Here is a 144,179-nt window from a genome sequence, read left to right as displayed (position 1 = left end):
GTTCGCCACAAGGATTTCTATAAGGTCATCACTGGATTAAGAATTCCACCTGGTGAACACAGCCATATTATAACAGAAGTTGGAAAGGACCTCTTGGAGGCCATCTGGTCCAACAGCTTGCTTTAAAAAATGGCCAGCTAAGGTCAGGTTGCTCAATGCTTTATTCGGCTGATTTTTTAATTCATAGAATCATAGAATGGTTTGTGTTGGAAGGGACCTTAAAGATCATCTAGTTCCAACCCCCTGCCATGGCCAGGTACACCTCATACTGGATCCCCTCAGGAATCCTATTTTATCCCACTCAGGTCCTCCCCCCTTCAGGACCCATGGATGTAACTCACCAGGTCCCATGGACTTATGCACCTTCAGGTCTTGAACCTGATCTTCTCCTACAGTGGGTGGTTCATCATTCTTCCAGTCCCTGTCTTTGCCTTCTGAGTCCCAGCCTATGTGGCTGGACCTGATGTCAATGAAGACTGAAGCAAGAAAGTCATTGAGTACCTCAGCCTCTTCTGTATCCCAGGTGACCAGGTCTCCCTCTTCCTTCTGGAGAGGGCTCACAATTTCCCTAGCCTTCCTTTTTATCACTGATGTATGTATTGAAGCCTTTCTTGTTGTCCTTGATGTTCCTGGCTAAATTTAACTCCAGCAGGGCTTTGTCTTTCCTACCCTGATACCAGGCTGCTCAGACAATGTCTCTGTTTCCCTGTCATGCTCTCTGTCCTTGCTTCTTCTCTCTATAGGACTTCTTTTCCTGTTTGTTTGTCCAGAAGCACTTTGTTCGTCCATGCAGCCCTCCTGGCATTTTTACCCAATTTCTTATTTGTTGGGATGCATCACTCCTGAGTCTGAATATTGACCAGATTTTTGTGCACCTCTTCCCTCCAGGGCTTTGTCCCACAGTACACTACCAAGCAGATCCCTGAAGAGGGAAAAATCCAGGGCAAGTCCATTTGCAAATTAATCATTTGCAATTTGCTATTCACCTAACAGCAAGCAAAGGTATTTGGTACCTTCCAGGCTCAGTTTTTACCCTGACAGATCAGGCATTGTGTGTGCATTTGTTATGACAAGTGACCCTCAGATTTCTGGCAGCCTGAGTTGCCAGTTTTCCAGTGTTGTAGTTTTCTAAATTTTAGGACTATCAGGCTGTCAACACCATCGGCTGTTGACCTAACAGAATTGTCAGCAGATGTCCCCACTGAATCCCTCCCAGTAGTTGTAACTTTCTATCACATTTTTCTTTGGCTTCAGGATGCTTAACTGAACTGCAGCAAACTTCCCCAAAGAACAAGGGTAACAATGACAGCAACAACAGCAGCAGAAGGAAAAAAAGACTCATGCAATCAGTCAGGGAGGAAATTAGGACACTGATGTTGGGAATAGGGGGTAGGGAGGGATGTTACAACTGACAGGAAAGTAGATGGAGTTTGAAAAGATTTTTTTAGGTGTGTATAAGGAGGACAGCAAGAATATCCCACCTGAGACTATGTGCTCACCTTCTGAGATGGTTTCGCCATCAGCACAAAACAGACAATGCTTTTTGAAAACTAAGACAACACATACACAAGAAACCCATAGTTACCAGTCAGGAAGGATCATGATAAAAGAAAAAGAGACAAATATTTCTTAGCCTATTTGAAAGAATTAAGAAGAGCTATGTGAATTTTCTGCAATTTAGATGTAAGCCAACACAACAAAGGTACTTTTTTAGTACCTGTACTGGCTAAAACTGATGTAGACTGAATAAAATTGATGTACAATTGCACAATGCATATGCAAATAATTGGATCAAGAATTGATAAGCCAAATTTTAGTTTCTGTTTGTGGCACATTTGTATCCTACTTCTAACCCAGGTGAAAGTATGGGAATGAACATGTGATTTGGGGGTTCTTTTAGCTTTTTATTTCCATATTTTAGTAGCTTGGACCCTACCTGAGCAATGAAAGAAAAATGTTTTCTGATGCTGTTGTTTCATACTGAGATTTGACTTCCCTCTAACAGTATGTTATTGCTATATATAAAGCTGGCAAGCCATATGGTCATCTGGAAGCAAGAGTCCAGAATTATTTTTCTTTATTCTACTAGTGACTTGGATTTGGACATTGGATAAGTAACTGTATCCTTCTGAGCATGTTCTTGAGTTTTCTGATTTGCTGTGTGAGGTAATCTGCAACCTGTTCCCAAGGCCAGTTTGCTTGTAGACACAAAATCTTTCAGGTTTCACCTGGCTTGCAAATTTTAAATGCATCATTAAAGCATCTGTAATATTTACCATTCTAGGAATGCTGCTGCCTCATTTTGACAGCCATAAAAGAGTTTACTATGAAGGAAGGGAAAGACTTCTCGGCATTCATGTCTGGGAGAGAAAACCTTCCTCAAAAAAAGATTTGTAATTCCTAATAGCAGGAGAGGTGAGTGGCCACTACACTTGCCTTAGAAATTTTGCTCTCAAATCCTCTAGACATATCTGAAAAACATCCTTGATCTTTCTATGAGATCTTCCCTGCGATAAAGTGGAAACTGCCACAGAAAGAATGTAAAGATCTTGAAAGCAAGTACACAAAAGCAAAATGTAATTATTATTGTACAGCATTTAAAAATTTCTTTAAATTCTTGGCTCTATAATAAGAAAATGTGGTGGGAGGGAGGAGCAGCACATGACAGTACATAAAAGATCTGCACTTTACATCAGTGCTTCTCCATTGAGCTTGGCTGATCTATTTACAGAAGCATGAGAGAAGATCCTGGCCCAGAGATTCCATCAACAACAAAACCAACCCTTTTACTAGGCAGAAAATTGTTAGTCTGTTTCTCACTAGCTCTCCCTTTTTTTTTTTCTTAATAAAACTTCAGAAAATAAAATCACAATAAATACAGATAACACAGTAAAAAGTACTCCCCCATTCCAGACAATAACATTTGCAAAGCCATTTTGGACTCCCACTTCTCTTTACAATAATACACTGCATGGCTGGTTTGTGTCAAATCTGTAGTACAAACTATCAAAAAAGCCCATAAATCCAAATTACATATTAAAATCTGATTCCAGTCCAGAGTAAAACAGAGTAAAGGAAAAATCCTCTTTTTTTCTTTCTCTTAAAGTATCTTAAAGTCTTTATTGACATGCATTATTTTTTTCTCCAGTGATTTTACTGACAACCAATTTTGAAAGGTTCTCTTTTTTACCAGGTTTCAAAATTTCATGGCAGTTGGCTAGCTATTATTGACATAGGATTTGATGTGACCAACACTACTTAAAAGTAAAATTTATTTTAGAAGCAATAGCTCTCTTCAGTTCAGACAAATATACAGACCTGCTAAATTATACCTACCTTGTATATGAGCAGAATATGATGCAAGATCAGCCACTGAAATCTTGTCTTGTTTTTCCCTGGGTAAAGTTCCCCAAAGGAGCAATTATCCTTTTCTCTCATTTATATGTATTTATTTATACATTTTCTTAGTGCTACCATGCAAATACAGGAATGCCAGCATGGCTGAAAACAATGTCACTGAGGCTTCATGGGAAGTTTTGGGGAGTTGCTTACTGGCAGGGGCTCAGGGGAATCGAAGCAGGAGCATCTGGAAGTGCCTTTCAGCTTCTGGTATGCAAGGCCTGACACTCTTGTGGGAAACAAGAACTGGAAACTCTTAGTAGGAAGGAGCCATATATTCCATCTGAGAGGCAGAATCACCCCAAGCAGGCCCTGTTTCCATTGCTATGCTTAATTTCAGGAAGGAAAATACATTCTGGCACTCTCTGATGGAAAGGTTGCCCATTCCCCACATAGCAGCCATGTTGTATAAATGCGAAACTGCTGTTTAACAGAGACAATGCCATCTGCCAAAAGTCAAAATGAAAGTCTGTGGCTGAACTGAGAACCAGAAAAAGGGCCTTCAAGACATGGAGTCTTTGTATTTATTTCCTTCAAGAACCACAGGCAAGGCATGAAATCTCCAAGAACAGACAAAACACTGGGCTGCTCTACACAATCTTTTGCTATACCATGTCTCCTCCTTTAAAACTTCTGTGGCAGAGAGGATTTCTGTGAAGAAGGGAGACTTCCAAAGAAGGAAAAAAGGTATCCTTGGATACAGAACTTTTGGACAGTGCTGCACCACAGGATCAGTCCCCAAGTACTGGACACATTTTTGATCAATCTCCCAGCTACAAAGCTCTACTCTATCAGCTTCCAGAGTAGTTTCAGCTTTAAAAGAACACAAAGATGATAAGATTTGAAGGGCACAACATTTATTTGCAGGAGTCTCAGCAGGAGTTTCTGCAGAAAGAGAGGAAAGGCCATAGAAAATTTTCACAAATATGCAACATAGTAAAACTGTATTCTATATCTCTTGTCTGATACAGTGCTGCAAATTTCTCATGCTACGTAGCAGACTGTACAGTCAGACCATGGGATGAAGTGTTTTCTTTGGAGTAGCACTTAGGATCATTTTATCAGGCTTCTTTGCACTTTGACATTGCAGTTGTATACAGCCCATGATGCCAGCAAACAGCAGATAAACATCCTTAAATCAGATTTAAAATATATATATCTAAAACAAATAATTCTGGTTCTTCCTTTATGTTAACTCTTAGTGATAGAAAGACCTAATTCACTCCACTAGATCTACAGAATCACAGAACCACTTAGTGGTTGAGGTTAGGAGAGCCCTCTGGAGGTCACCTGGTTCAACCCCCTGCAGGGACACCTACATCAGGTTGCCCAGGACCATGTCCAGGAGGCTTTTGAAGGTCTCCAAGGAGGAAGATTCCACAGTCTCTTTGGGCAATCTGTGCCATTGCTTCATCATCCACCCACTAAAGAAGTGCTTCCTGATGGATCCTCTTGTGTTTCGCTTTGTGTTCATTGCCTCTTGTTGTGCCACTGGGCACCAATGAAAAGAGCCTTGCTCCATCCTCTGCATTTTCCTTTCAGATGTTTATATACAGCAGTAAGATCCCCCCTGAACCTTCTCTTCCCTAGGCTGAACAGTGCCAGCTCTCTCAGCCTTGCCTCATAGGAAATATGCTCCAGTCCTTTCACCATCTTGGTAGCCCTCCATTGGACTCTATCCACTATGTCTATGTTCCTCTTACACTGGGGAGCCCAGAACTGGACACTACTCCAGGTGTGGCCTCACCACTGCTGGACAGAGAGGATGTGATGGTTTTTCAATGGGACATAAAAATTGTCGTGAATGTTGAACTCCTTGAAGGTGTGAAAATCCAGCCAGCCTCAGGGCATTTAGTTGGTGCAGAGTCAAACAAGAAAACAATACCTGTCTTTCACACTTGGCTAGTCCTATCTCTTTAAAGCCCTGTTCACTGCCCACTCTTTGCATGGTCAGCTATTTCCTGTGCCAGTAATCTCTTTAATATCCCTCCTTTTATTGCCATGCAAGCGTAATCCCCAGTGAGCTAAAAAAACTCATTTCTATGACTTTATGAGATACCCATTAGGAGGAGGTCAGGAGAAGGGGTTCTGGTGTTTATTAGTAGTAACTATAGATATTATTTTACTGCTGCTTTACCTCCTTTTGCAGCTCTTGCCTTAAGTTTTTCACGGCTGCTTTGGGAGGTCATCAGTTGTATGAATTATAACCTGACTTTGAGCAGGAGGTTTAAGTACATAATGTGAATCACTTGATTGATGGCCCATTTGATCAACTGTGCAGTCAGGGTCTTTGCTGTGCTGAAAATCTGATTGTACAGCCAATACCGCAACATCAGAGGTTGGCAGGAGGATCCTGGGTCAGTAGCCGTACTGCAATAAAATCTGCATCCCTATGTAGCTGACATTTTGCCCCTCTCTTCACCTCGGTTGCCTTTCATTGTTCCTGTAAGAGATCCAGGTCTGGGGTCTTTCACCTGTCTTCCATTTGTTGCTCAGGCCAGTCTGTTACCCTGTCAGTTACAAGGATTCCTGTGGTCTTTTGTATCCACTGATTTAACCAAGAACAAGGACTCTGTTGCACTGCTCCATTTTCACAAGAACAGATCTGAATGTAGACGAAAACCCAGAGCTTGAACATAAGAGACAGTGGATATACCATCAAATAGAGTCAGTGAAAAGTCTACTTTGTTTAGTTGTTTGTTTTTACTGCTTTTGTTTGTTTGCTTGTTTTAATTAAAGACTATATCTAAAACATCTTTTTTTTTTTTTTTTTTTTTTTCAAAAAGCAAAACTTCCTGTTCATAAAAAGTGACACATGAGTCATTGGGACAATTCTCCAGTTAAGGAAACCATATTGCCTCATGGAAAATGAAGGCCAGATCAGGACATCAGCATGAGGCAGAGAGGAAACCTCAGGACTCCTCTTTCATACCATGAAAGCTTAAATTGACACCATTTAATGGCAAATATCTCAGAGCTGAAATAATTTGAATCACTTTGACAAAATACAACACATTTGGATGCAGAGTGAGTGGACTTGAAAGCAATGTTCTGTTTCTACTCTGCATTTTTCACTGAAAAGGTCTATTCTGTGGCATCCCAGGTCTCCAATCCTACTAGCAGCCTGTGAGAAAACATCATGAACTTCTCTAGAAGATGCAGTTATGGAGTACTTAAGCCAACTGAAAAAGAGGGTAGATTCACGGGCACTGAGAGCCTGCTTATATCACTGAAAAGAGGTTCTTTGTCATCTCTGAAAGGTCATATATGATAGGTAAGGTTCCCGATACCTGGAAGAAGGCCAATATCATCTCACCTTCAAAGAAAGTCAAGAAGAAGTGTTTGGGGGACCTTAGGGCTGGTCATCCTAACTACAGTCTTGGAAGGTCATGGAGTAAGTCATCCTGGAAGCCACATCCAGGCACATGAAGAACAAGAAAGTGACTGGAAATAGCCATCATGAGTTTACCACAGGCAATTCCTGCCTGACAAAGATATTTGACTTTAGGGAGATGGATGTTTGTAACTGGTGCCTACACCCAGGTGCTGGCAGGGGACTGCAGAGACCAGGGTTTCCCTGTGATAGACACAGATGGCTTCTTTAAACCTCTTTCGATGTATTTACCAGATCTATTCAATTATTCAATGCATTTTGGACTGTCTCCCTTATTTTATTTTATTTTATTTTATTTTATTTTATTTTATTTTATTTTATTTTATTTTATTTTATTTTATTTTATTTTATTTTATTTTATTTTATTTTATTTTATTTTATTTTATTTTATTTTATTTATTTATTTTTTATTGTTTTGTTTTGTTTTGTTTATCTTTACAGCACTGAAGATACTCCTTCTGGATTTATTCTTGACATATACCCAAACCACTAGGGCCATCATTCTATAATAGCATTAAGTCTTACCCTACTGTTATCCATATTACCTTTTTTTATTTTTTTTCTCTGCAGTCTTGAAACTCTCTGCCTTCAGCCAATTCCGTTTTATAGTCAATATCTTTCATTGCTGGGTTTTTCTCTTCTCCAGCATTTCTATCCATGTACCAATATAACAAAATATGTGGCCCATATATGCTGATTTCATTGTTATTCTTGCAGATGCAGAGACGCACTATTCAGAAAAGGGGAAAAGATTCAGGGGTGGATGAAGGTCAAAGAACTGTGGGGTCTTGGTTACAACAACAGCCTGGAAGGAAGAACCTGCAGGAGAGAATGCATCCATATATTACACGGTAAAATATGTAAGAAAAAGAAAAAATTACAGCCAGGGCTATATCCTTCTCATTTTCCACTTCCTGCCAGTGATTTCTCCACCCCGTTGAGTACAAAGGTATTCTCCATTTGCATACTCCCTGTCTGGTGAAATTAGTCTTTAACTGCATAGTACCTCAGCTTCAACAGGGGAGTGGATTTTGTCATTGCTGTATTCCATTCTCTGCCCTTCCATTAGGGAAAGGACAGACCATACTTGGAGACACAGACTGGATACTTGAATCCCATTCTATGATCGGCTTCATTGGCAAATTTTCCAATCAGTAGGGGGTTTTTAGGTTTTATATTATATAAAACATATAATAGTATTTTATAAAAATACAGTGATTTTTATACAATTAGAATATTGGTTATATAGTCTGCTATGAATGACGAACATGTTATGAATGACAAACATGAAATTCATAGTATTTTATATGCAGACACTATAGAAAATGCTTTTTATAGTTATCTCTAAATGTGTTTATGAAGTTAGATATTACATAAAACCGCCAACAACAGCTTCGTGAGGAACCCAGTTCTGTCACTGTATGTTAGGTAAGATCTGAAACACTACATTGAACTCCTCAGGAGTCACCAGCCTCTCTCTGCCTTGTTCCTGTTTTCTGATTACATTTAGACAAGAGGTAGTGGCTCGGAGGAAACAAGGCCTTGAACAGTGCCTGAAAAAGTGTCATGAGAATGCCATTTTGGAGCTAGACACATCAATCTCACTTAGACCTTGTGCTAGTTGTCTGCCTCCATGCCTGGATCAAGCCCTAGGCCAGGAAGCTGACTGATAGTTTTATTCCTAATTCCTTCTCTGATGCATTGTTCCCAGGATTGGTCCCATGATTTCCTTCAAGGCTGAACTTTTCCATCCTCTCAATATTACCTAACTGACGGGTGTGTTTTGAGTCGAGTCTTGGTAAGCAGCTGCCTCTGTATCTTGATAATGTCACCGGATGAAGTATCTATTTCCAGAAATAAAGTGCTACTGGTTTGCACCAAACCTCAGTGTAATCACTAGAGTCTATCCCACTTGCTAATGCAGAACAGTGAGGGCTGAGTAACAGGAAAATACTCCTAATATAATAGGTTATTGCCCTGTGGGGCAATTTTTCAGTAGCAGTTGGAAAGACTGTGATCCACATTCATTTCTCAAAGATGACAGCAAGGGAGGGGACAAGAGACTGCAGTTTCTGGAATGAGGAGCAGGGAAAGGGTGCAAAGAGCAGGATAAGCAATTGTCAGAAGCTCTTCAGAAAAATATAAACAATCTGGTAAGGGGGAGGAGGTGTGGGAGCTGAGCAGAAGCAAATTAAAAGGATAATTAGAAGAGAAAAAAATATTGAGTAGCTGAGTACATTTTAGCTGGTGAAGCCAGGGATTTCAGATGTATTCACAGCAGACAGATGGTAAAAAAAAAGGGGGGAAAAAAAAAAAAAAAAAAAAAACTACCAACAGCATACCCTATAATCATTTCCTTAACATGAATATTAAGGGGGTTTAGTTAGGGATGGGAAATATAGAGTTGGCAGCCTTAATATGCAATTAATTTGTCTTGTATCTTGCAATAGTGGAAGAGGGATCAGAGCAACCAGAAGCAAAAGCCCCAACTCTGGTTTAATGTGGGACATGAGCTGGAACAGGCCCACCAACCTCCTGGATTGATATTTTAGCTGAAGTTTTCACATTTCCTTGTGTAAAATGTTGGGATTTTTTTCTCAGGCACAAATGTCTCTGGGCACCAGGAAGTTTAAGAACATATGGATTAAACAGATAAGCCATTTTGGTGTATAAATTATCAATACATCCTAAAGAAGAATGAACTAAACAAATGACAAAGAACTGTAACACCCAACTCCCCAATCTCCAACAACATCAAAATAGCAACAGCTGCAATAAGCATAAAAGGAAAGAATAGAAACCACATCAGCAGCAAAATGAAGAAACTGCATGTCTTCCAGAGCAATGGAGCAAAGTGCAGAGATTCCCATAGTAAATGACCGCTCAGCGCACCTTCATGGCATTGAGCAGAGACTAATGCAGTGAATTTCTTTGGCTTAGTACCAAAAATGCTGTCATCTTGATCAGGGTATAAAATTGGCTTATACAAACCAGCCTGGATATCTCTATGCAGTGTGCTCCAGAGCCTCAGGTCTACATCTCAGTCCTCCAGGGCCAGTTGGGGTATCCATGTAACAGACATTTTGGCAGATATGCTTAAATTTGTCTTGTTTCTTTTTTTTTTTTTTTTCAGTGGTTAAAAGGTGGTACTTTACATGTTACCAGATTTCTTCAGGGATGTACTTGTTTCACCTGTCTAATCTAGAGCTAAGTTCAACTATAGTCAGGATGAAAAGAATCATCCCACAGACTTGGAAAAACCCTAAATATATGAAATGTTTCATTTAAAAAAAAAAAAAAAATCTCATTCTGACTGAAATTACTAGCAGAATTCCCCTTGATTCAGTTAAGCAAAGAATCATAGTATTTATAGCCCCCAAACCTGCTAATACATGAAGACATTTGACCTCAGGAGGGCAGTAGCCAGAGGCAAGCTATTCACACACTTGATTTTTCATAGAATCATGACTTTGGACATACCAGCTGTGATTGAACTGATTTTAAATAGATAATTATTTTTATTGAAGACCAAAACTTTTGCATATTTTTGCTGATTTCAACAACCTTTTAAATTTGCACTGCTTTGGTAATTGGGGAGGTTTACAACAGAGAAATTAATTTAAAAAAAATGAATAAAGGTTTGAGCTTTTTGATGTTTGCTTTCAAAATGAAATGGAAAGTAAATGGGAATGAAATAAAAGAAGTAGTAGTAGTAGAAGAAGAAGAACAACAACAACAACAACAAAAAAAACTTTGTGATTTCTTTAATGCAGTCTGTCCTATGAAAATGATATTTGGATTCTGAAGTTTTGCAACCTGTACATTATTGGTTCATGTCTGAGAGTCTCATTGTGTTTTGTTTTGTTTGCTGCTGCTGAGGTGTTGTGCCTTTCACAAAAGGAATAAAAAGGTTTTCATAAGTGTGTAAGTCACAAGTGTGAGATCAAGAGGGAGAGTTAGCTATCTTATTCATGGATTGCCCATGTTTTGCCTTACTCCATGATGTGCTGCTCAAGAGCTATGAGTCTCCAGGTACAGTCCTAAGACAGTTGGTAGGACCACCTGCTCCAAGGTAGAGCTGCATCCCTCCTGGCCCTCTCTGGTAGGACATGTAGAGACCTAATCATCCCTCCCTCTATAGTCTTTGCAGACAAAGTCCTTGGTGTGCCATAATTTTCCTCATGGCCAGCGGTACCAGTCAAACTGAACTGCTTAATGCATCTACGGGAAGTAGCTTAATGCATCACCAGCTATGGGAAGTTTGCTGCAACAGCTCTGACACAGATCATGTTTCCTCCAAGCCTCTTTCTCTCTCAGCTGATGAATGTTTCAAGTACCTTTTTTGCACTGCCCAAAGTAAGAAATAAAACATCCTGGAGGACCTGGTGCAAGAAGAAATGCCAGAATACGGTGGGTAACACTGTAGTCACTGGAGGGACAGGCTTACTATCAGAGGAATCTCTGAAGACAAAAAGGGAGTCCATTTCCCTTGGCACCAGGCCTGACTTTGCAACAGCCATTTCCATATTTCACTTGTTTCAGCTTGAAGACTGTGATTCCTTGATAGATCAGATCTTGCATCACTTCATCTCCCACTTAACTAATTTGATGAGGGAAATGGAACTGCTACGGTGGCAATTTAAGTGTATTAAAGTAAAAAGCTAATGCAAAATTTTGATTCACCAAATTTAAAGTCCATTCCCATTACATTTAATAAGTTCAGCCTCTCTTAGTTCATCTGTACTTATCTTTAAGTCTGCATGGCTGGATGGCATTAGAAATAAGAAGATTATTCATAGTAGGGTGCTCTGCCTATAAACTTTTTTTTAGCTCTCAGTAGAGATAGTCTTTGCTCAACTGTATATCAATTCATAATCACACAACTGGTCAGCTTGCCTGTTCTTAAAAAAATCAAATCTCATACCATCAGCCACAGACCTTTCAAAAACACCAAGAGGAGTATAATTAATTCAAATGGAGTAATCATTAAAGAGGGTAGTCTGACACATGCTTTTTTACTTCCCTCCAGGAATACATGAATTATGAAATCCAAATCACAGATCTTGTTCATGCATGTGTGTAGGAAGAGGAAGGTGAAGGGAACTTGCTACCAGAATTCTCACCCTTTTGCTGTAAATCCACGCACAAATAATTTCGGTCTGAAGGCCTGAATCAAGATGTACTGCACTGGATCAAGGAAAAGCAGGCAAGGAAGTGAGCCCAAGGAAAAATATCTATAACAACTGACAATTAAAAATTGTCAATTATCTTTATAACAACTGTTTATAACAACATGTTTGGGAGGGAGCATGATAAAAGCTTGCTTCTGGGATGGCAACAGGTGCTTAAATTCTGAAGGATTTAAGGAGTGATTGGGAGGGAAAAGAGAGAAAAAAACCTTCCATGTATCCTTGCAGTATCCTTCCCTGTCTGAGGAGTCAAGGAGAGGGAGCAAAGCCCTCAGAGCTGCCATGGGAGCAGGTGGGGAAAGGTGCTGCTGTTATTTGCAGTAGGCATGTCTTAGCAGCAACCCTGAGCAGATGGGAGACTAGGTACCACTGCACACAGGCAGTGGCAGCAGCCTCTGGCTGCCCTGGACAGGGAGAGGAATGGGTTAGGGTGAGCTTTTTTCCAAGTAAAAAGAAAGGAATAAGGAGATTGTTTTTGTTTATAGTAAGTTGAAGCCCAAAGAGATTGAAAAAAAAATCATTAAACAAGTTTGATAAATACTAACAGTTATAATTACTTTTACACTAGTAATAACTAATTATAGGGGTGTTACACATATACATCCATACATACAAACATTCCTTTTCTATGGATGAGTAACCTGTATTTCTAGGGATGCTGAGAAATCTTGAAAATGTAACAAATGTATATGTGGCCAAGAGTGCATTATGGGAAGTGAGGGGAAAATGGAATATACCAGGTCTTAATCCGCATCTGAAGTAAAATATAAGGTAATAGATGATCCACAGTTAAGCAGGTTATCTGAAAATGGGCAGTTCACAGGTGCAGAAGATGTCAGAGAAAGTACACATTGACAGAAGGATGTATTATTAAATTAAATAAAACAGAAATCTTCTGGGGGACAACTAATTAATCTTGTACAGGAAGACTACGGAGAATCATCAAAGCTGCACATAGCTAACAGTAGAGGTGGAGCTGCCTGCAGACAGTGTCCATAAGATTGCAATAAATACCACCTAGTTGCACCACCTACCCCTTTTCTTCAAAATTAGGTACATCAAACTTAGAGCTCTGATATCTTGTATTATGTTAATGCGTATGTAAGCATTGTCCTATTAATACTAAAGGAAAATAAATTATACATCTTCTGTTTGATCTGGCTCCATGCTCTTGAGCCTTGGTTGTAATCTGCATGCAGAAGTGAGGGGGAACAAAAAACGTGAGGGCCATAAAACTTCATGGTCAATAAAGCACTGTAACTGTCTCTTGAGGGAAAGCAAAAAGCCTTCTTTTGAGACTGTGCATAATATGATGGTTTTCTTGCATCTTCTTAGGGTCAGATATTTGTGTGAAACATGCCTGTAGCCAAATTAGGATTATATCAATCAGATTTGAGCCCTCAATGCCTTTTTTTATTCTTTTATCAGTATCACCATTAATGAAAATCTGACTGATTAATTGATTTACCTTAGCTGATTACCTTAATTAATCGGGACCTAGGTGAACATCCTAAATACTTAGAAATAACTTTGTAGCCAGCAAAAGCAGATAAACACATGATTATGTATTCTGGTGAGTCAAGCTCACCCATATGGGATCTCATCTTCTGTGTCTCCATTTCCCTTCTGCTAATCTAACCTCTTAGCAACATTTTAGCAATTCCTGTGGGTGAAACAAGCAGTGAATAGAAATTGGAAAACTACAGATGACTCTGAACTTACTTCCATTAAAGCCGATGGATGCTTTATTCCATTAACTTCAAGGACATCAGTCTGGGTGATAATGTTATTTAATACTATATCATTGACAATGTCTTGATAAAATGAAAACTCCTTTTTCTTGCCTCTATGAGGAGAAGACCAAAAAAAAAGTATAACCAGCATAAGTTTGAAGTTTTCTTTATTATCAGAATTTGCTGATTTGACAGAATTGTGCAATTTCAAAGAGATGGTTAGTTTTACAAGTTTCTCACATCCACCTTACCACTTTGCCTATCTCAAACATTCCATCCCACTTGCTGGTCCACCAGGGTACCAAAGTTTCTGATAGTTCAGAGTTTCTTGACAACTCTGCTGACAAGAAGGATGGAGTCAGGGAGTAGCTTCAGAGCCTCAAGAGCCAAAACTCCCAGTCTGCTCACTTGCAGACTGCCATGCAGTCAGGGTCTCCAGGGTTTCCAGTCCTTTTTATCAGCTCCAGAGTCAGCAATACATCCCCTTTCAGAGGTAGCTTTCAATTGCTATTTCTCCTATTTCTCCTATGGAAAACAGTAAAAAAAAAAATAAATAAATAAATAAAATAAAATAAAATTAAAAAATAAAAATAAAAAATAAAAATAAAAATCAGATCTTCTTTAAAGGACTTCTCTGCCCATATTTCTTAATCCAAGGCCTGGCCTGAACCAGCTTTGGTACTTGGGCAAAGTGATATTGTTTCGTTCAGGGTGTAGCCAGAGAAATGTAATTGTATGATCTCAGATGTGGTCATTTCTCAGTTTCCAGTTACTGCCCTTCAAGTCTATTTCTATGCAATATGAAGCAGACTGGACGAAATCATTATTATTTTTTTTTCTATATTTATTTATTCTGCACTGTAACAGTCATGGAGGGTTCACAAAACGAATTACACATCTCAGCTAAGGGGACAGCAACTGTTAGCCAAAAAGCAGTAACATCTTACTCTGATCAAATATGAGCCCATGTACACATCTGGGAACACCTATAAATGAATTGTTCTGAATGTACATATACCTACATCAACTTCTTTACTGTAAAGTAAAACAACAGTAATTGCATTTCATTAGAGACTATTCCTAGCTGCCTCAATGTGAAATAAGTTTGGTTTAAGCTGTTGTGGGAGTGTCCAAGTAGGAATTTGCAGGGTTTTTTTTTTGTTTGTTTGTTTTTAATTATTGCTTGATATCATTTATTCACTTAAACAAGGCCTACAAATTGCAAGCAAGTAGATAGGGGTAACAAAATCAATACCCGTAGTAGTGGTAGTAGTAGTTTAGTACAGAGAATTTGCAGCTGCAATCTTTAAACAAACACTAGAATCCCTCACACCATACTGTCTCCTGAACTGTTATCAGGCAACAGTTCTCTAAATGCATTATGGGCAGGGGCTGAGGGTAGATGGCAATGCCTATATACAACATCCTTGTCTCACAACTGCTGCCAGCATGCTCATTTTTCCTTTTCTTCAGTTGGGTAATTTCATATAGCTTCTCCCACCCCTCTTCATGCCCACAAAGCAAAAAACACTACTGGCATTTCCAAGGCAAAAACATAGTTTTCTTTTCTTTATCATTTTATCCTCCGTCAGGGGTGATTCTTTTAACTAGTAGGAGAGCCAACTTCACGTTTCATAGAATATGCCCTTTTTAATGCAAAGCATTAGCTAGAATGACATTTCAGCACTGATCCTGAGAAAAGGACATTGCAAAGTGTCTTTATGGTGAGATTAATCCAGTGTAGCATGAATAAAAAAATTTCCAGTGCATTTCCATTCTGATTACATATCTACTTGGAAATCTAGATGACTTGTTTAAATCATCAATCTACTGGGTTCAATGCCATGGAAATTGCAAAAAGAATTCTGTTTTGCAGGACCCTCTGTACTGCATCATGTTGAATGAATTTGAATGTTTCAATGTACAGAGCTGAGAAATTTTATTGTGACACTCTGTATGGATTGTGCTACTCTTTGCAGGTTATGTCACTTGAATCCACTATAATTATTTTGAAAAACATTTATTTTTCTTTACTTCCATATCAAACCAATTCTAATTTTATTTTTCTTGTTTCTTTTTCATGTTTTTCTTTTATTTATTTATTTATTTATTTATTTATTTTAAGGGTGTATATGGCCCTTTTTTAAAGAACCCATATCTTGTATTTTATACCATAACAACCTCATTGTGCAAGTACTATTATTACAACTATTTTCTACTGATAAAAGTACTAACATAGCAAACTTAACTACTTCATTAATTTTGTGAAAAGTCATCCTTTTCTAGAACTTTGACAGTTCCAGCTAATCCGTAAAGATAAAGAGGTAAATTTCACTGCCAATATTGCAGGCGCCAAATAGCAAGTGATGTTTGTTCTGCAGTTAGCACATTTGTCACCAAGCATACAGATGGTGATGTGTGGGACAGGCAAAGTCTTGGTGCAGGTCTTTCTCTGACTAACCCTTTGGTTTACAGATTTTTAGAAAAAGAAGAAGAAGAAGAAGAAGAAGAAGAAGAAGAAGAAGAAGAAGAAGAAGAAGAAGAAGAAGAAGAAGAAGAAGAAGAAGAAGAAGAAGAAGAAAAAGGAAAAAGAAAAAGAAAAAGAAAAAGAAAAAGAAAAAGAAAAAGAAAAAGAAAAAGAAAAAGAAAAAGAAAAAGAAAAAGAAAAAGAAAAAGAAAAAGAAAAAGAAAAATGAAAGAGGTCATTCTTGGACAGCTCAATACCTTTTTCATTTGTTTACAATTCTGGCATTACATATTTATTTCATTCCCTTATGTTTTTGACAATGTACAATCTCATTATGTGAAGCTCGCAGCATTTCACTTACCCCTAAGGGTACTTAAAAATAGCTGATTATTTTGTGTATTTTCTTGTACTTTCTATTAATGAATCTTTTTTGCCATTTTTAATTTTAAAAGTTTATAGTGCTAAATATTTCGGATTTTCTGGCAAAAGCCACTTGGACCTTCTGCAGAAGCATCTCCTGCAGGAGCAAGGTGCAGCTTTCATGCCAGACTGCCTTAAAATTTCCCAGAGACAGCTATCCTTCTGCCTGTTTACCTTTCTGAAATAAGTGTAATTCCACCTTCATGGCATTGAAATGGATTAACAGAAGACTCCTAAGTCATTGTGTAACAGCATCACAGAATCATATACTGGCTTGAGTTAGAAGGAACTTTAAAGGTCATCTAATTCCAATTCCCTTACAAGGGCCCCATCCAACCTGGTCTTGAACACCTGCAGGGATGGGGCATCCACAAAAGGTTAACCTGTTCCAGTGTCTCACCACCCTCTGAGTGAAGAATTTCCTCCTAACATCTGATCTAAATCTCCGCTCTTTTACTTTAAAACCATTCTTTTTGTCCTATTATTATCTGCCCAAGCAAAAAGTCACTCTCCATCTTTTTTATAAGCCCGCCTTTAAGCATGGAAAGGCTGCAATGTGGTCTCCCCTGATCCATGTTTTTCCTCTTTTCTGGGGCTGAACATATCCTCAGCTCCTTCAGCCTTTCTTGCTCCAGCCCTCTGATCAACTTCATGGCCTTCCTCTCGACCTACTCTAACAGGTCCACGTCTTTCTTGTGCTGCAGGCCCCAGACCTGGGCACAGCACTCCAAGATGGGCCTCACAAGGGCAGAGAAGAGGGAGACAATCACCTCCCTCCACCTGATGGCTACTTCTCTGTTGATGTAGCCCAGGACATAGTAGTCCTTACGGGCTGCAAGTGCACACTGCTGGCTCATGTTGAGCTTTTGTACACCAGAACCCCCAAGTTCTTCTCTGCAGGGCTCTCAGTGAGTTCTTCTCCCAGTCTGTACTCATAACTGGGATTGCCCTGACCCAAGTGTGGTACTTTGCATTTGAACTTGTTGAACCTAATTCGGTTCATATGGGCCCACTTCTCCATCCTGTCCAGGTCCCTTTGAATGACATCTCTTCCTTCTTTGGTATCAACCTCACCACTCAGCTTGGTGTCATCTGTAAACTTGCTGCGGGTGCACTCAATCCCACTGTCTATGTCCTTGATAAAGACATAAAACAGCACCAGTCCCTGGACAGACCCCTGAGGGATAACACTCATCAGTGGACCCCATCTGGTGATAGAGCTGTGGATATCTCTCCATTAAGCTTGTGGTATGACCTGGAAGGATATTGCACATAAACAAGGGCTTCTCAGAAATTGCTTGTACCACCGTAGATGGAGGATCCATTCTCAGCTCTGTTCTGGACCATTTACATGCATAAGAAGAGTCAACCCTTTGCATTCTCCACCCACATATTAGCACACACTATCTTTCTCTTCAGTCAAAGCTTTATACCTGTGTTCAAGCCTGCCACAATCTAGAAAAGGAGCTAGATATACATTCTCATATATCTACAGTGACCACTTCCATCCTGTTACTTTTCCTATCTGCACTTGCAACACCCATTCAGTACTCCCTTCCTCAGCCTTCCCTACCAGTTATTTCCCAGCCATGCTCTCTGATAATGATGGCCAAGCAGGTATTTAGAGGGAAGTGAATGTGTTCTCACCCCTCAGCTCAGGTATATCTCTTTGAAAAAGCCACCAGGAGCACCTGCCTTGTTACATTTGCATTAGCTTCTGCACTATCTGTAGCATACATACCACATGCAATAAACTCTGGAGTAAGCTATTCCAGGCTCCTGGGCTGCTTGTCTGTCTGCATCTTTGCTAGCAGTAAGGTCACTCTTAAAAAATAAAGAAATAAAACTTCTTCTAAGTAGAAGGAAATGACCTTTATTTGTTGCATGTCTGAGTAGTAAACTGCATAAAAATAACATGAAGACTGTGACATGAGGTAACCAAAGATGGTAAATTTAGGCTGACATCGTGTCCTCAACTTGAACTGTTCAACAAGAAAGTATACAGTAAAAACAAAGATTTGGCCTTAACTCGGATTCTCTTGGGATTCTCATTCTGCTATGTGCTTGATGTATTTTCAGGTATTTCCAGAGCTGCCTGTTATATGAGACAGAATTACTGGGAAAGCAGGAATGCTGAAAGCCTCTCACTGGGGATCAGAGCCCCTTAATACTAGATGCTAAAAAGCTAAATCACAACAATGTAGTCCCTGTCCAGACATCTTGGAAGTTAGATGCCAGAAAGGCTGTGATAGATGAGCCATTCAAACAGGTGAGGGGTGGGAAAAGGAGAGCAGGCACTGGCTGAGTGGATCTGATATCAAAAAGAACAAAGGTTATGAATTCTGATTTGGAGGTATTTCCCGCATTTGGGGAAATCCCATATTATCTGGAAAGCATCTGCAAGCTTGACAAAGAGCAAGACAAGTAAGAAACAGGCATGTGGGGCTATCTTAGTCATCTGGAACAGACCTTTGGGTGACTCTGGGTTTGTGTAATCTATCCAGTTCTAAGTTAAGCATTCTGAAATTAAAACTATGCAACGAAACACCTTGAAATAGTGCAAACTCGTGCTAAATTAGACTGAGGACACTTGAGGAAAACCTCACACTCTGAGAAGTCAGACTGCTTTCCAACCACATAGGCAATGTAGGTGCTTTGGTGCATATTTGAAACCAAATTCTCCTAAATATTCCCAGATGTAAATATTCACTTAATTTGTCTTTATGTTTAATAGGTACAATAGTCTATGAAATGGAAGGGGAAGGGGAAGGAGAAGGGGAAGAGTGAGGCTAAGTTATGATTTCTAAACGTGAGTTCATTAACATAAATTTAAGGAAGACAGAGGCACTGAACTGGGATCAATTGGATGCCACAGTTTTTATTTATACTCTATATGTAAATCGAGTCAAGACATGAATCAAAATATGTTAATGGCTACAGGGTCCTCCAGTTTATCTGGTGCTCCAATAAGGCTCAGGACCCTCCAGGAACAGTTTCCCTAACCCTAATGGTTGTAAACCTAACTGCTGTCATGTTGCTAGTTTCTGGATCATTTAGTTGCTTGAACTAATGTTCCTATATCTGGCTCCAGGAAACAAATGGAAGACTCATGGATGATTTCTCACAACGCAAATACTGTTTTAAACTTATCACCAGAAAACCAGTCGTTCATCATCTGTCATCTATCCCATCTACCCTGGTAGAAGGAGAAAGTGTAGAATTGCCCCAGGCAGGCTAAGGCAGCTACTTTCCTGTCTCTGGGATGAACCAAGGCCCACATCTTCCAAAGTTTTAAATCTGCTCTTTAGTCAAGATTTACAATTCAAATGTTGCAAATGATAGAAGAATTAGGAACAGAAACTCAAGAGCTGAGTGCCAGGAGGTGGAATATGCACCAGGGATGGTCTTTCTCATCTGGCAGAAAATGGTACAGCAGAAAATGAAAGCTGAAAAAAGAAGCCAAATTTTAATGTGAGAGGTGGTGAAACATCAGCATATTTCACCAAGTGAAAATTTTCAAAGTAGGATTATTTTAAAGAAGTTATACAGTTATACTGTACATCTGAAGTTTTGCACCTCAAGGTACAAGATCATGAAAGTGGTTCTTTTTGACCTTGAAGTATAATAATAAATCATCAATCCCAGGTAAAAAATATGAATAAAGTTTGAAGCATTCTTCTAGTTGTCATTCTGCAGTACCTACTTTTCTCAGATATCATTTCTTCATTGTTATCATTATTAGCCCTTGGGAACCCTCACCACTGTGATAAATCGGTATCCTGTTATGCTACATACTGCACAGAAAGAGAATAAAAAGATGTCCTCTACCCCAAAATCGCTCACACTACAACTAAGACCAAACATCTGAGTAGAGGTGGGGAACACATGAAAACATAGGCAGAATTTCTGGCTGCACAACCTGGTTAAGCCCTATGTAGCTTTCATGGATCAAATTTAAGGGTATTTGGGTGAGTTAAGGTTACGTATCCATTTGTTATGGAAACACACGACAGTAAGGGTGAGGGCAATAAGTAGAAGCTGGTATCATGGGTGGAGCAGAGACAAGATTTGATATTGTGATGCTGAATGAAAGAGGCTAGGTGGGTAGTTCATCTAATTTCAGTTAGCTCAATTAAAACAAATAAGTGGTTTCATTTGTTTCAATGTTTGTTTGTTTTTGTTGTAAAAGAAAAGGGAAATACTGAGGAAAAGTGCAAAAAGCTTGCTTGAGAGGGGTGATACGGTCAAAGTGGCAACCTGGGAGAGCAATCCTGACAGCAGAGACTTACACAGATACGAAGAAGACAAGCTCCTGTATGATGGGGTCACAGAGAAGTGATGAATCAGAACAAGAGCTGACCAAAACATGGGCAGAAAAGTAGGAATGGCTGTGAAAGCACTTTGTTTAGGAATGTCCATCAGAGAGCATAGGCAAGACGACAATATAAATTTGAAGATAGCTAAGGACCTGCAAGCACAGCAGAACAGTGGGGTTATCTGTAGCAAACCATTCCAGAAAGTGATTGTAGACAGTGCCTTTAACAGGATCAGGAAAGGGACACGGGGCAGACGTTGAACAGTCAGTTAGGTTTTTATCAGGTTTGTTTGCTTGGTATTTTTTTTTTTTCTTTGAAAATATGTGAGGTAAAGGAGCACATGAGTCAAGGGTGAAAAGCTTGAGAGATGGGAGAGTCAGTGAGGTAAGAAGAGAGTTAGTAGAAGGGAATTGGATGAGATTCTTCAGCCTCAGTAATTGGGGAAAAAATGGGAAAGATGAAGGGAGCAGGAGCTGCAAGAATGTACACACACTTAACCACTTGACAACTGCCCAGTCTCCAGCTATTGCTTTAGATAGGTGTAGAGCTCTAGCCAATGCTGTCATGGATGTTGCATGTATGTGTGAGATACCAGAGGGCATCAAAACAAGCACTAGCTGTCTTTGTGAAGTCAACTCAACAGATCCTTTGATCATTGGTCAGTTCAGCAATGCGCTATATCTCTCTGCCTTGACTTTGGTCTAGATTTGGTTGCCTACACAGAAGTACCTACTATGGCCTTATTCCCCAAGGTTTCCTACCCGGCCTGTAGTGGCTAACTGAGGAGACCAATCTGCAGTAAGGCTTGAATCATCTCAGCCAGCCTCATTCATGTCAGGACAAGCCTAGTACATCTGAAAAGGCCTATGCATTTGAGATGTTAAGCAATGGAACAGAGTCCTTGTCTCCAGTGATGAGAATGAGAAATCTAGCACAACTATAAGTAAACACCTACATTTAAACTACTATATTTTGTCATTCTTTGTGAAACATGTAAAGGAAGGCCCAGAAAATTGTCCTCTTTAAGGAAAGGTGAACCCTGACCTCAGCTATAATTTAAGCATTGGAGTCTCTGCATGGGAAGGGATTGTAACAAATTTTCCACCCATAGAAATAGTGTTTAATGAGAACAATTATCTTGACATGAAACTCCACAGCAGTGGACACCCCACCATGCATGTTTTGCTGCTCACATCAGTACTTAATAAAACAATAGAATCATATTACTTAAAATATCATTGGTGCCTTTTTTGATGTCTATTTGAATTCTTACTAAAGCAAAAAAGAGAGAAAACAGAAGGAAAAAAAAAAAACAACCCCCCCCCTGCAATCTATGTTTTTGATTGTAATTCTTATTGAGTAATGACTAGTGATTGTGAGTTGTTGTGAGTTTTTTTTATGCTTCACATAACTTAATTATGTGCTCTCTTCCTCTTCCTGCTGGCTGAGAAGCCAAACATCTCTAGTGAGAATACACAAAACATCTCACAACTTCCTCCCAGCAAAAGTAAAAAAAAAAAAAAAAAAAAAAAAAAGCACAAAACAAAAAAAAAAAGTTTGGGTTTTTTTTTGGGGGGTTGACTGAATTTCTTTCTGTTCTTATTTGAACCATGGCAGAAATTTTACTATACTAAGTAAATATCTTATTAAAGTCATTTTGTTAACTTTGTGCATTTTAACAATGATGTAACAACTACCACCAGCTTAAACTTTTATGTAAAAAGAAAAAAAAAGAAAAAAAGAAAAAAAAGCTTTAGATAAATTTCCTTTAGCAAACTAACAAATAAGGGCTTCATTTTTTTTTAAATACTTTTATGTATTATTGCATTTTAACAAATAAGTTTTACCAGTAAATTTGCCATCCATTTAGGCCCAGATCCAATTTCAAGATAAGATGGGAAATACTATGCCGCTGTGTAAAAAGTATCAAAACTAAGCGGTAGTTCAGCATGACAAGACAACATATCACTGCCCAGCTGGGATGCCAAGAGGAAAATCAAAGCAAACACTGGTGTTTGTAGGTTTCTGCACAACATGACAAATGTATGTTGTGATCTCCAGAGAAAGGAAGATGAGCTCAGGAAGTGTGTAATGAATGGCACTCTGTCTTTGAGAGTCAGCAGCACCGGGAGCAACTGCAGTTCCAGTAAAGCTCTGCTTCCTTCCTACAATGCTTTTATATTGAGCTGTTGTTAATCATTACCAAGAACTCCTGTTCCTATGTCTTCCATGGGAAAGACTAAATGCAGACCTACAGCATGTTCGTGGCTGATGGGGCCTTGGAGCCCCTTTCTGAGAGCCAGCAAGGAACAGTAGAGCTTGCAGGTGGGGATACATCTTTCCTCACCTGCTGAGGAGATGCTGTGTCTTCTGCACATCATGCTGATAAATGGTCCCCCATTTACAGTAGAAGGAGGCAAGAGACATTTGGCAGCTGGCTAGTCTCATCCTAAAATGACTCCTAAGGGAACTGCTGAGACTCTTGGGCACACCCGTGGGAGAAGGAAGAAGGAAAGGGATGTGTGGAGAAGACACGGGTAGGTACACAGATATGTGAGAGATATGAAAACCAAGAAGCAGCTCAGGAGAGAAGGACTGAATCAGTGCACAGCCCTGTAAAAAATGTCTCTTATTCATTCTGAGGAAAATTTATGTAGTGTTACTCAGATGATCATGAAAAGGGAGGGGTACCTAAAGAGACCAGCACTGAGCCCAACCCTGTAAAGAGGCAGGGGAAGGGGGAAGTAGGTTGTACCAGCAGATAGCCCCATTCTGTGCAGTAGCAGGGCATTAGCTCCTGTGATTGAGTGGAGGCCTAAGCACAGATATAAATAAATAAATGAAAATCCTTTGTGCAAACACAAGAGTTTAGAGTGTTTAATTCCGGCCTGACTGTTACTTTCTTCTCTGCACAAGAGCTGTGCAGAGTGAGGACCGCTGTGAGATATAAAGAAGCATTGACTCTATTAGGTTTTAGCTATTCACCATATTAATCATAATCCAGCTCACCTTTCAAAAAGTAAATAACATCTTTAAGATTATCAGACTCAGTTTCAAGCAACATTTTTCTTATTAAACAAGCACACAGGACTGGGAAAAATCAATAGGAGACTTAGACTAGCCTCTGCATAGAGGGTGTTTGTTATCACCCGTAAGTCACTGTAAAAGATGACAAAGCTGCCACATCATGGAGAAAAGTAATTTTACAGGGCTCAGGTGGGTTCAAGTTTCTGTCTTCTCCACTCCTGTAATTCAGTGCATCGTGTGTCTCCACCAGCTAAATGAATCTGCGAGCCTGCCAGAGACAGATGGTCACCACAGTGACGGAGATCAGTGTGCTAATTTCCACTTTACAGTCCATGTTTCCTTCTGTTTTCTCTTTAGCAATAAAGAAAGGACTTCTAACTCTTTGTGAGCACTGCAAGTTGGTGTGCTCGAGCTGGTGTAACAGCCCACAGTTGCAGGTGGCTGGCTGACCACATCCATGTGAGGAAAGAAGCAGATTCTCATTTCAGCTGGTAGGAGGAGACTTGAGTGATCACCACATTCACCACCTGGTTGATACAGTCCACCTCCTTTGCTGTCCTGATCTCCTCAAATAACTGCAAATAGCAATGTAAATTCAGTGAAATTGATATTGTTGAGACTAAGGTTATCATGTACAAAAATGTTTTTGTCTCCAGATGGTCTGATTTTTCTCTGTAGTTTAAGCTTTATGAAGCTTTGAAAGTGTTTTGAAAGTGTTTTGAAAGCTCTATGAAGCTTTCAAAATTAATTACTTATGCTAAGGTTGGGGGGTGATTTTGAGGGAGTGTTTTTGGTGCTTTTCTTTATATGTTTATGAAAGGAGTTTTTTGTTTGTTTGTTTTTATCAAAAAGTAAGGTCATCTTGAATTTTCTTACTAGACCTAGAAGTTATTCAACTGCTTTGCAATAGGGCTTTAGAGCTTGCAGATGTAATGGGAAGACCAACTGTTCGGAACAAGAAAAGATAAGTAGCCATTCTAGCAAACTGTTTGCAATGCAAAGGAAAGGTGATAAAAGAAACAACAGAAGCAGAGAAAGATTAAACCATTGGCCTATGGTTTTACAAACAACCTATCTGTGTCAAAGAAAATCCCTCAGTTTGCTTTCCATTTAGTAAACTGCTTGTAGTGGGAGTTACAGTGAAAACAAATATATATATGTTAGATGTTATGGACACTGAAAAAAATTTTGGAAGCATTAACGAGAAACTATGTGGGCTTGTAGTAATACCAGTTATGATACCAGTCTCAGACATACAAGAAAGCCAATGCTTTTTCTTCTCCCCTCTGGACTAAATGGACAGAATAAAACTCTGTTCTACTAGTGACTTTCAAACAGATGCCAAGCTTCACAGTTCATTTTTGTTACCTATATTAATGACCTATTATTTTTTGTGTTTGTCTTACTACCTGTGTTAATTCTGTCTTGAGATATAGCTACTAAAGCTCAATAGGGCCCCTAATATGCACATCTCTACATTAAAAGTAATGTCATGCACAGAACGCAGAAAAGCTGACTTTACTTTATTAGCTGTGTTCACTAGACAATTCCATAACCTTCACCTGTCCTCTGCATATATTTTGATAACTAGCATTGAGTGACTCTCTCTTAAAGTGAATACTGGAACCTTTATCATGAAATTAATCAATATTACTTGCTACCCTTGATATTACATTCCGAGGATACTTAATTGTACATCTCTGGAGCACAGGGGTATTTTAAAAACATGTCAATACTATTAGCTGGCTGAAATGAAAAAACAAAATTGTATTCAATTTTTAATGATATAAGAGTTGGTCCTCATTTGATGTAACAGAACTTCAGATCCACACATTCTATGAAAATTGAAATATTTTCAGAATCTTCCAAAATTTGAATTGAAATTATATGAATTATTGCAAATTTCCTGTCAGTGCACTAAAACAAGGATAGTGTGCAATCAGAATAAGATTATTTAAGGCAACTTCTGCATTCACTGCTATCTGTACAAAAGCATGGTTGATGCAGTACTATCTGCATACTCCCAGCAGGCTTTCACTATGAATAATAACTATCAAAGGGTGAATATGTAGTCACCTAGAAAAGCCATGTGGAACTGTAAACATGGGAAGACAACTGCCTCACTAGGTCTTCCAAGAGAAGGAAAGGTCTCTTCATGAAAACATCTGCCCTCTGACTAGACAGAAAATTCCACAGGATACAATCTACTTGAATACGCATAGAATCATACTAGATAGAGCCATATATGAGCACTTCACAGTAACATAATTTCTTTCTCTTTCTCCTCCACCCGTTTTTATTAAAGAAGAGAATGAGTCACCTCTTTGTAGTCCAGATTGAATTTGCCTACGATGTGCAGACACAGACAATGGGTACTCCTTTGAGATGTCATGATAACTTATTAAAAGTTGCCATGGAAGTTAGGCTAATCTAGTGACTCTAAGTCTTTGGTGGACCATCTCTTGGAACTCCACAGTGGGTGCAAAGATAGTGTCCAGTTCTGCAGTTTGATACTCAGCCATGGTAAGCAATAAATCCTCCCTTCCTTTCCCCTCTTCTGTTCTTTTATTCATCATAAATTTCTAATTGCTTCAAGAAGCCATTTCTCTAGGCATAGGAGCCCCTTCACTACACAGCCCTGATTCATCTGTGAAATTTATATATACATGTATATATATATATACACACACACAAAATATGTGCATATATTTGCATAATCAATATCTGGAAGGTAATATATATTTATGAACAGCACCGATCCACCAATTCAGGTGGCACAGAAATTTTTTGTTCCAGTGATTTTCATGCTATGTGTTATCTATGTTTAAAAAACACATGTAAGCTTCTTTAAGAACTAGCAGTAAACTAGCAGTAAACAGGATTCTTTCTGGTGAAAGAGGGAAAGGGAGACTTTGCTTTTGGGTTACAATATGGTTAGGCAGTTATGCTAGAAATGTATACATGCCTGGGATCATTCTTTGGCACACAGTGGCCTGTATTTGTACTATTAAACTCTCCTAGCCTGAAAAACAGGGTGGGTACATCCAAACTGCTAACTGGGAATGGTCCCCGGTCTGTGCTGATTCCCGAGCTGTGTCCAGGATGTGTCTGGGAGAGTGCCAGCTGGCTGCAGCTGAAACTATAACAGGAACCATTTAACAGGACTGGCGATCAAGTTCCCATCCCTGGGAACATTCCCTGGCACCATTCAATTAGCTAGGATAGATGTAGTCCAAAAGTCTAAACTAATTACCATGAAAAGAGACAGTAATTCAGTGATGGTGTTTCATTGCCATATGTTGGCATCTTTGTGGTCTGGAGAGAAAATAAAACCATCCTAAGGAAAACTTCACTAAAGGAAAGCTCTGAAAGGCAATTGCAATAGGGAAACAATTTCAGACATCACTTATGACAATGTCAGAGGCATGAAAATGAGCAAGGGAAGGAAAATGAGCCCATAAGAATAGGGTATGACAAAACTGTGCTACCCTTCCTTCCCTCCTTGCTATTTCAATAGAAAGGAAATACGTTAAAGAATGGAAAAAGAAAAACATTCAGTTACAAAGATGTGATGCTTCCTTTAATAACACTCTTTGAATGATGTATTGGATTTGATGGATTACTGGACTAGAGAGTTAACCATATCCTATTCCATAGCAAGAGTTCAGATCAGCTTCCAGTTAAAGCAAATTTCAAGATCTGGTATCTTGAGACTGTGTCCAGGACACAGTTGTGAGGAATGTTTACAAGAAAAAAGAATGTTATTAAGAAATCTCACCAAGAAAGGCAAGTGCGCCACAGACATGCTGGGACCTTGTAAAAGCCAAACATTTTGAGTAAAATGGCAACTGTAAATAATAAATCCCACTTCAGGTTGAACTACTTTCTTTATACAGACACATAAATATAACCGTATGTGTTTTAGAACTAATATCAACTAGTCCTATCCCCAGCATGGATTTCCCAGATAAATAAAGTAATCTGTCTTTTTGTCACAATTATTTGGCATAGCACATGCACTGGAACATGGAAGGAGGAAGAAACTGTTCCATGACACTATTGACTATTGCTAGCCTAAGGCCATCAAATGACTGAATCATGAGAAACCACTGCATCAGCTAGGAGGTAAACAACTTGTGCAAAGGCCATTTCTTGCACCCATTATCAAGTACTAGATGTCCTTTGAAAACAGACTGAACTCCAAAGGTAGACCACAAATTCTTTCCATGTTTAAAGGAACAGCTTTTGGGATATGACATATGTCTGATCCTTCTCTTATTACATGGAAAATATTTATCTACTGACCTCCTCAAACATAGCTCAGCAGTGAAAAGAGGACTAGTTATAACCACTTTCTCACTGGATGGAAAATGTACATGTAGGACACGATGGACACAAAAGTAACTTGATTGCACCTCAACCAGTTCTCCTTTACCTGAACAAATAAAAAATGTGCTTAAAATGACTGCATCTCAGATGTGCCTCACTGCCCACTTGTATCTTGTTATAAGGAGAAGTTGTCAGAACATGATCTATATACCCTGTTAGCTTTAACCAACTTCCATTCACTAAATTGCGGGAGATAGATAAAGGTCAATTGGTGGCTGAGAAAATTGAGTTTAATCACAAGCCACCTAAGTGAGGAAAGACATTACCATCTGGCATTATATAGTACATTAAACTGACTCTTCTCTGGCCTGTAAAGGTCATTATGCATTGTATGGCAAAGGCTGTACTGTGGGAATGCTAATTGATTTTTAATATTGGCTGCTGGTTTTCCTGTAGAGGGTGTCAAGTGCCTCTTGGGAGTACTTAGAGGGGTGCATTAGGAAGAATGCTGTCAGCAAGTCAAGGGAGGTGATCCTCCCCCTTGTGCTCAGCCCTGGTGAGACCACACATGGAGAGCTGTGTCCAGTTCTGGGCTCCCCAGTACAAGAGGGATGTAGAACTACTGGATTGAGTCCAGAGGAAGGTTACGAAGATGATTAGCGGACTGCAACATCTCTTTTATAAGGAAAGGATGAGAGAGCTGGTGTTGTTTAGTCTAGAGAAGAGAAGATTAAGAAGGGATTTTATCAATGTATACAAGTATCTTGTGGGAAGGTGTCAAGAGGATGGGGACAGACTCTTTTTAGTAGTGCCCAGTGACCTGATAAGAGGCAATGGGCACAAACTGAAACACAAACTATTGTTTCTGGAGAAAGAGACCTCTGCCTAGATGGTAATACCTTCCCTTCTGTAAAGAAGCCAGTTGATAAACTCATTTAGCATTTACATACATATAACCTGCTTCTGATTGTCATCTTCAATGGCACAAAATGATTTGGGATCACACATGGTTACTGAATGCATGCAAAGCCAAAATGTTCCCAGTGCCATTTAGTAACAGTCAGCTACATTTCAAGGAAATCCTGTAAGAAAAAGTACATGACCAGAAGAATGTGTTTGCCAGGGCTCTGGTATGGAAGACTGCCTGACTTATAAAGATGGACTGCAGTGACAGAAGAAATTCCTGGCATGGCATTGGCAAATTTCTGTGTTGGTAACGCCCTCAGCCCTAAAATGAATTCTGGAAGGCTAATCATCATCTCTATTAGATCATTAGCATGTAGGAATAGACAGTCTGTAAAAGAAGGACAGAAATTAATGAGGAAGGCATTTTTATCAAAACAAAAAACAACAACAGAACAACTTCTATATATCAGAAGTGTATATTTCTAGAAAGAAAAAAAAAAAAAAAAGAGAGAGAAAGAAAAAAAAATGGTTCAGCTTTCAAACTAGGACTTCTTTAAATGACACTTCCAGTAGTTTAGACAACGTTACCATTTATGTTCAACTTGTCACAGCTTTGCACAAATGCTCAAATGAGGAAATGAAAAAGCACTACCAGAGTTTAAAATGAAGAGAGGAAAACAAAAGACAGCTTATTCCCAGTGCAATCCAAGCTCCTTTTTGTCAGATTTAAAGAATTTTATCCAATTTCCCCATTAATCAGACGATAAAGGGGACCCACATTCTGACATGAAGCATAAGATAATGTCAACATTATTTGCAAACTGCTACATTACAGTGACAGCCTAATGTTTATTACTGTCAAATTACTGTCATTTTAGTAAAAAGACCAAAAGAACTGGCTTTGCTAAGCACAGCTCTCAGTCCCACTAGAATAGTGAAGCTGCTCCCTCTTCCCCTGTGCTGTTCTCTGTGATGGAGCACAGTATATCCATTCCTATGTACAGACAGCTCTGTGAACATGCAAGCTAATGAACGATTCAGGGACTTTTAAATATCATGAAACCTTTTTATCTGAATCACCCTTTGTTTTTTGATATTTTTCTTGTCCCTTGAAATATTTACATGTATTATCACTACAGTTTATTTTCCTATTAGCTATTCTCCCTGTAGCATTTTGGCTTGTTAGGGACAGACTCTGCTAGCCTTACACCATTTTAATAAACTTTTTTTTTTTCTCTTTTTTTTTTTTTTTTTTTTTCTGTGTCAGTTCTGGCACTTGTAGAATGGCATGCTATGCAATTTCAGAAAGTATATATCAGTGTACAACCTTCTAGATTTGCATCTACTACTCAAACAATGTCACATTCTCATCACCTGCAATTTTCTAGTACAAAATGAAAACATTTGGTAACAGATCTGGGCTAATTCATTCTGTAGACTTGCATGCAAACACCTTAACTTTTTTGACCTTGTTAAGGAGAGCACAGCAAAAGCTATAAGCTGGAGATGGTAAAATCCAACCTTGAAATCAGTGATGGTTTCCTAGAAGTAGTATTGCTAAGAGCTGATACAATGCCTACACAAGAAAAGGAAGGGCTTCTGTGGCCTTTTAAGAAAGGTTTGAGATCCCTCTATCCAGCTTTGAAAAGAATTATTAGATTTGTATTTTTTGTCAGAGAAAGGGCAGCTGAGTTTCCTCTGTTCAATGGCTATGGGTGCTGCTAGGAGGAATGGAATTTCTTGTGCTGCCTTCAATGTATTTATGACACACTAGTTTAGCTAATGGTTAGTTATTTCTTGCAGTTGAACTTTGCATGTCAGATTATCACCTACAGAGGTCAGAAGAATTTTTTTTTCTTTCAACTGTGTACTTAAAAAAAAAAAAAAGAAGAAGAAAAAAAAAGCATCAGAAGTACATCTTGTACTGTGCTCCACTGGTTTGTGTCCACAGAACCACTCTGCTTGGTGTAACCCTTGCCTTCAGTGTTTGCTTTTACAAATAATAATGAGCAAACTGCAATTAGCAGTAGTTCAAATGAGAGTTAGAATGATCAGTTAAAATTTTCAGAACAAAGAAAATAAACTCAGGACATGCCTCTCTACACATAGGTGAATACACTGTAAAAATACACATTAAGTGGCAAGCCCTGTAGACAGAGACTTTAATATGGCAGGTAGGAAGCAGAAAGCATGCAAGTGAGCTGAGGGTTAATAGCAATTTGCTTTGTCTGTCACTGGGAGATGTTAAGTATTCCTAGCTATAATACTATCACCCTCCAGTGTAGCTGAGTGTCCAAACCAGGCACCATCTATCTCATAGAATTTTAGTAGCTTATTACCAGGTGAAGCTCAAGTTTGTGGAATTAACCACTGCAAAACAGAAACAAAAGAAACCATTAGAAACCTTCACACAAGAAACTCATGCCTTCTTCCACAATGTTCAATTGCTTGTTCAATTCTGAATCAGAGGACCTAATATAAAATGTAATGACTTTTAACTGACCCATTTTAAATTTGTCTTTGTTTCATTTGCATTCATTATTTGTTGTCCACCATTTAGAGGGGTATTTCACCTTATCCAAGACAGTGATGACTATCCCTTGCCCTGTCTGTGAGACATAACCCTTCTCACATCAGGTATCTGTTCCACACTGTGGAGATGCTTCTGATCCCTGCTTGCAGCAGATCTCATACTAAATAAGTAAGGCTGCCAAGATAAAGTGAGCTATGGAGATGACAGAGCAGGAAAGAGAATCTCATATGCACAGAGATTCTGTGTGTAAAGAGCTCTTCTTAGATGAATTGCATATACATAGGGATTGTTTGCTTACTACCTAATTCTACCAAAACACTTAGGTCATACCTTCTTGTATAAACTGTGGAAGTCAGCTTAAAAATTACAGTAGGAATAAGCACAAACTCATACTAAATATAACTCATTACAAGAACAGGCAAAGGGAACACATCTGGTAAAATATTAAGGTGTTGTTTTTTTATCAATATCAAATACAAATGACCTCCAGAACACTGAAATTTAATTGCAAACATTCAATCTGATTAGTAAATCTAAAAAGTCTGCCTCTTCCAGAAAAGATCACTGCATTATTTTTTGGGGGTGTGAGGAGATGAAAAGAACTAGTCCTCTGGCAGGGACATAATAATTTAAGGCCATATCCGTACCAATATCTAAAACATGACTCCTAAATCTACAGATGTCTGAAAAAGATTTTAAAGTCAAATAAGGCAGAAGAGTAGGAGCTCTTTACTCCCAGGGAATTTCACATGCTTGAAGAACAGCAGTTGCTTTGTCTTCAGCTGAAATGCAGCTCTCTCTGGGGTAGAGAGAAGCAGCTGTGCAACACCACATAGAGATGCCACAGAGGAACTTGACAGGAAAGGAAAAATTGCATGTGAAAGTACAGCAGCATCAGGAAGCTTGGTAGAAAACTCTGCAGTCATTACCCATTCAGATTATTGGGACAGAGATGGGAATTAAACTTCCTGTACCACAGGGTCTTTAAATACCCCTGTGTGGCAAAGTTTGAAGTTTGATATCTTATTTAAAGGCTGCCCACCACCTATAGGGCCCTTTGCTCTGATAACTGCTGCTACTTATGCTGTACAGGTGTCATACATGCACATAGATTTTCACCGAGAAGCAACATTTGGTTATAGACTGATTTTGCTGGTGCCTATCAATTGAGTGCCTACAATGAGCTGTTTCCAAAAAGGTTAAAAAAAAAAAAAAAAAAAAAAAGCAGCAATCCAAATATGATTAAATATGATTCAAAAGCTGTACAACCCACTGAGTCAACAGGGACCTGAACTGAGATAATAAATACCTGACTCTGGATGGACATTAGAGAGCTTAGCAATATGGTTTACGTACTTCTCCAAGGGGGAAAGTACATGGTGAAAACTGAATGCAGTTACTGGAAATGTAAAAGACAAACAAATAGCCCTGCCAGAGGCTTGGGAGATGATCGGTTTGCCCATAAAGGAATTTTGTTAAATCTGCTTAGAGCATTAGTAAATGTAAAAAGCATCCAAAGAAGAATACCCAGGCAGTTCATCTGAGGTTCACAAATAATTGCTATCAACAGGAGGCAAGTGAGCTGTTATGACCTTCCATAGGTTTTGAGTCATCAGAGAGATGCTGATTTTGCACAGACACCCTCTGTATGATCTGCCTTGACAGTAAGAGTATACCAACCCCTCACTAAGTCAAGGATTTAGAACCAGGTAAGGAGATGCTTGTGAGTCCCACTGGAGATCTGGTCTATAGCAAGGCCAAATCCAGCACCTGCAAAAATAAGGGAGTCAGATTTGCTCCTCTTTTCTGGTGCATATGGAGTCAAGGCCTGGCATCCACACCAGCCATCTCTAGTCTTGCTTTGTAAGTAATACTTACATTACCTTAATCAGACATCAGTACATGAGATGGAAGCATGGACTGATCCAAACAAAACTCATCCAGAGGTCAATAGCTCATTTCATCCCCCGATACTACTGCAGCATAGTGTTGTACACTACCATAGTAGTACCATAATGGCACAGTACTGATCCCGGAGTACAGCATGCTGGTAAGTAAAGATGAACACATGATCAAAAGTAATTTCAGAGCAGTAGAGCAGAGGACTGAGAAATAGATGTCCCCTTAGGCAGGGCACTTGTAGGACCAACAGGTGATGTTTACACAGAAGGCCATGGGACACTGTTCATGGCTGTTCTGTTTCCATGTTGGAAACAGCCAGACTGTGTCTACTGTAGATTACAAAGTGATGAAAATGTAATTTTAACAGAAGATTGAGTCTACTGCAAATATGCTTAAGGTGATAGATTGTGTGTCCATGCCCAGGTCCTGGCAGGGATTGCCCCATGTCAGACCCAGACAGTTCCAGCCGGCTCCAACAGCCCTGTGCCAGGGCCCAGCTGAGCCCAGCACCAAACTGGTGGCACCTCGGGGAAAACAGATTTCTGAAAGGGCAGAGCAGGCACAGGCCGAGGAGGAGGCCCAGGGTGAGGGAGAAGCAGCAGAAGGCCCCAGCAGGAGGAGGGCAGGAGGGGCTCCAGGCCCACAGGCAGCAGGGACTCCCTGGCAGCCCTGCAGAGCCCCTGCTGGAGCAGATCTCCACCCTGCATCCCGGGGAGGGCCCATGCCGCAGCAGGGGGACATTTCCTGAGGGAGCTGCGGCCATGGGGAGCCCCCACGGGAGCAGGGTGTTCCTGAAGAGCTGCAGCCCAGGGCAGGGCCCCTGCTGGGGCAGGGCCATGGGTGAGGAGGAATGGGAGGCAGAGAGGGGCTGGGGGGGCTGAGCACAGCCCCCATCCCATCCCATCCCATCCCATCCCATCCCATCCCATCCCATCCCATCCCATCCCATCCCATCCCATCCCATCCCATCCCATCCCATCCCCTGTGCTGCTGGGGGGGGCAGGGGGTGGGAGTGAAAAGGGGGTGTTGGGCCTGGGGAATCACAGAATCACAGAATTTCTAGGTTGGAAGAGACCTCAAGATCATCGAGTCCAACCTCTGACTTAACGCTAGCAGTCCCCACTAAACCATATCCCTAAGCTCTACATCTAAACGTCTGAAGTGGCAGGAATGTGTTTTTAAATGTTTTTCTTTGTTCTTATTATGTGGATCTTTTTTTTAATTGCCAATAAATTAAATTAATTTTTCCCAAAGTTTTTCCACAAGCTTTTCCATCCCATTTTCTCCCTCTGTCCTATTGAGGAGAACAGCTGGGCATGAGTTTTGTTATTAGTGAAGGCTAACCCACCACATGGGACCAGGAAATCACCAATTCATTTGTCTATGGATACTCCGATAAATCCAGCTGGTAAGACCCTCAGAATTTGATTCATGCCTTTCAATGGGACAAATAAGAAAAAAAGTACCACATCTTGTTTCAAAAGTTACCGTGCTCAAGAGATTTTTTTAATGGAAAAATACAGCAGCCCTGATTTGCAAATAGGACTCTTGTGGCAAAATCCTGAACTCTGCTTCAAGACTGGAGACTTGTACTTTTGGGCAAGTAACTGTCTAAATCCAGGCTGTAAATCTTTTCAGATTTGCCCTGTCCTAATCAACCTATAACACGTTATGGCCAGGTACTTAAAATTCTGACCATTGTTCATTTGAAAGATACAGATGGATCATGATGCCTGTCCTAAAATATAGCTGAGGCTTTTTAAATTTTAAAGCCCATTACACAGGGCTAATAGGAACAATACATTCACAGATACATGAAATAAGGCAGTGTTGTGTTCTGCTCACTGGATATGAAATGCTGCAGGTGCTAGAAAGAAAGTAAATAATAAATTGCAGTTGGCTAGGTTTATATATATATATATATATAATGTACTAAGAAACTCTTTGAAAAAATAAATGCTTGTGTATAATTGAGAATGTTGCCTGCTCTTGAGATGTATCTGTAGTAGAACAAAAGATCTGTAGGGATGATTAATAAGTAGCACTGTTTCTCAAGCACTAGCTGATTAACAGCATTCCCACTTACACAATACTCCACTTGAATTAGCAGAACAGGGTATCGTCAGTGAATGACACTAATGGGACTGGTGGTGGAGTAGCATAAGGAAGTCAACCCTTTCCTGCTAACATAATCTGATTATCAGGAACTTATTTATAATCAGCTCACTTACAGTCTGCATTTGCACAAGAGAGAAGACAGACGAGGGAGCACAGACTTCATGTTTAGTGTGTTTATTCATTATTAAATTAATTATATTATTAAACTAACAACTTCAATTATTTCAACAGCAGTCATACGGGTCAGTAAGGAGGTGTCAGCTAAGCTCAGGCAACCAAACTAGGCTTCTAGCATAGGAGGAGTTCTCCCATATTCCTTTTGCTAGCCAAATCATACCAGGCAGTCCTGTCTTTCCCTTTCTTCCACAGCTCCCTCTCACATCTGTCTATAGAGGTAACAAAACCAACCACAGTTCAAACTTGAGATCATATTATGTGGGTCCAAAACACCTGAAGCACATAAGCCTGGTTATAAAGTGGAGGGATTTACATTCCCTGACACTGTAAATACCTTTGAAAACCTCAGATTCTTATAGCATCCTTCAAGAATCAATCTGAACTGTACTAATCAAAGCTGTAATAATGGTCCCATGCCTGTTGGCTGAGGGAGAAGAAAAGATGTGACTGTTACAATGACTGGCCTCAGGAGAAAAAGTAACAACAAGAAAGCATGTAGTATATTTTTAGCCTTTTTACATATTTTTACAGAAATCAAAGGAAGAAGGACCTCTCTAGTTTTAGATTCCTCCCAACTACCTTGAGTTGGGTAGACCTTGAGTAATTGGTTAGTCTAGTGCAGTAGGTAATGAAGATTATAGGAATATCTGAGGGAAGATCCTGTCTCCCCTGCCCCCCTCTCTCCTTCTCCCTCCCCCCCCCCTTTTTTTTTTTCCCCTTGCTATGTACAAAATTGAAAATATAAAGCAGAAAAGTTATTTTCTTGATGCCTGGAAAAAGGCAAACTACATGTCTGTCATGAAGAATGAGTATCTGGAGAGCTACAGGCTGTCTGGCCTGTAGTTCTTAGTCTCTGGGAAGGTTATGGAGTAAATCCATGCAGAAGTACATGTTCACAGAAGCATGCCAAGGACAAGAAGGTGACTGGGAAGAGTAGTGTGAATGTACCAAGGGCAAATCACACTTGACCAGCCTGGTTGCCTTATGTGGTGAGATGGCATGGTAGTCTTGGGAAGTGCAGCCAATGTCATGCACTTTGAAAAGAGAGGTTGGATGGGACCTCTGGAAATCATCTTGCTCAGCCTCCCTGTTCAAGCAAAGTCACCTCAAGCAAGTTGAACAAGTTGTCTAGGACTATGTTAATAGAGAGAACTACAGTTTGTGCAAACATTAGGGCATTCTGAGTCAGTATCATATTTTGTTGTTTCTACCTTATTTTTTTTCCCATTTTTCTCTTTTGGTCAAAATAATTTTTTCATCTTTTGAATGGCCTAGGAACACCAGACATATCCTGAGAAAAGAGTATACTTTAAATATATACATATATATTTGGAAAAAAAAGATTTTTAAATAAGTTTATTTTGAAATGAAGTAGTAACTGTTCCAAACTTCCAAACCATTTTTTTTTTTTTTTTCTGATAAAAGTTGAGTTCTGAGGAATATCAAAATTCAATAAATTCAATAAAATGAAAAAGTCTTATTGGCATATACAGGATTAATCACTGGAAAATTGTGTTGATAGAAAATTTCAAGTTTGTTTTGGCTCCTCTTCTGTATAGTACAAAATGATCTACATGCATCACCTCTTTCTTAACACATCAGAATTTGAAAGTCTGCAAATTCCTCAGATGTTAAGAACCATGGAAGCATACAGTCTTAGATTTCCATTAGTGGAAGCGCTGCATGTTTTCTGCTTCCTAGTTAAAAGATTTCCTATACATATTCCAATGGAGAACTAATCTTATTTATACAGCTCTGGATATCTGGATAAGTACAATGAAGGTTTTTATTTTCTTTCTATGCAGCATCTAATAGTTATTACTGTGGGCTAGACACTAATATTTTAGGCACTAGGCTGAAAGAGGAAATATTTTACTTTCTTAGTGCTAAGTTTTATGCATAGAAATTCAACTACATTTTCTAGTCTCTAGACTTTAACCAATCCCATTTAAAACTTCCCTTTAAGCAGCAACTAACGTTTATACACAACCATAAATTTCCTCTTGTATGAGTCAACTTGGCCGATATTCTAGCTAATCCTTAGATTTATGGTGCTCAGAGATGTAGTCATGTTTAACAGAAGGCTCTAGAAACAAACACTGGGTATTAAAATGTCCTGATACATACATATGCCAAGAAGGCAATGTCACAGGAACATTCAGAGTGGAAACCATCAAAAGACAGCCCTTTTCTGCTTACAATAGGGAGAGCATAAACCTTGGATGGAAGGACAGAATAAAGGAAGGATGGGAGGCAACAACAGAGTTATATATACATCTCTCACATATTCCTACTTGGAAAAGACCCTTCTATACTGTGTACCAAACCACATCTTCCACCCACATTACTATGAGAGCTGTCTTTTGTGATTTTCTCCAAGTTTCTGTTTATTTCCAGACTGCATTGATTGCCATAGTTTTCAAGGTATCAACAAAGCTGGATTTGGAACAGAAATGTAAGTGAGAATCACCATGCTTCACTTCATACATCTAAAGTTTAAACATCGAAATGTGTTTAACCACCCACAAGAGCCAAGGGGAAAGAGACAGGTGCTTTCAGAGGATGAGACACCTGATCCCAATGTACTTCTGTCTCAAATAAGATGAGTTAACATTTCAAGTTGTTTCTCTTGGTTGACTATAAGGGGAGCCTGAGCAACCAGTCTAGTGTTTGTCATCTGAGTTTTAGATACATAAATCAGAACTGAAAACCTGCCCCATTTCTTTTCTTTAACAAACTTTACAGACTTTTGTTAAATTAATAACTACATGCTTTTTTCCCCTTCAATTTTAAAAAGCATAATTCATAGCGTATGATATTTCTAATTGTGTCTTGCATGAGGAACAGCAGATTTGTTGGTATGTTAATAACGGTAAATACTGGTTTACTGTGGCTTTTACTATTTGCAAAAGCAGTAAGAGACGTGGAAATATTATATTTTAAATATATTGAAATAGAGAATTCATTTTTGTTAATAAAATGTATTTTTATCATTTAAAACCTCAGATTATTCCATCAGCTTGTAAATCAAAAAGAAAGGGAAAAAAAAATTTGTGAAGGTTTTAATTTTTATACCGTCATCACACATCCACAACTTAGTTCAGACACAGTTATTAGATCATTCAATCTAGGGTCCTATGTAGGAAAAAGCACAGAATCCTGTTCTCCTTTATGTAGTTTGCTGCTGTGGTTAATCACTCTCATTTGAGCCTAATTTCTCATTTAAAACTGCAGGGCTTACACCCAGCATTAGTTCTTACTTTTTTCACTACTAGATTAGAGTCATTTAGTACTTGTTATTTTATCCTTGTGCAAGCAATTATAAACCATAATCAAGCTTTTTAAGTCTTTCACAGTAAGATATCTTCTATCCTTTGAATTATTCTTCTGAAGAGCACTTACCAAATACATTAAATTATGTACACATGCATATAAATATTATTCAGGAGTACACAAAGTGACCTTTCAAAGGGATACTGATTGTGGCATTTATAAAAATTATCTGCTTATACCTTTGAAGGCTACCACCAAAAAGTACTGAAGTTATTATTACTATGCGAGGGATTCCAATGCCAGACCAGCTAGGAAAAAAAATAGGGTAAGTTATCATACACCATACTTGGGCCTTACGTTTTACTCTTACAGGATATCCCCCTCTGACCTAGGACACACCAACTTCCACACATCAAATATGTCTAAATCAAGAGTGAACTCCAGGGAATCATTGTTGGAATACTGTGTGCCAAAAAAAACTACAGCATTTTAAAGATTAGCAACTATTGATTACATGGCTTCCCAAACTGGCTCAGAGAAGCTGTGCTCTACAACACGGGGGCTTTGTTCTTCCATTCAAGAGTTGGAAATACAAAATGGCTTTCAGTATTTAGATTGATTTTTTTAACAACCTATTTTTCCCCATCTAGAGTTTCCTGTTGTTTAATATACTATTAATTTCTACTTTCATTTCTTCAGATCTGTAATGGTGTGGTGGTTTTACTCAGGTGGGCAGCCGAGCTCCACCACAACCGCTGGTGGAGTAACTCAAAGAGGAAGGGGGAGAAAATACAACACAGAGAACTCGAGGTTTGAGATAAGAAAGGTTTAATTAAAGGGAAAGGGAATGGGGAGGAAAAAACAGAGACAAAAGAAGCAATCAGTCCGCCACGTCCTGGGAAGCAGGGCCTCAAACGCGTAGTGGTTGTTCAGGAGGAACAGCCCCCTCCCCACGAGAGCCCCCCCCTTTTATTGCTGAGTGTGACATCAGGTGTTACGGAATATCCCTTTGGTTGGTTTAGGTCAGCTGCCCCGGCAATGTCCCTTCCCCATCACTTGCCCACCCCCAGCCTGCTGGCTCTTGGGGGCTTGGAAGGAGTCCTGATGCTGTGCCAGCACTACGCAGCAATAGACACAACACTGGAGTGATATCAGTGCTGTTCCAGCTACGAGTGCAGAGTACAGCACTGTGCGGGCTGCTGCAGGGAAAAGGTGACTCCAGCTCAGACAGACCCAACACAAATAAATATAATAAAAAAGTAAGTGCAACTCACAGTCGCCACCATAAAGCATATCAAGAAACTTCACCACAATTCCTTACACATTTATCCTACAACTCATTCAAGAGGACTAGAAGATAATCTCTGCTTTCTTAACTTCTACTGAAGCATATCAGTCTTAGAGAGTTTCTATTGCTAATAGAACAATAACATAGTCTGCAAGTGTATCAAGAAAAAAGTGTACTTTTCTTATTAATATGCTGTACATCTGAGAAAATAATCACTAGAATATTTTGAATGTCCAATGAAAGTTTCTGTTCAAAGAAACTGAGGTTACTTACTCTCACTTCTCACTCTTAAAGAAACTGAAGTTTCAAAACAAAAGTTTTTTTGAGTAAACAAAATGGAAACTATAAATTAAATAAAATAAGGTTAATTTTCACATTTGTATATTTCTGATCATGAAAGTCAGATGACTTCCAAAATGCATATAAGTGGTATTTAACATAGTTAATACTTGGTCCTCTCATTTGCTTTTGAGTCTGTGATCAACTGTCCTGAAATTTTTAGGCCATCAACTGGCCTAATGAGTTTTTAGAACAGAAAATATTCATATTGCAATACGAACATTGCAAAATCGTCTAGTGTAAGCCCAAAGTCCGTGAATGTATGTTTAGCAGAGTAACTCTATAGCAGTCTGTTACTATCACAGGCAAGGTAATCCATATCTATGGAGTTATGAGCTGGCAGTTGCATTATCATGTGAACAAATTTCAAAACAAATGAATTTTCCTTCTTTTTAATACAATGATGACTTCTGTGGAGGTGAAGTCTGCATATTTTCTCTCACTAAGAAATAAACAGGAAACAGCATTAAAAAAAATAATTAAAAAAAAAAAGAAAATACCACCACCAAAGAAAGAAAAACAAAGCAAAACAGTCCCCCCCCCCCCCCCCAAAAAAAAAAAAAAAAAAGACTTTATCAAATGGGAAAAAAAAAAGTCAGTATTCCATCTTTGTGAGATGCTTGCAGGGTCAGGATCTTTCACAAGCAGATCAACAGTATTAGCACAAGTTGCCACTTACTCTTTTGCCTCAGAAATCAATGAACTGCTGAGTTTGTAGGCTGCTGCCTGAGTCAGCATTTGGAGCAGTTCACTGGGTTTTGAACAGGAGGGAAAAATCATTCTAGGATCAGTAAAAACCCTTCCTTTTGACTCCACAGAAGGGCCATCATTTCACATTGGGTGCAATACTTCTCTCTTGATTTTAAATTTTAGTATAATATAAAGATAATACCATTTAAGCTATGTTACGCCAAATGATTCTACGCATAAAGAACTGTGGATAAGTGTTTAGTTTTGCAAAAGCAGAAAGTAAACTCTATGGACTGATTCACATTTGATTTCTCTCAGGGTGGTAAGAGTGAAACCTTGTTCAGTCAGGAATTCTAGCACAGCAGCTTTCTATCTTGAAATAGCATGAGCTATTTTGATTTGTGGATGTAAAGATTCCTGAGAAAATTTGTCCCATATCCTAATTAAATCTAAATTATTTTAATTTCATAAATCCCAAGTACATCTTTGACTGAAAGCTGGAAATTTCCGTTAAGCTTCTTCCCTAATTTGATATTTTTAGTAATGTTACCATTTCAGACTTAATACTTTCCAATAAGGAGGCTAAAAAAGAACTATGCAGCACAGCAGCTTTATTTCTGCCCTTGGCTAAAGTTTTTAAGCATTTTAAAAATCCAAGTTAGCAGAGATGTTCTCTCAGCTTGCAGTTGTAGAGAGAGCCTGCCTGAAGACAAGGGTCAATGCACTGCAAACACATTCCAGTATCTGAGAGTGCACAAACATTTATCATCTTAGCAATATGTGCTTTAACACTAACTACCTTCAATAATTTCCATTACCAAAGGGGTTTTTCTCCCCATTAAACAATTGCAGCTGTCTTGGAAAAAAAAATGCTGAGCTAGTGAAAATAATTCTCAGCCCCTTCAACCAATTAATCTTTTTCATAAACTTGAAGCCAAAGATACTCTGATTCTTGGTTGTGAATTTACTTGGCTGTGACAGCCCTGAGGTTGTTGGATATTGGTAACCTGGAAATTCTATCATTCAATGACAGATGCAATCCCCTTTATCTGCATATTATTTTTAGCTTTATAACTTTCTATTTTCATCTTTAAATTTTCCATTATTTTACCCAGAAAGATGAGAAGTTCCAACTTGAAAAATATGCTCTGCAACATTCTTTAGAAAGACGGATGACCACAGTTCTAATTCACAGTCTTAGACTATTATTTCATAAACATTTGTACCTAAGTAATGGTGGGAGACCCCCACTTTTAGATGTCCAAGTACTCTATTGGAAAGACTGTGAAGCAGACTGAAGCTGAAGGCTCATGTCCTTGCTCCAAACCTTTAAAAAAGGTGATGGTATGAACGGTTATCATAGAACCCCAGGAAGGATGCAGCCTTCCCTTCCAACACACATACATGGTCTCTTGAAGTGAGTGACAAAAAATTTCCCCCTTTCAACAAGACCCAAGTTTCACTTAAATGAGATCACAAGAAATACACAACCCCACTTACTAATAAAACCCAGCAGAAATGAAGACCATTCAGAGTACAAACACAAGTTTTTAGTGAAATCAAGCGAACTATGTGCAAGACAAATAGGCAAATAGCCTGCAGTTAGTCCACTTTGGCTTGACTATCAGTTTCTATGTTAGTCTACTTAGCATTTAGGAAATATATCAACATTATTGGAAATTCTAGGTAGCTTTTACAGTGCCACATATTAAAATAAGTTATGCTAGCAAAACATTTCAATATCAACACTAGGAAGCTTTGTTGTTGACTCCAGAGTGAAAGCTCAATACCTTACTCATTATATAGTTCATAGCAGTCCTCAAATTAGATTGTGTTGGTAATCCCACTGTCCAGTCTAAATTGCAGTAAGTGAAATTGCATTCTGCTTATCTAAATTCCAGCCCTCCCTGCCCAGGATCTACAGACAATTTTTACACTTGGCTAGCATTTAAAATGTTAGGTGCTGTTCCACACCAGAGGTTCCTGCCTGTCAATATGAAGGGAATCCATTATTATATGTCTCTTGTGCTTACTCAAACATTTTTGGATTTTGCTCTTACTTATTAAATGTTATTTATTTACTACGTACTTATAGCTTGCTGTGGAAAACATTGCAGAAATGTAGTTGTAATACAGTGAGAGATGATGGCAGGGAAAATATTCTCAATTGTGAGAGAAACTGATAAAAGCACCTTAAATGTTCAAAGGTTAAAAGTAAATATTTTTTACACTATCATAGGGTGTTTTTTTTGTTTGGTTGTTGTTGTGTTTTTTTTTTTTTGTTTGTTTGTTTTTTTTCCAGTTTATTAAACATGGTATGTTACTCATGATACTTGCATCAATGTAAAGTTTAATATGAAATCTTAATTTTTCCCATATTCCCATAAATTTCCAATCCATCCTTCAGTAGTCAGTATACAGTATTAGAAAACAATATATGCTGAAGAGGAGGCATTTGGTGTGAAGAAGCTATTAAGTGGTATTGCTTGTTTTCAAAATAAAAATAAATGTGATAGGCCCAGAATGTTTTTCTGAGGATGAATGAGTTTCGGTAAATACAAAAAGAAAAATACATCTGATGAAAACGTAACCAAGGAATGAGACGCACACTCCACAAGAAATATTTAGGAAAAAAAAAAAAAAAAAACGAAAGAAATTAAATTATCAGAATTTTATTTGTTACAAATTATCACAGTCACGATTAATATAAATATAAAACAGAGAAAGCATTGAGGAAACATAGCTGTAAGATACAAGATTAATCAAGGTGTAAAAGCCTCATCCAATACTACTACTAGAAAACTGTGATTTTGTATCAGAGAAAACATTTCTATGCAAACACCAAGTGAAAGAGAATAAGCAGCATAATATAATTGACAGGAATTGAAACACCTTCATGTTATACAACAAGTTTCTGAAGGAAATGGAAGCTGGAATATAATTTCTACTCATGAGTCTTGTTTTAAGTAGACCTGTTTATGATTAGTTAATATGAAAAGCTTCAGAATAAAACACCAATCTTCATTTTAATTTATCCATGATGTTCATATATCAGACAAGCTATTTTGAAAGGCATATTTAAACTTTAAGTCATGAGAATTCACACATGCTTATACTTGCTGTGTAAGGCTAAGAGAAGTCACTAAAGGAACATGAAGTTGCATTATTGCTTTGTAACAGGAACTTAAATTGAAATTCTTTATTGACCTCCAAATAAAACATTGTTTAGTCACTAAACAATTAATGGTTTATATATACAATTATTTTAAAAAGTATATAACATTATACACTTTAAGGCTTTAATACAAGAAATACAGAACAGGATTTTCATACTCCGAAGCCTGTCTCATTGTTGCCTAGGCACACGGACAAGTACAATGCTCTAAGCAGTCCGTAATTAACATGGCAGAAGTTCCTGAAAAAGAGAAAAACAGTATTTATTTGTACACATCCCAAGACTAGCTACTACTAATTCTCTGGAGACTGTCAGATTACAAGCAGTTGAATCAGGCAATAATGTATAAAACAAACGTATGCAGATTTATGGAAACCATTGCAGAAACTGCTTTCATTGGAATTCAATGCAAGTGTGATAAAAGCTTCAATAAAGGTAAATTAATGATGTGATTATAATCATATTACTTGACCAGTAACACAGCAATTGACTAGTGTAAGAATACTATTCTTAGTAGAACGGATAAATGTTGCTAGATTTAAGTTTGTCACGATAAAAGGCTGCCTTCTCTCTTTCTCTCTCCCTCTCCCCTGGTGCTCTCTACCTTCCTCCTTCTCTGATTTAGGGACCTTTTTAGATTTATTTTTCCCTCAGTTCAAAACCCAACAAATTTAATTTCATAGATTACTCCAAAGAAAGAAAAAACAAAAATGCAATAGCTGAACACAATGCTAGTGCATGTTATCTCAGAACTATCAAATTTTACACTGCAAATTTGTAGTTTCCATGAATATCTAGAATCAGCTGTTTTAAGTGATATAAACATTTATTTTCTTGGAAGAAATAAAATGTGAGCATTGAAAGAAGGAAGACTTACTGGATTTAAAATTCATACCACTATTATGTTCAGTACCTACGCAGACTTTTTTTCTGACATTTACCAAATATAGATCTGGCATCTCATTAAAAGAGCAAATAAACTAGGACTCAAATTATTAACTTTTCTGGCAAGGTGGGTCATAGCTACTCAGTAGGAACACTGTAAGGCCAGGGATTACTCTGTCTTCTGTCAGATGCAGATCTGGCACGCGCTCAAAGCCTACACTAGGATGGGTGTGCGCTTAGTCATGTGAGGAATTTTTTTTTAATTAAATCATGACCTGCAACATCCAGTCACATGAGAAACAATGGGAGTTGCAAACATCCTCTGCATGATTTGACAGGGACTTCTGATCCGCCCCCTCAAGAGAAATTGCACATATCTCTGCTGATCCATCCATCCTCCACATAGAAGGCACCAAGGAAAGATGGCATCAAAGCTATGAGTTAGATAAGCACTCCAAAAGGTTGAATTCACTTCTGATTCACTCACGCATCTACTAGCTATCCCTGCTACTAGATATTTTAGTTTTATGCCAACCTGTTTCATTGTATATCGCAAATATACAACTTAATATTTGCAGATGAAAACTTAATGATTTATGCAACTCATAATAAAAGAAGTTGTCAATAGAAAGAAAGATTTAACCAGGGTCACTATGTACGTATATATGTATTTTAAAAAGATACATTTTCTAGGATTTGCTCTAGCAGCTAGCCTTACTCTTGGTTATTTAATCTTTGCCCTTTGAGCCCCAGACGGCAGGAATCCTCTCTAAGCTCTCGTAACCTTTTTAAAAGTATTTTGCTGTAAACATTTACAGTAGTGTCAAAATTGTTCTAAGGCCATTTTGTATGTACAAAAAAATCCTTTGGCCTGTGACAGCAGACTCCTACATTTACTGTTCTGTAGGGAAGCAGTACAATGTATGCAATGTTTTGAAGTATAAAGATCTAAAGTCCACTACAGACTTTGAGATCATGAGGTTAGCAGGAAGAATTTCCATTCCAAGTACAAAAACAAATAACAAATCTGTACAAAGTACAGTAAAATTACTTCATAGAATTTTAAGATCATTTAGGCTGGAAAAGATCTCTAAGATCATTAAGTCCAACTGTTAACCTAGCACTGCCAAGTCTATCACTAAACTTTATGTACTGAATTCATCAGAAACAGTAAAGCTAGGTCTATAGTTAATGTTTCTCAATGGACTTGTCCTCCATTTGTGCCAAAATCAAATTTGCTTTTCATGCAGAAATGCTTGACTCAAAAAATCACTCTACAAAATGCTTTATTCAGCTTCGTAAAACCATTTCAGATCTGTTTTCAGACTAGATAAGAGTTTTAAGCTATTTGAACACTACGAGCATAAAAGTACATTCATTTTCTTTCACCTTCCTCTATGTGATGAAATAATTAATTGGCTGAAATGCTGTCAGAATTAGGTATACCTTTGATTTCCAGTCTCAGATACAGTTACAGAATAAGCAAACAGCCAGAGGACAGTGTCTGCACACCAGCACAGTTTAATGTCCTGTTTAATGACAATTTAAAATTATGGCCTTTCCCAGAGGAACTGAAAATAGGCAGTGATTTTGATTGCGCTCTAGTTCAATGCCTGTAACCATTAAGTAATTAAAGCCTTGTGTATAAAAAATTAAGGACCTGATCAAAAGCTCCATTATTTATCTAATAATTTCACAGATGAGTAAAGATACCTACCAAAGCATCAGAAGATTAAGGTTTTTGTTCTCTTGGCTGTCCAAAGAGTTAGGTTTCCTGACAAGAGAAAACAAAATACTTTTACTAAATTTGAAAGACTTTCAAACAAAAACTAAAGAAAACAATGTAAATCAAACTATAATTAATAGAAACTTAATGATCAACAAAAAACTTTGGATAACATTTGTAATGTTTAAGTTACTAGAATTTATGGAAAAATAATATATTACAAACTATCGGTTATGAGGTTTTACAGTTGTTTAATAGGGAATAGTTTGTCCAAATTTAACTAGCTAAACTAAGGATTTTAGATTACTAACACAAATTAAACGTTTTAAAATGAGAATTTAGGTGTTCTTAAAGCCTTTCCTACATTCTGAAATGAAACTTTCTAAGTTGTAGTCTCCCTGTTTTTATTGGTTATACTACGATAAATTAGTGAGATTAAAATCTTATTTGATTTATTTACCTTTGCAAATGAAGACCGTTTTAAGGGTTACACATCCTCTGCCTCTGACGAAAGCGACCTCAATTAGTCAAGTCAGAAAGTCTTTAAAAGCTTTGTGTTTATTGCTTCCAGCACGGAGCGAGGTGGTCATTAACGTACCAAAATTCTCATAAAAATTCCAAAGTTGCACTAGTGAAAAAATGCTCAACAAGATGAAAACTAGTCACATCTTTTTCAGAAAATTCATTAGCTATTTTAAACCATTTTTTACAAAAATATTTTGATTTAATGTGGCACTCAAGCAGATCCATACCATTTGGATACTTTAAACAGCATTTATATCTACTGTGAGTATATAAACGTACATTTAGGTTTATACCATTTTTAAGAAATTGTGCAATGTTTAATATGAGCCTTTTATGCTGATCATTGTTAAACGGATTTCTCCCTGTTTACTACTATTTATGGAGTTTTATTATAAGATAAAGCATAAAATTAATCTCACACACACTGATTTTCTTTCAAAAGTTTATTTAGTATCAAGCAAGGGTAAAACTTTGCTTAACACTACAGAACATTTCAAGACTTGAGTTACAAAATACCACATTATTTGCATTTGTAATTTGCTTCCCTTTTTACGCATGTTTGCAAAGAGAAAAACTAGCAAATGGCTGAAAATAAAGACTAAAAACTAAACTGTTGAAAACCTTTAAAATAAAAGGTTACGCTTATGTTAAAAGAATGGACTAACATATTTAGTAAACCTAGTTTAACACTAGTTAATCAAAGGTTATTTTTTTGATCACCTATTTTTCAAATACAGTTTGGAAATAACAAATTCCTTGTTTTACATATCTTTCTGTCCAGGTTGTTCTTTCAACAAAATATTTTAAGTTCAGTCCATCCATTCAGATTTTTAAGCGCTTTGATTTAATAAAAAGGGATTGTTCATAGAAAAAATTACTTTGAACAGTATACAGGACTGGTGGAGATTGGATATTTCACAACATCAGACAGTACAATCAGTATCTCGCATATGGCTGGTCTCTGTAGACTCCTTTTGTCGTCCTTGCAGAAGGTGCCTTGTGTCTTGAGTTGGTCCATTCTTCTTGCCCTACAAGAAGGGAAAATAAAATCTAGTTAGACCCCTTTCAATATTCTCAGATGCTGTGCTTTTTAAAAAATTATTATTATTTGTGATTTAAATGGCAACACTATTAACTCAAACCAAAGTGTCCAAACTGAAGTTTAACACTTGAACCACAAAATGAGGGAGCAACGCACCTACATGAGATACCCCATGATGCTCTTTCAGCTTGTAACACCATGGAGTGTGACAGATTTACAGGGACACTATTTAGGGCTCTGTCATTCAGCTGAGTCTACTTACTCAATATATATAGAAATGCCAGCTATACTAACAGACTAAGAAATAATTATGTTAGAATGAAATGAATGAAGCATCTGAGCTATAAATAAGCAACCCTCAGAAAGAAATTTCTTTGAATCAGCACCATTTTAGATTTAATTCAAATATGCAATCTAATAGTGAAAAGCCTCAAGTTTCACTACAAACACCTGTGGCTTCTAACAATATAAAGGCAATATTGATCTTCACTTAAATACACACTTTCTTTAACATGCAAGAAATTGGAAGGTAGATTATAAAAACATTAAAAAGTAGGGGACACTGCTTGTTTGAATTTTGAAAGTAAAAGAAGTTTGTGAAACAACATGTGCTATGTTTAATGCTTCGAAACCCTACTGTATTTTAATGGTAATAAATATAAATAAAAGGTAGCAACATATTGTCTGAATAAATGAGAATCAGACCTACTGTGCAGGGCATTCACAACGTGAGGGAAGATTCAGGACCAAATGCATGTATAACTAAACAGGACTTAGGTGTGCTTTAATCATGTGAACACAAATAAGAGTACCATAGAAACCAAGAGGGTAAAAAAAATAAATCCCAAAAGCAACCTGAAAAGAGTGAATGTGCTTCTAAATCTGTTTTTGGAGAATTGCTCTGCCCTAAGCATGCAGGTGTACAAGTGAACACAATGCAATTCAGAAACAAATTGTGGAATCCAAATGAATAAATATGGTAATCTAAAATGGAGGCATCATTATTTACTGTTCTAGTCAACAGAAAAAAAGTATCGGAGTCAACAATCAAGCAACCCCCTGCATTTCTTTGAATGGTAAGGTAACCTCCTCAGATGGTAGACATCTGAAATTAGGTGGCAGGGATCCCATAAACTCATTGGTCTGGTTTCATCGTCTCTTCATAATAGTCTCATCCGAGATACTTTATTTAAATAAATAAATAAGAAATAAAAAAAAAAAAAAAAAAGATGAGGGAAGCATAGATTACGTATCACACTGAGGTGGACAGAACAATTGCCTAGTAGGCAAGAGGCACAAGTTCAAATTTTGCTCTAAGGCTAGAAATAAACTTTATCTTAGGCATGTTCTCCAGCTATTTGGTAACATAATAACATAAATGAGAAGCAACGTCATGGGCTTCTTCATTACAATGAGAACAAGGTTCATATTAAGGAAGAGAACCCTATCCAGACAGTAAATGCAGCTGGCTAAGGGACAAGAATTAAATAATATCCTAGCTTTAAAGTACTGCTGCAAATAATAGTTTAAATATAAAAATCAATCTTGGTTTAGTAGCAAGAACAGCTTGAGGGGAGTACTTGCTCCTTTTCAAGCACCTGGCTAAATTAGTAGGGTAAAACACACACCGAATCACAGAATTTCTAGGTTGGAAGAGACCTCAAGATCGAGTCCAACCTCTGACCTAACACTAACAGTACCCACTAAACCATATCCCTAAGCTCTACATCTAAATGTCTTTTAAAGACCTCCAGGGATGATGACTCCACCACTTCCCTAGGCAGCCTGTTCCAATGTCTAACAACCCTTTCGGTAAAGAAGTTCTTCCTAAGATCCAAACTAAAACTCCCCTGGTGCAACTTAAGCCCATTCCCCCTCGTCCTGTCACCACAGTTACTTTTCATCAGTTCTCCTTTTGGTGCCATTGGAGCCCAGAATTCTAAAAAATATTCTTCCTATATCCTCTGGACTTGACACCTGAGCTTCTCAGAGAACAAGAAATTCAGATTCTTGAAATTCAGATATGAACAATAAATTCAGATTCAGAGAACAAGAAATTCAGTTCCTGGGACACCGTTTCATCCTGGCCAGCATTAGGCAGCCATCTGCTCAGTGAGCTGTCTTATGAATTTTATTTTGAGGCAACTGATGTTCTTTGTGTAACGTAAGGATGATTATTAGTACTTGATTCCACATTTAAGGGTGTACTTGAGGGTGATCTAGTTAAGAAAGTATGTAACTTGTAGTCACTAAGGCTTTATTGGCTCTAACCCCAAATCATTCAAGGTATTTATTGTCTTCCTCTCAACATGAATAAATATATCACTTAATATTCTGAGTGGCAGTGCTTAGAAAACCAATTCTAAATGGGAAAAACAATAAATATTTTTTTCAGCCTTAAATACTGCAATCTGCATTTCCCCCCTCAGTCAACTCCATCTATATTGAGCAGTTTAGCACATTTTCCCCCTATCAATTTTGCATTCATGAAATACTCTTAGAAATATCATGCTTATATTGGCAAAGCATTTGTTTTAATACTGAAATAAACATTTCACTTATATATCTATCAAGACCAACTGAAAGTGCTGGGGGATAGAGGAATTTCAAATGACCTCTTCTTTTGATAAATTGACTTTTCCCTTAAGCAAAATGAACTCGTTTAAGCAGATGATATTGAGCAAACTTCTGTATTAGGTTCATTTATCAAGACAAACATCTTAGTTGAGATCATTTTTGTTTTCAGCAGGAAACACTTCAAAATGTAGTCCAAGAAATGTATCACGGAATATTTTCAGTTGAGTTCTGAAACCACTGTAACACCCGTTGCCCAGAGTCACAACTCTCACACTATGTACTAGCAATCCTAAAATGTTTGATATTTGAGTGATCTAGATTTTATTTCTCTGATCTCTAGCCAGAGATTTAACATTGATCCCTTAACCAAAGGTGCCTTTTAACATGCTTTATGCTTCTAATCCGTAACAGATTTCTTTAATTAAACCTGTCACTACTGTAATTCTAGCCCCCAAAAAAGTGTAATCTTTACCACTGGCATATGGTTTTGCTTCATTATGCATTGTTTTGTCTCTGTATGAGCAACCCACTGCCCTCGTGTCTATTAGCCACCTAAAGTACTTTTACAACCTTTACATAATGACTCCCTGCTTGATTTCACAAGACTGATGCATGATAAGAATACAAGAGGACCATACACAGCACTCTCAATTAGGCTCTGACTCAGTACAGAAGTTCAGCATATTCCTGGCTGGTATCAAATTGCACACCAGTTATGCCACACTAGAAACATTTGCTTTCAGCAGCAAACAGCCTCTGAAGTAAGTCCAAACACACCAATTCTTTCCATAAATCTAATTGCATGTGACATGAAAGGAGTACTTGCAGCATGAATTAGATTTTTCTCTTTTAGCTTTTTATTTCTTTGGTTTTAGTTTTAGATGACTATGTTAGCTAACACACCACAGAAGCCTCCTACAGTATTTTTCTCAATAACCACATGTGGAGCTCTGTCACAGCGCAAGAATCCCTGAACAGCTGTTAACCACCACAGAACTGAAGTCTGCCTTAGGGAAATTATTCTTCTATGTTTATATTACTTTTTCAGAAGACTTTACTACTGTACTCATTCAGCTCAAAGCTACTCACCGTAAGAGTCGTATGTTTCTTCACTCAGTCCATGGCCATAGTCATAGTAATCTGCTCCACTGTATAGGAGGAGGGAAGCAGGAGGGGAACAAGAAATAAAGAAGTTAAATTTTAAGAAGCAGTTTTTACAATTACTATACATTCTACCTGTGAAGAGGAGAAAGCTTGAAGGATGTAGACATGTCCTAAGCTTAGGAAACTAAGCAACCATGTGACAATGACAGCTGAGGTCCTCTTTGTTCTTTAATGAGAAGGGAAAATAAGATGTATTTATATCCATTTAGGTTTATTTTTCATCTTTGAGACCCTGGTCCATAGCGGTAAATGCGGATGTGGGAATTTTGTATTTAAAATTATGCCAATAGGTTGGAAGCTTGAAGATCTTAAGACTGCCAATGAAAGAAGAATAGCTGGTGTATGTATGGAACCCAATTCCTTTGCCATCAGTGCCTACTACTGTCTAGTATTTTGCCTGTGCATCTTTGAATTGACAGATAGAAAACATAATAAAGGATAAACAAGAGTTAGATGCTTCCTATGTGTTTGTAAGGTCCAATGTCTTCAAAACAAGAAAGATACACACATATTCAAAGACTATTATTTTAACAAGTAGACAAGAAACGGCAATCAAAATTTCAAAGTTAAAAGCAGAAACCTGAAGTCATTAGTATTCAAAAATCTGTATGAATATTATAACCATGGACTAAAACAGTCTTCCATTTTGTAATGACATTTCTATTTCTATTAAGACCACTGAATGGAAATTGGAGGATTAGCCTTATTACACGCTCCTTTTCCATCATGTTTTCATATTTTATAGAAATGTAGCTATGTATAGTCTTTTACATAATTGATGGAACAGGCAATATGTAACAGAAGACCATTAGACATGTCCGCAGGATGTCAAAAGAAAGTCTGGTTTTCTCTCCTTTTCTTTCTAATGATAGACAGACCCAGGGCTGATGATAATTGGAAAATAAATACTCCACAAACTGATGCCACCAAATCTTTACTTGCTGAGTGAGAACGAAATCCTTGTAAAATATGATCACTAACAAGTAATTGCAAATATTGACAAAATGCTTCCAAAATTAGATTGATTGTTAACAAAATTAAAACCAGAGAGAAAAGGCTATTTATAGTCTTAATATGAACTAGCAGATAAAGCATTTATTTTACCACAAATAACACATAAGTAAAAATCACTTCTAAAACGAGCAAAATTGCAATATAGATTTTTTTTTTAACTAACAATTTTTAAGTTCCACAAAATAATCCATGCCAGACACCGTAAAGCCCTGATGTGTGCAAATACATATCCAAAAACTGTGGATGAGTATTTAATTGTTAAATAAAGCTTCCTCAACAAAAAGTTAATAGGAATGTACTATGAAAACCCCCCCAAAAAGTATGTGTGTCCAACATAAATGCTATCTGTGGTTTGCCAGCCCATGCAGCGCAGACCAGAATAACAAGGTCGAAGTTTGAAGCCTAAGAAATAACACAATTTTGCCCTGCAGCAGCCAGCGATAGAAGTCTTTATTCTGACAACCAACTTAAAATTGACATTCACTATCCTTCCACACGGTACATAATTATTTATTTTAAGACTGTCAAGTTTAGATGCCTATAGCAGCTGAGCCCTATCCCCGTATCTGTCAATCCTGTCAAAATGACTTTTGCAGGGTTTCATTTCACAGACCTAAATATATATTAAACAAAAAATGACTCATTTTACAGTATGCAAACTGCAAAATGAATAAACATTTGAAAGGAAAAATCTTTTACTTTCACTAAAATGATATTATGACTTATTTATATTAATGGACAGACCCTTCAAAATTAATAACCCGTGTAAAAAAGAGCCCAAATTGTAATGGGAAATAATGCTGCCCAGTGATATTCAATACCTTCTGTTTTGACTGCTTTCCTTAGTACTCTGTAACAACACTGACTCTCTCATTTCAACTGACAGATGCAAAACTTCTAAGAAGGCAACCAAGAGACTATGACCCAAAGAAAAGGCTACAGACATGTATGCTTTAAGGAGTTCTGTGTTAAAGAAAAGAAACAAAAAGCATTAAAGAGATATGTTTCACCTGTTGTAGAGTCTTAATACGCTGTGGCATTCAGAGCCAAAGTTATCTTTGTATTACACAAAAGTACTAAAGTACTATACATGAAGTTGCAATTTAGAGAGTTCTATCATTTCAAGGCAATAATCTTCTCATAGGAAAACTTTTCAAAGGAATCTACAGTACAGAATCAAACTAGTTCCTAAAGTGTGAATTTAATGTCATTAACTGAGATAGTTGAGGACAATTATTTTGTGAGAATTTAAGTATTTATGTCAAATATAATTTATTTTTTTTTCCCTTTGGACAGAAAGTATGATGTTAAGTCTCATTTTTGAAGTACACACACTTTAAAAATCTTTAGGCAATAGTAAAAACATTGTGTGACTTTTTTGTTTTAAAAGCATCCTTGATATTTGCAGTATTTTATGCAGGTTCTATGGCATCCTAGCAATTCTGATTGAAGACTGCTCATGTTTTATATTTCCTTTTAACTGATTTATTCTGCAAGGGAAACCCATTTTTTTCTATTCCTTTTCATCTCATGTACCTCCCTCTTTTCAGAACAAGGGAAAAAACACTACAGGATCCCTTCTCTTTTCACCTGGCAATACTAAACTGGGAGTCTGCTTTGAGTTATTACGTTTTCAGTTCTGAAATGTCCTCTTGAGGCCATTTTCTACAAATTTCCTTCCTGACTTTTTCCTTGTCCAAATGTCTGCAAGCAGTTTCTCCCTAGCAGATGTGGGCAGTGCCTGAAAATTCTGCAGCGCCTTCTTTGTAAATGGGTAATTGCACATAGTCAGGTAAGCTTTTCAGGCATTTTCCTGATCTTGGAATAAACAGTACAAGTGCAATCAACACCGGTGTATCAGCTGTGAATCAGATCTCATGTACATATAGAGTCCATTTTTACATCTACTCATATTTAATTTTGTCTGTATTCCCATAACAGCACAATGTCTTTCAGCTTTGAGAGAAGTCAGGGAGAAGACAAAGAAAAAAAGATAGCACACAGCAATAAACTTAAGTATATTGCCTCAAAGTGGTGTGGGCTTGACATTAAACCTATGATGCTTAGAGAAACTGTAACATGAGGTTTGAGTAGTTTATGTATGGCCATGAAGAAATGCCTGTTTTCTCTGTCCAAGAAGAAGGCAGAGATCTTGAGAATCTGCATGTTCAGATTCTAGCACTGCAACGCTGATGAAGTAAAGTCTTAGAGAAGTTGTTTTACTACGTAAAACAGAGCACTGAGAAGCTGCCTGCCATTTTTCTAGAACCACTATGCTGTGAGAAGTGTCTGCAATAATGAGCATTGTTATTTCTACACGTGAAGCAAAAGTGGTATGGTAACAAGTCTTATCACTAAGGGGAGAATAAATGGAGTAAGGGGAGTTCAGTGCAAAAGCCCAGACTTTAGCACTGGTTACTGGGTTTCTAAACACCAAGTAAAGTAGAACACTTTCCTCCTTTGCAGTGAGGAAACCAGCTTGTTTTGTTTTGTTTTGTTTTGTTTTTGGTTTTGGTTTCCCAACCAATTCAGCCATCTGTAATGCTTGCTAGGGAAAAATGGCTAAAAAGGATTTTTTTTTCTGCTTTTTATTTTACAAATTGGTATCAGAATTAATTTGGGGACTGACAGAAAGCTGGGCAGTCTCAGAAAACTTCTGAACAGAGAAGACTTCCTTTTATTTTAATTGCAGCTTCACAAATGTCACCTCTGTCCTATAGAAATTACACATAAAAGCAGCGAAGTAGAAAGAACAAGTAAAGATCTTTCTAGCAAGATAACTTGTATGATAGACCCTGGCTGATATGATTGTATCTGAACAGAATTCTTCCACAAGGACAAGACTCTTTCTAGCCTTCCTATCAGATCTTCATGCTCAGCTGCTTCTGAGATCACAAACCATCTGTCAACAGTAAACAGGAAGAAGAGTGTCCCAAATGTTATTGTCAAGACAATGATCACAGTAGTGAAGCTCCTCATCTCCACAATTGTCTTGAACATTGAGTTGAGTATCTGTTCTAATGCGTTTGTGGATCATTAAAATAGAATCTGTAACCCAGCTTTCAGTAGCATAGCATGAAATTGGGACATCAGAAGGAAATTCATGTCTTTCCTTGCATCTTACAGATAGAAGATTTTTATTTACTGCTCAGTTCTGCCTCTTTTTGGCAGAAGTTTCTTTGGTACATACTCTTATCACTGCATCTCAGTTTATGTCTGTAATACAGAGATAATGATCGCAGATAGCAGCTGACACCTGTAAGTGAAAGCTTTATAAAATACAAGCAAATGATGCAATCATCCTTAAACTACATCCCATTTTAATCTCATAGTACAAATATCAAATCTTATTTCCTATAATCCTAAAAGATGACCAGAGAGCCCTCTCAAGGATTCCCTTAGCTATCTCTAGAAATTATTTTTTATGGTAAGAGTTGTAATAATTTTCACTTATGTTGAAGAATAGTGAAACGTCTTCAGAACCTTCTTCAAACCAGGCACTGAAGTATTTCTATGTATTTCTAACAGAACTCTAACCACTCTAAGAACTAAGTTTTGCCATAAAGCTAAGCTTTACCATCTGAAATGTCCACTTACTGATGTCTGTGAACTCATTCAGCTTTTTCTCCCTCAACTCTACTCTCATCATGTTCCATCTCCCAAGATGGAAGTAGCGGAAGTGACCAAGGGGCACAAAATAGTACTTCCTCTCAGGAACAGCAGCAGCAGGAACCTATAGCTTTATCTGGAAACTATCAGTAGACTACCATAATAATCATTCATCAGCATGGGAGTTGCTAAATAAAATGCCAACAGTTTGCCACACCAAACAAGTAAGCACTAATAGAGAGACTAAGAAGTTGAGCTGCCTCACACTGGCATTTTGGTTTGGTCTGTGAAATAGGACCAAACTCCTGGCATCCCCATGACATTTGTCTGGCTCACAAAGCAGTCTGGGGACACATGTGAACGAGGCTGCTATCACAGGAAACTAAATTGGAAGTCTTGAATAATCCAGGTGTGTACCGGGAGTGTTCCAAAAGCTAAATGAGGACAGAGAAATGAAACATATAAGCATAACACTGAAGGATGTGTTTTCTTACCCTCACTTCCAGACAGAGACTACTCAGGATGATGGAAGCAGTGAGGATAACAAAGATCTGAATGGTGTCAGTCAGACTTTTTAGACTACCTACTGCAATCCCAGAAGCAGCTGTGGGAACTGTTCCATCTCTAATTCCTGGCTTTCCCTCTTGAATCCTGCAAAAGATGCTGCTGGAGAGCTGAGATATGTGACTCCTTGTCACATATTGGAGTACAAGATAACATTGTCTATAATACATTATCATCCACAAAAACTGCACAGACGGTATGTCACCATTCTGTCATTAGAAATACTGCTCAGTAAGATATACATCACACCTTCTTGTCTTTCTAATTTATTGAAGGAACAGTACAACTTTCATCAGTTTCCCATAAATTTGATAGCCTTACTCATCAGCTGAAATTGAAGAGCATTTGAGAAAAGAATTATCATTCCATCCCAGTTTTATGATTAGAATTCAAAATAATAAAAGTGCCATCAAGTAATGTATTTGGTTAAAGGCAGACTACATTTAAGTGTTTTCAGGACTGCATAATCATAAGAATCTGACAGATCTTAAAAGCAATGCATTGCCATGTCTGAGATATTTCTGGTGCTTCCCTAGCACCCCTTACACCAGCAAGGTTCAAGTCATGTTTCCCGAAGTACAATAAGGCAGACCTTTTCCTCTTGTGTTAAAAACACAGTTCAATCTGTTTAACTGCTAGGACTTGCTTGCTGGTCTCCTGTGGACTCTATGACATGTATCAACATGCATGTTCCAACTGCATTGCATACTGCTCTCATCTGATGGGACTATATGACAATAAACTTTAAATTCTGATGGCTAATGAAATGAACATTTGATATTATGTGGCATCTGGTGCCAAAATTGTGCTTAAAAGTACAATTTCCAGCTCCCAGTTATTTCTTCTAAAATAAAAACTGGGAAGAGTAGGGGTGGGGGGAGAGAGGAAGAAAGTTGCAAGGTTTTACTGCAATCATCTCCTTTTTCTAAAATTTGCCCAATTAAAATAGACATTCCCTCACCAATTGAAAAAAAAAATTTCTTTCATTGAAAGAAAAGAAAATACTCCAGCTTGCTCTCTAAAAAATAAAACTGCAATTTTCAGTAACTATTAGTAAGCACATATCATACATGGACTTTTAACCAGTAAAACAGCATCAAATTGTCATCTACAAACAACATCAACACAATTCATCAACACAAATTCATCAACACAATAAAGTGTTCTGAACTAATGAAGTCCAGTTTCTTATGCCTCTGTCATCTGACTAATAGACACTGGCTTCCAAAACAGTGTGAGCTTCCAGCGAAGTTCCTTCTCCACCCCAGATGTGGGAAATAAATCCTCCCTATATATTTTTCACTGTCTACTGCAAGTGTGAATTTATGATGCAATCCTTTCTCTAGTTGTAGAAGGACTATGTTGTCTCTCTTCCTTCCCTGATTATCTTTTTTAGTGAAACTGGTAGAAAGTGAATTCCTATTTATGACATTTTAAAAGTTAATTCCAAGTGAGTAAGAATAAATTCCAAACTCTAGAAGCCTGATTATCCAGGTTTTTTTCTCCGAAGACCATACATCCAGAGTCATTGCTGCAGCATCTTGAGACCTAGCAATTGGATATTAATTTTTTCCTCTTACTGAACGTAACATCTTTGTAATCTTCATTATCCAAACTTAAACTACCTTCTTTTTGAAATCATACTGTAATCAAATTGAAGCCCTCACAATTAAAATATTTTTAATCTAATTCCAGAAGTAACCATTAATACCTACATTGTAGCCTTTTATATTCAAAAAATATTTACCATTAATAATTTTCTCTTCCTATTAAGCATTTCTTCAAAGATCCTATTTATCCTATCTTTTTCTTACAGTTTCACCTGTATAGTCAACCAAGGAAACCTCCTAAGTCCTACTTAGGAGGATGAGTAGGATTACTCATCCTTTAGATGAGTCCTACTCATCCTCTTTAATTATACTGTGGAAATTCAATGACACTACTTTTAAATGCTGTACAGCCATCCAGGAAAAAAACAAACTATTCATGTAAATTAAAAAATTTAATTTTGCTTTTAAAACAAATTCCTTTTTTGTATTCTTCATACACTTAAAATTTTACACTACCTCTCTTTTTGTACTACTTTAACACCTCTATGTAAGATTTTTCCAGCAGGTCTCTTAATCATATATTATTAAATTCATTTGTAACAAGTTTTCAGAAACATTGAGGAATAGTTACAGTTAAAATAGAGTAGCAAAGCCATGAGGGCTACCATATTTTTGATACCAAAAATAGTTTTGGTATCTAAAGAATATTTTATTAAGTAGTATTACTAAAACTTGAAATTAATTTCTTAAATAGTGATATTTACTAATATCTACATGATGAGGACTCTGAAAAACTTTTCCAATTTTATGAGCACACCATGTGAAATACTTGCGTTACAATTTATTTTTCCTTTCCTTTTTTTTTTTCCAGTTATTTTCCATCACTACACTGAATTGGCTTAGTCATGTTCCCATTTACTGAGGTTTCAGAACACTGATTTCTGTAAACCTCCTTTTTTTTAAAGTTCAAACACATATGCTAGAATAAAAATTAAAAGTAACTGTGCTTTTGTGAGGCACTTCTCAATATTTTATCTTATCACATCTTCACAGATGACAAAAAAAGGAAATCAGCTATCTGAAGATTTACCTGAAGAACTGGATCTGACAAACTGCAGAAAATAATGTCTTCCAAAAATATGAGCATAAAAATTAAGCAGAAAACCATATAGCAGGGAATTTTAGTTAAAAGATACATTAGCTTGTTTATGCTAATGATTTTGAAGCTTTATTTGTACAGAATTACAACCTCCAATAAGCTCATATATACCTGGTCTTCATGTAACAATAAAATAATAGCAAAATAGTAGCCATTTTCCCCACACTGCTGTGGATTGGTTTGATTTATAAGTCAGAGCATGAAACACTAGCAGCTAATAGCATTAAAATCCAGAGAATCACATCTTGAAAAGCTACAGTAACAGACACTGTTTTGCATATAATGCATATTTATACACCCTGGAAATGCATGATTGCTGACAAACTTAACAATGTAAATTTAAAACACTGAGCATCACAAACAAAATGTTAGCAATTAACTTTCAAATGCCAACAGCAACACCTCCGTAAGCTAGTTTCAAATCCATATACTCAGCTGTATGAAAATTCTCCTTTCATAAACAGAAACATTGTCATCTTCTGTGTGACTACTAAGCATGGTTTCAAAATATACCTGAAAATTTGAATTCCTAAGGGAAAATGAGGAGGACAACATCTCTGGGCCATGGTAACAACTACATCTACAGAATCAGTTTGTCAAAACTAAGGTGCTTCTGGAGTGGTATAAAATCAGGGATTTACATATTTGGAGAATTTTAGGACATCAATTTAGCTGTGTTGTTTAGGCATCAGTTGAGCAATGGCCATTGCTTGATTTTATTTATGTATTTATTTATTAAAAGGTAATATTTTTGATGTGATATCCAGTCACTTTTTTCTTAGTTAACTACCACAAGCTACTAACCACAAATCTACTCAAACGTTTCAAACTCCTGGGTCCTTGTGTGTAGTCTTCTGTAAAGAAATTGTCTTGAAACAGTCACTTGATGAACGGTGAAGAGTAAGGCTTCACTGCATGGCATTCATAATGCTGGGTTTTTAACATGCTTGTCAATTACCACGTATGGTTATGTTTTCAAGGATTTAGATAAAAGATTTAAAGTTGCATAATGTACTTATCCTTCAACACATTAACGAATGAACAAAGTGAACTAGATGCATTGAATAAAAATAAGTGGACTATACAGAATTTGTAAACTCCCTCCAAAAGTTCAGATTAGCTTGACAGGATGGCTCTGAGGCTTACAGGCAAATTGCAGTTATTTGAATGTACCACATTTTGGTGTGATTTGAAGTGGTAGCAATTATTGTTCAATATGCAAAGAAAGTGACTGAGAAACACTGTTTAAGTCAATAGCACAATGGTTGTTGCTGAGAGAAATGTAGAGGATTAAGAAGCAACTGTGAAAATCAGAAAACAGTGCAAGAAACAGTGAGGAAAAGCCAGCAATTATTTTTAGTGCTAATCTTTCCCCTTTTGTATTGGTGTTTAAGATTAAATTCTTCTGCAACTGAGTGAAGACAAGATCATCCAGACTGAAGATCTAAAGCAATTTTAAAATCATAAATGTTATAAATTAAACACCAAATGACTACATTACTACATGAGTGACTTACTATTTTTGTCCCTAAACAGACACAGACGTATAGTTATACAAACTATTTATTTTATAGTAGAGACTGCTGATCTCCAGTGTAGATAAAAATAATGAAGCTAGTCAAAAGCAATTTTTTCCTCAGGAAAATAAATAAATAAATAAATCCAGTTTTGAATGCTACCAGAAAAGCATAAGAAGTTATTAGAAGCTTCTGAGTGGCACACACAGACAGATGGGGTTCTCTAGATTATTATTATTTTTTTTTGTGCTACAGTAACAACGTTAGCCCTTCTCTCTTGATAGCAAACTTAAAAGCAAACAGTAAACCTTTAATGCTGTTGGAGAGGTAACAAACCCACCCCCCTTCTCCACAACCTTGTCACATAATCTGAATTTTAGTAACAAACCTCGTTCTCTGGCATGTTAACTCTCTGCAGCATCTGTCAATGCTATGAATGGTTGATCATAAGTACCTCTGTAGTCATCTCAATGCTATTAAGCAGATGGCAGCGCTAAATCTGAATGATGTAGTACATCTCCCTGGTGGACTTTGTTTCCATACACTACCATTATTCTACAATTCCTCAGTGATAAATCTTACGTATTCTAGAGAACATTAAACAGTGAACTGACAGCACCAATTGATTTATTAGCATCCGTTTCCCTTTGCCCTGTTATTGTCTTCGCAAACATTTGTGCACATCATGTATGGAGCCACTAAGGGATGAAAACATGTTTGCTCAATTTGTAACATATTTCAGAGATTTAGAATTAATAGATTTTTTTTTTTCATATGGAAAAAATGTTTAAACTGATCTACCAATTAAAATTAAGACCCAATTAAATTCTGCTGTTTCCTCCACAATATTATTTTCTGAATTTTCATAGCAGTAACATTGGCCCATTAAAATAACCACTACTTGCTACAGTAAATCTAAGTCAAAGATTATGGTTCTAGACAGGTTTGGGAAGTCCTTTAAGGGTCAGCTGGGTCACGTAAGAAAGCATTCATGCAGGAATAAGGGGAGCTCCCAAATCTACGTGCATCTGACATATGTAAGTATCTGCACCAAGAATCATGTGGGGTATCACAGTAGTATCACACACTTGCAATTCACATTCTTCTTTAAGACCCCAAAAAGATTTTGGTGTACAACTGCAAATATTAAATTACTACACACGTATATAGGCCAGATTTCCTGAAGGAATTACTGATGGCATAACGTGAAGCCTGCCCTGCATGACCGAGTAACTAATTCTAGTCTTGCTGCTTTCCTTACCTCAGCATTACGTATCTCCCATAAATGATCATAGCTTCTGACAGCTTTCAGTACTCTAGTAACGTTAAAACTGTCCTGGCTGCTTGAAGTATTTGATTTTCAGAAGCTGAGAAATGTTTTGTTAAATTAATTTTAGATTATCCATATATATATATGTATGTATATATATATTTATGAAGATACTGAACAGCCTCATTTATTAACCCTACTAGCTTGTACTGGCATATATTTCAAGGATTCTCTAAAAAAAAAAAAACAAAACAAAAAACACTAAGCATACAATTTAGTTGCATCTCTTCTAAAAATCTGTTAACCAGCCAAACTTTGTGCAGCTCCGAGGGATATTTTTTAAGGGTTCTTTAACCATAAAACATAATTCTGATAAAAAAACATCCCCAAGCACTACAATCTGGGGCTTTGTTACATGAACAAACAGCAGTGGATAAGAAAATGTTTTAAATGAAAACGACTTCTATGGGATTACAGGGCATTAAGATGGATGACAACTTGGAAAGAACTCTGATGTTTCTCTCCCTATTAGTGCTGTGACAGGTTTTAAGTAAGGCTTCACATTGTGCGTGACTTTTATATCCCTTCTTGTACTTGACAATGTCAAATAAAATGCCATTGAAATTTAAGCACATACGATTTGGTAGAAGCAAGCAGGTTACAGTCAGGAAGAACTGTTTGCAAACGCATGCAAATTCTCAGCTACCTTAATGCACACAGAAATACACAATATGCTGTTCTTCATATCTGAACATAGCACGCCATCCTAGTCAATCTCAGATTCGGCCATTTCTGGAAAATACACTAAACATGTCATAACTAAAAACAGAATACAGAGTACAGGAGAGTACTGCTGTGCTGTACTGAACAGTTGAATTTGGAGAACATATACTTGTGCACACAGACATCTCAAAAACATGCTGCCATGCAAAAAAAAAAAAAACAGAGAGGTATTTTAGTTATATTGTAATTTTCCATCTTTAACAAAGGAAGCTGTGAAATATACGAGATCTTTAAAAAGAAAAGGAATATTTCAACCGTCTCCAGCGTATCCCACAGGAAAATACACTTGTAAACATCAACCAGGTTTGAAGAGGTGCATAAACAGGATTCAAATGCTGAAAATCTACTGCAAACAGAACAAACTCATCTTTTCAGTCTATTAGCTATTTCTCAACTTTCTTCACTAATACAGAATGTCTTTAATATCACAATCTTCTAGAGAAATTAGTATCAGAAGATATACTAAAAATACTATTACCCTTAAAAGATTATTTTCAACATTACAAATGAAAAGAAGAAATGTTGTTTATACACGCTTGTCACTAATGCATTTTAAACATATAAATGCCCTCTATACACAAGTTTTTTCTATCCATGCTTTATAATGAGGGTAAAATATCAGGAATGATATAAGGTTAAACTACGCAAATAATTCTATTTCCTGTAATTTCCTTCACAGAAAGAACATAGTAATACACCTAAATATGATAAGTATCTCTCAGTGGTTACAAAATGACATTTTGCAATATGGGCTACTATTTGATATTCAAATTAAAGCCAGGAATGCTGTTCTAGGTAGCTCAGATGGCTGTTTATAGTTATTACTTTTTGCCTGCCAATACAATCCTAAAATTATTTTTGCCAAGCCAGAAAACATGCCAGAGAATGAGTATCCATACCCCATTTGAAATATACAAGCAAGTGAATCATTTCTTGTTTTGTTTTACCATGTATCACTTAATATGATTACGGTAAAAAATATGAATTATTATTCAAGAGATAATGCAATTGAAATCTACCCATATGTAATATTGTGAAACTACGGGCAAAAGAGAAAGTAAAGCAAACAATTTGTGAATCATCTCCTTCCAGACCACGCTGAGTTCAACATTCATATTGTATGTATGAATATTATACATATTCTTATGTATGATCATTAGCTCTTTACACGAGCAAATATATTTCTTGGAAAACTTGCTTTTTGCTAATTTTAGTTCAAATGAAAAAACATTCTAGTGAAAGCCTGCTTAGCATGAAGAAGCAAATGCTAGTAATGTTTTCAGTTTGGGCTCAGTCAAATGACTTGGTAATGAAATCTGACTGTTTGTGTGCAATAAACACTGTTACCAACACTAGAAGCAGTAAAACAGAATAGAATTACCAACATAAAAGTTGAGGACTATTTTGGTAATTTTCTTTTTGCAAAAAAAAAAAAAATCCATTACCAGCAGCTGGTCTCTAAATGCCTACAGAGCATCATATTTTGGAGGTCCTACGCTGCTGATGTCATGCCTTTTTTTTTTTTTTTAAACCAATTTTCAGTACCTTGCAAGACTTTATAGGAATCAAGTATCATATGTACAAAAGTATTATTTTCCTTGTGTTAGATCTCAATAATAATGACATTGGAACTTTCCACTATGCTTTTTCACATTGAGTTGTTGGGCACAGGAAAATATTCATTTATACAATTAAATTTATGCTGGATGTGTCAACGCTATAGCTAAGCAGATGTCAAGTGCAAACAGCTTTGATCTCAACTTTGCTGTGAACAGTTTTGTAGTATTTCAGATACGGCTATGCTGTTCAAAGTAGTCTAAACATTCAGTGGAAGGTAAATGAATACTGCTCACAGTAACATTGTCAACTAAATCTCTCCTTTCCTTCTGTCTTGTTGCAAACGTATAACTTGTATTTCCTAGCATTTTTTCAGCATTGTCTCAACCATTGTAAATTTATTTCCATATATTGTTTCAAGAAATTCTCAGTGAGATTAGGAAATCTACTACTAATCAAACTATCAGCATGGGTCTAAGAAAAGAGTAAGAAGAAATTCACTAAAAGGTGCACAAGAATTCCATTTCATTTTTCAAATGTGCCCACTAGAAGTATCCCAAAATGGGGATGATCAGCCAAATTACTAAAAAATGTGTCATATTTGTTACAACCTGATACAAGTAGTTTGTACATCACAGCTTGTATTGTTTTTTTCCAGCACTGGGAACTAGGACACAATAGTTTTCCTTGCAATTCATGGAACTATAAAATAGTTTCTTTAAGAAAGTGAAATTGTAAGTGAATAAATCAGAAGTGCTTAAAAATACTGTTGATTATGTAAAGGGAGGAAAGGGACACAAATTAACATGAGATTTAAATTGTTCATAAACACAATTCCACAGAAGCATATACTTTCATTTTTTGCTTGCCTATTTTTTTAACATAGCAACACCAAATAAATGTAAAATACTGCAGTATAATGAGGTTTGAAAAGTGAAAAAAAAAATCAGCTGTGTTTCAGCTGATTTACTACCTTTTGTAGAGTTCCCACACCTTATGTTTTGAACATCAATTCAAAATTAATATTCAATTTTCCTGAATTTCTTGAACAGCCTAACACATTGATTTGTGATTTGGCATCACGGAAATTCTTTGTCTCATATCACTGTTTCTTTTCAACCATTAAGTAACTTGACTTTTTTACTTCTGTGCTACTAGAGACAAAACACTAGTGGTTATTTCTAATAAGCCTTTCATAATATTTTTCCTGTCTAAAATGAGTCTGAGAACGTAATTAAGCAAAATTAACTTTCCAACTGTACAATAGTTCATCTGTAGTTACTGCAGATCTTGGACTTACCTCTGTGCTTGAGTACTATAGCTGTTGTCATAGGAATCATAGCTTTGCTCATCATAAGCAGTTCCATAACCATCATCATACTCCTGAAAGGATATAAAATATAGGTAATATTAACCCTGAGCATACTCTAGAAACAAAGTAGCAACTTACTTCTAAATATGAAAGACAATACCGTCCAGAAATGGATATATGACATATATACACTCTGAAGTGGCAAAATCTTGATATTAAGAGACTAATTCCACACACATCTAAGATTGTATAAGTTTGGAAGTATCTTGAGCTACTGGCAGCAATGTGCTTCAAAACAGATATTTTAGTTAACATTACTGTCTTGTGCAGAGAAAACTACAAATACTTCATGTCTCCACATCTTTGAATTTGAGGTATGTCAGCTACTGACCTTCAAGAAAGTTCAGGGAAGCACTTCAGTTAGGAACCAAAACATCTAAATAAAAGATTGTGAACTGCTTCATGCTGCTGACTCTTAATTCTGGACACTAAATTCAGTATTCCTATGTAGACTACAGACAGGAAAGAAAAATTCCCTAGAGATAACACTAGTAAGAACCACCACTTTACCTTGAATGCTCTCTGTACACTCTTCACCCTGTAGGAGTTTAGTAACCATTATTTAAGACACTAAATTAATGACTCCAATAGTGTTTCTCTTGAAGTATTTAAGAATTTGGTTGAAGTATATACCACAATACTGCTCTTCCCAAAATAGTACGGCATTTAAATACTAATGTTATCAAACCGTGTTAGCTACAGCCACAAGCCATACGGAAGTTTAATATAAAAACAGGTGACAATGATGCTGTGCTTTCATAGAAACATGGAATGTAGAAATTCAAAGAACTGTCACTAATTTACTGTTGGATCAAACAATAAACTTAACTGAACTAAGCTGATGTTGAGTAAAAATGGCATCTCCTTTGTATTGATCCCTGACATGGGAGATTTAGGAAATCCTATGCAAATATCCCAAAGGCCTCAATGAATAATTAGAGTTATCTTCTCCAGTTTCACCAGATGAAAATAACTCTAATTAGAAGGCACTTTGAAAACGTAAGGACCCAGAGAAACCAAAATCAGGCAATGTCACATAAATGTTTTTTTCTGAATAAGTGTTTATCAATCCTGTGTATCAATATAAGAATAAAGTCTTATGAAAGAACAATCTCTCTCCTAGGAAAAGAACCCTTTTCAAGAAATTTTCAGTGAGGACTGATAATAATAAAAACTACTGCTTGTGTCAGTTAGGTGGGGCTTGTCCTACCCTAGTAGAAAACACCTTCAATAATTTGTATCTGATGGCTTGCTCAGAAGGAAAGCTTTCTACAGCAGAAATGCCAACGACATCCTCAAAACAAACAGGAAGCTGAGAGATTTTCTAATATTTTCACGTCATTTGAAATTGCTTATATGGAAAACCAAGCAAGCAGCCCACCAGGACTGTTCTGCCACTGCTAGCTCAGTGACTATGATTGCTTCCCAGCAATGATTACAGAAGGGTGTCCATGAATATTTGCAGGCACAAGGGAGTGACAGCCTATGTCATATAGGCCTGGAAAAGGGAACAAAGATTGTTCCAATTGCATGTCGCAAAGAGATGCATGGATAAACGGTACCACTCAAAAAAGGAAATTCATTGTTTGCTCTTTCAATAATTCATTGTCCTGAAACTAAAAGCTAAAATAGAGTCTTAGCATTTTCTTTGCCCATCTGATACAGATATGGATTTTCCTTGATGAGCCACACACTAAACCCACAAAACCATTCCCTCCTGGCAGTTATTATGAACAAGCACTTTATTACTTCTTGATGCAATGCACAGACATCTGTTAACAATACAGACATTGATCAGCAGCAGAAGCTGTCTGAGCCAATGTATTTGCTCTGTTCCAGAGCATTTACATGACATTTGGTCTCCTCTCATAGAATCTGCTAACTGTGAACGAGCCATCCCTAGCTCCCCAATCTCCAGCGGTATATGCACATCAGTGACAACAAATCGAAGCAGAGGACTAAAATTAACCTTTAAACATTTTAGGAGAACTCTGGCCCTAAGGAATTCATGGAGAATTCTTAAGCAATCGGTCCTATTCTTCACATTATACCAACAACTTCAAAAAAGGAAAAGAAAAAAAAAAAAAAAAGAGGAAAAAAAGAGGAAGGGGAAAAGAGACTAGCCTGAAGCTATGGTGTATCTATGACTTCTTGCAGACAAAAGAACAAAGTTAACTTGAAATAGGAAAAGCATTATCAGGCTAACAAAATGCCCAGCAGAATGAAAGTACTATTCTGTGAAGGCCAATGCTTTCTTTCAGTCTTATGTGTATGTAGCTAGCTTTCTCTTCCAGAAAACTTTTGCTTGGAACTCACTATTGCTCACCATTGTGTGTGTTAATTTCTAAAGTAGAGAATTTATGAAATTTTGCATTATTATTTTGCTGAAGGTGACTCTAAGCTTTAAATGGAAAGATAACTGGTTTCCATTTTTCATATAAAGTATGCCTGGCACTTAAGCATTAAGATCAACCTGTGGTGTTGCAATTACCATAATCTGCTTAAATAGATCCATTCTTCCTTTTTATTGCTGTATTTACATTTATAAAATCACAGATATACATTAAAAACAAAATAAACTTCCTGTGCTACATGATACGAAAATAGACTGTGTTTAAAGAGCTGTTTATGATGTCTTGTTAAGAGAGAAAAGATTCAAATTCCACATTTATTTATTGTGCACTACTCCCTTGAAACAGTAAGGAGGCAGGGGCAGACAAATTATGTTTCAGAGTTTTCCCTGAACTAGATCTGACATCGTATTTTCTGTCAGTCACGCTGCATTTGAAAACTTTTGCTTTTGGGAGGTTATTATTAAGGCTAGTCAAGGCAGAGTATTTTCAGTTTTTAATTAAAACCACACTATTTATTGTTTCTGAAACAGACCTCTTTTGGATTCAATAAATCACAGAATCATAGAATATCCTGAGTCGGAAGCAACCCACAAGGATCATCCAAGACCAACTTCTGGCTCCACACAGGACCACCCTAAATCAGACCACATGTCTGAGAGCATTGTACAAATCTTTCTTGAACTCCAGCTGGCAGGCTTGGTGCTGTGACCACTTTCCTGACAGAGTTTTATTTAACCTTCTTTAGTACCTATACGAAATGTTCTCAGCAATCTCACTATATGTTTCAGTACTATAACACATCATGCAAACCTAAATAAAAGCAATTTTTACATATATATAATGAAAAGGGAGAGAACTTTAGCATAGGATATCGGTGTATATTTAAGTATGTCATACTCACTGGCAAACAGTGAATATGAGTGAAGCCATATTTCTTCTCCAAAAAACAAAAGCCCAACAAAATCGTGTTTTTAGCCCATGAATGGAAGCACTTTCTATCATTCACTATTCTACTTCTCAGGACAACTTAGAAAACTAACTCTCATCAGAATTAGTCTGAAGAAAAGGCAGCAAATGTGCTGTACGGTTTATGATTGATTACAATACAAAAATGTAGAAAAAATACTGAGCTGAAAATGCTATAGTCATCTTAAAACTGCAGGTACTTTCCACAGGGCACTTGAAATACCAAGCAGGAAGACATCAAGAGGCAATGGCCTGACTTATGTTCTTTATGATCTTAAGATTTTTTTTTCCAAAGGAAACGAATGGCTAGAATTACAAGAGAGATCTTCTGGAAAAAAAAAAAAAAAAAAAGAAAAAAAAAAAAAAAAGAAACTGTTCTGCAAAATCTCTAACCTTGTTAACAATTCCACTATTAAACCAGCATCACATTACGTTTCCTCTTCAAGAGGGCTTTTGCCTGCAGTTGTCTTAATGATAGCACCTGCAGTTGATGTAAATCCAAAGGGTGAAGAGCAGTGTTTGGTAGCTGGAATTGTTTGGTGCAAAGTGCAGACATTTTTCATGGACAGAACAAAAGGCAATACATAAATATGCATCCTCCAAGTATATTAAACAGTAAGTTACAATCACAGGTCAAATGATGATAAAACCAATGAAAGCAATCTTTGCCAAAACCTCTGCAGTGCCCGACATACTCTAAATCAAGCTAAATCTTGCTCATCTGTATTTCTTTCTAATGATTAAGTACTTTGAACATACCCTTGTTCATGGGGAATAGGAAATGGTGGCTTTAAATTATAATCTGCTGGCAGTGACAGTGACAGACTAGTGTTTGGCCCCCCTTTAGGTGAAATTAACAATGTTTCAAAGAGAACAAGACAGAGAAGCAGGAAAAAGAGGGGGTAAAAAGTTCATTTTAGCAAAAAGGCCATTTGCAGTGCTGGAAAAAAAATCATCAAATCAATAAGAAATCATTTTCCCAGCTCTGCCCCACTACGGAAATACATCCAAGGGAAAAAAAAATAATTAAGGCTGTTATCACTATAACTAAAAGGTTGTTGTTTCTTTTCCTCATCATTCTCTGAAATTAATACTTAAACCAGTACTTCATCACCAAATACTGGTGGAACTTTGTCTTTTCAGATAAAAACGATCACGCTCAAAAAAATACAGTGCTCAGAAATTAACTTGAAGGAGAAAGCACAAGAGAAAACATCAGCATAGGGCAGTAAAGAATTTTTTCAGCAAATTAGAATTGTAAAAGGAAGGAACAGACATTTTGTTGTGTGAAAATAACATCTCCCCATCACTTAAACAACAGGGAATATGGGGCAATCAAAACAAATATGGGCAGCTACTTCCATCTTAAGTCTGAATGCTAGCATTAAGGACATTTGCAGCAAACACGTACAGACTGTAAGCTCTTAGTTTGTACATTTTCATCTGTTTTCATCTAGAAGGAGACCAGAGCATATTCAACCAGAACAAATAAGGTACAAATAAGGTATTTCTGAAATGGGAGAGATGTACCAGTGGATTATGTTTTGTGCACTTAAAAAACAAAACAAAACAAAAAAGTTGCTAATGAGTATAGGCAGCAGCATTTAAACCAAGTGACTATCAACGTGACTATCACGCCAAAACAGTTCTCTTTTCCTGTATACAGTGGCAAGGGCCAGAGTAAGAATCCTGAGGAGAACTAAGGCCTATGCAATAATATCAAGTCACAACATGGCCCCAGTTCAGATTAGCTGCTTGAACTCTGAAATAATTCAAGAAATATTTTATATACACAATACAGATTATGTTGCAACCTCAAGATAAGCAGGCATAAAAACTTTTCAGCTTTTCCTCCAAAAAAAATTCTACTGTTTCCACAGCTAAAATGTCTGATTGAAAGATTTTCCACTGTTTCTTCAGCACATCTTGAAAATCCCAAAAGCAAAGGTAAACATAAAAGAGAATGAAACAATGAATTGAGGGTCTTAATACCTTTAAAACTCTTTTATTTTTTTTTTTCACTTTTTTTTTTTTTTTCTTGACCTAACTAGCATGAAACAGAACATTGCAATTTAAAAAAAAAAAAAAAAAAAAAAAAGACAACGTTCTGATGCTTTGAACTTCCTTTCTAAAAGCCTTACCAGAATTTACACTGACTTTAAGCACTTTTGTAAAACAAAAACTCAGTGAACGCGTTGCTTTAAAAAAACAGTGTAAACCACAACGTTATCCACAGAAGGGAACAGAGACAGAAAGGACAAAAAGATCATTTATGTAGTTCCTAGAGAATGAAGCTTCTTCAAACCCTTTTCCAGGAATCAGACAAAGCTTCACACTCAAAATAACTACAGAAACAAGAATATTTGAAATTAATTTGAATAAAGCTATTGCAAGTTTTTAGGAAAGTATCAGTATTCAGAATATCAAGGTAAATTTAAACATGGTGCAATTATTGCAAAGTGAGATTAAGATTATACTGGAAATCAACGAAGGTAGGATTTAAACTCTTTTCCAAGTCTTACGTCCTCTGGACTAACCCTTATTTTGCCTAATATTTTGCTCCCCATTCCAGGAGACATTCACCTTGTAAATAAAGAACTTGTATTTTTCATATGGTATACAAAGATTTTGTTCCTTTTTTTTCCCCTACAGATCTTTCCTTTTCAACCAGAAAAGGCAACCAGGAACAGTAAGTGAGCAAATGAATGTTAATGAGAAGAAGCAGTCTAGTTTACAAACAGTTTACCTTGCAAAATCAACATGAACACTGCTCCAAGAAATTGCTCCCATAGTATATTTTTTGTAAGCCTTACTCTGTTTTTCAAAATCTTCTAAACTAAATATGATCTCATATGACCCAGTAGGGACTGAGGCCAACTCAGTTAACGAGATGAGTGGTAACACTGACGGTATGAAAAATACACTGATTGTGGCATCAATCCTGTCAGTGTTCAAGATGCATTTAGACAACGCACTTAGATTTAACTCTCAGATTAGATTTTAACTCTCAGATTGGCCTGTGTGAAGCCAGGAGATGGACTTGATGATCCTCCTAGGTCCTTTCCTATTCAGGATGTTCTATGGTTCTCCATTTGTGGTAAACAGTTCTTTAGGAATTGAAGTATTTTCCCCTCCGCTCAGAGTCCATAGTCCTAAATGCATCTATTGCATTTGGTATTTTCCTCACACAAAGGAAATGGACTTTGTATTACAACAAATACTCAGCATCTGCAGAATTAAAACTGAATGTTCAACATCAAGCCTGGGAGAATTTGAACGAACTTTCTAAGAGGATGTGCTAAACAATAGGCTGTAGGTTACTCAGTTGAATGTGCTTTCACCTGTAAAAAGTAAGACTTTGCATTCATTCCTTCATTAATTGATTCATGCACATTTTATATTAATCACCAGATTGTGAAATGAAGTCTAGACTTCATCCAGACACACACTACTTGTCAACAAACCAACCTCACCCCTTCTTTCCCTTTAAGCTTTGCACAACATTCTAAGAATTCCTTCCAAAACGGAAAGGATGGAAACCACAGCTCCTGACCCTGAGAATGCCAGGACAGCCATCAGCCTGGTGGTTAGCACATGCTCTCCAGAGAGAACTGAAGGAATGTGAATACCTGTAACAAGAGTCTAAACCAAGGGCCTTCCAATACTGGAGAGATTCCAAGCATGACATACAACATCCTATCTGATTATTTTTTGGGTAGGATATTGTTATCCAGCATGTTACAATGATGTCTTTGAATGTTCCCCATTTCTCACATGGAATAGAATGAGCATAGTCTCATACCACTGTAGCAAGTATATCTTATAGTATATGTAGTGTAAGTATAGTCTTGTAGAATAGACTTAGTAGGAGAATTACAATCTTAAATCTGAATTAAGTCTGAAAACATTGCTTTGTCTACCAGTAAAAACATGGTATCTCTGTAAATATCCACAAATGTATGCTTCAGGAACTATAAACTTAGAAACTTAATCTCTAAGCTTTAGGATCTTACAGAATCAAATGATAACTAAGCACAGATTTTAAAGTTTAGATCTTGAAGTTTGTTATCAGTATCTGTTATATTCCAACTGCTTTGTTCATCCTTTGAAGAAGCCTGTATCTTCAAATTAAAAAATATTGACATGTAATTTTAAATTGTTCATAATGTTCTTTCTCAAGTTACAATTTACCTAACATTAGGAAGGCTCCCTATGTCTCTTACTGTTTGACGTTCCATCATAATTCAATTTTCTATTACAGAAAGCAATCTCATTGAAGCACTCTAATTGAAACACTGCTAGACATTATGTACGTGGTCACTGCTTTAGGTAACCCTTGTCTGGACACAAGAAAACAACAATAAACATCCAGAAACAGAACTAAAGATCCACTTCACACTCACACACACTAGGAGGAACATTTAGAACTGATTGCTTTCTGAAGTACTGCTGAAGCAAATCTTGACCATAACTTGCTCAATCACAGTTATTTTTCAGTTCCACACTGCCACAAGAATTCATTTTACTTTAAACAATCTACATTAAAAGCCCAGTCCTTAATGCCTAACATTTGATTATCAACTCAGATAAATCTCCCATTTCATTTAAAACATATAAGCAGTCAAAATAGGACTCGGCATGGCATCATAACAAATATGTTCCCACAGAGTACAGAATTCAAATATTTAGAGAATTTTTGAAAAACACTTCTGTGAAACAAGAGCAGGAGTGAATAAAAATCTAATCTTAAAAGGCTTCAGCCCCATTGCTGTATTACTGATTTGGAAAAAAGCCCCAAAGGTTTAAAGCTGGTAGAGACAAGAAGAAGAAGCAAAAAGCATAAACTGTTACTAGACAGTAATTGAGATTGAACAGTTATGTTCTAACCTCTGTTTACCTGAATATTGATTAAGGAGTCAACACTAAAAAAAGAAGTAGTGAATTGCTAACATACTGTTACGTATTTCTTGCTTATTGAAAATTATGGAAACGATTAAAATCTCCAGGTAGTAGTTAAATACAATTTCTGTTCCTTATCTTAATGGAATAAATTGTCAGTTTAAAAACACATTAAAAATATTTTGACTTTTATCTATTGCACATGTTTGGTTCAGTAAATACAGAAACAGTCTCATAATTAAGAGAACAGTGTCCCTGAGACTATCTGCAAGTGCTTCAATAAATCTATCAACTCGTATGTTTTCCCTTATCCAGGTATTATAAAAATAATCCTGGCCATGCTTCCATCTCATACTAGGCTTTTTCCTGACCCAAGCAGTTGAAGATGCAAAAATGGGAGGCGTATTAGCCGTTGGAACAAGTTTATCACACCAGAGCAGTGAGGTTAGAAAAGTGATTATAAAGCTGTCTGGCTGATGATGCTGGGATTTTTCCTACAGTCCAAGCTGATGCTACAGCTATTAAAAAAAAAAAAAAAAACTTAACAGGAAACAATAAGGAACTGTGGTTTAGTAGCTTCAAAATCTTTATCATGGTACTAGCAATAATGTAAAGTCCAGAGAAATGGGTTGTGGGACTCAATGAGATGTGTAAGTGAGACATGCAAAAGTGGAGTGGGAAAACTAGGCATACTCAACTGGAAAAATGTGCAGGCACTGCTCCTAGTCCAGTACGTTGTGTGACTTCAGCAGGAAAGGCCACATCAAGCATCCAGAGTCAGCATTACAGACATTTAAGAGGGCTGATTGATGGATGGATACAGTCTACCTCTGTGTAGACCCTTCTGTAACAGTTACGTTCTGGACAACTTCCTTATGGGCTCCAAACATGGGACAGAAATGATCACCTATTTCTGTTGATCACTGAGTCCTTGTTAAAATGCATCTACATCCAAATAAATTATTTTTTGCTTCTGGCACTATTTTCCCAGTGTAAGACTCTTTCTTCAGAATTAACCCTTCTGTTTTTTCAGACTACTATCTTCCATTTTGGTGTTTTATAAAGTAACATCTTAAAAAAGGGGGGGGCGGGGGGGGGGATGGGTGAGGGGAGCATGTTAGGCAGTAGGCAGAACTGAGTAAATTACTCTTAGATGTTAAAGATTCATTGGTCTGACAGATGTTCAGGGCTACAGAAAGAGGTTGCCAAAGGGAGTGACTGAAAGCGGAAGCTGTTTATGTGAGTTAATAATGGCCTCATTTTCTGTCACATCATGTACATAACAGTATGTCAGAGGAAAAGGGCAAGATTTTATGTATGCAAGTACTGCATCATCTTAGATTAGGAATTACAGAAGCAAGCGGTCGAAGGCTTACATCCAGAATACAGTTTGCTTCTTTCTAAACTTGTATATTTGCACACTATTTTAACAAGCACAAAGTAGAGGCTTGCAAGCCTATATGAATGAAAACCATCATGGACCCTCACAGACATTCCAGTGTTCAATGGAAAAGTTTCAAATGCTGCTCTGTAACTTCTCCAGATATCCTGGTCTCTGTAGCTCAGAAACTATATGCCACAGATGCTGCTTAAAATAACATGTTACGATACCTCCAGTATGAGTGATGTTGTCACTCTGTCGACAATTCAGCAAATTGTGACACTTTACCATCCTTGGATATTGAGTTTGCAAAACAGCACTTGATACTTAGACATAGGCAACCAGCAATTAGTAAGCAAGGACAGAAATGTTACTAATGACTCTCACCATGTAACCTAAACCAATAAAATACACAGTTTGGGCACTTAGATTGTATGCTACAATTGGGCAGGTGGAAACAGTATCAAGCTTTAACACCTAACATATAATACCCTAATGGTTCATGTCCTAGAAAGAGTTTTCTAACAAAGCTCACAAAGACACAAAATATGGTAATTTTAAAATGGACCAGTTTGCACAGTTTCGTCTTTTCAATTGCAGCGTAACATATTTATCCTGATTCAGATATCTTGTTTGGAAAATAAGTGATCCAGTTGTAGAGAATATTCATTTTAGCAGTTTTATAGCGTAGCACTGTTTTTCATTATAGTGGGTGTTTTCTAATCATTCTCTCAGGACAGAAGCCTACATCGGGATACAGATTCAAGATGCTATTGGTTATATCCATACCATACACTTTTTTGTACATATGCTACAAATAGGTATTTTTAAGTATGAAATTACTCAGGTTTACTTTCTACCACATCACTATCCATTCTACTGCCTATGCTGTGGAAAAAGACCGGATTGATTTGAAAGAACTACCAGGGTTGATTGCTTTGAAAGCATTATGAAATAACCACCTACTTGCCCAGCTTGAACAGTCAAGCCAGGTATAGCCAAGGGGCATTTAAACATGCTGTTCAAATATGAATTCTCATAATGTTAAGAAACTACATTGGATTGTCCTTTATTGTTCAGGTATGTACAAAAATGTTCATGCTAATGACATTTAACTTGTATCTCCATAAAGCAATGTTACGTAGAACTTTAGGTTTCTGATCAAATGGACAACGGTTAAGATTTGATTTGGAGCTTTTGTGGGGGGAAGATGTGGTAAGATGGGAGGGAGAATATAGATAGAAGAAAGGTTTTGACATAAAAGAAGACTTCTGAATAGGAAAAACTTTTTCTGGAACTCATGAGCTCCTCTTTTGCTAGTCTGAATAAAAAAATACATAGTTTGAACAACAGATCTGGCTCTAAAAAGGACAAACAAAGCTTTAAGATATACAAAAACATCAAAAGCTTTATCCTTGAAAGCGTTTTCTGTAAGACAATCCATTTTTATGACTATAGTTTTGATTTCATAAGCTTCTTTATTCTTCTGCTTCATAAGTTCAGAATATATTAAATTCATACAATTCATACAATTCATAACCATCTGTAATTTTCAGTCAGACAAAATATTTTGATATGTTTAATTTTTATTGCAGTGAACTCAAGACAAAAATGTAAGGCTTATTGAGATGCACTGTGCAATTGTTAAAAATTTTTTGATCAATTCTGAAGCTTTCATGAAAGTATTTTAATTGTCTAATCATTATAATAACTGCAGTATGACTATAAATATGACTCTAGGCTAAAGAGTAGAACATTATTCTCAGTTCAGAATTAAAGGTCTACTGACAGTGAGATTTTTCAGATTTTTAAAGCAGAAACCTAATGTGGTTAAGAGCTACATAAATATTTTGCCAAATGCACTGCAAATGTCTTTATGATAGCACATACAACCTGAAGTGATACGAAACAGTTCAAGTCTAAGAAAGTAATGAGATTAGCACGTTCTCCATAAATTCTCGGAGCAAGACTTAATTAGGTACTAATTAAAGAAATTCTGCTGAGTTCTAAAGTGATAGTTAGGCTCATCCCTCCAAAAATCAATACGCTTCATGTCAACAGCTCTGAAAACAGCTCAACTTACATATTCACCATAAGTCTCCTGTGCTGGAGGTGGTGGAAGGGGCCGGTAGCCTGCAGGTGGAGGTACTCCTCTTGCTCTGGGTGCTAGAAGTCCACGGCTACGACTGACTGGTCCTCTACTGGGAGGCACTCCTCTGGGCGCTGGTGCACCTCTTGGTACTCCTGCTGGTGGTGGAGGCACTCCTCCACGACCCCTGTGAATACATGGATCACTTATCATTAAATAACAACTCCCTGGTATCCCTTTCAACAGCTCCCTCCCTCACATATGACAGTTTTGCTCTGCTACAGCCAGACAAAAACCCTACGAAAGAGCAATTTTAGTTTGGCATTTTTCTTTGTGTTTGAATCCAATTATACACATTAAGCCATAAATACTGAAAGATAAAAATGAGACGTATGATTCACTGATGAACTTCTTACTAGCTTCAGCCATTCTTTTTTGCTGGTCATATACACAGAGACACCCAAATCAATTTGCTGGAATCAATCATCTTCACTACAATTTATTTATAGTATGTGAAATCACAATCATAGAATATCATGTTAATTTGAACCTGTCAGGACACATAATACTCAAATCCTGCACAGAGGAATCAGCTGCAACTCCCTTCTGATCCTGAGCAAGCTTCTAAATGCAATCCAAATATCATGTTGCACGTAAGAGATTGAACAGATCAGAATAAATAAGTTTTCTTTTTTTTTTTTTTTTTCCCTAAAGAAGAGGTTTCCAGCTGTTGCAGGAAACATTCAAACACGTAATAAATGTGCAGGGTGATTAATTGGACATAACCTCATGTTCTACATGTACTTAAAGACATGAAATAGCAGTATATACATAGGTGTTTTTAAAATTCTAAAAGAATAATAAAGGTTAATCTGTAACACATTAATTTGAACACTTAATATATGTAAAAATATATGTAAAAATCTGAAACCTAAACAAGGACAGTTTTCAGAAATATTTGATCCATTTACAGGTAGAGTTCCCTCCTGCCTCCCTATAGTAAAGGGAGAGACCTACAGGCATAACTTGTGTGAAGCTTACATCAATTATCCACTTTTAAACAGGATGTCTAAAATATTGCTAATAGACATCTCCTTTTTAAAGGAGTCCATTTTCCCCCACTGACTATAACTGAGTTTAAATGACTGCTCTGTAGGCATACAGACTTGCTTTGAGGAAGTCATACCATTAGTCTAATGTAGCAGTTAATAGAAGAAAATGAACAAGCACAAATTCTTCACAACCTTTTCTACATATCAAGCCGTTATCTAAATAATTTCCGAAGTAGTAGCTGAGTAAAAATATTCTGTCCTGATTTCAGTAGAAATTTCCAACTCAACCAATGGTACAGAATAAGACCCAAATCTCTTGATATCTCGTATTTCAACTGTCATATATTTTTATTAACTTATCAGAAAAAAATGTAATAAATTTAGCAGAGATTATTAGTATCTGAAAAAGTGCACCAGCGATGAAAGAATGCAGAAATGTAAACACTGGCTACAATCAGTATCTAATTGCTTCTAATTACTGATCAAAACACAGTCACAAAGTATTTTAAACAAGCCTAGAGAGTAAGTGATTTAAAACTGTGCTTATTACTTGGTTTTGGCTAATCTGTAGAATGCCTCCTCAGGACAGGGTACCAGCTGCTTATTTGACTTCATTGTAGTGGGGGCAGGGGTGAGCAGAGATGTTCCCAGACACAGCCTGCTGAAGTAATATAAAGAAATAGCAAATGTGACACTTTCCAAGTGAAGCCAAAGAAAGGGAAATGAGCCTATTGGCATAGACAATAGTCAATACCAAGTTAAAAAAAAAAAAAAAATCAGTAAAAAACTCAAGAATCACAAGCCGTAATTTTCTCCATGGCATCCTTTAGCTAGGGTACAAATGAAAGCAGCAGGAAATTGGACATGCTGAAAAACATGGAAAAACGTTTGAGGGAGGAAAACCGTTTTCTGAGCCAGCATAGGTTTACTCTTGAAGAGGTATTATAACATCAGATACACGGGATGAAAAGGTTTTTTCTGCATTTCAAAAAAGTTAATAGGATTGGTGCGGTGACGATTGGAAACCATGCTTCTGCTGTCTTAGGAGACCATTTATATACATTTTTCTTCAGGAGTTCTTAAAGGAGGCATGAACAACCTGAGAAGCCTAGTACTGTGTTACACCACTTGTATGATTACTGCACCATGCTGCAGGAGACTACAGAACGGTGCAGAGACAAGAAAGACAAAAACAGGAGAGTTCAGTTAACACCATGCAGATGGAGTCAATGTCATATCACGGTGTGATAGTAAGATATAATTTTTAGAAACTAAAGAAGGTATCAAGGAACTAATGCTTGGCTGGCAGAAGCAACAAACAGAAACTGACTCATAGTATTGAGAACCACTTGAATGGGAACCTTTGCGTACCTTCACAAAAAAACAACACAGTTCTGGTATTGCATAATGTGGAAAATTAATTAATTTGAAAAATTAATTTACATTAGAATATAAATTATGTTTTAAAAGATTCATTTAAGAGTAAAATGTGTATATACAGTATGGGAAGACATTCAAGAACATCCCAAGGGAAGTCACACCAAATACACGACTGTCAAAAAAAAAAATCAAGATAAATTTGAGAAGGCAAAAGGAGCTCAGTAAAACTAGGACAGCAGGGCAGGAGGTATTTAATCACGTATAACTTAAAAAGCTGAACCCATCTTTGAACCTGAGGGACAAACACAAATAAAATAAGTTTGAAACGCTCACAAAAGCAGGTCAGATAATTTAAGACATTTGTAAAAAGCCTAAAACAGCTAGAAATCTTTCAAACACCCTGAAATCAGAAAGGTTGCCTAGAGTCTGAAGGCCAAAACAACAGTAAATAATGCTAAGGTATATATGTGTATATATATATATATATGTTTTTTTTTTTTTTGCTGTACAATCAAAAAGGATTGGACAAGGTTCTCATGCTACAACCTTTTTTTATTGGGAATGCATGGGATGGTGTGGCCAGCTGACTTAGAAACAAGTTACAGAACAAAAAGAACAAGTAAAAGTAATTGTACTATCTCTTTATAAAATGTAATATGAATTCAGATGCCTAGCTCTTTAATCTGGAGCTGAATGCCAAACTGAATGTCAAGGAAAGGAAAGGAAAATATCAAACAAAATTCAAAGCAGAAAATTGGAAGAGGGTGCAGGTAGGAGTGTGTGTGTGTATTCTAACATTAGACAAAGTAATAGGTTCTGAGCTATTTCTACGCACAGAACATTCATAATTAAGACTGGTCCAGTATTCAGGACAAAAAAAAATAGAAAATATAAAAAGAGAATAAATAGAGCTGTAATACTACTATGTATATTTATGATTCTGTTTTCTCATTTTTAAAGGGCATAAAAACTGGAAGAACATCAGGAACTATGATAACCAGCAGTATAGAACAACCTTTATATAAGAAACAATTAAGTAGATTAAGGCACTTCAGGCTACAAAGGAAAACTGAGGACAACATACTTTGATAAAATATAATAAAAACATCAATGCAGTGGAAAAGATATAAAAGGAATTATTCACCTGTCATTCCCTATGTAAGAAACAGGGCATATCAAGTAGGAGAAATAGAATATTAAACCAGATTGCCTTAAGGTCTCAGCCACTATGACTGATCCTACAAAATGTTATCACAGAATCGTGGATTTTGGAAGGTACCCTCCTGGAGGTCATCTTGCCCAGTCCCCCTCCTCAAGGAGGAGCCACCTGAGATAGAGTCAGCTGCATAGGACCACGTCCAGACAGCTTTTAAGGATCTCCAAGAAGGGAGACCTCACGATCTCATTAGCATTAGGGACCTTAGCCTTTTTTTTTGTGTGTGTGTGTGTGTCACTCTGTTCCATTTGGCAGCGGGGCCACATTTTCCTTAGTCTTCCTTTTAGTATTTAAGTATTCACAGAAGCCCTTCTTATTGACTTTGACATCTCTCAACAATGTGATGACTCCTGTAAGTCATCTCAAACTTACAGCTATGCAGCAGACATCTGTTATGGGCAAAACAGATGGCCCAATGGCTGGTTATTCCCAATACATCCTTTTAAAGATGCCCATCTTTCATCTATGCTTTAGTTAATCCTACCACACTTGAATTCTGATTCATTTTGCCTATTTTTTTTTCCAAAACACCTATTTTAATTCATGTATTTCTCTAGTTTTGTGTTTTTAAGTAAAAGCTACACTCACACATACTTAAATGTAACCCACTGTACTTCTATTTCTAAGTTTATTTTATGTGCTAATTATCCTTCTTCTTCCATTTATACCCTAGACGTTTATTGGTGTGCAAATACACATAACATATTAGAAAGCACTCCCACTGGACAACTAATGACTTTTCAGCTAGATTTCCTAAAGAGCTTTTCCATGTATTCCATGCTGTGTCTGCCATTTCTGATCCAAACACATTTTTCTTTTTTGATCTCATGCTTCTTTTTTTTATATATATTATTTTCCTGCTCTTTTTCTCCACTAATCAACAACTGAGGGACACCAGTCATCTGCTTTGCAGTTTCCGCAGAAACTGCATAGATATCCTTTTCTCTACCCTTTTTAAACAACAACCATCTCACTTATAAATCCAAAAACCTACCTGTATCTGGTAAAATTTAAATTCACCCTTTTACAGGTATTTCATCCAAACCAAAACAGCTTTGTTCCATCAATTTCAGAGAGACATTTTACCATAAAATCAAATTCGTAATGGCTTCTAGTTTGCCCAAATCTTTTCCACTACTTTCACGATTGAGGACATCATTCTGTACACCAAATTTCAGCTGTCATCACCAAATATCCTTGTCTTTGCACATTGCCTACAGGCTGTATTTTTTTCTTTATGAACAACACTTAAAATATAGCCTTTTTTTTTTTTTTTTTTTTTTTTAATTACGTAAAACTATTTGTCATGAAGATTTTAGGTGACATCAACATTTCAAGAAAATGAAAATCCTTCAAAAATCAGATATTCTTTCATATTAATTGAAAGTTTGGATAAGTAGATTTTGAAACTTTCTGAAACATCAGCAATTAGGTACCAAATTCCTATTTAAATTATAATTATAGCACGGTTATTCAAATTGCTATTAAACAGTCTTGACCCACAACTTTAGTTAATATATATAATCCATGGTTTCATTACAAACAGCAAAATTAATGAAAATAAGTTTTCCTTTTGAGAAAGAAAAATATTGTATTAATATTCATTCAGAATGCTTCTGAATCTAAATTTAATCAACACATTTTGTTGCCTTTTAGCCTTCTCCTTAATCCTTCCACCATTTCTTTGTTATAGAAGAAAATATCTTTGTTTCCCTTCTAAAGGATACAGAGCGTTATCTCCAAACCTTGAAAGATGTACTTTAACAAAACTCATTTTGTCAGCCTGTGATGTCAGCTTTGACTACCTGCTCATTGAATTTTGAAATACAAGTGTCTTTTGCCCTTCTGTTTTCCCTCCTCTGTAGCATATTGTCTCATACCCATTCAGAAGTCTTCTGAATGTCTTCTTTGCCCCAATGCCCATATGAACAGCTTTTACAATACTGAGATTGCCAGTAATATCCAGACTAACAGTGTACACAAATGGACACTTAACTCTCCATGTCTTCAAACTTTTTGTATACTTTGACAGCGTATGAACTTTGAAACAGGGTTAATGTGTCTTATTTACAGGACACCTGAAATAAAATGGTCATTGTCTATGATCTCTCAGATTTATAATACTACAAATACGCCAAGTACTTAAGCACTATGGGAGACAAATGTGTTTGTCGTATTTTCAGGACACCTGAAATAAAATGTTTGTTGTCTGTGATTCCTCAGATTTATGATACTGCAAAAACAAGTACTACAGGAGACAAAAAATGCTTGCCTTTTGCTACATTTATGAGAAAAACTCTACCCTTGAATCTTATCTTAGTATGCTAACTGTGAGTTTCTCTGATGATGAAAATTCAACTCTTTAAGTACCTATTAAGTATATTTTCTACTAAACAATCTGTAATAGTTAAAAAGTACTTAAACACATATCAAAAACCTAGATTGCAGCCAGGTGCTATGATTGTGACCTCTAGACAAATTTTAAAGAAAAATCCAATGGTCTAGGTACTTGAGACCACTGGGACTTATTTTATTATCAGTTCAGTTTTGATTTTCCAGAATGCATTTATCTGGCAGTGGTGAATTCAGTGAAGGAAATTCAACCTGACCATTTAATTGGGCAAAGTGAATCCAGATGCTAAATTAAGAATTACTTTTACTCCTGGAGGTTAGTAATTAACTTATACACTCTGCAGTGGAAAAAAAGTTTTTCAGTCTTGTTCCCTGGGACAAGACCAAATAAAGCAAAATGTCGAAGCTTTTTTTTTTTTTTTTTTTTTTACACACTAATCTGTGTCAGAATAGCACACGAAAATAATTTAAGTTAAATCATATCACAACACCCCTTGAAAATTGTATCATGTAAACTATTTTGTTGGAAGCTGAACCTTCCTCCCATACCACTGTTTTATTATATACGCTTGCAATTTAGTATGAGAAAAAAATTACAAATCAAATGTGAAGCTATTTCTATAAAGCAGTGTTCTCAATCTGCTGTCATAAATAAATTGAAGAAGGAAAAAAACGGGTCTTTCACAAAAAACTTTACTGTGCTACAGTGTCATAGAACAGTAATTATGTAAGATCACTATACACAAATCCTGAAGTGCAACTTACTGGAGACAGTTAAAATATTAAGTAAGCATTGAATTTTGTACTTTATTAATTTCTTGATTTTTGACTTGGCACATGGGTGTATTTGGTTTACGTGGCAAGTTTTTCTTTAGGGGGGAGGGGGCTGCAGGAGTGGCTTCTGTGGCAGATCTCCACACTGCAGCCCATGGAGGAGCCCCCCGTGGAGCAGGTGGATGTGGCCTGGAGGAGGATTATTTTCTTTACCACTTCCTTTAAGGAGGAGCAAGAGAAGTGTGGTGGAGTTCAGCTGCCCTCGCTGTGAAGCCACCACTAAGAAAACAGGGAAAAACACTAACAGAAAACCAGTACCATTCAAAAACAGGTTATATTATTTATTAGGCTTGGAGAAGCAAACATTTAGAAGTAACTGACAGGTACTATTATGATCCTTGATTGCCAATGAAGTAGTATTTTACTATCTCATACAACTTAAATACACCCACAGAGAACTACTTAAACAGTTATTCCTCTTAGGTCTTTATTAACAATAATTATCATTGCTACTTTATAGTAGCCCTATGCAATTTCTATGATTTATTCACAACAAAGTTACTGCCTTTGACCCTAGCAGGCCTACCTTCTCTCCAGTTTCTCTGGGTAATAGCTCTGACATCTTATCAATTACCACTATTTCTTCTCTCTAGTATTATATACTGATTGTTATTCAAGTGTGTTCAAGTTTCTTCTTTCACAGGATGAATTCATGAGTTAGTAAAAGTATTCTGATTATGCAATCACAGGCACTCTACAGCTTTCCTTTATTTTTTTTTTTTTTTTATGTTTTACTGAACACAAATTAAATTAGAATCCACTGTATGAAGATCTTTTTTCAATGTCACTCCTCAAGGAGAGGAAGTAAATGTAAGAATGATTTAATATAAAAACACTTGGGAAATTTAGGACCAGTTCCAAAAAACACTTTAATACTTGGAATTCTTTAATTTTAACATTCATAATCCCATACATGTGCAGTACTTTCAGCTGTTCAGTAAACTAACAAATTTTAACAGATGTTGAGATGTTTTCCTTCTTTAAGCATAGTCAACATTGCTCAAACAGTAGATATTTTTGCTTAGTTTTACAGTAGACATCTATTATTTTAAGCTGTGAGTACCAAACTACTGAACACTTCAATATCCAGGTGTCCATCACAGAGCTACGCTTCCCACCTTTTAATCACTGTATCATTTAACTGCTTGAGAGGAAGGCAGGCTTTGCATGGTGGTCAGGATAGACTGGATCAACAGGCAGACCAACTCTACAGCATTCAGCAAGGTTAAATGCTGGGACCTACACTTGAGTCGTAACTACTCCAGGCAGCAGTATAGGCTTGTGGAAGAGTGGCTGGAAAGCTGCCCAGCAGAAAAGGACCTGAGGGTGCTGGCCATCATGAGCTATGCAGTGCACCCAGGTAGCCAAGAATGCTTAAGGCACCCTGGCCTGCATCAGAATTAACATGGCCAGCAGCACTAGGGCAGGGATTATCCCCCTTGTATGCAGCACTGCATCCTCAAACACTGTGTTCAGCTTTGGGTCCCTCACCCAAAAAGATGAGTTGTCTGAGCATGCACAGAGAAGAGCCATGAAGCTCTTAAAGCTCATTAAAGAGACAAGAAAATGATACTTGTGAGGAATGGCTGAGGAAATTAGGATTTAGTATAGAGTTGAGGAGGCTGAGGGTAGAGCTCTTTACAGCTACCTGACAGGAGGCTGCAGCAAAGACTGTGTCAATCTCTTCTCAGGTGACAAGCATTAGAATGCAAAGAAACTGTCTCAAATCATGCCAGGATAGGTTTAGATTGAACATGAAGAACTTCTTCACTGATGGGGTGGTCAAGCATTGGGACAGGCTGCCCTGGGAAGTAGTGGGGTCCCCAGCCCTGGAGGTATTTAAGACATGGGGATGTGGCACTGAGGGATGCAATTTAATGATGGACTTGACAGGACAGGTTGATGGTTGGACTTGATGATCTTGGTCTCTTTTTTTTAAAAAAAAAAAAAAAAAAAAAGTGTGAATCACTGCTGAAGCAAACACTCCCACATAAATTTTATTTCATATTCTTGTGTCAAGTAGTAATACATACATTCAAGTTTCAGAGGGTGGTGGTTTTTTTTTGATAAATAGGGGATTTATTAAAAGATAAAATAAATCGAATACACTGAATATACGTGGCTTTATCAACCTTTATAGATGCTTTTGGAGAACATTATATATGTGCTTCCAAAATTAAACTATTCTTCAAAAAACAGCTTATTGTAGACAGTATATAAGGAATTACTTAAATTTAATGAAGTGACCAACAAAGGACAATTGAATTTGTGAACACATTACAGCAGTGATCCACATCACCTTGTATTACTTTTAATATAGACAGCAAATTCTAGCCTACAACTTCTGCAATAGCTTTATTTGTCCCTAGATGGAATGACAGGATCCTAACCCTGTATACATAGAAAAATCAATCAAAAGTAAATAGAACAAAATAAAGAACATGTGAACACATTCAGGAATACAGATATGTAGCTATTTCTTTTACCGGTCAGGTCAATTCCTGTATGTCGGCTTTATGAGAAATTCTTTTCAATTGATAAACCTGAGGGAAGATCTGTCCTGTTTTGTCAGAGAAGGCAAGTAATACTTAATAAAAAGTTGATGTTCAGCATAATCCCCACAGAAAATGGCAGAAATGTTGTGATAGTATCTGAAGGTCATAATGTCTAGCAGTATTAGGAGGGAGGAAAAAAAATATAAAAGGAGTCAGTAGTAGATGGAAAGAAGCAAGTCTAAGCCCAAGTTCCGTGATCTCCCCTTACCTCCCCAGAATAGTATTTGGCTGTAGAGTCATTAAAAAAAGTTACGGCAAAGAAGCCTGGAGCAATCCAGAAACACTGGAATAAAAATTATGCTGTCAAACCAAAACCACTAGGAGTTTACTTACTGTATACAGGAATACCTGTGTACAAGCTAGCATTTTGCATGAAAGCATGACAGATGTATTAAGTGAAATTTTTGTATGCGACTGAACATATATATAGTCATCTTAAAAGAAGGCACTTGTTAAGATGCATTATCTCCAGTTTCAAGATGTTTGATAAGGAGTAAGAAAAGGCATAAATTAGTATTTAAGAGAAACTGTTCAGGAATAACTTAATATAGAAAGGCTTGTGAACTCTAACACTTATCACATCCTCATTGGGATATGTCAAGTACCAAAGATCAAAGGCTGATACCTTAAAAATATTCTGCAGATTACAAACAGATTAATCTTGTAGACTTAATTTTTCCAGTCTTCTCAGACTTTTGACTACTTTGAAGATACTCAAGTACAATTTCTTAATATGAAAGCTTTGCTTCAGTCTCTCCTACAGGTTTCAAGGATGCTTGTTATCCAACTTGTCTCATCATAAAACAAAGCCTTCCTCTAATGAAAATATTACTCACTGAAGTCACAGTCTGTGCTAAAAAGAATCAGAGCATTAGAACTGAGTTTGAGATCTCATCCCAACAGCTGTAGCCTCTCAGTAGCAACGACATTTTAAATCTCACTAAAGGAATCTTTTATGTTACAGTAGAACCTCAATTTCTGAGGGGAAAAAAAGACAAATTTAAGGAGAATCTTTAAAGTAAGGACATAACCAACAGCCTTACAGTTTTCTTTAGAAAACAGAGGGACAAAAGCAATTTTTAGCCGTCATCTCCAAGTCAAATGCTAACATTTAAATTTACCCTGAAGGCTCTTCAAGAATATGCTAGTGTAATGAACTACAAATGACTTGGCTGAATAACAGCCTGCATGTCTTACATGCATGTTTGAAAACTTAATCTGAAATCTAGAGGATGGAAGCATGAGTGTGAGAATTTTAATACTCTGAAAAAGTTAAGAACACATGTACTACATAATTAATAGTGGAAATTACATATGAGGAACTTTAGTGATAGATAAGGATGCAAGATCAGAGTAAACAACCATCTTATGTATCACAAAAATACTAGCTTAAGGACACATTAGAAACAAAAACATGAAACAAAACTGCAAGTGTCTGTACCAAGCCCTGACAGCATCTGTAGGAGACCTGTTACAGGTATCTATGGAAAAATTGAAAACAAGATATTTAACTGAAGTCTAACATGCTTAATCTGAGCTAAAACACTTCAAAACATTTTGAAGTTTTAAAAGCTGAAATATTAGTTTCAAGCTTGCATTAATAAAGAAACATAGCTACAGCTGAAGGAGAACAGTTTACCAGAGAAAACTGTTACACTTAGCTGCTGCAGTCACAATCTTTCTGTACTGTAACAAACTGTTATGCACTTTAGTTTTGTTTTCACACTTCAGCACTCAAAGGAGTTGAAGCTGTCATCTCAGTACTTCAATGAAGATAGGGGATGCTAGAGTAAAGAGATCTCCTGTGTCAAGAAAAATAAGGCAAAAGAAGCAGTAAACTTGTCTATTCCTGAATCAAACAAAATCCACTTTTTAAATGAAAAATGTTCCACTGAGATAAGCTGAAATCGTAAGTCTACCTCTAAAACACTTCTACATTTCTATAACACAACCCTGAAAGCCCACTATAACAGTAAAAAATGGAATGTTTATGTTATTATGTATTTTTATGTTATTATGTATTATTGCGTCATATATTATTCTAGAGAAATCACTATGAAATTCCTAAGTAAAAGCAGGACACTTTTTAGCAGTTTTGCAAAAGCTGTCAACTCCACAGGGTCAAGATGTAGCCTCTACACGTACCTAAAGAGCAGGTGAAAGTTAGCAGTCATGTAAGTGCTCATAGTAAGCCTAAACATCTTTTATGATGCATAGTGTTTCTTAAACCCTACCTGCCAAGTTCCATAAGACAGATCTCAGCTCACTGTTAATTCTTACTTCAGTCCAAACTGATTAGACTGGCTTTGAAGAATCAAGATAATTTCCCTTTGTTCTTATTTTGGGATCTTTATTTCACATTTCTTACCACTGTACTTTGAGGTTTTTATTATTGTTAGTGTTTGAAAGAATAAGCTTAGAATATACATACTCAAACAAGAACCCACTGCAGTTGAGATATTTACCTGGACAAAGCAGGAACCGGTACTCCTCTTGCACGAATAGATGGTTTTCCACGAACTACTGGAACTTCTGCGTTTTCTGAACCACCATTCAAATATGTCAATTCTTGAAGCTGTGCCTGTCTGATTTCATCATTGTAGTCCTATAACAGAGGGGGGGGGGGGGGAAAACAGAGGTAGAGAAAACAAATTGTTCAACCACTATACAAAGTTAGAATCAGCAAATGCCACTCCTATAAAGGCTTCCTCCTAGTCAAACATCCCATTAAACAGAAGAAAGTTACAGGCATATTATTCAGTCAAAATTTTCTAAAAGAATTCTATGTATTTATTGCAATTTTTGCTCAGATCATGTTTTTCTTTTCTACTGATTACCTCCACATACCTTTACCAGTTAAAACGATCAAGTTAAGATGCTGTAAAGTAATAAGAAGAAATCAAGGTCCATATTCTGAGCTGAGATCTAGCCTATAGTTGTTTCAGATGGCTAGCTCATTAAAAGCAGGAAAAATCTACAGCCTTGCATTTTAAAGTAGTAGAATGTACTGTTGAGAGCAGCCCTCGTGAACAAGGAATAAATTATACACCTACACTTAAATTCAGGAGTTGAACAAATTTCATGTTTATTTTCTCACTACAAATGTGCACTCATCTCAAAAAAAAAAAAAAAGAGTTCCAAAATCTTCAGTTCTACAGTTTGCAAGAGTGAGCAAGCTGAAGACATGATTTGTTTCTTACTTCATACAAACCTTTCCCCAAGGTCTACAGAAAAGAAAGTTGAAGTAATTTACATGGTATTAATAAGGTACTTCTCAAATACACGAGTCTTTCCAGGGTACCTTGAGCCATCCTCCATGGCATATCACAGGAATAAAATAAGTACCATAATGAACTCTTTAGAGCATATTTTGCTGTCACTTCTCCCCCACACTTAAAATGAGCCGAAAAATGAACCTGTCAAACAGGCAGGGTGAATCAAGAATGCTTTATTCAGCATCTAACACACACACTAAGTACCAAAATACTGATAGGTCCTCTAATAAGAATGAATAAGCCAATGCTTCTGATAAAAAACACTCATCTTCTGCAAGCCCACCCATTTCAAAGAATTTTAAGTACTACCTACTTTACAATTCTTTTATGAAACAACAGATCTTTTATCAGAAATCTGATTACATTTATGCACTATGAAGGTACCAAAAAAACATGAGGCAGTCTTGCATCAGACAACTCATTCCAAAACATTGCATTGGAAGATTATTGGAACATTAATACTTCTATGAATTCAAGGATCAATTATCCTTGAAACATTGCTTCCCCTAGACTTCCACAAATACTACAGTATTCTTTTAGATGTCATTTTTTTCCCTTTATATGACATTTATGAAGATACCTACTACATTAAAATGTGGTACTATACTCAAATATTTTGCCATTTTTCAAGGCCCTGAAACTCACAACTGCCCCTTTATGATCATTTTCTATTTAACATCTGCAACCAAGTGGCAAAGAAGAGGAAGAAAAAGCCTAGAAGATTGAATCAACTGTGCTGTTCTAAACTGCGTATCTGAAGATTTTTGAAAAGCAGATTCCATTATAAAATAGAGTTGGACCCAGCACAGTTTCACCACCACAAGGAGTAGACTAGAAAGAGGCAATAAACAATATTCTGATCAACTACTGAACAGAAATGCTTTACTTTTGTACTTTGTTTTTTGGACCAGATCTGGCAATAAATTTTAAAAAGTCTATGCAAAATACAGAGTAAAGAATTTTGATCTTGAACTAAAATGTTACTGAACTGTTAAAATTACACCACAAACACAATATTCAGCGAACAAAGTTCTGACATAGCATACTTCAAAGATGACCTTCATAACATCTCCACAAGACATACTCCTCAGAATAAGACTCCTAGAAAAATACCTTTCACCATTATTTGATATCAATTTATTTTCTTAAAGATATGTATAGTGGCAACCTAAGCCTGTTGGGTCCTTTTCCTTCCTGCAGCATAATACTAGATGTACCAGCAGCATTAGTTACAGACAAGGACTCCATCATGTAAAGGCACAGATCAGAAGAGAGGGTCCTTATCACAAAGGCCAGAAGCAGCAGGAGGATACAGATTGATGGGCCTGTACAAGGAAATAACAATACAAGTAGCCATGATAAGCAACAGTATTAATCCATTAGACTAAAATGGATTCTTTAATTAAAGCTAACAGATGGTCAATTTATGAATACCCTGCTGGAAAACATTGCACTTCCAAGTTGTGGAGACAATCATCCCTTTTCTACACTTGGACACGGAAACCCCTCAGACTGCACTCCTCCCCTTTAGAGTTTAGGCAGAGGCAATGGTCAAATGCATTTCAGTCAAATGCTGCTGGTGAACTTGAAACAAGCAAAGGTTCTCTCATTTTACAGACATTATCCATCTCGTCTTTCTTGACAACATTCTCTGAACATGGAGTATGTCTCCAGGTGCAGGACTTGGCACTTTGTTAAACTCCATGAGATTCTTGACTGCCCACCTCTCGAGCATGTCCAAGTCCCTCTGGATGGCAGCAGAGCCCTCTGGTGAATCGGTCACTACTCCCACTGCACACAGGATTGGGTGATGGAAGGCAGCAGGGCAAGGCTGAGGGGAAAGTATCTAGCTTTTTGTCCATCTGACAGAATGAATTCTGGGATGGATTAATGCCAAGCACAACATCCACCAATCTAGCAGTCAGTGTCTTGCCAGAATAAACAGACTACCTAATCTAAAGGAGAATATAACAAGCCAGGTAAGAATCAAGGCAACTTGATAAGCACAGCCAAAAAAAAAAAAATGTATCAGAAGCTTTTATGTCTTGCTTTCAGTTATACACTGCTGCAGCTGCTGACCTTCAAGTAAGGGTGAGTAAGGGTGTTTGTTTGTGGATCCTGAAAGATTAGAGAAGCCTGTAGCATTTTTGCTTTACTCAGCTACAAGGATATTTTGTATTTTGCACTCTAGCATCAAATGCGATTGTATATTCAGCCTGGTTTGGGAAGCGAAAAACTTCCACAATGTTCATGAGTCAGGATCAACACCTAGTGTTAGAAGGCATAGTTAGCTTGTACTGTAAAAAACACAAATTAAGGTCAGGTACTGAGAGCAGGACTTCTTGCTTCAAAGAAAACTGATAGTTTGCTAAGAAAGCCACAGCAGATCTTCCAGGAAATAAAATCAAATTGCATTGGCTGCACTTAACCCAATATTATTTCTAGGAGGATACAAAGCCAGTCCTTATTGCTTCATGGAGTTACTGCCGCAAGGAAGGGGCAGAAAAGATTACAGCACTTAGAAGCATTGTGATAAGATTACATTTGAAAAGCCAAAGGGAAATTAAGACAGTGTTGACTTGATCTCATATTTCAGGAGAGATTATGCAGTTCAGCTCAGTACAATAAAGGCAGCAATCAAAAGAGTAGGAAAAGTGTCTAACCAATAAATGGAATTGCTCATTATCAGACTAATTCTGCTGGCTTAATAGCAGTACAGTAATAACTAGATTTTGATAAGCATATTTATTACAACATTAAGTGAACTGAGCTCAATGAAGAAATAAGATCATGTGGACACCAGACATACATCCTGATTTTCAGTGAATGTAAAATGCATTTGTCAAATTGCGTGCATTTTTATCTAAAAACAGATGTTTGCTCACTAGAGTAGACAATACAACTCCCTTATCTCATACTGAAAATATATTTAAGGCTTCACACAATCATGAATCATGTAAATACAGTAACCAACATGACAGTCCAGCATTCCTACAAGTTCTGCTGGGTGTCCCTACATAATCAGTTCAGACATCTGAACAGTGGTATGTTGATTTACCTCTCATATACATCAATAAAAGTTATTTTTAACTTGTTCACAATTTTATGATGTAATGCTTGATTTACCATTAAAAGATAAATCACATTCACAGAATGGTTGAGATTTGAAGGGAACTCTGGAGGTCACCTGGTCCAACTCCCCGGCTCAAGCATGGACACCTACAGCTGGTTGTCCAAGACAATGTGCAGATGGCTTTTGACTATCTCCAAGACAGACTCTACAACCTCTGGGCAACTTATTTCAGTGCTCCATCACACATACAGTAAATAAGTTCTTCCTGATGTTCAGACAGATCCTCATGTGCTCCAGTTTGTGCCCATTGACTCTTTTTCTGAACATTGAGCACCACTGAAAAGAGCCTGGCTCTGTTCTCTTTGTACCTTCCCTCCAGGTATATATGGACATTGATAAGATTCCCCCAATCTTCTTCTGCTTCTGGAAACTCAGTACATTCCTTTGGACTTGAACTGTCTTAAAACACACAGATTTTATACTATATTTTGCATCAGGATATAGTCCTGAATAAAACTCCTGATTATCACTGCTTGCCATGCATTAGTTCATGTTATAAAATATCCAGCATTTCATCTAGCTGGAGTCTGGAAATTTTATACAGAAGGGCACTGTAAGAAACAGCATCAAAACCTTTATTGAAATATAAAATGATCACATCATCTGGTTTCCCTCATCCAACCTGGTTAATCTTGCCATAAAAAGAAATTCCCTTCATGAACATGTTGGCTGTGACCAGTGTCCTCATTGTCCTTCAGTTGTTTCTCAGTAACTCCCACAATCTTCTCCATAATTTTACCAGGCACTGAGACAAGGCTGACAGACTAGTAGTTAGCAAGGTATTCTTTCTTGCCCTTCTTGAAAATGTGGCCAACATTTACCCACTTCCAGTTGACTAGGAACTCTCCCAATTTGTAGAATCATAAAGGTTGGAAAAGACCTCCAAGATTATCTGGTCCAACCATGACCCTGCTACCAGTGTCACACACTAAATGTCCCTAAGAACCTAAAAACCACATCCAACCTTTTCTTTAACAGCCCCAGGGACAGTGACTCCACCACCTCCCTGGGCTACCTGTTCCAATGCCCAACCACTCTGAAATGTCTTATTCCAACCTAAACCTCCCCTGGCACACACAACTTGAGGCCCTTCCATCTAGTCCCATCACTAGGTATCTGTGAGAAGAGGCTAACCCCCAGCTCCCCACAGCTTTCTTTTGCTGTAGAGAGCAGTAAAGTCTCCCCTGAGCCTCTTCTCCAGACTAAACAGCCTCAGTTCCCTCAGCCACTCTTAAGCTCTGTATTCCCAAGAATGTTGAAAAATTTAGAGAGGTCTTATGACATCAGCCAGCTCTTTGAGTACACCGGGATGAATTGGGCTCCACAAACTTCCAACAGATCCCACACAATTTCAGAGTTGGCTGGGTGTTTGTTCCTCCAACTCAGGGCACGTTTTTGTAAGAAACCAGTTTTCATTCAGGAAGAATCAAGTGAGAACAAACAGCCAAGGAGCACACAGTCAACCTGACTCACTTGGGGACTTCCAGTTTCATGGATCTAGACTAGTGCAATATAAAACTCCCAAAATATATATACATGCTAGTGTTGTCAGGTCATCAGCACCAACTGCTTCACCCTGGAATAGAAATTGCAGCTGTACTCCTAAAAAGCTGTAGCAGCCATACAGCTGATACACACACCAACTGGTTCTTACACCTATACCAACTTACTCAACATCTGTGCTACTGTCACTCAGAGGTATACACCTTAGCAAAGTTCCCTTACTGAAGTTTCCCACATTTCCAGATCTGATACTAATCAAGAACACTACTTGTATAACATTATCAGCACCTTATAAAAAGAAACCAAAAATCATTATACCTTGAGCATGTTTTGCTTTCTGCATTTGCTCATTTAATAACCAATACAACATTCACCGTGGAACTAATACAGTTAGGACCTCTGCACACAGTTAACACTACCTCAAGTGCCCAAGCTTTGTTTTGTAAAGACTTCCATATTAACACTTTTATAATTTGAGCTTAAATATTTTGTACATGACCAGTTAACAAGAATAACATAGCTCTTATTATCATGACATGAGACTTCATCCAGACAGTTACGCATTCATATAGTAGCTGCATTATCAGAAGGAAAAGACTTATACACACCACTCTTTTGAAGGTTTTTCAAGATAAAGCAAATGAAGCAAGATGTCCTGACCAATATCATACAGTAAGTTGATTTTAGAGACTAAAGAACAGTCTGGAGAAAACAGTTCTAACTCCAGTGACCTTTCTATTTAAAAATATCACAGTATACATGAATTAAAAATGATTTTTCTTGCAAGTATCAAAATATTAGGATAAGGACTTTAATGAACAATAAGATCAAACACGATGAATTAATTGTTCTGCAAAACTGCTACTTGGATCAAAGTCTAATAAAGGAACAAAAAAATACTAACAGGGATGAGAAACTTCTTGATTTCTTCCAATGCATGTCCCATTCTGGCATACGCTTCTGCTGGTGGAGCAAAAACTTCAATTAAAACATGCAGGTCATCATTTAGGTGGAAGTATTTTGCCTCTCCACTTTTTCTCAATTCTTCCTCCTGGGAGAATAGAAAATAGTTGGAGTTCTATTATGTTTAAAATGAGAAGGTAGGAAAACAAGTGTTAAAATTCCTTTGGAGACATTTGCATTTACTGTTTGCTCATGTTTAGATGTCAACTAAAAATACAAAATTATATTTTCCTGACATGTTTCAAACAATAACATCTGCTAAAATATCAGAATATTATCAGTTTACTTAACACCATGCCTAGTAATACACAGAATAGGCTTCAGCACTTTCTATCCACATACAGGAATGGCAATACAAGGGAGAAAAACTTTTCCCCCCATGTTCAACAGTTTCACACAGAAGAGATTACAGAGAAACAAATAACATGAACTTTAAAGTTTATTAAAAGGTCTTTAGAAACAGGTTTGTTCCAATATTCCATAAGAGCAAGTTTTTTTCACCAGTATTTCCATCTTTGTTTCACAGCAATCCTCAAATATTTTTCATTTTCTCACTGAGATAGTGATGGGTGCATTCCAAGAGAATAAACAAGAAGCTTTGCCAACAAGTTGAAGGAGGTGATTCTCCCCTCCTCTTTACTCCACTCCCATGAGACACCACCTGGAGTACTTTATCCAGCTCTGGGACCCCCACCATATGACAGACATGGACTTGTTACAGCAGGTCCAGGAGGGCCATAAAGATTATCAGAGGGCTGGAACACCTCTCCTATGAAGACAGGAGACAGTTGGGGTTGTTCAGCCTAGAGAAGAAAATGTTTTGGCAAGTACTCATTGCAGCCTTTCAGTACATAAAGATTGAGACACCTGGGCCTAAATAGGGCCCTGATTAGGGCCTCAATTGATAGGACAATGAGTGATATTCTAAACTACAACAGGGTTATGTTGTCTATTATGTGCCTATTCTCAAGTTAGAATAGACACAAGAAAGAAATATTTCACTCAAAGTGGTGAGGCACTGACACAGGTTGCCCAGAGAAGCTGTGGATGCTCCATCCCTGGAGGTGCTCAAGGCCAAGCTGGATGGGGCTTTGGGCAACCTGGTCTGGTGGGGTGTCCCTGCCTATTGCAGGGATACCCTGCTTCTAGCCCAAACCATCTTCTCTAGACCACTGCTTTGAACATTACTGTATTTGAGCATAGCAATGATGAAATTGCAAATGCTTGTTTTGGCACCTGGATTACTAAACAGAAAAAGCAGTATAGTCTGTTTACCTACTGTTCTCCTATAGGAGAAAATAGTTTCTCTCCATATTCAAGATCGAAGTATTATATCAAACAGGGCAAGAGTGATGGACTTCAATTTGGTATTTGACAAATAATGAAGTTTCAACTAGATTTTCTAAGGAATGCATAAAGTAGTCACATCTGAGAACTTGCCAGCCTTTCTGACCAGTAACTTGACACCAAATAATACACTGAAGAGAAGCCCAGAATTGAAGACTGCTATTCCTTCTTATACAAAGAGAACTATATAGTTAATATTCTCTCATTTGCTTGTTCTTTGGACAAGTTTTAATATAGCAGTTCCAAAGTACTAACCCAGAACGTATTAAGATCAAGGCAAACAAAATTAAATCATCTGTTAGCAAAAGATGGTTGAAACAATTAGCACAGATAATCCAAACAAAGCTAGAAAAAAAAATAATGTCTTAAGGTTTCTTTTCTATTAAGTTCTACATATGGAGTCTCCAGCTGGCTGAGCAGTGCCTCCAAAGAACTAGAGACGGATGCAACCTGTTTTAGGTTATTAGCAACAGGATACCTTTATGGCACCAGTACCTTCTACATATTCCACAGGTTTGAGTACCGGAAGTAGTAACTGGTAGTAATTAATGGTCTGATTTAGTTCTGAACGATGCTTTCATGCTTTATAAGAACTACCCCAAATAAACAATCTGTTCTACCTATATTATTCTAGAATGTCTACATCCCTTATCCTTTGTAAAAGCCCTATCAGACCTACAATTGTATCAACCTTACTCAAATATTAATTGCATTAAAATTATCTGCGAACAGCTCTCCAACCTGTAACAAAATTTACTAGCCACTTCATTTAAAAAATTTTAGTTCAGCACATTTGGCTAGCATCTCAACTAGGAAAAAGTCAAATAAAGATATGAACAATTACTTCATTACCAAAAAGAAACATGAAAAGTTCAAATGATTCAAATAGAAACCTTTAAGACTCCTCCAGGCTTGTGGATTTGAAGTTAGGATATGAACTTTTCAACTTAAGCTTTTGCTTTTAATATGAAGAAAACCTTTCTACTGCAGAGCTATTAGAAAAACTCAGGGGGTGGAGGGCTTTCTATTCCATGACACGCATTTTGATATAAAAGCATGTATGGTAACAGAATAATGTCAGTTCAACACATTCCACAAAAACTGAAAAGTTCACCATATGTCATTTAAAGTAGTATTTGGAGCCTTTATTTGTAAAGATGTTTTAGTAGGAATTTTAAGTACACTTTTCTTTATTCTCTAGTCAAACTAGCATATTGTCTTCAAGTTACTAGCAACATAGGTTTTTTTTTTCACTACTACTGTGCTCTAAAATTACTTGCATTTTCTATACTGTAGATTAAAACATAACAGCTCCCATTCCAAATAAACCCTTTTTCATATTTTCAAGCCTTTACTAAACGATAATAAATTTTTATAAGTTTATTTTTATAATTGTATTAAATAAAAGCTATTAAGGTTTTCAAGAAGGAATTAAGATTAGTTCTTAATTTAGTTGCACAGAAAAATCGAGTCTTTTATGGACTCTAATCAAATTCAACAAATACTCTATAAATCACATAACATTTACTTTGCTTATGGAGAGATGTACTAAAAATTATGTCAATTTAAGGAAATTCATTCCAATGAAAACCACAACTGGCCATTTGCTTAAGCCACATAAATCATCCTCAGTCAGGGTTGATTTTTTTCACTTGTAATTAATCTCCTTTCATCAGCTGTTTTCTTCTTTGTCTATAAAACTAAATGTTATTAAATGTCAAGTTTAAATGTTACAAGCTATTTTCTGTGAAAATCTTTGACTATCTGTAAATCACTTCCTTTCAAAGGTGAAAGCACTTGGGCATTATTCATTATAAGTAGCATAGGACTGACCTAGTGACAGGCCACTGATAATGCCACAGTTGCTTCCCAAGGGACTCTAGTTTGGGGACCAAGAGTACACCTTACGGTAGCCTCAGAATACTGGTCATGAGAATAGACTCCTCACAGAAAACAGACTCCAACTGAATCTAATGAGTACAAGCATAACCTATGTTTATTTGCTCTCAGACTTTTTCTTTTGTTCTTGGAGAAGTAAACACTCTAAACTTTTTCCAAATGTTAAAGATTCAGGAATTTTAATCACTTTCCAGTAACATATTCAGGTCTTACCTTTGTTTTGTCTCTCATAGAACCTTTTCCCAAAATAGACATTTTTGTCAGTGTTTCTTCCTGCAAGCGCTTTAGAGAATTGCCACGTGGACCCAAAAGCTTTCCCACAAAGTTGAACTGTAAGAAAACAGACATTAAACCCATTGGATTTCTAAGCACAGAAACAAGCAAAATGGAGTACACTTGGATAAAGTTCTTTTTTGTTTTAGGTGCAACTATTAAATTATGACAGTCAAATACAAATGTGTTGGACAAGTTAATAGCAAGTTAGTGACTCTACCAGATGCCAACAGAAACCTAGAAATATCTGAACTCAAAGAACTTTGAAACAGCATAAAAAAGTGTCACATTCAATGCTGAACAGATGTGCTCAGTCAAACTGTGATTCAGTTTTTCAACAGTTGTTATCAGGTACATAACCATAAAAACAAAACTGGCAGCTATTTCTCACAGATGCAGTAGCAACCAACCACAGCTTTGAAGACAAAAAAAAAAATCTGAATTGCCTTATGCTGCCATTAAGATTTATGAAGTAATACAGCAACCCATACAATATACCCTACACTAAAATACAGAAACAGGGAATTAAAACCAGAAAATGTAAACATATAAATCTTTTCCCAAACCAAAATTAACATTCTTAAGACCTTCTCAATTGCTTTTCAACCCCTATTATCACTGAAGTTTACCAAAACCATCTGGGGTTCATAACCACAGCGTTACTGTTAAGGTAACTAGGGAGAAAAAAGTGGTGTGCAACAAAAATACAGGAAGAAAATTACTTGAGGAAAGTCTAAACACATCCATTTATGGAAGACAAAATTCAGGCCACCACAAATACATGATGCTCCTTCAGCCAAGAAGGTGCTCCATAGGGGAAATAAGCTAAAGAACATAACTACAAAACCCTACCCGAGACAGGGAAAATAACAAAAGTAATGTTCCTGTTGTCATTTAAAGACAAAATTGAGCTCAAAGGAGCGCACAGGGGCAAGAAATCTCCACAAAGCATTTTCCCAGTCACATACTGGGAGAAGAGCTGTGTGAATTCAATAGTCCAATTTTGTATATCATTGTACTACCTTTTGGAAGGTATACAAAATTTGAAGGATAATTAGAAAAAACATTAAGATTCATTTGAAGTATACAGGCTTCTATTTAAGTTTGGGGGGGGGGGGGGGGGGATCAAAAAGCACCAATAAATATAAGCCGCATATTGAAATTTGTATGGAATGTTATCACTTCTTAAAAGTAATAATTGATTCAATTCAGAATAATAAGTTTATGAAATAAAATACTATTCAGGTGTACTTACTATCACCAATAAGACTTCGTAAAACCAAGATATTCAAACTGTTGTAATCTAAAGTGACCCACTCATCGTGAAAAGAACAGTTTTAGCAATCGGTAAATTGCTAAAATGGCTACAGAGAAAATACATTTAAACTATTTGTTTTTCTGGTTTCATTTATGCAACAGTTGACTCTTCCTCTAGTACTACATCATTAGAGTGCCACAATGAGCTCATTTGATCTCCTTATCCCCCTAGATGAATTTGATAACACTTGACAATGGGGAAGTAGAAGCTCTAACAAACTCCTTTGTTGCTACAATGGAAGTGCTGATGGAAAAAAAAAAGAGCCCAGCTGTGGTCCTCCTGCAATGAAGAAAGTCTACAGCTCCAGTTAACCCACTTCAATTTGAGACAAAAGAAACTCAAGCATTAAAAAAAGCTTATTAAAAATGAAAACGTAATTCTCCTCCCCTTTAGAACCTGTGAGCTTGATTCCTGAGTTAGAAACAGGATACAGTTGAATGAATGGCCATGGATGACTAGTCCACACCAGCTATTGTATTTAAGGCCTTTCATTAACTAGTATTTCCTGAAGCTGTCTGTTCAAATTTCAATAAATCCTCAGGTGATACCTTTAACTCCATTTTATTAGACATATTACATTGCTTTTGTCCTTACAGGTCTTAACATGCTATCAAAGAAAAAGTGTTAGAAATTGGTTGCCCAAAATGGGGGAAATTTCCATTGCTGACAGTATTCAGGACTCAGGTGTCACCTAATTTACAGTCAGGAGGTCATCAGAAGGTTGTACTACACGTTTTCCAGAGGTCCTCTACTACAGACCTACACCTTCACAATTACAAAGGTGTTCCTGCAATGAAAGCATTTAAACTAGTTGAAATAATCTGTAACAAATACTGAACTTCCGAAAGTGAATATAAGACCTTGTCAATGACCTCTATAAAGGATCATTGCTTATGAATAGGGACTATGGCTAAACTTAAATGGAAACCTTCATGTAATGGAATACTGTCAGCTTTTTACTATTTCAGGTTACTTATGTTTTCTGAATTAACAAGACTATTTTAATGCAAACAAGTACTATATTCATTTCTAAATGAGGTTTTCCATTTAGAGTAGAGCATGCTAAAATTATTTCTCAATGTTCAATACCTACAGTCTGATATAGACTTAAACTTATTTTAGTAAGTTCAGGTTTTTTGAGTGAAATTCCATGTGAATATTTATCACAATCTAGCAGTAGGCAAGCATGTATTTTAACTACACAGTGTATAAGGCTGAACATCACATCACTGAAACAAACTACTTGACCATTAAAAAATAAAAAAATGCAACTTAGATGGAAGAGCACACTTGCAACAACAAAAATGGGTTCTATTTTTGCATGTAATTTTCAGAAAAAGCAACTAGCTGGCTTCGGAGCTCAGAGAAGAGTTGTGATCCAAAGCAGATTTGTTTACTCAGCTGTTTAAAACCAAATAGTTTTATTCTGTTTAAAACCAAGTACTGTGTAAATATATCTAAAGCTTGACCCACAAAACTAATACCAAATGTTTTTGCATTTTTTTCTGCAAATACAAGAAAACATCTAGTGCTGATGCTAGATATGGTAGCTATTCAAGTAGCTGCACAGTTGACATGTTCTAGACAACACATTTAATGAACATGAAAATGTATTATCTATATCCTGAGATCCACTGAACTATTCTTTCCTGTGCACCCATGCTACAAATATTAGATTTGACAACTCTGAAGCATGAGAAATCTGCACTGCAAGTCTGAAATTTTGCTGATTTGAAGGTACAGTACATCTAGATACAGCTTAAAATGAGGATTGTGACCAGAGGTTACTAGAAATGGCTTACTACATACTTCTAAAGACTTTGTTCACATGTAAGAAAGTTAGAAATCGACTGATATTTCAGATTCTGTAAAACCCATGTGATATTGAATGAAGCTTTTCAGTAGAGAAAATTTACTTTGAACGAATACTGGATGTTGTTTGAACTACTGGCTTATCTCCCTTTTATATTAAATGTGAAACATCTGATCAGCAAAAGCTTAGTTTTAAATATTTCACCAAGATATAGAAACAAATCAAAAAGAATCAGTAAATTGCTTTCACTATTTATACAGGGTATTATCTCAAGTAGTGAAGAAGTAGGAGTCAAACCTAAGTCAAACCCCACGCAGACAAGTTTTCATTACAAAGTTAATAAATCCAGCCTAGCTGCTGGTGAACCAGAAGCAAGTACATCTGGCAGATCTAAATTCTTGTAGAAGTTAGCTCATGTACAAGTTTCATGGCTGCTTCCCATGCTTCACATTCCTAAAGTTTATTTGCCCTTCTGAACCTAGAAAAAAAACAAGTACAGGCCCAGTATTGAACTCAAGATTATAAACTCTGAATTAGGCATTGAATAGTAACAAAAGGGTATTGGTGCAGGTCTGGGCAAGTCAGATTGGATCAGTCACTTATCAGCTCTAGCTCAAAATCAGAAATGCCAGGCTCCTCTCTTTACTTGCTCCCCTGTACAGCATGATCATATCTGAATTGCACTCAAATAGCCCAAATTGTACTCAAGTCCACTAGCTTCAGCTTAATGCTGTATTAAAGCAGTCACACTGCTTTCCAGCCCAGGCCAGTCTGGAAGCTATTACCTGCAAATAATTCTCTTCAGCTACCTGAAGTAGGAACAAGTGCCAGGTATGAGTGATATTCTGTAGCATTAAAACAAGGGCTGTCTATACATTAAAACAGCTTGCAATATCCTAGATAAGAATCAAGATCTTATTATGGATATATTATATACATAAAATTGAAGATGAACATCATCATGAAGTTGTTTTGGGACTGCTCTCAAGGCTGTGCCAGATATGGTACCTACAGAAACAAGATTATAGCAAAAGAATTAAACTATTTTTAGTAAAAATGTTATCAAGATACAGAGTAACAGACTTGGAAGGGATTGGAAAAAACACTAGAAATTGTTACTTCAGCTACTGTTTAAGCCAAAGGTATTCATAAATCCTCGTTTTAATAAAGCATTTTTGCAGATATAGTACAACAGAGATTATGGACATTACTGCTTAACACCCATTTCCTTCAGAATCCTCACATCAAAATATGCCTTTAACAGTTATCTAGAGATTTATTTCCTTACCAAAGCACTGCTTAAATCTGTTTTCTGAAAACAGTTCTGGAAAAAACACTGCTACAAAGGAATTATACAAATGAGACATCCTTTTTGTGAACATTTAATCTACTGTATGAATTTCAGCAAAAAAAGAATTAATGCCAATGCTACTTCATGTTTAAATGTATATATTACAGGAGGAAGGATATAATAAAAAGTAATCCTTGTTTATCCCCACCAAGACAAGTCTACTGAGAACGGTTCATCCAGCTTAAAATACTTAGTGAAAATACAAATGCTTGACCAAATGCTGTGCTGTAAAGCTCTAGCCAGCCAATGTCAAAGCTGTAGAAAGCTTTCTTGATATATTAGTTTTCTGCAACGGTTCCTCTGTGATAGATTTACTAGAAAAAAATAAAAATATTTAAATTAACATTCAGGGCACTTGCCCTTAGAATGACCTGAAACTGGAAAAACTTCAAAAACTTTTCTTACTCACTTCAAGAGAATAAGGTTCCTATAGGAATGGAACTATTTCATGCATTTACACCAGCACAGAGTGCTGTCTCCTTCACACAGCTCTCAGAACAGTAATAGGCTTCTAAACACCTATTTGACATTAAACTTGGTCAATTACTATAAAGTTATTCAAAAATTCTCTGGTATTAAACCTAACACTTGTTCCTTCATATCACTTGTGATTATATACTCATGTCATTTCTCATTCCTACTGTAGGAAATCCTTAGAACCCAGCTGTCGTGAAAGTTTGTTTTTAACTAGTCATGTAATTAATATTTTAATCTTTCCATGACTATGTAAAACTGCAAATATTTTAAAATGACATTTGCATGTGTAATGTATGTATTTTAACTTTAAATGTTGAGCTAAGGGATTAATGCACACCTGCACATTAATTTTGAGAATATGTATTTAGAGTATCACTTCAGTGAAACAGTATGGACCACTTCTTACTAATTCTGACATCTGCTCAATACTTAATTATAGCTTTGTAAGCAATTTTTAGAATAGTAGCCTATGAAATGGAAGAAATTCTCCATCTTGATCAATCTCATTGAAAACCATCTTTCCACTTATCCTTGGAAGCTATTTCACCAAATTCTGAACACTTCAGTTCACTAAACTGCCAAAACAAAATCAGATTTGAGAAAAACTGCTTCAGTGAATATTCATCAAGCTTGTGGGAGGAAAGATAGCACTTGCCTCATATGTACGTATGTAAGCTATGAAACACCTTTCAACTCTTGGCATTTCATAGCAGTATTAGGATAGATTTAGAGTCCCTTCACTCTCAAACAGCCACATCATGACCTTCTATTGCCAGCCCACTTTAGTCCTACCTTAAAGTTTGTGCAAGTTTAAAGATGGATTTTTCAAGCATGAAATGCAACAGAAGTACAGGTTTAAGGATTGCATTTTCACACTTGACCTGGAGTCAAAGATATTCATCTGATCAAATAGTAAGGTATATTAAGTCACCCTAAACTCCAATGCCTAACCTGACAAGATCTCGCTCCACCAACTCCAAGTTAAACATCCAGCATCCATGTGGAAATCCTACAAAAAGGTGAAAACCTGGAAATGAGTCCTACCTGAGGAAGTTGTTCCTTTTCCAATTAGAGGAAAAGTTAGGATTGTATGCAACCTAATCCTTGCTTGTAATCCTAGTCCAGTTAGAACAGGACTGCAGACCGCATTATCAAAACATTCAAGCCTCAACTAAATGCTTCAGATTAGTTTCTTATCTTAGCAATTCAATAGCTAGACCAACCTGAACAACTCCTGACATGATTGCATACAATCAGATTTTGAAAATACTTGACTGGACCTGCAACCAACAAGGAGTTTCCACAAGGCTTTGTCTCACCAAGTAACACTATCATTAAAACATACTTGTCCTGTTTTTCAGCATGTACAGGAGTTCAAATGAAGATCATTTGAATGCACAACCAACTGGAGCTGAAACTGAACCTAGGACTATTTTGCTTTATGAAATAGTTTGTTATCTTCTCTCACATTCTATTAAACAAAAAAAAATCTTAGGCCAACTACCTGTAGCATGAACATTAAAGCTAACTTCTATCATGACTGAGCAAGACAAAGTCATGGCTAAATAATACACGCATAGTACCATAGAAAGCAACCAAGAGCTGTCAGGTAGAAGGCAAATTTAACATCCCCAGGAATGAACACTCAACTGTTGGAGCAATAAGCAGAAGACCAGGAGCAGGGAGATTTTTTTATTTTTTTTTTTAAGGGAAAGCAATAACATCCAGACAGAAAAAGAGATGACTTCTGAACCTGAGGTCCAGATTCTTTTCAAAGATACAAACCAGCTGCTCCAAACTTTAGTTGAATAACCTTCTACTGCAGTTAACCTGTCACCATGCAGGTATGTCAGAGGAAGAGGTTCAGTATGCACAGGACCCAGCCTTGATCCTGCAAGAATGCATCTAAGAGGGCAGGGAATACAAGCAGGCATTGCTGTGACAGCTTTGTCAGATCAGAGCTAGAACTGACTGACTTATTTTGGGGTTTGTATGATTTATTCAAGGAGTCAGAGGTGGAGAGGTCTTAAAGAGGGAAAGCACAGTGAAATACTTAAAGCAAATTCAGGTAACCCTGTGCAATGTTTCGTAAGGTATCTGAAGAGTGAAAAGTATGCTGGTGTATGCTGGTGGGCTGCTTTGGTTCAGGGACCTCATTTACAACCAAAACTAATAATTGATACTTCATTGATCCCAATTATATCCTACAAAGCATCATGACTTGCCAGAGAACCACTGGCAAACATTAATAGCTTCTGCTATCAAAATCGCTTCCATTTGTAGCTTCATTTTTAGATATTTCACCTTAAGGATTTGAGAACTTTAATAACCTGCTTTTCTGATCCTATTTAAGCTGAAAAACCCGCATCATTTACTTGGGGAGACAGTGCTCTATTTGCAAAGCTGAAGAAAGCCTCACTTTTGTCACTTTCTGGATACTTACATTTTCCAAATTCAACCCAAACTGGCACCGCAGTGCTTAATGGATTTATCAATTATTGTAGTAACTTTGTCAGCTCTAAACACCAGATTCTCTGTTCACTAACACTGAAAAGGCTACACCTGAAAGACTGAACGAATCCTTGTCTGGGAACTTGTATGGTAACTGTCAACTTTAGTGATGACTGCTAACATAGAGAAAGAAAGGAAAAATTGCTAGGAGAATGGCTCCAAATTCAATATTCACATGCAGAAGAGCTTTTTACACAGCTGTCATCCATATTTAAGTCTTACATTCCAGGCTTCTGAAGCATTTATCACTAACACAGATCAGCAGAAAGGAGAAAATTACTCACAAGTGAGAATCAACTTTTAACCATTTTTGTGAGGAGCTATCAACTTCTTCAAATGACATTTGCATGAGTTCTAACAACTCTTGCAGGAAAAATGATCCAGCAAACAACATATGCACAGGAAAGCATGACCCAGAGGCATAAACCTTTTATGTGAAGCATCATTTCAGGTTTTTATATAAGCACCCCATAATGTCTTCTTAAATTCTGCAGAATCTGAATATTATAAATACAGCTCACCAAGGTGACTGGAATAATTTCATATGTACCCTGACAGACTTGATAAAACATTCCTCACTTGCGCCCTTCTCTGAACATATGAACAGAACTAGAATTAGTATCTAGAGCAAACATTAGGATGCAAGACTGCTACCCTGTGTATAGGCATTCAAATCTTGTCACTTGCTGCAGGCTACAGTACACCAAGATAAGGCTCTCAGTTTGCCAAGTTGAAGCTACATCACCTTGTACAAAACATTTAAACTTCTTAGAGCTCCAAAATAAAACAAGCCTGGTTCTAGTAAACAAGACAACACTTAACTGCAGCAACTGCTTGTTGTTTGGGTCCCCTCCAGAGAAGTTCAAGAGGGCCTGTCACAATTTTGAACTGATGCTCACCTCCTAAACTACTCCTATCCAGTGAGAAATCCCAATGCCTTTTGACTATGTTTGGTCTGTGATGAGTAAGCTTGACAAAAATATCATATAATAAAATGGAAAATTTTGAGAGAAAATGAATGCCTCCATACCAATTAGGAAATAAAAATATTCTTAAACCAGAAAATACTTAGTTTTATTCACTCCGGTAGAAGAGATTTGTGCGAGCGGAGATACCAATGTTCTTCTTTCTGTGGAAAAATTACTAGTGGAGACAGGAACTCACATAGGAAGTCTGTTCTGCACTGTAGTTGTACTCTGCCACCTAGATCCTGGTCTTCTAAACAAGGACATACAGGATTACAAAGCTCTGTGTTCAGACATAAATAAAGGTTTCTTTCTATAGCACATACTGGGCTTAATTCCATCTCAGACAGCCAAACAATGTCCACAGAACACAACTACTAAACACATAGCAAAGCATCCCTCCCTTTCAAAAGTCAGCATTGGCTTTCCCACTAGCTATGCTAAACAACAATTTTAATGTTTAGATCTTTAAAGAAAGTTGACACTGAAGAAACCAAATCTTCCAAAAGATACTTTCTCCTTTTAATAACCACCTCGCTTTTTCTCCCTTCAAGCTCATCTGTCCACATATCTCAGCATTTGAAAACATCTCAATAGTTGAAGAAAAATATCCTGATTAGAAGGACTGTCCACATAAGCTTCCCCTATTTGTTACCTCCTCTTCTTTACAAGGACTGTACATGGTGTTTATAGATAAGTTTTCCCAGTCATTAAATAAAGATGACTTCTAAGGCAGAATTCCAAATAGGTACCCACATACAAAGGGTATGCAAGCACACAAGTTCATTGAAGCAGTATTTCATGAAACTTTGAACAGCAGTAAAAAAATCTCTGCAAGTTACCCAGAACAGAAAAACACTAGTAGTGCAAATAAAGCTATTTAGAAAAAAGTCTTCCAAGTGAAATGGAAGAAGGATTGAAGACATTCCTTTCCTTATGAGTAAAAACAAAGGCAGTCTGGACATTTCCAATAGGAAAAGGAAAGCTATTTAAAACAGGTGATAAACACTAACATCCTGATGATTTTGCACAACATTAGCCTTAAAATTTGGAAAGAAATACAAAACAATGAGCTTCCACAGCCTCTTGTACACTGAATACACACTTCCATGAAGCGATATTTTAAACCAGGATAACATCTGACCATAAAGAAATATTAAGAATTCATGGTGGTTAAATTTATTAATGGAATAGTCCCTGCTTCCCCTAGAACCCATTGTATAATTCAGCACCGTGGGTATACCTAGTTCAAGACTAACACTAGCTGAAAGTAAGGTATTTACACAAAGAATTCTTCTAATAGTGGATTTTAAGCTTCACTTTTGCATACAGTAAGTACATTTCAAAGGCTGATGTCAGCATCAGTTTAAATATAATTCCTTCAAGCATTTTCAGAGCAGTAGGATCCTCTTTGGTCTTTGGAACTGAAAACACGTGTTTACAACCTACTATTTTCTGTAAGACTAGCAACACTTTTCTGCTCATTTATTCCAATAAACTTTCCTACCTTACAACTTCCATAGACCACAGAACAGCACTGGTACAGACTGTTTTAAGTGGAACAGTCACTATTTTAAGATATTAGTGGAATACCTTTTATAAGCACTTAAAAAGGTATGAAAACTGAACTTACCTTAGGGAATTGTTTTACTGGAATCAAAACTTTTTGTCCCAGCTTCATATTTTTATTGATGACTACGTCAATATATTTTTCTTCTTCCTTTCCTTCCCCTTTCTGGAATTTTTCAATTTCTGTTAAAGGAAAAATGTCTGTTATTTTCTCAGTTTAATATTAAAAGCTGAAAACTGAGAATCTTTAAAGTCTATATAAATTATAAATAGTAACTTTAAAAATAATACCTTATAGTATAATATTAGTGACATAATACATAATTAATACACATTACACAGGTGAATGGAGCAAACCATGTTTCTTTTACAGTGTTTAATATTTATGTTCATATCAGCACTTTCAATTAGCATTGCAAGTGTTTTAAATGAACTTTTAACTTAATATTCAGAATATGCTTATGTATTAAAATGGATCTTAAAATGGATCAAGCAAGACACTTCCAGTCCTTTCAAGTTCAAAAACTTACAGCATAGTTTAATACTTGACTATTTTCTCCCATATAAAATATATAGAACTTTCTATAAGCTGTAAAGCACACAGTTGTATGATGGTCGTCTACTGCACACTAAGTGTCAATTCAAGCTTTTGAAATCTTAGCAATGCAATTAAAGCACCTTGGTAAAACACTAATCTCAGATTTCTAGGTATGAGCCAAGATGACAGGAATACGTTTCAGAAGGAATGCGATGAAAAGGAACTCAGGATGCATGATCATGCTCGTTCTAAAGATACTTCACATATACAAAGGATTGATTCTTGATTCTAGTTCCTGCCAATATTGACTCTCCATTGTGCTAATGAAAAATTGATCATTTCATTTCACAGGTGGTAGAATAAAAGGGGCATACAAATACTAAAGAAGTGTTGCTTGAGGTCTTACTAGATTGGAGTCCAGCTAGTCAGAGGTTCAAATCTGTTAAACACAGGGCATAGAAAAACCCAATGTCAGAAGTACTATGGAAGTTCTTCTATGGGCATTTAGCATTTGTCCTCCACAGCCATCTTCAACTATACCTTTAAACTCTTAGCAAAAGTAAGCAACCTTGTATTCTACTTCAGTACAATTTAGTGGCATTTATCACAAGCTTGGAGTTTATTTTTATTCTTTATTGCATATGAGCCTGTAACAGAAGTCTGGATTGGAAAAGACCTGCAAGATCATCAAGTCCAAGCATCAACCTGACCTGTAAAGTAACAGCACCAATTTCCCTTAGTGCCATGTCCACACCTCTTAAATGCTTCCAAGGATGGGGTCTCCGCTACTTCCCCAAGCAGCCCATTCTAATACTTAACCACCTTCTCCACAAATAAATTCCTCCTCATGTCCAACCTAAACCTACCTTGACACAACTTGAGACCATTTCTTTGCATCCTATCACTTGCCACCTAAGATACCAACACCCTCCCCCATTACAACCTCCTTCCAGGTACTTGTAGGACATGATAATGTCTCCCCTCAGCCTTTTCTCCAGGCTAATTCACCCCAGTTTTCTCAGTTGCACCTCACAGGTCTTTTCTCATTTCTTCACTAGCTCTTCTGTGCACTCAGACTAAGTTGAAGACTTCTGAAAGAACAGTCCTCCCCAGTTATGATTTTAAATCTTCTTGGCAAGTCCCTAGAAAAACTTAATCATATGCATTCTAGCAGCATAAACATTCTGGAGGATCCATATTCTGTAAAGCAGCCTTTCTTTAAAGTTACCTTTATGTTGTAGCACACACAAAAGAAAAACCTCCAAATCGCTCAGTCCACAGCCCCACAGATTGACAACAGCTGAGGAATGTATGAATGATTTTAACAGCTGAATCCCAGGAACAACTGAATTACTATGGTTTTTGTAGGTGTCACTTTATGAACTGGAGAATTATGAGCAATTAGATTGATGTTACATTAACTTCATCTGAAAATGGATTTTAAGATTAAAACATTATAAGGTATGATATTCCCACTCACAGAAAGCAGGTGACATGTTAAATCCAAATTTCTGAACTGCAAATGCAGACCTGGAGTGTAATATCAAATTAATACAAGTAAGCTACTTCTAATACCCTCTGCTTCCTGATATAACAAGGGCAATGACAAAGGTCTCATATTTCCTGGGAGACAAGATTGGATACGCAAAACAAAAAAATTGACATTGATTTTTAATAGTGTACAAGCTGCAGCACTAAATATAAATATTCAAAGCTCAAAACTACGCAGTCAAGTGTAACAGGTTCTTTAGTATATTTTGGTATAAAATGTCACTAAATGTTGCAATTGTAATAAAAATAGAACTACTCCTATGGATGAAGCGATGTAATTACAGCAAAGTTTAAGATCAGGACTAGAAGTTCTTCAGAAAAGCAGAACATAGTTTGACTCCAATCAAGATCCCAATTACTACAGCACAGTGTATTGATTTAGTTTTGAAACATATCAGTGCAGAGGAGAGTCCCAATAACCAGACTGACACAAGAACTGTTCTGTTGTGCCATACACCGTTGTACACAACAGTATATACACACTGCAACCCTACCCTGCCCACTTGAAAGTTTATTTTCACAGAGTTACAATTTCTAACATCTGTAAATGCCAAGTGAGAATTGTCAATTTATGAGTGAACCCTGGTTCAGGGACTTTCATGCAAAATGTTAAAAAGCATTACACAACTGAATGAGCTTTGTTTCAGGAACATCCAGCTCTTAGACTTGCCAAGGTTAAACTATTTAGAGAGTTAAGAGTAGGGTCCTAACAACGTCTCATGAACATTCCTCAAGTTACACCGCTGGATAATTACTTCAATACACTGTACTTGCATTTCCTAAACTTTAGCTTACATAATCATTTGATTCTGGTACTTGAAGGTTTTGTTGATGGCAACCTCAATATTATATTCACTTAATTCTGTCATATTTTGATTTACTTAATACAAAAATTTAAAAGGTCATGGAAAGTCTTGCTTGTTTCAGTGGTGACTTAACTTGAAGCAGCCAAGTCAAATTTTGAAAGAAATCCTTTCATTAGTCTGAAGATCCATCTACATACCTCAGATAGCTGTATACTTTAACCATTTTAAGAACCATTTATTTACATGAACTCCCACTGTTTAAAGCTTCTATTTGATTGAAAAAGCTACCAAGACTCATGAGACTACCAATCAACTGCTAGCAAACTAGAGCACAATTTTCCCCGAATTTGTTTCAAATCCAAATGACTTTCCTTCTGAGCAGCCATAGCTATGAGCACTGGCATAAAACTACAAAATAAGAATTTTCTATTATTCCTATGTTTATCAAACCAACTTAAGACTTCATGCACATTCGCTGAAATACTGACAAAAGTTATCTTGTGACCAAAAATCAGACTTTTTCCTCTTCATTTCATTGCACTCAAACCTAAAATGAATATGAAATATTAAGCATTAGAATTAAGCATAGATATCAAATGAGCTGTACAAATATGATTCTATCATTCACATACATCCAGTTTTAGATAATTAGGGAAAATTCTCAGATCACATAAGAAATCCAATCAGATTTTCAAGGTCAGACAAAGATTTGCTTTTTCCTAATCCTTAGATCACATTCTCTACTGCTTAGCTATATGAAGCAACAACATCTCCTAGATCACAAATAGTAAATGTACATGTGATTAAAGCTTCCCTTAATGCTAGAGATTAAAATCCCATGTTCTCAGACCAAGGATGCAGCTAATGCAATAGTCCAGGAATTTAGCTGGATGAAGAAATAACTGCAGGGATTTTTCTCCTTTACATTTAATCATAGCAGAGAGATTTAAGCAATGATTACTCCCCAGTTAATTCACCAAACAATATTGCTAGATGTATCAGATAATGACGAAGTACAATTGTTTCATGTTAATCTCAAGGTAGAATTAATCTTCCTACAGGAGAACTACAAGCCAGGATTCCAGGTCACTCTGCTAAACCAATGCAAGTACCTGCGCTTAATGCAGAATGAAGTGCTCTCTGTACTTGTCTGGTGTAAATCAATTTGTAAATCAATGCAAGATCAAATGCCAGAGTAAACAAATGTTTATTGCATTTATCCTTAATACGATGTTTACTAAACAAGATCAACAGAAATGAGAACAAGCTAAGTTTGTCTGGAAATCCTTAAGAAAATGTACTTTTTTTTAACCCTCAGATTGAGAGGTCTTAGAGGCACTAAGCCTGCATCAAAAGCAGCATGGCCAGCAGGGCAAGGGAAGGGATTGTCCCCCTCTACTCTGCTCTTGTGAGACCCCATCTGGAGCCCTGCATTCAGTCCTGGGGCCCCCAGAACATGGAAGTATTAGAGCAAGTCCAGAGAAGGACCATGAGGATGCTCAGAGGGCTGGAGCAGCTCTCTTTTGAAGATGGGCTGAGGGAGTTGGGGTTGTTCAGCCTGGAGAAGAGAATGCTCTGGGGAGACCTGACAGCAGCCTTCCATTACCTAAAGGGGGCTACGAAAGAGCTGTGGAGGGACCATTTGTCAGGAGGGTGTAGTGATAGGACAAGGACTAGTTGTCTTTAACTAAAAGAGTGGAAATTTAGTTTAGTGTTAAGAGGAAATTTTTCACACAGACAGGGTGCTGAGGTGCTGGTACAGGCTGCCCAGAGAAGCTGTGGATGCCCCATCCCTGAAGGTGTTTAAGGCCAGGCTGGGTGGAGCTTTGGGCAACCTGGGCTGGTGGGAGGTTGTACTTGCCCATTGCAGAGGAGGAGTTAGACAGCCTTTAAAGTTGCACTTCAACCCAAAACACTATGATGAATTTAAGTGATTTCATACTGATTTTCTATTTCAGATGGAAGAGTAAATAAATAACTCAAGGCTGAACTAGGACATCAAAACAATCATGACTTCATAAAACATATGGTGTTGACAGAACTACAGCAGTTTCACTGGAAATAATTTTCATATTCATTTTCAAAATGCAAATATTTTAAGAATAATATTACAAATGTTCCTAAATAAAGGGCAATGGTATAATATACTGAAGCTGTTTTGGAAGTTACTAGCAGTACAACAACAGCAATATATTTTGCTTTATTATTTTGATGGAGCTGCTAATCCTGGAAACCATTGTCAGGCACATGAAAGGCATGAAAATCATCAGTAGTCAGCATATATTCACCAAAGGGAATCCATAAGAGCCTCATAACTGCTGGTGTATGGACTGAACAGGGAAAAAAGGGGTGCATTGAGAACTGACTGAATGGCCAGGACCTTTTGGCACAAAGTCTAGTTGGAAGCCAGTAATGTTCAGCATACCTCAGGAGTCATTACTGGACACAGGTTTGTTAAACCTAGAAACAGAATGGTTTGCATTAGAAGGGAGTGTCAGATCTAGTTTAGTGATTGGTCTGGATGATAGGGCAGAGCACACCCTTAAGTTTGCTGATGACAAAACTGGGAGGAGCACCTGATACACCACAGGGTCATGCAGCTTCCAGAGTGATCTTGGAAGGCTGGAGAAATGCACTGATGGGAACCTTGTGAAATTCAATCATGAGAACTGCAAAGTCCAGCACGTAGGGACAGAGTGGTCCAGGTATCAGTACATGCTGGTGACTACCCATCCGGAAAGCAGCTCTGCAGAAAAGGACATGGGAGTCCCAGTCCAAGCTGAACATGAGCCAGGAGTGTGTCCTTGCTGCTAAGGAGGACAACGATACCCTGGGCTGCATTAGACAAATTATTGCCAGGAGCTTGAAGGAGGTACTGGGAAAGTACCATTAGATACTTCTTGAAAGAAATCTCTGCTACTGGCCAGATGAACTGATGGTATGGACATTCGGTATGCTCTCACATTAAGAGAACAGTAAAACCAATGGTACTACAAAAACACTTTTGCATACTAGATTGTGGTTTTATGATTTTATTTTTTTAATCCCCTTTAAGGAATACACCCAAGCCTTAAGAAAAGGCTAGCTTCCAAAGCAAAAAGGTAGATTCTAAGTCAGATTTAGAAAAATTTCAGAACAGTTTTTCTTTGAAGAACAAGGACAATATCTGTTCAGTTTCAAGCTTTCTACAATTATTCCAGTACAGAGCATCAGTAACCACTTCTGAACAGTCTTTGGGATTAAAGGACTACATTTATACCATATGTAAAGTTCTCCAGCATTCCATACTGTTTTTCTTATTTGTAAGATTTCCAGCAACAAAATCCACACTTGTATCTCAGGAGATTCACATTTGAAGCTCACCAATTCTGAAAATGCTGGCAGTTAAAAGTCCTGCACTAAAATGAAGCCATAGGAAGTCTGTAAAGCCAGGTGTTGATTTAATGCTCACAAGCCCTACCATGACTTATTCTGCTAAGTCCACAGTGCAGTATGGCAGGACAACAAAACCAACAATAGTTATAATTGTTTGAGGGCTTAATCTCATTGACACTGTAAAAGGATCTTGACCATGCTTCAGATTATACACCTTTTATGCTAGACAGATAAAGTAAATAAAATACTTTTTTAAAAAAATAAAACACTTAATAATCAACAATCAAGAGTTTCCTGATGTAAATAAATGCTTGGACAGATCTTTCCCACCCACACTTTTACCAAAGCAAATACTGTCTCATTTTCATGAGAAATGCAAATTAGAGAAGTAGAGTAATCAAAACTACCCTCAGAGACTTAAAAATAATGAACAAATATTTGTGGTATGGTTATATCTAGATCTAACCTGAATAGTTATAAAAGACTTGAATGAAAAATTGAATGAAACTTCTGGTGTTTAATGCAGCTGCTCTACTACTGTACCCACACATTCTTCTGCATTCATTTCAGAGAATTCCACCTAGTTTCCTCAGACATCATCTCAATACTTCAAAAACAAAAGGCATTTTTAAATACAAGTTTACCCACAACAGCATGTTCTAATTTGGAATTGATATAAAAACAAATAGTTAGCATGAACTATGTGTAAAAAATTTATTTTAACAAATGCACATTACAACAGTTGAATTCAGAATAACTGTCTTTTATATGCCACTGCCTTTGCAGAAGCAAAGGACAACAAATCTGATTTGAATTTACAATAAAATGAGTGGTTCATGCTAGAACGTCTGCAATATTCAACATACTCAAATTATGAATATCCACATTGAAGGACTTAAACCAATTTTGATATAAATTGCATTTACAGGCATCGTAAATTCAGTTTTACAGTCGGAGTACTGCTGTCTGCACTGATCTGAAAATACTTTTCAGTCACCAATATGACAAATATTTTGAATAGGCCTTTATCTTTAAGCAATTCAAAACTAATTGAACACCTTTACATCAGAAATGCCTACACTAGATTCTGTTAAGACTGATTAATACTAGCAATAGTTGAAAATACTAATGTAGGAACTGTCATAAGAGAAGTAACATCTAAGATATTAACAGATGTTCATTCAGCCTCTCAGGAAAAAAAGATGTAAACATAAGCTTCAGCCCTATATTTCCATCCTACTTCACTGAAAATTATTATTTATCTCATTGTGAATAGAGCCTTGGAACGCATGTGTATAATGAAGTGCTAAAAGTTCCCATACGATTTACCCACTGTTGACAATTTTCTTTCAGGAACGCTTGTCAATCATACATTGCAAGTTCAGTAATCCATTAGCTACAAAAACATCAGCTCATTTGTTCCATGATTTCATAAGAAATTACAAAAGTAGCTTGAATATACATGTGGGTTAAACAATACTTTGTACCCCCCACACACATTTCAAACTGGGATGCTGTACCCTACCAGGACAAAACCAATTACTCCTATGTTCCTTCCTGCTTCAAAAATGCCTAACTTTGCTTTCTAAATAATGGCAACACTGGTATTTGTTCTGTTTAGAGCAGGGGATTTGACTTTGAGGTTTTGTCAGGTATTCTGTGATCCTGTCCTCTAAGTGGATCACTAAGTAGAAGGTGTCTGAGAAGTGACCCTTGCTGTCTTATATTCATCTACTACATCCAGTAAATACATTTTTTGTTGTTGTTGTTTTTCATGTAACAGCACAGGTAGCCCACAAATAACTCCTAACAAAAGACAGAGCTCTGGAAGCCTTCTGAACTAGAGTACACTAAGAATAAAATATATGCATTAATATCAAGTGATGTTTAGGTTTAGAAGACTTCTTCATCAACCTAGTATAGTTCCCTCCAAAGGCAGCACAGGGAAACAATTATTTGCAGTAGATATAAAGCTATAACAAGTGCAGATTTCAAATGAAAATCTGTAATTTTATTTTGTAGGGGGTATCAAGCAAACAGGTCGCATAAGGCTTATGGCATAGAACAAACAAAATTGGATTAATATTCTATATTAAGAGTCCTTACAAAAAGGTGTTCCAATTCTCACATTTACATGTGTAAGGGTTACCCGATCATATTCATGCAAGATTTAACTTGTCATCTTGGTGAGTCATCAAGAGCCTACATCTTTTCTTCCTCACTTTGTACATAAAACCTTAATTGAATACACTTTTTTCCACTGATTCCTTCAGCACCATTCACAAGAAAGGAAAGTATAATCTAGGTCTCACTTGAGAAGTGGATACAACCCGCAGTTCTTAATATGCATGCATCACACTTCAAAAATATTGGCAAGTCAAAACAGTTACCATCTAGCCATAGCATATCCAGTTAATGAAGCCTAAAGCAGAGAGACAAGCACTAGCAGGTCTCATATTTAAAGTTGGAGAGGACTAACAAAGACCACTACAGTCTGCTGACAGATTCACACAAACCACATTTAATACTGGAAAAATACCTGCACTACCAAAGCATACATCTTAGTAGACTATCCTCTACCCCTATGTTTTGTGTAATTGACAATTATTCAAATGTACAACTTAACATAGCATTAAGCAAGATTTATGCAGTCATCAACAAGACAAAGTAACATTATCTTCCCCTACTTTAAGTCATTTTCAGCAATTTTAGAGCTTCGCCAGCACCCTCCATCCCAACTGACAGAAGGCTATGGTGAAACTTCACACTGGTAATATTTAATTCAGCAATATAAAGGTATCTTATTGATACTTGGTATTTAATAAAAACATTAGTTCTAATGAATTCCAGTCCATTCTATACCCCCCTCCAAAATTTATTTCCTATGGAATTCTCTGGCACATGGAAAAGGTTGAGGAACTCAACGTTTTTACTTCACTCTTTACCAGCATGTGCTGTAGCCACACCACCCACTTCACAGAACACAAAGGTAAGGCCTGGCAGAATGATGAAGCACTCATTGTGGAAGATCTGGTTTGAGACCAACCAAGGAGCCTGAATATACACAAGTACATACAACCCAATGAGATACATCCAAGGGTCTTGAAGGAACTTGCAGATGAAGTCACTCATATCTATCATATTTGAGAAGCTGTGGCAGAGGCTTGATGTCCAGGTGGAGATCAGTGAGCAGTGGTGCCCCTCAGGTGTCTATACCAGGATTATTTTTTAATATCTTTGAAGGGACATGGACAGCAGGATTGAGTACACCCTAAGCACATTTCCTGATGACACCAAGTTGTGTGGTGCAGTTGACACACTGGAGGGAAGGGATGCCATCCAGAGGGATCTGGACAAGCATGAGAGGTGGGCCTATGTGAACTTCATGAGGTTTGAGGCCAAATGCAAGGTCCTTGCACTTGGCAACACCAAACATCAGTACAGACTGTGCAAGGAGGGGGGCTGAGAGTAGTTCTGCAAAGGACTTGGAGGGTGTTAGTGGATGAAAAATTGGACGTGAGGCAACAGCATATGCCTGCAGCCCAGAAAACCAAACATATCAAACATATCATAATACACCGGGCTGCATCAGAAGTGTAGTTATGAAGTCAAGGTATGTGTTTGTCCTGCTCTGCTGTTGTGAGACCCCATCTGCATTCAGTTCTAGGGCCTCCAGCACAGGAAGGACATGGAACTATCAGAGCAAAGTTGAAGAGGGCTCAAGCACCTCTCGTACAAGGACAGAGAGTTGGGGTTGTTCAGCCTGGAGAAAAGGATCCAGCAAGACCTTACAGCAGTCTTCCAGTAGTTAAAGGGCACCTACAGGAAAGGTGGAAAAGGACTTGCCAGGACAAGGCATAATAGCTTTAAACCGAAAGAGGGTATAGAGTAAAACTTAGGGATAAATTCTTTAGAGGGTGGTGAGGCACTAGAACAGGTTGCTAGAGAGATTATGGATGACCTGTCCCTGGTCTAGTGGAAGATATAAAGATGTAGTTCCAACCTCCTTGCTATGGACAGGGATAAGACCCTTCCAACCTGAACCATTCTATAATTCTATGGTACTATAGCCCAGAAAGCCATATTTGATACCTAAAAGTACACTGGAAGCTCATACTACAGTTGATTATATATATTCAAATAGTCTAGACAGATTCAGACAAACCCAGTGCCCATCAGTCTATAGCCCCATCATTACACTGCTTTGCATGGTTGAAAGTATATGCCCAAGTCACCCATCTCCTCCAAACATTTCCCAGAAGAACATGTTTTCTAAACTAAACAACTTTTAAAAAACTGTATTGGGATTATGTGGCAAGGTTTTTGTAGCAGGGGGCTGCAGGGGTGGTCTCTATGAAAAGAGCCCAGCAGCTGCCCCATGTTTGACACAGGCCAGTTTCAGACAGCTCCAAAGGGACCTGCTGCTGGCCAGAGTTGAACCCCTAAGTGATGTTATTTGTGCCTCTGTGAAAGCAGATTTAAGGAGAAAAAAACTGCTGTGCAACAGCAGCTGGGAAGAGTGAGAAAAATGAGACAGAACCATCCCTGCAACCCCCAAGGTGAGTGCAGCAGGGGGGCAGGAGGTGCTCCAGGCACGCAGCAGCAGACCCCTGCAGGCCATGGGTCCCACATGGAGCAGATCTCCACATTGCAGCCCAATTACAGATTGTAATTGGTTAGTGATCTGTCCTCATTTCAAACCAGGCACTTTTCTTCATCTTATTTTGTCCTCTTGTTGTGTTGAGAGGAGGAGTGAGCACTGCAGTAGAGCTTAGTGAGCCAGTGTGAAATCACAAAAGCTTGCCATTGTTCATGCTTCAAAGTATTAGGGAGCAGAACAGATGAAGCTGTCACAAGCACATGTAATGCATTTAAGTTCTTCCACTGAATTCAGCAAAAATCAGTTCTAGTGGACATTTGAGTGTTTGGACTTCAGAAAACTCATGCTTGTTAGATTCAACATAATCAGTACCAGCAAGCATAATCTGTACCTTACTAGAAGTACTATTGAACCCAATGATACCTGCAGACATGCCTTAAAACCTGCCTTCAACAGCTGCCTTTTCACCACCTCCGCGTAAACCATTCCAATACTCATTTATCTTCATGTTGAAGCATATTAAGGCTTATTCTTGTTGAGACTGCACTCTTGTTCAAAGCTATATGAACATTTCTCCTCTTCAAGTCACTCTTCAGTTTCAGAAGGCATAGTAAATAAGGTTGTTAATAAAATCCAGTGAGAACTACCACATCACTGAGGTCAAAGGAAAATACCTACATTGTGATATTACACTGCTCAAATAAACTATGGAAGTGAATGCTACCACTTCAGTACCTATAAGGTGTTCAAAAAGTCTTATGCTGGTGTGATCTTTATGTATATCTGTTGAGTCAACCTACTGTTCAAAGGAGTAGTTCAGTTGTAACATATGAGGATCTAGTCCAACTGCCTGATGACATCAAGGTTAGCCAGAAGTTACAACACTAAGGGCATTATCCAAACACCTCTTGAGCACTGACAAGCATGGGGTATTAACCACCTCACTAGGAAGCCCAGCCCAGCATTTGACTACCCTCATGATAAAGTTAAAGTCCTAGAGCATTTATGTATTCTGGTCTAAATACATAAGAAAACAAGCATTCAGAGGCTAACTTCTACATGCAGAAGGCAACTAATTCTAGTATACCACTCTGATTAACTTAATCACCTCTACTCCTTCAAAAGGCCATTGTTACTATTGTCAGAAGACAAAATAAGCAAAGCTATTTTATTTTATTATTTATTATTTCTTACTGACCTTTGCTGCAGTAAAGCCAAGTTACCTTTATTTTTTCCATCTTTGCCTGGAAGTTACAGTATGAATACCTGAAGAAACATGCTTGGCAGTTACAACATACAAAGGTAGTTTATATATCTGCTACCCAAAGGAAAAGGACTTAAAATTCAAAAAGTGTTAAGTTGTATCAGCTTGAACATAAATTCAGTGTGGAAAAAACTTAGCATCCAACTTAAAAAACAACAAGCAGAAGAGGAATCATTAAGATCCCTTCCACATACTTAACATCAGGCATTCCCAAACATTTGTGTATGAAGAAACATATTAGAGAAGCAGATCACTACCACAGTCAATTGTTCCAAATATTTTTTGAGAGTAACAATGAGTTGAGCCACTTCATGAAGTTTTTGACAAAGATATAGGATTCCTCTACAACCATAGCAAACCTGAAAGTTCAGCTTATGGACTCACTTCAGCTGCAGTTCTCACAAGGGAGTGCACCAACATCTGTTCATTAGTTTCCCAGCAAAAAAAAAGCAAGATACAAGCCTGTGAAAAGTCTATTCCCTGTAGGAGCACCTGCTTATCTATGCTATGCCTCCACTAAAGAAAGTGATCTTCCTTTTCTATGGCATCTATCCAAGTTTAAGAAAATAAAACTAGTACTTCTAGCATTCCCCTAGCAGAGTATTTATAATTTTCAAGACTTAAGACTGAAAGAGTACAACACAATGTTTTATACCTGCATAAGTATCTGAAGTAGCTACCAATTTCTGCCAGTAAGCTTTAACTAAAGTAAATTGAAAGATTTTGTAAACAAAGTTTTAAAACAGTTTTAGTAGCATTTATGGTATAGCTGTATTTGCTCTATGTATTTTTATCTAAAGTAAGTGTCTTCATGTTTTGAAGTAAATCTAAGCAGTTCTCTATAAAACAAATTATAGGAAAAGCCATTTCAGGTTAGTAAGTTTGCTTATTAACAGAAGTTACTTTAGAAATCTGAGGTCTGATTTCTCCCCAATATGCAGTCATGTGACAGCTGCAAGAAGCAAAGTATATGCATGGAGTTCTGTCCAAGTACTAAGCAGTCAAGGTATTAAATCCATCAGTCTTTATTTTAAAGCAATTTAAAACCAAGCACTTATACAGAAGTAGAAAGTCTGATGCACCTCAGTTTACCACTTTCAGAAAACACATTATCTTGCACAGTCATGTGATCAATTTCAGGAATTATATCATTTGGGTTTCAATCCAGCTAAATGCAAAACCTTGTTTTCCTCACCACTACAACTTTTTCCCTGGTAATGACTCATGTTTTTTTCCTTTATGCTAGTAATTCTCACATGTGATGTACAAGACAGGTGACAGTTTAGTGGAACAATTCACAACCAGCGAAGTATATCCACACTGAAGGTGAGAGAGATCAAAGCTAAACTGATTACACTGGTTTGAGATATCTAGTGAGTAATGCTGGGAAAATGCAGAAGCTTCAACTGACCAGATGCCTACCCTGCCTTCATAAACCCATATAGTCAAGTTCCTGGTCCATTTCTTCCTGCCAACATTATGAAAAGCACCAACACCAAGAACCTGAGGCATCATTACTCTTGGTTCAGTATCATTTAAGATGTTTCCAAATGGGAAGTTTGGTGCGTCTATTTCTAAAAACATAGAATCAAAGTATTATCTAGATGTGAGTGGAAAAAGGGGCTGCATTTGAAAAGTGTAGCTGCCCAAGAAATGCAGGGTCTGGGAAGCCAGAGGATGAATGGTAGCTGAAAGGAAACAGTAAACACTCAATATGGCAGATTGTTGTATCATGCATGGGAAGCAAAACATTCAGAAAATGTTTGAGAACTAAAGACCAAAACAATCAATCACACTTCATTCTACAAATGCATTCATGAAGAATTGTTCTTGTAGGTATTGATATACAAATTAATGTTTCACATCACTTCCGTATCTTGATTCATTGAGCAAGTGCAAAGATAACTGATTTAGTTAAAAACAGTAACTAAAAACATACTATTTAATATAAACCCAAGAAATAAAAGTGCTTAAGTGAACTGAACAGGATCTGACTGTCCATTAATACTAAAACTGGAAAGAACATTTAACCAGGGAAAAGTTTAACTTCTCATCAAACCATCAGCAGAAATAGCCATAAACATTTCTAAGTCCCCAACTGGGGGTATAAAGACCTAATGGTCAGTGTTTCAGAGCAAGAAAATATCAGAGACATTACGCAATCTCTACAGTACATGAACAAAACTCCATTCTCAGGGCTGCTCTTTTGATAGCATTCACTTCTGAAGCAATACACATTATTTAATAGGTTATTATTCCAATTTACTACAGCTCTCAAAAATATGAACACTAAATTATCTGAAAGAGCTGAGATTGGAAAAGCATTTTTCTTTTCCATTAAATTCATATAGCTTCCATTTTACCCCTTGCATAATAACCAGCTATTGGCAGTACCTCTTGACAGGAAGCAAGGGATTAACTATGTAGCTGGCCAGAAGCATCCATTCTCTTTAATCTATTTTTCTGAAGGGGCCATCTGCTCTTATTTCTTCATTTCATGCCCTAGCTTGAAATCACATTCACTATTCTGTTAGTATTTCAATTAGTTGCACGCAAGTTTCTCCCATGTCAGGATGGCTGTCATGAGGATGAAATGCTATAAGGTGAGAGGGGAAAAGGGTTATTACACACAGCTGATTGACTAATTTATACAGCTCAAATAGCTAATTAGTCATCAATAAAATGAAGGGAAAATAACCCTTTCTCTAGCATTTGTTTTATTACAACACAGCTTGACATCCATTACTGACAAGTTATCTACAGCCATGTTTTCAAGTGCCAAACCTGAATGGAAGAGGGACTAGGTTTGTTCTCCTCTCAGCTATTCTCCTTCAGGTGACTATACAAAAGCTTCAAATCTTTGATAACAGCACCAAAAATTTCCAAATGAGGAGCCCAAAGTGCCTCACACAAATGCTGACAAGCCTTATCTACATGATTAGCACCATTTGCAAGGACTTATGAATAATAAATGCTGCTTCTGAAAAATTTACTCACCGCAAACTACAAGTTTGAGCTACAGCCAGATATCACTAATACAATAATATCTAATTAAGCAAGGGATTCTGGAAGTACTGTACAGATTGAAGCAAAGTTCTATTTCCCACTGCATCCAAGCAGGAAAGGCAACTATCCGACTCCAACTTTTCCATTAATTTAACCAGTACAAAAACCAGCTCAGAAACTGGGCGGGTTCTGTCTTAGCATAGATAGCAGCTAACTTCTCAGCATCTTCATGCAAGCCAGTATAACAGGGAGCCTTCTAGCCTACGCAAACAGCCACTGAAAACTCTGGCCATTGCCATGAACACATAGACAAAAGGAATCAATGCCTTGAGGAGCTACTAGCTACTTAAAGACAGAAAATAGATTACATTAACAATGTTGAGCTTACCCATTGAAGAAATTTACTTGAGATCACATTGTATCTTTTTCCTTCTATCTGAAGCATTAATTTCAAAGTGATAATTTGTCTAGAGTTCTTCACAGAGCTGACCTCAACCATCTCTTTGCCACTTATGCGATAATGAAATACATATCAGCATTTTTAATTAACCTTGTATTAATCTATGTGAGCTATTACTTAGTGTTCCAAACAAGGCCTATTATTTCAGGAGGTGCATAAATTTCTTAAGTGCATCTATGAATAAGTGACTTATGAATATGATAGTTGCCCTGCGTTCTCCATTTAATCAGTGATAATTGCTATATTCTAAGAGCTTACAGTTTAAAGGCTTAGTGAAGTGTTACTTTTAAAACTCAACACTTACCAAACCATCCTGGGTCTCACTAGTTAAGGAATGCATCAGGAGAACAGTACAGGCCAAATCTATTTGTTTCCATCTACATCTTAATTGCATTTGGAAACCCTGAGCCCAAAGGCAGCTCTACTACAATTACAGCACACACAAGCCTAAGCTTCTGATTAAGCAACAAGCAGTAAAAAGGAAAACCTCTGGGATGGCAAAACAGTCAGATGCAAATACTGTTTTCAAACAGGTCAGTTACCAGTTGAAGCCTTTAAGCCTTCAACTTTTCATATTCACATGTTAAGACTGAAGCTTAGAGAATCATTTAATATTACTCACATTTTACAGTATATCATTTTCAGCAGGAGGGACCTGCATTTCAAGAAGCAGACAATGCTTGGCTACAAAGTCCCTATGCCTAATGAACACTGAATACATACAGCAGCCAGGTACAGCTCCCACAGAAGCAGCTACCAGCTTTCTTTAAAAGGGAGCAACATCATTTCCCAACAGTTCTGTTTCTACACAGCAGCAGATGCTCGTTAGGCTGAATGCCGGCTCCCCCTGCTGACACATTGTCAGTATGAGAGCTACAGCACTGCTGTCATGCTGAAGATACAGGCTGTATTTCAGAAAAATGTCTGAAAAGCCCTTCAGAAAAACCTACAAGTAAAAACCACATGATGACTCTAGTACTTAGTGACCTACCACTATCACAGCAGTGTTTGACAGAAGGATAGTATCCAGAAGTTGTCTTAATTTCAAAAATCACCAAGATCCTCTGTAGGAATCTGACAGAAAATCCCATTGTGGGACACTTCTGCTCATTCTGCTCCAATTAATACTTCATAATTACCTGATATCCAAATTCACAAGAAAATAAGGCTGAAAGAAGTCTCAGAAATACATCCCTTCCCTCAAGTATTTTAGTATACTCTTGTCATTGCTGAAGCTTGCTTCATATGACCTTAACAGGTACCTGTGAGAACTTAAAGAACAGATACAGTAAGCTTTAACACTGTTAAACCCTGTTACACGCTTTTATACAGTTGGCCAGAAAAAAAATCGTATTCCTCCAGACCATGAATGCATGGTGTAATAAAAAGGTCAAGTGTATATAGTAAGTGAAAAGAATCTTTAAGAACAATTTGTTAGACCAGATAAATTGGGTCACACTAGTCCTTTTTAGTCTTCAGGACCACATTTCACCCCACAGTCTTTGTCCAGACTATTATTAGAATAGCTCTAGGAAGTTTAACTAGAGCCAGAAACATCACCACAACCTAGTTACTATGGATCTTCAAACTGGAAGTGATGCAAGTTCTCTTCCAAACAACCAGGATCTAAGCAAGAAGGTCAAATGATTCATAAACTGTTTTGTTTTAGGAAACCCCGACACCTACCACAAAAGTTTTGGGGAGCCCCTGTAAGGCACAGGAAAAGTCAGCTGTGATGTGCCCTTCTCCACAGAAATCAGATGTTGCTCCTAAAACCAAAGCAGGCTGGAAGCAGTCAGGTAATTAGTACAGTGAAAAGCACTCTGGGCTTCAGAACTTTTATAACTATGCAAATATGGTAAGAAATTTGCTCAAACCATTTGAAGGCAGTTCTAGGAGGGAAAAGTGTTTTGGGCCAAATTTGGTTGTGTGGGCTATACTTAAGCACAGCAAAAAAATATGAAAGAACTAAACAGACATTATGATGAACCTCAGTTTTTCACTGCTGCAAAATGGAAATATATCACTTAAGTCTGTAGAACGGTGAAAGATAAAAGGGCAACTTTTCACACCAATTTACTCCAAGCTGTATCATTCAGGTCTGCACATAGGAGGGTACATCATTGCTTTTCTTTCTTCTGCTAAGAAATAAAAATCATAGATCCTCAGTACCTGACAGTTGAGGAGCTCAGAGAATGGAAACTGAGCTGCTGACCAGAGATCATTGCTTTACTGCACACTCTGGCTGGCCACCTCCTAGGGGGATACAGATCAAAAGGAAACAGTAAGGAAAAGTTTTGTCCATTATCAGTTAACACAAGAATATACTAAAGGAAGAATTCCTGTGTTAAGAGCAGTTCTTTGGTATCTGTACATTTCAGAAGCACCACTACTACCCCCTCCCAAAAAAAGCAGAAAATACAGCTGAAGAAATCTAAAAACTTCCTGCTTTCAAAAGAACTTTCCTTCAGGAATACTGTTACTGCGCCTGGATGATCAGAGACAGTTGAGACTACAAATGCATTTACTTTCCGAGCATCCAATGAATGCAGCAGGATCTTCAGTGTCAGAGCAACAGCAGCAATTTTCACTAGATTCTGTTTTATCCATGAAAAGGCACCTTCCCTTACTGGTTATTCCTATTGTACACTCCAAGTGGATTAATAAAGTTGAAGGAAAACAGTAAATCCTCAAAGGATTTGCAACTTCAGATTTTTCATTGTCACTATATTACACTAAGATCAGCACAGCCAAACTTCTAAAGGGGAAATTGTTAAGTGCAAGAGCAATAGGTTTACTGAAATTATTCCTGATTTAGGTTTCCAAATATTTTGTCAAGGAATCCTTCCTGAAAACCTACAAAAGAACACCTAGATAGGCCAAAGATTAAAGATTACCAACTACAAGCATTGAACTGACATTTGTTTGCTGCTGCCTTGCAACTTCGTTTCTGCTGAGCTGCTAGCTGAAGCCAAGTCTGATAAACACATCAAATAAGAAATGGAAGGCAGCCAGCAAAACAGCAACTGGAAATGGAGAATAGGAAGGACAGAAATTTAACTTTTCAGTTTCCTATGAATCTTACCGTGACAATAAGGTAAAACAATTAAAAGACAACACATGCCATAAGAACAGTAAAAAATATGAGAAAGATGAGTTCTAGCAAAGAAATGTTTTAAAATAGGCAAGGAGAACAAAACAGGCACTGCTCAACTGCTGAGACAGCTCAGCTTAAGGCACAGAAGTCAGAATTTAGTTTGGACAAGACCCATAAGATCATCGAGCCCAGCCATCCACTAACTGCCAAGTCCACTACTAAACTATGTCCCTAAGCACAAGATCTACACATTCCTTAAATACTTCTAGGGATGGCAACCACTAGACTATGCAGTATGTTCCAGCATCTAACCACCCCTTCTGGAAAGAAATTCTCCCTGATACCCAATCTAAACCTCTGCTGGCACAACCACTTCCTCAGCTTCAAGTATTTTCCTTCCAACCTCTAGTTGTTACTCTTCAGCTTCATCTTTGTCATAAATATCTAGCCTACCACTATGATGCATAGGATAAGATTGTTAGAGAGTGATAAAGGAGGGCTACAAGGTTGAAGGGTCTGGAGGGTAAGTCATATGAGAAGTGGTTGAGGTCCCTTGGTTTGTTCAACCCAGGCTGAGGGGAGGCCTCATGGCGGCCTGCAGCTCCCTCATGAGGGGAGTGGAGGGGCAAGCACTGAGTTCTCTGCTCTCTGGGGATACTGACAGGACCTGAGGGAACAGCACACACCTCACTTTGAATCAAATATGTCAAGAGAAAAGTCTTGTATTTCCTATACTTGATTTAACAGCTAATCAAGCAAAGTTTTAGTACTGTGCTTTACTTTCCACTTGCACTCTTTGCTACATATTGCACAGTAACTTCAAAGGACCTCTTAAGAACCTTTATTTACCTCTGTGGAGGTAGTTATGCACTCAAGCCACAGGTTAACGATCACTTTCACAAATGAGTCAGGCTAACAAGCAGCCTACAGACCTTTTATCAAGCTTGCAAAGCATTTTGCAGAGCTTTCCATGATATTCTTGAAGATAAAGATGTTCAGAATTCTGTACCTAGAATGTCATAAGACTGACATTTTAGTCCATATGACCTTAGTTACAGGGCCATATGGATTTTCTACCTAGTGATGCACTTGGAGACTTTCCTTCTTACTTTTCAGGTCCCTATCTCTGCAGATCATAGGATCATCTAGGTTTGAAAAGATCTTCATGATCATCAAGTCCACCCATAAACCTGACCTGCCAAGTCCCATCATTAAATCACATCCTTTAGTGCCACATCAGCATCTCTTGTTTTCTAGTGTCTTCACCAGCTTCATTTCTATTCTCTGCACATGCCCAAACAACTCAGGATGCCGTAGGCCTTCTTGGCCACCTGGGCACACTGCTGGCTCATGTTCAGCCAGCTGTCTGTTGGCCAGCACCCCTAGGTCATTTTCTGCTGGGCAGCTTTCCAGCCACTCTTCCCCAAGCCTATGCCGGTCAAGCAGATCAACAGCCCCTACTTTATCAAGATATGCCACTTACCCAGTGTACTTGTCCTTTATCATTCTCTATCACTATTAATAACAAACATTAAGCCTGCAAGACTCCTGTAGAGCTCAGATAACTAATAGTTTCTGGTAAATTGACTGTTATGTCAGGTACCAGTTAATCCATTTAAACATGCTTTTTACTGGAACTGCTTAATATTAATTAAAAAGGCATGCAGTACCACATCAAACCCTTTACAGAGGCTGCTCATCTCTGAACCCCAATAACCAACTCTTAAATCAAAGCACTACCTTATTTCTCAATTACACTTCAAGTTCAAGTCAGATGGAGGTAATTCAGGAGGCAGAGACATCACATGCATAAATTCTAAGGGCACACAAGTAGAGTCAAGCAAGCCATGGGCCAGAGGAGAAGCCATTCAGTGCTGTGACTTTGCAATTTTGCCAGTAAATAAGTGTTCAGAAGGTTAGAGTTTTAATTTGCATGGCTGGTGTCGAAAAGGATTGAAAGTGACAAACCATGTCAGCTTAAATTTGAAACCTTTAAATTTGATCTCTCTCATTGACTGCCAAAGTAAGTGTGCAAGTGAATTAGAAGTCAGCTTTGGGCTCAGTGTGATCATCGGTGAGCAGCTGCAGGCTAGAGTCATGCTTCAGAGCAGATGAGCCCAGGGTGAAGTATGCATGATTATCTTAAGCTGCATTTTGCAGCTTCCCTGTTAACATGACTTGAATGCCTGATAAACCATTTCTCCAGACTTTTAAGAGACTAAGAATCTAATTGTTCACAAGCTCTATGACTTACTTTCCCCATGCCATTTCACTAAAGTAAAGCAGTGAGGCAGCTACAAGTGTCAGCTTATGAGGTGTTACAGAGCATAGAATATATGGCCTGACCAAGACATGAGGGACAACCACCCCAATGATTGCTTCAAATTCTTTTTTCAAGCTATATTAACAAAACAACCTAGGTCAGCCCTGTCTGGTTTTACTGGGCTGCCATCAAGCTACATCCATTCATATTACTGTCACAAATTTCTCAGTGCATTATGCCTGCAAAATAACAGTAGTCTATGAAAGCTTGCAGGGTTTTGAAGTCTGATTACGAGAAGATAACAGCAGTTTTTGCTTTCTAGTTAACCTCCAGGAATGACAACTTAAAGGGACTTTGAAGAAATCTTTCAGTCTGAAGGGTGTATTACAGAATTAACTCTTAAAGCTACTTGAAACATTTAAAATCCCTCCAGCTTTTCATTTGCTTTACAAAATGCTTACAACCTTCAAAAAGCATTTTGCCAGCCTCCAAGAGCAGGACACCTCAAATGAGTTATTTCTTCGCTCATGTGTGAGAATGCAGTGAGAAGTGAATGCAAATGTGAGGTTGTACAGCAGTAGTGGATGTGTAACTCCATGAGGGACTGGGAACTGGAGGCACCATGCATGTCTGTCCCACCCCACATTTGCCCTTAAAGCAAGAAGATTATTCACTAACAGAGTTATATCACAAGCTATGTATGTTATTTCAATACATGCAATCAAATACACCTTTTAGATTTGTGAAAATTAGAATTCTATTTATGAAAACTTAAAGAAAATCCTTAGTAAGCACCTGGCAACCTTCATATCCCTAAAGGGATTGATTCAAAGTTAATATCTATGGAACCTTTATTACATCCTTACTTTATTTTTACAATGCTATCTTGTCTGCTTAAAAAATCAGGTTTCTATTTTCCACAATGGAACAATACTTTTTACAGTCCTTCCTTGACATTTAAGGAGGTACTGTTTTTAGGAGATGTTTGTTTACCAAACTCCTACTTTTGAAGTTTTGAGCACAAATTCCAGCAAACCTGTACTAATCAGAACTGGTCACATGGCTCAGCAAAGGGACCCAACATCATACAGCTAGCACATACAGCCATCTACTGATCAGAGGGCTTGTTATTCCTCTATGTCTTGTTCTTGAGGAGAGTTTAAGGGTAGCCTTGGTGACTGAAGCACTAACTTCAGTCTCAAAATAAGTAAAATGAGATCATCAGAAGAATTATACAAGGCCAGTCTATATAGAAGTAAAACCCATCTTTCAGGTTATATACTGGGACTCTACCTCCTAATGTAGAAATTTCAGCTGCCCTAACCTTAGTTTCTTTCACCTCCACATTTACCATCATACAAAGCAAGTGCCAGACATCAGCTCTCATGTCTTCCATCACAAAACATGCCTGGTATTGACATGTTTTCACAGTGAACTTCTATCATATGATCTCACATCCTTTACTCAACATTCACAAAATACTTGTCAATACCATGCACAGGTCTGAAAGAGAATGATGACAATAAAGTAACTCTTCTTACCAATCTTTCTGCATTTTATATCATCACTTGTGAACTAAGTTATTACAATCTATATTACACTTGAGCACTTACCAACATTCACATGCAATCCAAAATGTCAATAGCTATCAAAAACATTGAAAAGCTGCTCAGTGCCTCGCAGTGATAAAGAGTTGGTTTGATCTCAGAAGTATCACTTCTACAGACAGAAAATTTTTATGCAAAGCAGAGTACCTGACAGTTATGAATTGGAAAAATACACATTACTATATTTTTGCTAATTCAGAGAACTTTATCCTTGTCAAGATTCTGCATCTACAGAACCTTTAAGACAGTAACTGGACATAACATTCCAGCACCCACTGTCTGGTACCAGCTGCAGATTAATCCTATTAGCATGGACATCTTATTGCATATTATTGCACATGCAGAAGAAGTCTGCTTCTGACCTGTAACATGCTTAATCATGTACAGATAAAAATAAGTCCTTTTTAAAGGGACTTACTGTTCAAGTATACAAGTAAACCTCATTTGAGGCAGGAAAGGATACAGTCTAGTCTCCTTCATAAGATTACTACTGCTCTAAAATTTAAACATTAAATATGTCATTGATTCTTTAAAACAATTTCAGCAATGGACTGCATCCCAAAAAGGCAAGTCTCCAAATGCTTGAACAGTTTTGAACAAGAAAAATCAGTACTATACCAGGGCAAAGAAGGATACTTATCTTTGATTTTAAAGCTTTGAAGATGCTGAAAGGTCTTATTAGGGAAAGGAAACAGTTATCTCAATTCCCGAAGAGATTAACAATACTGTCCATAAAGAATACTCTTGCAGCATCCTAGTCATCTCATCATTGCTCTTTTTCAGATGACTACCTTGAAACTAGAAAGCATGTCAAGCTCTATTTTTCCTGTATCACTTACAATTATGCAATTTCTATGTATCCAAATTATAATTTGTAATTATAAGTATAATATGCAAATGTGTCCACTTGTGCAAAAGCTATAATTAACAAATTTTTGGAACTCTATACACAGGACCACTTCTCCCTAGAAGCCAAATTCCAACATGGGTAGAGTAGAAATTTTAGTGATGTTGCTCTTTTGTCTAAGAGCACATACTTCAGCTGCTTCAGCACCTCAGAAGGATTTGCTGGCTCAACCACACAATTCGTACAAATCAATCCAACGTTTCTCCAGAAAGTTGGCTTATCTACAGTATTTCAGTTAAAGTAAATGCAGGTAGCAAACAATGGTATTAAGACATCAGAAACACCATTACATAATTAAGCCAGTTATTTTAAGCACTTAAAGCCTTTGGTAAGATCTCCTACAACTAGGAGAAGGCACTGAAGCATGCTTCACTCTAAGCTGAAGAGCTACACAAGCTAGGTTTTAGAAAATAGACAAACCATTTCATTTGCCTTATTAAACTGTCATAGAACTCACTGAACCTGACATACAAAATGCAAACTAAAATTACATATACTTTCCTACTAATTGCATTAATTTACCTGCAAATAACAATTGAGACGAATGAACCAGACACTGATAAAGTTTTGTGAAGACAATGGGGGCTGTAAAGCATCTTCTTATTCATGCATCTCCTACTTCTATTACACAGACAATTTACCTTTGATTCTTTGACTGTACATCTGCCTAGGAGGATTTCATAGAAGTTACAGAAATCTTAAACTACAACTGTTTGATACTGTCCTGTTTAATAATTTTACTTGACAGGCAAAATGCTTCCAGTTTAAGACAATACTGTCTTAACTAAGCAAAAAAAATAAAGACTAGAATAGAGGTTGGATCGATGTCATCTAAATTTTTTCCAGGGAACACCAATTTTTGGTACTGGAAGTATGCATGCAGATACCAGATATTAAACAAAAAGCAAGCGGAGTTCCTGCCCTTTGATTTAATTTCAGTGGGAATTGCAAAAGCTCAGTGTCCCACAGAGTCATGACTCTAGTAATAGTTGTAGAATCATATACTTCCATTATATACTTCCATAAACACTGTTTGAAATAATATACATACTTCTGTAACTTCTTAGTAATTACGATTTACAATCTGTACATGTTAAAAAATCCACTATTACTAACTGAAAGTAACTTCAGTAATTTGCAGCCTTAAATTCTTAGCCATCAAGCTTAGCACTTATAGCAAACAAACATCTGTTTGTTAATCCAATCCCCTTTCTCCCACTATCAGTGGCACATTTCCAAATTCAGAATCAGGAAAAACATGCAAAATACCAACAGCCCAAGGGTACACAGCTACAAATCACATGGCATATGCTTTCCACAGCTGAAACTGACAGCTACCTGTAACTCCACAGTATTTCACACAACAGTTGATCCCCCATCAGATTTAGAGATTGGCATTTGCAGTCCATTACACATCAAAAAGTATGTCAATGCATTAAAAGCAGCATTGATTGAGACTTGTTCCTGTGATGTGAAGTACTGGAGTACAGCTCTGCAATCACTTCAGTTGAAGCAAAAATCATTTGATTTTGCTTAGGTTATATGCTGATCTAACATAACATATTTCACTTGACCATCCCAAGCACTCTATTAAGTGTCTATCTACAGAGCTGCACTTGAAAGTCACCTGCTAATTGCCCATTTCCAAATTTACATGAGGCATTAGAGTGTAAGTCACATGGGACTTTACTGAAACAAAGAACCAGCACTTTACAGCTTATGTGACATGCCAGATGCAGAGGACACAAAATCACATCTGATTATCTGGAGCTACATGACCAAAAACGCATTTTGTTTGATTATCTGGAGGTATATAATTGAAAAAGAGAATGTTTTCAAAAAATCAATGAAATAACTGAAGTATTAAGGTACAGCCAATACTTAGAGCCATAAGCTCATGGGCAAAGATTTAGATTATAGTGTCCTTTTGAAAAAGGATCACGCATCTATGAACTGTAAACTATTTATTATGCAGAAACACCCCAGGCAAGATAAACTAGGAAAGCATTTGGGGCATTTAACAGGGAAGCCAACTTCTAACACAAGCAGAAGCTCCTAAACCCCAAAGCCGTCCTATGCAACTCGGCTTGGGATAAATCAACCAGTGACCGTCTCTGGTGGCCTGAAATCTATCTCTGGAGGAAAACTGAGATTTGGGGATATCGGTGCCGGATTTACAGCCGCTCAGGGAGACGGAGCGGGTCCGGCCGAGCACCCCCATCTTTGGGGAACCACCACCGTGACCCCCCAGCCCCACAGACCCCAAGGAGGGCTGAAAGGGGGGGGTGTCCCCAAACCCCCCCCTCGGGAGCTGGCAGCGAGGGAGGCGACACGGATAAGTGGGGAACCCCGGCAGAAAGTTCGAGCAGCGCGGCAGGGGCCGCCCCCCCCGCCGCCCCTCACCTTGGTTGACCAGGCGCAGGGCGTGGGTGAAGGACGGGTCCAGGGAGTCCTTCTCGGCCATCAGCTCGGGCAGGTACTTCTCGTCCATGCCGGAGGCACGGGGAGCCGGAGCCCCAGCGGGGAAGGAGGAGGAAGAAGAGGAGGAGGCGGCGGTGCGGGGCTGCGTCCCGGGCGGCGGTAAATCCTCGGAGGCAGCGCTTCCCAACCCCGGCCGCCTCCCGCCAGGGGCTGCGGGGACGCATCCAGAGGGCAGCGCCGCGAGCCCCCGGCCGAGAGCGGGGAGGGAAGGGGCGCCGAGCCCCCCTCCCCCGGTCCTGCTCCGGGCACGGACAAATCCCTTTAATGGAGACGCACTGCTAGGGCTGGGGGGGAGGAAGCAGTTCAAAGCGCGCTGGCCCCCAAGGAGAAAAATCGGGGGGAATTAATTAATTTAAAATAAAAAAATAATAATAACGGAGGCTGCTGGCGCAGCGCCCAGACCCACACCTGCCGCCGCGCTGCGCCGACTGAGCGGGCGAGCCCCGCCGCGCCAGGTTTAAATACCCCCGCCGAGGCCACGCCCCTTTATCCACGCCCATAATCCGTTAAGCCACGCCCCCTCGTTGACCGTTGCTCCGCCCCCGCTCCTCCCAACGGGCGGTACCGGTCCCGCCCCCTCGTGTTCCGCCCCGCCTATGGGGGCGCCGGTTGCTATTGGCTGGCTTGGGCTGTCAGTTAGGGGGGCGCCGCGGCTAAGGATTGGTGGCTGTGTGTCCGAGAGCCCCGCCCCTTCTGGTCTGTCCCGCCCCTCCGTGCTGCGGGGGTTGGGCTGGGGCGGGGCGGGCGGGGTGGGGTCTCTGAGGGTAGGTGGGAGCTATGAAGGGTTTTGGGGGGCTGTGAGGGGTTTTCAGGATCTGTGAGGGTTTTTTGAGGGGCTATGAGGGTTTTTGAGGGATGGTGAGGGGTATTGAGGGGGCTGTGAGGGGTATTGAGGGGACAGTGAGGGGCTCTGAGGGGACAGTGAGGGGCTCTGAGGCGTCGTGAGGGGCTCTGAGGGGTTTTGAGGGGCTCTGAGGGGTCGTGAGGGGTTTTAAGGGGCTTCGAGGGGCGGTCTGTCCCCTTGAAACCCCCACGGCAGAGCTCCCCTGAGGGGATGTCTGCCCCCATTCCCAGCCTCAGAACCTGCTATCCTCAGCCCCCTGAGGGCGGCTGGTGAGGGCAGCGTCCTCCCTTAAAGGAGCCAAGAACGGCGAGATTTTGCTCTTTAAATGAGAACAGAAGGCACGATTTTTAACTTTTTTTTTTTTTTTCCTCCCCCGAACACCGTTCGTTCTGTTTATCCAGCGTTTTGTATTTGTTTCTCTCGCACAAAGCACTTCATAAATACTAGCTAGAAAATCATACCGCTGAATTACACGACTTTAAGTGAGTTTGTGGTTCAGTAGCGGCCCATTTCACAGGTAAGAGAAAGCAAGTTCGAGAGACTCAAGCCTATTTTCCTGTTTTTTCAGTGAATGCACTTGGTATATTACATCATTATTCACTTTGATCTTTAGCTTTGAGACTTTACATAAGCCTCCTCGTTAGACCTTAGGTGTTTTATCAACGAGTCTTTGGTGACAAAAACCCAGAGTAAATGAGAACAGCCATTCTCCTCAGTAACACAGCACAAGGGCAAAACAAAAATACAAAATCACTGATGCCGAAATCCTAATACTAAATTTTGTAATCATTTTGACATGATCAGCTACAGTTAAAAGACCACTGAAACAATCTTTTTTTTTTTTTCTGTGACAATAATTGAATAATCTCCCATTTGTATTTCATGCAAAATAGGTTTGTAATGCATCTTAGTCATGTCCTTGCAAAATGGAGAAAAAAAAGCTTAACATGAGAAATCACTCACTCAGTGCTTAGAAGCAGGGGTTAAGGTTCCCTTCTGAGAATTACATGTGCTCTTTCACCCTCAAAACGGAAGGGCCATCTATTAAGGTATGTTGCATCTTGTTATATTTCACAGACTGGAATGTCTCATAAAAAATGTTCGATGCTCTACAGTATAAAATATACTTGATTTACATTCGCTGTACTACCCCTCCAAATAAATCTGACCCAGCAGTAACAAGAACCAGAAACAAATTTACAGAAATGTATTTTTAAAATCTCCTGCATGACATCAAACTTGACAGATACAACTAAAACATACAAGCAACTGCAAAAAGTTGGATTACAATGAATTTTTTATTTCAACCTTCTATATACATCTTCTATAAAAAAATACTGAAATGCAGCCATCTGTTGTGAAACAGGCAGACACACACAACTTTGACACAGAACAATATGTAGGAGTGTAATCTTTATTGAATGACCTGGAGCAAAATAATCCCTACCTTTGCCTGTAAAGCCAAAAATATATTTAAAGTCCCTCTACAGCATACAGAACTTCAGACAAAAAGCTAGCTCTATTATACAAATGGTATAAAACACAATGTACCTTTCTTGGAAAAAGTCGTATTCCCCCCGGTACCTGATTAAATAAACATTTGATGTTTTATAAAAAAACAACAGTATTTTTTCCTAAAGTATACCAATTCCCTCTGGTTTTCAATATAGAAAGGCTTACTGTATGTCTAAACACTGGTTTCTCACCAGGTCTATAATAACGTAGGAAGTGTAAAATTATCCACAATTTATCCTATCGTTGAAACTCAAACCTGCACATAACAATATATTGTTTTCTCCAGTGAAATTCACTAGGATGTAATAAAATGAGGAGGACAGAACAGATGGAAATACATGGTATAGAAAGCAGCTTAGGTTATCTGTTTACCTGGGAAAAAACTCCAAAACAGTTCTTACTGTCCAAAAAAAAACACAAATCTTAAGGACTGATTGTTTTCCTGCTACTGCAATCTATACAAAGCTTGAAAAACAGCTTGGTCGAGGAACTGTCCAGTAAGTACTAGCTTTACTTTTCACAAATGTGTAAAAATCATGAGTCCGAACTTTTAAACTTCACAGTTAAAGTGCTTACGCCTACTCTCCAACAGTAAAATAAACAGGATTTTTTACACATGTCCACTCTGCTGTCTACATGCACATGGCAGTCTCACGAAGTTAGTCCAGTAGGTGTTTATCAGCTGGGAACCAACATCAGAGTAACAGCTCTGAAACCACCAGCTCTGTGACCTGTCAGCATCTGTCAATTATTAAGAAGAAAAGGTAGATGCCAAAATTAATATCCACATAATTGAAGCACTAGGACATTTTAGTACCTTTGCCCTCTGCTGTGCAATTCAATTCCTTACTTCTTGTACCTCTTGACACAGATGAAGGGACGTCAGAGGATTGTGCAAAGAGGCTGTAACTGAGCTGCATCCTCACTCTGGCACAACTTGTTGCAGGCACATTTTCCTTATTTACTGGGTCAGAATAACAAGCAGTATTTTCACAACTAAGTCATGTTCCTAGTATTGCAACCGCACTGAGATATTCATGGTTTTGCCCAAATTACTGTCCACTCATTTTTATTTAATACGACTGGTGTTATTCCATTTACTCAACAATCATATTAAGCTGCCACTGACCATAGTAGACTTTACATGGCTTTAATGTACTTCTTACCTCTGACTTAGCGGGTCCTGATTTAAAGCACAAACCGTAGCAGACTGTTAAGGAATTATTAATTATTTAAGCCTTCGGCTCATTAAAATGCATACAGATGAAGACCTATAGAAGCAAAATCTATTTTGGGAAATAGTTTGTCACAAATACCACATTTAGTGAATATGTCCTTGATGTGACTCACCATGGTTCTGATTAGCATGTTGCTAAGTAGGTGCTGGCTTCCTTAGTGCTCCAATATATTACTTGCCAATTTCTGTTAGGCACATTGAAATTATCATTGCACTCCTTACCTCAGTATAGCTGTAGCTATTTCTTTTTAATATTATTATTATTATTATTTCTTTTTTTTTTTTATTTTATTTGAATTTGGACTAAAGTATGAAGAAATAAACAAGCAAACTATCAATCAACACATGTATCACAAAATGTTTTCAGAAGCTCTGGAGGCTTTCTTCTGAATTGTGGCTTTCTCTTTTACCCTGTTTGCTCCACAGTTAAAAGTTAAGGCCACTTTCATCCACAAGGAAATTTACTCCTAAGGCTGTTTCTTTTAAAAGATCTGTTACATGGGTTTCATATCTTATTCACTCTTTCTCTATGTTTTATTTCTAAGAGAAGCAAGATTTGCGGGAAAAAAAAAAAAAAAAAAAAAAAAAAAAAAAAAAAAAAAAAAGTAGCTTGCATGAGGAGAAAAAAAATTCTGGCAGATAAGCTCTTTGCCACATTATTCATAGCCACTGTGGCATGTGCATGCTCATCTAAGTCTTCCATTTCTTTTGTACCTTATTTTTGGATATTAAATATCAGAAATGGGCTAACAGGAGCCTCATGGAGTTCAGAAAGGGCTAGATCAGGGCAACCTGACCTGCTATAAGATGTCCTTCTCCTGGGAGATGGTCTTCAAGGTATGTTCCAACGCAAACCATTCAGTGATTCTATGAAGTGCAAGGAGAGGAACAACCCCAGATACCAGTACATGCCAGTGGCCACCCAGCTGGAAAGCAGCTCTGCAGAAAAGGACTTGGAGGTCCTGGTGGACACCAAGTTGAACAGGAGCCAGCAGTGTGTCCTTGTAGCATCAAAAGCCAACAGCCTCCTGGGCTGCATTGGGAAAAGTGTTGCCAGGAGGCTGAAGGATCCTTCCCCTCTACTCAGCATTGGTGAGGCCACACATGGAATGCCATGTCCAGGCTGCAGTACCTGGGAGAAGCAAACATGCTGAAGACAGTCCAATGTAGGCCCACACATATGATGAAGAGAATGAAGCACCTCTCCTATGAGAAAAAGCTGAGAGAGCTGGGACTGTTCAGTCAGGAGAAAAGACAGCTCCGGTGGAATCTTATGCATGTCTATAAATACCTGAAGGGAGGGTGTAAAGAGAGCAGAGCCAGCCTCTTTTCAGTGGAGCCTAGTGCCAGGACAAGAGGTGATGGGCACAAACTGGAACACAGGAGGTCCCGTCTGAACATCAGGGCTTTACTGTGCGGGTGACTGAGCACTGGAACAGGCTACCAAGAAAAATTGTGGAGTCTCTCATCTTGGAGATCTTAAAAAAAAATAAACAACATCTAGACATGCTCCAGGGCAACCAGCTTTAGCTGTCCCTGCTTGAGCAGGGGTGTTGAACCAGTGATACTACAGCAAAACAAGTAAATGACCTTTTTTTGTTGTTGTTGAAAATGTGTGGTAAACATCCTCTGTGAAATCATTCGGACTGTGATCCCAGTATCATTTACTTCTTTCCCACACAAGGTGCTCTAGACTTCTGCCTAAGTTATCATCTTCATTATGTTCTTCAGCTCTTATAAGAAAGAAAAATATTTCTAATTGCTTATAACACTAACTCTCGTTACTCAGAAGTAGGTACTCCTCTGTTCTTAGACATAATCAAAATGGTTAACTTACCCACACCTGTTCTCTGTTAACTGTAATTCAGTTCTAGGTTGCACCTCCTCATATTTTTGCCTGCGACATTAAGATTTTGCCATAATTTTGCTGTTTCAGACATTCATAACGGCTAGTTCTGAACAATCCTGTTAGTATATCATTTAACTTTCCTTAAAAATCTCATGGGCAACTGTTATGATAAAAATCATTTCTTGAACTGCTGTCTTCCAGAGAGCGGAAAACTGTGTCACTAATCTCTGCTTGGGCTGACCTGCTATCCAGGTTGAGCACCTAGTACATGAAATGTGTAAGAACTGGAAAGATCAACGATGACATCATTTGTAGCAGGCATATTTTAGCATTCCTCATTATTCTTTTCCGGCTTTTAAAAGCATCACAACAGCCTCTCCATTTTCTTGTACAGTAATTGAGGCAATACACTGCAGTGAGTTCACCACCTTGTTCATTATATTCATGTAAGCCATGATCCACAGGGCTTTTTTCTTTTGCTTATACATTATTGCTAATGGCAGTTTTAATGGTGCATGTAGTCCTGTAACTGCATGCACATATGCCTTGATCATATGATCTACCTTCAGACACCACGAAGAACTTTATTTTCTTTGCACTGAGCTATTTCATAAGATTAAACAGTCTCTTCTAATTTTGCTTTAATTAAGATGCAATGATTTTACATCCTTCTGTCGCGGTATCGGTTCTGTACATGTTTTTATTAAAAATCTACATTTTGACATTTTCCTTTATGTATTTCCTAATATTTCATATAGTTGTGATGATGCAAAAAATTTTGGTATAGTCATGGTGAAAGGACTTCTTTTTGTATACTCTTTCTTTCTTATATATAATAAAAATTTTAAGTATACTTCTGTATGTATAAAATGGCTTATAAATAGTTTTTCACTACTTCTTTCTTGATCCTGGACTGTAGCTATAAAAGAATGTTGCATTATTGCTGAATTTCTCTGCTCTGAACTTTTGCCAAATTGTATGCATTTTTTTTTTCCTGTGTAGCATTCTTGTAGATATGATGTGCTTTGTACCCGGCTGAACGATCTGTATGTGCTATGAAGCTACATGCATCTGGGCTTTCCAAATGCCTCTTTTATTGCTCTGATCTTGGGTGGTGCCAAAATCTATTTTACCCTTATCTTTGTTATACCTGTCATCATCCTGGTTACACCTCTTTTCGCACATTATGTTGTGTGCCAGTAAATGTTTTCTTCTGTTGTTTGGACAGCTTTTTCCAATGTAAAACAGTTGCTATTTTTTTTTTCTCTCATTCAATCTCATTAAAAACCAGTCTTTCATAGACTGCCTTTCCTAACTACCAAACCTCATAAGCCATACCTTAATAGTTGTAGTTATCAAAATAATAATAGTTATATTATTATATATAACTATTAATATATAACTATATATAATATAGTTATATTATATATATATTATATATTATTATATTATATATATTATATTATATATATATTATATATATTATATATATATATATAACTATATATAATATATAACTTAATAGTTGAGATATCAAAAAAAACCTTGATATCTCTTGAAACATTTATCTTTGTATGGTGATGTTTCCTTTACTAAGAAATATGTCTTAATTCAGAATGATATAATTTGTTTTCCTATCTGTTTTTACCTGAGATCTTAAAGTACCTCTGTTTTTTTCCTTGTTTATTGGGTTTATATGTCGAGGTTTTGGTAGCCCTTTCATTCTATTTTCTGCACCATTTTCTTTGACGAGGAGGAGTGAGAGAGTGGTTGTGGTGCAGTTCAGCTGCTCAGCAGGGTAAAACACCCACACTTCATTACCAGGTGGAAAGAGTGGCAGTTAAGAGTGAGGAATATTAAGAACTCCAAACCCTGAAAGAAATCCACTACATTAGTGTCTTCTACCTACCACTACTTTTTGTGGTAATTCTTTTCTGATCTACTCATATTCTATTTCTTTCATTATTCTGCATGAAAATTGTAGTTAGTTTCTTTCCTTCTGATAATGTATCATAAAATAGCATTGTTCAGACTGCTCAGATCTGCAGAGGTAGGGTAAACTAAAGATACATAATAGAGGCCATTTGGTGCTGGTAGTTTATTGCATTTGCTTTTAACTCAGACTTAACTCAGACACGATAATCATGAAACAAATTTTTTAGTTCTGTTAAGGAGAAGGGATAACAGTAAAATGTCAATTTTGGGGAAAATAAATAAATAAATAAATCTTGTTTAAAATTCTAGAAGGTAGCGGTTTTCAGCCCAGGTATTCAGCTACACCAGATGCTACTAGAATGAACCAGAAAGCATTTAAT

The 144,179-nt window shown here is 37.4% G+C and overlaps 1 protein-coding gene across 4 annotated transcripts; it reads right to left on the bottom strand.

Annotated features, from left to right (window-relative positions):
* Positions 1 to 44,186: 44,186 nt before the first annotated feature.
* On the bottom strand, positions 44,187 to 136,835 carry KHDRBS3 (KH RNA binding domain containing, signal transduction associated 3). 4 transcript variants are annotated; one of them, XR_014317022.1, is made up of 12 exons: positions 136,342 to 136,835; positions 110,529 to 110,647; positions 100,401 to 100,517; positions 96,883 to 97,029; positions 90,533 to 90,672; positions 80,281 to 80,391; positions 78,673 to 78,865; positions 66,918 to 67,000; positions 52,520 to 52,578; positions 48,690 to 48,839; positions 47,278 to 47,334; positions 44,187 to 44,915 (listed from the first exon to the last, which is right to left on the bottom strand). XR_014317022.1 is itself a non-coding variant. In XM_082754692.1 (10 exons), the coding sequence occupies exons 1-10, from the start codon at positions 136,427 to 136,429 to the stop codon at positions 48,748 to 48,750; spliced, it is 1,149 nt and encodes a 382-aa protein (XP_082610818.1). In that variant the 5' UTR covers positions 136,430 to 136,835; the 3' UTR covers positions 48,240 to 48,747. The 4 variants fall into 4 exon arrangements, 3 of the variants coding, with proteins under 3 accessions (XP_082610818.1, XP_082610819.1, XP_082610820.1); XM_082754692.1 differs by lacking the exons at positions 44,187 to 44,915; positions 47,278 to 47,334 and having other exon boundaries at positions 48,240 to 48,839; XM_082754693.1 differs by lacking the exons at positions 44,187 to 44,915; positions 47,278 to 47,334 and having other exon boundaries at positions 48,240 to 48,839; positions 80,281 to 80,388.
* Between the last annotated feature and the right edge of the window lie 7,344 nt (positions 136,836 to 144,179).

The sequence above is a fragment of the Aythya marila genome, assembly GCF_965140915.1.
Source record: "Aythya marila genome assembly, chromosome: 2".
Lineage (NCBI taxonomy): Eukaryota > Metazoa > Chordata > Aves > Anseriformes > Anatidae > Aythya > Aythya marila.
The sequence above is the reverse complement of the archived record's forward strand: the minus strand, read 5'-3'. Positions and strand labels throughout refer to the sequence as shown.

Excerpts from the sequence above, each read along its gene's own strand:
- KHDRBS3 (XM_082754692.1), bottom strand. The coding sequence starts at position 136,429 with ATGGACGAGAAGTACCTGCCCGAGCTGATGGCCGAGAAGGACTCCCTG. Across the intron at positions 90,673-96,882 it reads TCAAGAAGTTTCTCATCCCT|GACTACAATGATGAAATCAG; the intron begins GTTAGTATTTTT and ends CCTCTGTTATAG. Across the intron at positions 78,866-80,280 it reads TACAGATTAGCCAAAACCAA|GGGTCGTGGAGGAGTGCCTC; the intron begins GTAATAAGCACA and ends ATGTATTCACAG.